The sequence below is a fragment of the Cnephaeus nilssonii genome (genome assembly GCF_951640355.1).
Source record: "Cnephaeus nilssonii genome assembly, chromosome: 7".
NCBI classification, from domain to species: Eukaryota; Metazoa; Chordata; class Mammalia; order Chiroptera; family Vespertilionidae; genus Cnephaeus; species Cnephaeus nilssonii.
The window spans coordinates 96,776,676-96,907,137 of record NC_137078.1 but is presented as its reverse complement, the minus strand read 5'-3'; the positions used below and the strand labels follow the sequence as shown (position 1 = coordinate 96,907,137).

General features: G+C 55.3%; 7 protein-coding genes across 9 annotated transcripts; 4 read left to right on the top strand and 3 right to left on the bottom strand.

The window, feature by feature from the left end:
• Positions 1-2,314: 2,314 nt before the first annotated feature.
• DRAXIN (dorsal inhibitory axon guidance protein) lies at positions 2,315-14,432 on the top strand (the record flags this gene model as incomplete). The annotated part of the gene is made up of 6 exons (XM_079778274.1): positions 2,315-2,780; positions 5,232-5,422; positions 7,120-7,231; positions 8,078-8,167; positions 9,614-9,703; positions 14,297-14,432. The coding sequence occupies 6 exons, from the start codon at positions 2,315-2,317 to the stop codon at positions 14,407-14,409; spliced, it is 1,062 nt and encodes a 353-aa protein (XP_079634400.1). The 3' UTR covers positions 14,410-14,432.
• An 11,007-nt stretch (positions 14,433-25,439) lies between these two features.
• On the top strand, positions 25,440-36,427 carry AGTRAP (angiotensin II receptor associated protein). The gene is made up of 5 exons (XM_079776769.1): positions 25,440-25,574; positions 30,858-30,892; positions 32,194-32,299; positions 33,125-33,320; positions 34,825-36,427. Exons 1-5 carry the CDS (start codon positions 25,548-25,550, stop codon positions 34,935-34,937), a joined length of 477 nt encoding a protein of 158 aa, XP_079632895.1. The 5' UTR covers positions 25,440-25,547; the 3' UTR covers positions 34,938-36,427.
• Positions 36,428-40,807: 4,380 nt separating this feature from the next.
• On the top strand, positions 40,808-59,819 carry LOC307103543 (uncharacterized protein C1orf167; the record flags this gene model as incomplete). Its single annotated transcript, XM_079777887.1, is given in 20 exon segments — positions 40,808-41,012; positions 42,095-42,818; positions 43,916-44,099; positions 44,779-44,915; positions 46,470-46,585; positions 47,035-47,221; positions 49,107-49,278; positions 49,519-49,555; positions 49,775-49,961; positions 51,539-51,692; positions 51,801-51,955; positions 52,708-52,916; positions 53,950-54,094; positions 54,931-55,344; positions 55,931-56,211; positions 58,216-58,333; positions 58,440-58,686; positions 58,949-59,059; positions 59,429-59,583; positions 59,585-59,819. Coding segments are annotated over 20 exon segments (4,050 nt in total). The 5' UTR covers positions 40,808-40,930.
• Positions 59,820-59,871: 52 nt separating this feature from the next.
• Positions 59,872-73,156, bottom strand: MTHFR (methylenetetrahydrofolate reductase). 2 transcript variants are annotated; one of them, XM_079778359.1, is made up of 12 exons: positions 73,044-73,156; positions 69,713-69,958; positions 68,397-68,635; positions 67,616-67,726; positions 65,398-65,591; positions 64,480-64,730; positions 64,059-64,193; positions 63,694-63,874; positions 63,258-63,440; positions 62,303-62,404; positions 61,402-61,521; positions 59,872-61,038 (listed from the first exon to the last, which is right to left on the bottom strand). In XM_079778359.1, the coding sequence occupies exons 2-12, from the start codon at positions 69,943-69,945 to the stop codon at positions 60,814-60,816; spliced, it is 1,974 nt and encodes a 657-aa protein (XP_079634485.1). In that variant the 5' UTR covers positions 69,946-69,958; positions 73,044-73,156; the 3' UTR covers positions 59,872-60,813. The 2 variants fall into 2 exon arrangements, with proteins under 2 accessions (XP_079634485.1, XP_079634484.1); XM_079778358.1 differs by lacking the exon at positions 73,044-73,156 and adding an exon at positions 70,221-71,274.
• A 133-nt stretch (positions 73,157-73,289) lies between these two features.
• On the top strand, positions 73,290-105,922 carry CLCN6 (chloride voltage-gated channel 6). 2 transcript variants are annotated; one of them, XM_079778353.1, is made up of 23 exons: positions 73,293-73,503; positions 74,292-74,351; positions 79,429-79,494; positions 79,815-79,880; positions 83,225-83,291; positions 87,548-87,654; positions 88,135-88,261; positions 88,891-88,958; positions 89,996-90,054; positions 92,652-92,784; positions 93,335-93,448; positions 93,981-94,147; positions 94,676-94,799; positions 96,187-96,313; positions 96,609-96,762; positions 96,891-97,050; positions 97,140-97,246; positions 98,414-98,600; positions 99,616-99,773; positions 99,962-100,118; positions 101,709-101,816; positions 101,936-102,061; positions 102,766-105,922. In XM_079778353.1, the coding sequence occupies exons 1-23, from the start codon at positions 73,417-73,419 to the stop codon at positions 102,844-102,846; spliced, it is 2,610 nt and encodes an 869-aa protein (XP_079634479.1). In that variant the 5' UTR covers positions 73,293-73,416; the 3' UTR covers positions 102,847-105,922. The 2 variants fall into 2 exon arrangements, 1 of the variants encoding a protein (XP_079634479.1); XR_013813844.1 differs by lacking the exons at positions 101,936-102,061; positions 102,766-105,922 and having other exon boundaries at positions 73,290-73,503; positions 99,996-100,118.
• Positions 105,923-111,588: 5,666 nt separating this feature from the next.
• NPPA (natriuretic peptide A) lies at positions 111,589-112,677 on the bottom strand (the record flags this gene model as incomplete). Its single annotated transcript, XM_079777886.1, has 3 exons — positions 112,549-112,677; positions 112,118-112,444; positions 111,589-111,600 (listed from the first exon to the last, which is right to left on the bottom strand). The coding sequence occupies exons 1-3, from the start codon at positions 112,669-112,671 to the stop codon at positions 111,589-111,591; spliced, it is 462 nt and encodes a 153-aa protein (XP_079634012.1). The 5' UTR covers positions 112,672-112,677.
• A 7,707-nt stretch (positions 112,678-120,384) lies between these two features.
• NPPB (natriuretic peptide B) lies at positions 120,385-121,803 on the bottom strand. Its single transcript, XM_079778225.1, has 3 exons — positions 121,607-121,803; positions 121,147-121,384; positions 120,385-120,591 (listed from the first exon to the last, which is right to left on the bottom strand). Exons 1-3 carry the CDS (start codon positions 121,736-121,738, stop codon positions 120,575-120,577), a joined length of 387 nt encoding a protein of 128 aa, XP_079634351.1. The 5' UTR covers positions 121,739-121,803; the 3' UTR covers positions 120,385-120,574.
• Positions 121,804-130,462: the final 8,659 nt, after the last annotated feature.

Below are 130,462 nucleotides of genomic sequence, written 5' to 3'. Positions count from 1 at the left end.
TTTGCTTGAATTTGGGCTTCAAGTCAAGTCCTGGGGACCAGAGGCGTAATTTCGAGAGGACTCAGCAAAGGGCAGAGGTTTGTGCAGAGAGAGGAATTCTAGGCTCATTGGAGCCTGGATGCTGCTTAAGCTGTTATCCCGGGTCTCAGCCTCAGCACGGCGGCCCTCGTGGGCCGGCGGGTCTCTGTCTCAGGGACTGTCCTGTTTGGCAGCGCTCCCGGCCTCCACCCAGTAGAGTCAGTAACACTGCCTGGTTTGTTTACTTTGTTTTTTTTTTTTAATGTTTTTATTAATTTCAGAGAGAGGAAGGGAGAGGGAGATAGAAAGAAACATCAATGATGAGAGAGAATCATTGACCCGCTGCCTCCTGCACGCCCCCTACTGGAGATGGAGCCCACAACCTGGGCATGTGCCTGAACTGGGAATTGAACCGGTAACCTCTTGGTTCCTGGGTCAATGCTCAACTGCTGAGCCACACCGGCTGGGTGTATTTTATTTTATTTTATTTTAATACTAGGGGCCTGGTGCACAAAATTCGTGCACAGGTAGGGTCCCTAGGCCTGGCCTGCGATCAGGGCCGATCTTCCCTGCTGCCGGCAGCCAGCCCCGCCCCTGCCGTCGATGCCGGTCACCCTCTGTGTGTGGCACAACCAGCAAGGCTATCGGGGCCCTGCTCGCTCGCACCTGCCTTGGCCTGGCACTGCCTGCATCCGCCACCACCCACCCCCGGTTCCCCATTCCCCATCGGGCGATCAGAGCCTGCCAGCCAGCAGGAGGGACCGATGGGGGCCTGCGGGCAGCCCCTGCATTGAGCGTCTGCCCCCGGTGGTCAGTGCTCATCATAGCAACTGGTCATTCTGCTGTCCAGTCGATTTGCATATTATGCTTTTATCCTATATGATAACAGTATAATATGCAAATCAACCGGATGGCAGAATGACCTGTTGGTGGGGGGCGGGGCTGGCAAGCAGGCGGTGCCAGGTCAGACAAGGCGCATGCCAGTGGGTAAAGGGAAGGGACGGCGATGGGGGGGTGGCGGCAACCAGCAGCTGCAGAGGGGCGATTGGGGGGATGGTGCCAGCGACTCACTGGCCCGGTCACCTCCCACAGAGGGAGGCCATGGGTGCTGGCATGGCGATAGGGGGGGGCGGAGCAATGGGGAGCAGGGTCACCTTCCACAGAGGGAGGCCAGACTGCGGCTAAGGGGAGCAGGCCTAAGCCATCAGTTGGACATCCCCTGAGGGCTTCCAGACTGTGAGAGGGTGCAGGCCGAGCTGAGGGACCCCCCACCCAAGTACACAAATTTTCGTGCACTGGGCTTCTAGTATATATAGATTGTTGAGAGTATTATAGATGTCCTTCCTTTTTCTTCTCCCCTGTGTCCCCCACCACCCAGTTCCCACCCCATTCCCAGCCTTTACCACCCTATTGTCTGTGTTCATGGGCATGGGCTATGCATATATGCATATAAATTATTTGGTTAATCTCTTTCCTCCCCTCCCCCCCTTCCCTCAGATGTGTCAGTCTGTTCCATGCTTCCATGCCTCTGGATCTATTTTGTTCCTGGGTGTGTTTTTTTGTGTGTGTTTCTTTTTAATTTTGGTAACCTTTAATACAGTTAATTTCTCTTTTAAAAATATATTTTATTGATTTCAGAGAGGAAGGGAGAGGGAGAGAGAGATAGAAACATCAATGATGAGAGAGACTCATTGATCAGCTGCCTCCTGCACACCCCCTACCGGGGATCGATCCCAAAACCTGGGCATGTGCCCTTGGCCAGAATTGAACCTGGGACCCTTCAGTCCGCAGGCCAACACTCTATCCACTGAGCCAAACCGGCTAGGGCTGTTCCTCAGTTTATTTTGTTCATTAGATTCCACATGTAAGTGAGATCATGTAATACTTGTCTTTCTCTGACTGGCTTATTTCACTTAGCATAATATTCTCCAGGTCCCTCCATGCTATCTCAAAGGATAAGAGCTCCTTCTTTTTTACAGCTGCATAGTATTCCACGGTGTAAATGTATCACAGCTTTTTTTATCCACTCATCTACTGATGGGCACTTGGGCTGTTTCCAGATCTTAGCTATTATAAATTGTGCTTCTATGAACATAGGGGTGCATTCTTTCTGATTGGTGTTTTGGTATAATATTGCCCTGTTTTGCCAACCCAAAATGTCTCCAGACATTGCCAAATACCCGCTGGGGGCAAAGTCCCCTCTGTCCCTGTGGAGAAGTACTGGGCTGCAGGGATGTAAGGGAGGGGCTTGGGAGTGGGGAAGTGGAGGAGGAGGGCTGCCCAGCTGCCCCCTCAAATGCTGCTTTTCTTGCAGGAGGAGCCTATGGCTGGGCCCACCACCCACGTTGCCCCCATGCTGTTCCTTGCCCTCCTGGTGTTTCTGGAGCTGAGCCTGGCGGGCTCCCTGGGCCCTGGAACCCCTGCTCGAAACCTCCCTGAGAATCACATCAACCTCCCAGGCCCAGCACTGTGGACACCTCAGGCCAGCCACCACCACCGGCGGGGCCTGGGCAAGAAGGAGCGGGGGCCAGGCATGCCTGGCCGGGCCCAGGATGGAGCTGTGGTCACCTCCACCAGGCAGGCCTCCAGGCTGCCAGGGGCAGGGGGCCTGCTGCCTGGGCAAAGTCCTGCAGGCCTGCTGCAGGACAAGAGTCTACTCCTGGGGCTGGCCCTGCCCTACCCTGAGAAGGAGAACCGGTCTCCAGGGAAGAGACGCAGCAGGGAGCACAGGAGACGCAGGGAGAGGTTGAAACTGCACAGAGGTAGCTGGATATCTGGGATGGGGTGGGGTCTGGAGATGGAAGGGAGGGGCGGAGAGGGGGGCGGAGATGGCTTTAGGAGCAGGCCCGGAGGGAGTGTCAATGGTGTAAGTAAGGTCACTGGGAGGACATCCAGAGGCCCCAGAGGAGCAGGCAATGGGCACCCAGCGGAGTGAGGGGGTCTCCCTAAACTCAGAGGGATCTGGCAAGCGGGGGAGCCTGGGAGAGGCAGGGAGGGACGTGTGGCCATAGACCACAGTCTTATCAGTAGATAATCCTCCCACGTCAGAATTTGACTTTGTATCGGACCTGAATATACTGATTAGCAATAGACCAGTCCAGTGCCCTCCAAGGACATCACTTCATCACCTCCGAGGCATAGAGCAGGGCTGAGCGCATAGATTCTGAAGCCAGAATCTGCCCAAGTTACTAGCTGTACGAGTCACTGGTCTGTGCCTCAGTTTCTCCCTCGCGAAATGAGGATAATGGCCCCATCGAGCCTCAGCGTAGGCCCAGAGACCGCTGATAGGGGGAGCGCTTGGAGTGGTGCCTGGCAGCGGCAGGGACGGGGAGCAGGTGTTGCTCGTTGATGCTCAGCTTTTTCTTGATGCTGAACCAGTGTCCTCCAACCTGGACACGGAGGTCCCAGGGGAGGCGTCGCATCCCTATCCCTCCGGCCTCTGCCCTGTCTGTCCCTGCGGTGCTCCCCGACCCCTTAGCCCTCCGCACCTTCCTTCCCATCCCCAAGCCCCTGCGGGCATCCAGCTGCCACTGTTCCCAGCGCCCCCTCCCCGGCCCATTCAGTCTCCGAACCAACATTTCCCAGCAGCTACACTCACCTGGCTCCTCCCCGAGCTCACCTGGCCTCCAGCTTCCAAGCCTCTTCCTGTGACCAGACTGCCTCTAGGGGCAGGGCTCCTGGTGCAGACATGGAGCGGAAGGGGTTCTGCAGGAGGAGGAGGTGGAGCCTCAGCCCCGCCTCCCCCTGCAAACAGCTGGGGCTCGCTTTCCTGCCAGGCCTACTGGGACCCCCCACGTGGACAGAACACAGTCGGCAGGTGTATGTGTGGCAGCGGGGAGGGGGGCACCTTAGATTCTCAGCCCCCTACTCCTGGATGCTGGCATCCTTGATGGACAGGCCAGAGAGCACTCATGGGGTGTGGATCCATTCAGCTCAGCTCCAGCCCCCAGCTCCAGGGGACCAGTGGGGCCCTCCTAAGAGAGCGAGCGACATGGCTCAGTGGTTGAGCATCGACCTAGGAACCAGGAGGTCACGGTTCGATTCCCCGTCAGGGCACATGCCCAGGCTGCAGGCTCGATCCCCAGTGGGGGGCGTGCAGGAGGCAGCCAATCAATGGTTCTCTCTCATCATTGATGTTTCTCTCTCCTTCTCCTCTCTGAAATCAATAAAAATATTTTGAGAGAGAGAGAAAGAGGAGGAGGGGGCAGGGGAGGTCTGGAGGCCAGGCCCAGCCCAGCTGACCGGCTGTGAAGCCTGGGAAATGAACAGATTCGATGGTCCCTAAGTGGCCTCTCCACTCTCCGGGATTCATTTCTGGAGAGCGGGGTGATCCCAACAACCCAACCAGCCCTAAAGTCAGCTCTTCCCTGAGACAAAGAGGCAGGGAAAATGCCCGGCCCTCCAGCTTCTCTCGAAGCCCCGTGTTCCCGACCACCCCAACCCTGCCTGGTCACACTCACCCTACCTCATGCCCATGTGTCTTGGTGGTTAAAAGTATTGATTTTATACTCAGGTGGAGCTGGGTTCGAATTCAAACTTCAGTATTTACCAGTTGTGTGCCCTCGGGGAAGTCTCTGAACCTCTCTGTGCTTCAGCTTCCTCCCTTGTGGATGAGGCTGACCGAGTACCTACCTCCCAGAGCTCCTGCAGAGCTCATGAAATAATGCTAGTACAGCAGGACGGGGCATACACCAGGGTCCTCACACACAGCAGGCACTCAGCAAACCGCGCATGGTTATCACCGCATAGCCAGCATTCCCTCGTGTGTGATAGCCTCAGCTCTCACCTTCCAGACTTCTCAAAGGCCCCTCCCCCTCCCCCTCCTCTCAGCCTTAGCTCGTTGCTCCTCTACTTAAGCTTGACCTCCTCCAGGAAGCCTTCCATGTTAATCCTATTAGTTCCCATTTGTTGTACTTGCACCCTGGGCTGCACCCAGCCATCCCAGACGTGGACTTGCTATAATGTTGCTTTAGATTGAGAATCCTTGGGCTGCAAGCTCACCCCAGACATTCCTCCCCGCCAGGCCCCCGTTTCTACCTTCCCAGGAGAGTGGGCAGCAGGGATGTTGGGGAGCCAATGGCTTAGTCAGGCTGTCAGACTTGTCACGTGATGCCTCCACCCCCTTGTTGGCGGCAGGAAATGTGGGTTCTGCTTTGGGCCGATGAGGGGTGGCGAGCAGATAAAGGCCCCATGTTTCCTATTCCGTCTCTCAGGCCGAGCCTTGGTCCGAGGCCCCAGCTCCCTAATGAAGAAGGCGGAGCTCTCCGAAGACCAGGCGCTGGACGCTGCCATGGAGGAGTCGTCCACCAGCCTGGCCCCTACCATACTCTACCTCACCACCTTGGAGGCAGCACCTGCCACAGAAGAGTCCCTCATCCTGCCTGTCACATCCCTGTGGCCCCAGGTAAGGCCTCGGAGCCAGGGAGTCCTTGAGACCACATCATGCAAATCCCTCTTAGTCATTTAGGGAGACTGAGGCATGGGGGGTGGGAGGACACTGGTGGAGGCCCCTGGGGTGAGCTGGAAACCAGGTCTCCTGGTGCCCGTCCAGCCCAGCTACAGCCCGGTGGGCACTCTGTCCTGAAAGGGCGGCCACTGCCCAGGAGAAAGTGGTCCTGGGGGCTCACTCGGGCCAGCCAAGGAGGCCAGCGCCCACTGAGCACACTGGTCTCTGCATGGAGAAGGGCAAGGCCCGTGGCAAAGCATTCCGTGCACACGGGAAAGTACAGAGAAGAACAACACCGCAAAAAGCCACGTCCCCACAGCCCGGAGTTAACAGGTGTTAGTTAACACATCTGCTTCAGACCTTCACGAAGATGTATGGAGAGAGCAGCGAGCTCCTGCGGCCTGCTTGCTTCCACCGGCAAACAGAGGAAGGGAACACGCGAGTTCATTGCATCATCCTGGCAATGAGCAAGATGCGCATCATTGCACCTCTTGTGTAGCTTTGCAGTATTTTTCAAAATGATATCACCTAGACCTTGCTGGTTTGGCTCAGTGGATAGAGCGTCGGCCTGCGGACTGAAGGGTCCCGGGTTTGATTCCGGTCAAGGGCACATGTCTTGGTTACAGGCTCGATCCCCAGTGGGGGGCGTGCAGGAGGCAACTGATCAGTGATTCTCTCTCATCATGGATGTTTCTATCTCTCTTTCCCTCTCCCTTCCTCTCTGAAATCAATAAAAATATATTTAAAGTAATAATATTATCTAAAATGATCAATAAAATATATGTAGAAGAAAAAATCTTTACTTTTTAGCAGAAGATCTTTCTTATTCTCTTTTGGGGTCTTGCACCCCCTGAGATTCTGAGAAAAGCTATTTTTTAAAATATATTTTTCTTGATTTCAGAGAGGAAGGAAGAGGGAGAGATAGAAACATGCATGATGAGAGAGAATCATGGTGGATCAGCTGCCTCCTGCACGCTCCCCACTGGGGATCGAGCCCACAACAGGGCATGTGCCCTTGGCTGGGATCGAACCTGGGACCTTTCAGTTCGCAGGCCGACGCTATCTACTGAGCCAAACCGGCTAGGGCTGAGAAAAGCTATGAACCATCCCCAAAGAATACCTGGTTATCCCTGCCCTCGCAGGCCCCCTGAAGTCCATGCATTGAGCACCAGCCCTGAAAGGCACCTTTATTGCCCATGTCCTACTGTGGGCAGATCCAGCCCCGACGGCTGGCCCGGGGCTACGAGGGCAACAGAGCCCTGGCATGGCTCAGCGGCGCCCTGGAGAGCTGATAACTTCCCCAGGGAAAGAGGGGCAGGGAAGTGAGCAGCTGGCTTCATCCAACTCCCTCTTGGTGGATGTAGAGACCTGAGCAGGCCTTCCCAGCCCCTCCCTCCGAGGCCCGATGGACGACCCTTCTGTCTGCATCGGTCGCCTGTGGGCACCATTCTGCTTGGGTGTAAAGTGAGGACAGTACCCTGGTGACTGCTGCAGCAGGAACCTCGGTGACTGTGGATGTCCCGGGGCTGGGCTTCTAGCAGAGGGTGAGCTGGCCTCTGAGGAGCCCTTCCTTTGCCCACTGGCCCTGGGGCCCCACATTTCTGTTCCCACCTGTTGGGGCTCCACGTTCCCTCCTCTCCACCCACCTTCTGCAGGCTCAGCCCAGGCCTGACGGGGAGGTGATGCCCACGCTGGACATGGCCTTGTTCGACTGGACCGATTATGAAGACTTAAAACCTGAGGCCTGGCCCTCCGCCAGAAAGAAAGGTACATCCACCCAACCGGCGGGGCTCAGTGGCTGAGCATCGACCTGTGACCTAGGACCGTGGTCGGCAAACTCATTAGTTAACAGAGCCAAATATCAACAGTACAACAACTGAAATTTCTTTTGAGAGCCAAATTTTTTAAACTTAAACTTCTTCTAACGCCACTTCTTCAAAATAGACTCGCCCAGGCCGTGGTATTTTGTGGAAGAGCCACACTCAAGGGGCCAAAGAGCCGCATGTGGCTCGCGAGCCGCAGTTTGCCAACCACGGACCTAGGAGATCAAGGTTCGATTCTGGTCAAGGGCACATGCCTGGGTTTCAGGCTCGATCCCCAGTAGGGGATGTGCAGGAGGCAGCTGATCAATAATTCTCTCTCATCATTGATGTTTCTTTCTCTCTCTCCCTCTCCCTTCTTCTCTGAAATGAATAAAAATATAAAAAATTAAACAATTTTAAAAATCATAAAAGAAAAACAAGAAACCTACCCACTCCCCCGCCCCCTCCCCGTGCCTGGGCTCCCTCCCCTCCCCCAGCCTGACCTACAGATGTCCAAAGTGGGGGATGGGTGAGGCATGGAGTCCACACTGCGACGCGCACCCCACGTGGAAATACCACTATCGAGCACTTACCACGTGCCAAGCTCAGTCCATGTATCAACGCATTTGACCCTGAAAAAAAACCAAGTGAGGTCTGTACTACCAAGGAGCCCGTTTTAGAAAAGAGACGCTGAGGCGGCGTCCCCGCCACACCGTGGGATGGCGGTACGTGCACTCCGCCACCAGCGTCCGTGTGCTTGCTCTCTGCCCCGCTGGGCGGCAGCTTCTGACCACGATCTTCTTGTCCCCAGAGAAGACCCGGGGTAAACTCTCCGGTGACGGCAATGAGACATCCCCAGCCGAAGGGGAGCCGTGCGACCATCACCACGACTGCCTGCCAGGTACCGAACCAGCGTCACGTTCAAGGCCCCGGGCTGGGTGCTGGGTGCTGGGGGCCTGAGGCGGGTGAGCTGGACCTTCCCAGGCACGTGCGGGGGCCTGTGGGTTCAGGACCCTCTCGGGGTAATAAGTAGTAACAACTCCTGCTACCCTTTACTGAGAGTCGCCGGAACACTTGACTTCGTCCTCAGAACAACCCGGAGAAAGAGACCCTGTCACCCCCAGTTTTCAGGCAAGGAAACTGGGCCTCAGAGGGTGGGTCGCAGCCAAGGTCACACAGCTGGGAAGTGGCTCAACCCTGAGTCCGCCTGAGGAACCACTGCCCCATGCGCTGACCCCTCTCTCCACTTCCTCCTAAAGTCTGGTCGGGCTTAATGCTGCCCTTGGCCCATCACAGCACTGCCCGGCTTTTTGTGGATGTCCCAATGGCATCCTCGCCCGTTCAGCAGCTCTGCCCATCGAGACTGAAAGCAAGGGGCTGGTGTTTTGACTGGTGCCCTAACCTCCAGGGGCATCTACTGAGGTGGAGTTAGATATGTAGGAGGTTAGGGGGTTGGGGGGTAAGGTCTCAGGGTAATAAGAGGGGGAGGAGCAGGAATGGCAGGGAAACCTAGGATGCAGTCTTGGCCCGGCCCTGTTCCACGCCCCTGCTCGCCTCCCCACCCCCCCGCCCCCGCCATTGCTGGGACTGCTCAGGAAATAGCGTGACATGGGCCCAGGGTGACATCCTGAAGATGCTAACAGCTAACTGCTCTCCTCACTGCTGGACAGCCAATGCCGCCTGGATCTTGGAGGGAGATCCGAGGGGTACCCCCCCAGGGGGACACATGGCTCATTCAGTGGCTGGAATAGTCTACAAAACGACCATCGAATCAGCATTTGGCATTGTGAGAGCCAAACCACCAGCTCCCCGACAGGCAGTTCTCTTTCCAAACCATTGTTTGCACCGGAGCAGGAAGAAAAGGCTGGAGTTTGGGCCACCTGGACAGTCGCTCTGCGAGGGGGCCCCGTGGTGGGCGGGGCCGGCCCCGGGCCTGCCTTGGGGGCTCTCACTGCTCCCCAGGGGGCTTCCGTGTCTCCATCTGTCAAAGAGGACGTTGGTGTCAATGACCCTTGAGGCCCCCCAGCTCCACGCTGACTCCACACCTGGCAGCCCCCAGCTGTCCCGCCCGCTGTCCCCGGGAGGTGATCCCGCGATGCTCCGCTCCTCCCACGATCCATCAATTGTCCGTCGAGGGCAGCTGGGTCGCTGCCACCCGCCCGCAGGGCCCTCGGCCGTGACATCCACCAGTGGTTCCGGCCGGAGCCTTGCACACCAGATGGCCCCACCCTGCCCGGGCACGGCCCTGCCGCAGCGACGATGGACCTCCTGTCCGCTGGGACCGTGTGCCGGGCGTGGGGCGGGTCCACTCAGCTTGGCTGACCACGTGTGCTTGCTGTGTTGGCAGGGACCTGCTGTGACCTGCGGGGGCACATCTGCATGCCCCACAACCGGGGCCTCAACAACAAATGCTTCGACGACTGCATGTGTGCGGAAGGTGAGCCTGACTCCCCCCAGGAGGCGGGAGTTGGCGGGGGGGGGGGCATCCCTCATGCTCTGAAGCTGGTTCTGCACGGAGCCGGGACACGATTCCGTGGCGGAGGTGGCCCGAGGGGCCTGCGGCGATGGAGGGGTGGGAGAATCCCTTGGGAGCCGCCGCCATGAGCAAGAAAAGCTCTGCTCGGTGCCTTCCCAATCTGTGAACTCACTTAGTCTCAATTCCTGGTATAGTTTCTCCGATTTGCTTTCCTCACCTCTCAAAATACAAGCTGGCTTGATCTCCCATGATCGGGAGGCGGGAGCAGGGAGCAGGGAGGAGAGAGGAGACTATCTCTTTAAATAAGATCAAACCCAAGAAGGCTGGAGCTTTCAGGCCAGAATTCTATCCCAGGGGAGGCATTCCAAGTGTGATATCAGGCGGGGGGTGGGTTTCCCAGCTCGTCTCAGCGAAGGATGCACTTGGCTGGCGGCTACTGCTTTAACCTCTGAGCTCCCACCCGGAGCAGTAGGTGCCCTCCTGCCCGGACGTGCCCGGGCGTGCCGGGCTCTGTGCTCAGCACTTGGCTCACATTATCCTCATTACCCTCCTTCATCCTTAATCCCCCTGTCTTCTTAATCCTCACAGCCATCCAGGGAGGGAGCGATTACGATCTCCATTTTACACATCAGCACACGGAGGCACAGAGTGGTTAAGGGACTTGCCCAAACTCACACAGCTAGAAAAGGAGGAGAATGTTTTTAATTTTGTATCCTGAAATTCTTCAAACATATGTGAAGTAGTCAGAATAGTAGTCACTATAATAATGAACCCCCGTTTCCCATCACCCAGCTTCAATAATTGCCGACTCACTGCCAATCTGTGTTGTCTCTCCCCTGCCCAGTCCCCCCATTCCAATATAATTTTGATGTAACTCCTGGGAGTTTAGAGAGATTTTATCTGTGAATATTTCAGTGTATATCTCTGAAAGATAAGTACTCTTATAAGAACAAAATACCAAAAATGAACAATAATTACTCAGTATCATTCAGTATCCAATTAGTGTTCGTATCTCCTGAGCGGGAGGATTTTGGTCTCAGTGCCTCTATTAACCGTCCTCAGATACATGCCCTATTTTTGCTCACATCAGGCTAACAATTATCTGCTGTGAAAGCAATAACACTGTGTACGTCCCATTATTCGTGCATCCATTCATTCGGGAAATATTTACTGAGCACCTGCTATGTATCTGGTACTGTTCTGGACACTGGGATTCAGCAGCTAAAAGAAGGAGCAAGTTCTGTACCCACAGAGTCCATTCCAGCGAGACAAGCATCTTCTCTCCCTGCCCTGTGAGATAAGACGCCTTTAGAAGCAATAAGGGCTGTGAAGAAAATAGTCCGGAGGTCTGCTGAAAAGGGGAATATTGGGTTGTTACAGAAAGGAGGGGCAGGAGTGGACAGTGGACCCAGCCACCTGAAGATGGTGGCTGTCGGGGAGACCGTCCCAGGCGAGAGGCAGGGGACAGGCAAGGGCCTCGGGCAGGAGCAAGGCTGGAGTGCTGACTGGGCCCCCGGTGGGCACGGGGAAGGTGGCCCATGGGGAGGTGGGGGAAGCTTGTTGGGAGGACCATGCAGGACCTTGTTGGCCTTGTTTGATTTCTAATCGGAAGTTGCAGGCAGATTGTCACTAGGGGAGTGACATGGTCTTGCTTTGGGCTTAAAAGTTCACTATGGCTGTAGGGGGGGCAGGAATGGAGACAGGAAGGACCAGCTGGGAGGGGAGAGGGGATGGAGGCAGCAGGAGTGGAAGATGGGGGGATGCTGGGAAGCTGCCTTCGGTACTTGTATGCAGGGTCGAGGCCCCATTTCACAGAGGAGGAGACTGAGGTGCCGAGTGGGCAGGAGGCACTCCAGTCCAGGGAACCCAGAACAGCGTTGGGGCCAAACCACAGTCCTTGGCCTCCTGGTCCAGCCCACCTAAGCTGCACATGCCCAGTTGGTGCCTGGCTGGATGCTCACTGGTGGCCCCTCTGTCCAGGAATCAATCAATTCTCCCTCCCTCCCTCCCTCCCTCCCTCCCTCCCTCCCTCCCTCCCTCCCTCCCTTCCTCCCTCCCTCCCTCCTTTCCTCCCTCCCTCCCTCCCTCCCTCCCTCCCTCCCTCCCTCCCTCCCTCCTTCCCTTCCTTCTTTCCCTTCCTCCTTCCTTCCCTCCCTCCCTCCCTCCCTCCCTCCCTCCCTCCCTCCCTCCCTCCCTTCCTCCCTCCCTCCCTCCCTCCTTCCTTCCTTCCTTCCTTATTTCCCCATCCTCTCTCCCTCCCTCCCTGGGCCTCAGGTGGGAGGGGACGGCTTTCCAGGCGTCCAAAGGCTATGTCTGCAAACAAAGCCCCATCTGCTCATTTCCGCTGGTCCCTCGGCACTGGTCGGCTCCATCAAAACTCTTGCTTCCTCCCTGGAGACTCAGGCTCAAAAAAATGAAGAGTGGAAGTGACAGTTCAGGCAGCTCATTGAAGATGGTCCAGGAAGAGGTTGTCACCAAGATGCCACACCAGAGGGATCTAGCGGGGCCGGGAACCCTCATGGGGACCATATCCCAAAACGGTGGACACAGGGCTCAGAGCTGAAGCCCAGCAGTCGGGGCCAGCCTGGGTTCTGGAGGGTTCCAGAAGGGCTTCTGTGACTACCAACCACTCCTGCCCGGGAATCCCCTGTCCACTCCCAAGTGTCACTTGTGTGGTCCCAGTTCTAGAAGCCCGGCGACCCAGGTGTCAGCTCTAGGCCACGAAGCACACACTTCATAGCAGCCCCTTCATTCTCTTTTTTATTTTTTTTAAAATATATTTTATTGATTCCTTACACAGAAAAAGGGAGAGGGAGAGCGAGTTAGAAACATTGATGAGAGAGAAACATCCATCAGCTGCCTCCTGCACACCCCCTACTGGGGATATGCTCGCAACCAAGGCACATGCCCCTGACCGGAATCGAACCCAGGACCCTTGAGTTCGCAGGCTGACACTCTATCCACTGAGCCAAACCGGTCAGAGCCCCTTCATTCTCTTGATGGTGACATAGTGGATCTTAAAGTAGCAAGGTCCTCTCTCTCTCTGGCCACTACTAACCTGAAATGCAGGGATTTGCTCACTGACGTCTCTTTCAGCCACCATCAAGAGGGTGTGGACTTAAATGAAAAGTATGTGTACCCATGTATTTCAGGGGGTGCCTGTGACGATGTGGAGAGGGCCACACCTACTCTAATTAGGTGGTCAGGGAGGTTCTCTCTGAGACCTGAAGGCCATGAAGGAGCCAGCTATGCAAAGGGCTTGGGGAAGGAATTTCTGGCTGAGAGACAGCAAGTGCCAAGGTCCTGAGGCGGGAAATGGCTGGATATATGAGGAAAAGCAAGAAGGCTGAAGTCAGGTTTCCTTTCGAGCACAATGAGAACCTGGGAGGTTGTATAGGGGCGGGCAGAATCTTCGTTACTTTAAAAAGTTTTTCATCGACTTTTTAAAAAATCCTCACCCAAGGATATATTTATTAATTTGAGAGAGAGAGGGAGAGGGAGAGAGAATGTGAGAGAGAAATTTGAATTGATTGCCTCCCGTATGCGCCCCAACCGGGGATCAAACCCGCAACCTAGAAATGTGCCCTGACCAGCAATCAAACCTGAAACCGTTTGGTGTGCAGGACGATGCTCTAACTAACTGAGCCACCCGGCCAGGGCTTAATAGACTTGTTAAGAGCATTTTTGGGTTCACAGAAAAATTGTGCAGAAAATAAGAGTTCTCCTCCTACAGTTTCCCCTATTATCTCCCGTTAGTGTGGCACACTTTCTACCAGTGATGAGTCCATCTTGATACGTTGTTATTATTATTTTCAAGAAGAGCGGTTTGTTTTATATTTGTTGCTTCTAAAAAGGGAGAGAGAAACATTGATTTGTTTTCATTAATTATGCATTCATTGGTTGATTCTTGCATGTGCCCTGACCAAGGATTGGAACCAAAACCTTGGAGCATCGGGATGATGCTCTAACCCAGTGGTCGGCAAACTCATTAGTCAACAGACCCAAATATCAACAGTACAAAGATTGAAATTTCTTTTGAGAGCCACATTTTTTAAACTTAAACTATATAGGTAGGTACATTGTTATTAACTTAATTAGGGTACTCCTAAGCTGGCCTTTGCTAAAAACTCAAGGGGCTAAAGAGCCGAATGTGGCTCGCGAGCCGCAGTTTGCCGACCACTGCTCTAACCAACTGAGCTAGCAGTCAGGGTGATGCATTATTATTGTTAACTGAAGACCATAGTATATGTTAGGGTCTGCTCTTCGAGTTGTACATCCTATGGCTTTTGATGAATGCATAATGACCTGCACCCGCCATTACAGTGTCACACAGAATAGTTTCATGGACCTCAATGTCCCCTGTGCTCCGTCTATTCACCCCTCCCTTCCTCCGCATTCAGGCTGCTGTGTGGCGGGTAGGGGGGTGGTTGTAGGGCAGAATAAAGAAGGGGGTGGTGGTGAGAGGGCGCAGGGGTCCCAGAGGGTGTGTAGGGGAGAGAAAGGGGAGAGGACTGGCCCAATGCACCCCTGACCCCCTTGCCTCTCTTTGCTCAGGGCTGCGCTGCTATGCCAAGTTCCACCGGAACCGCAGGGTCACACGGAGGAAGGGGCGCTGCGTGGAGCCCGAGACGGCCAACGGCGACCAGGGGTCCTTCATCAACGTCTAGTGGCCCAGATTGAGGCGCCTCCCCGCAGGCCTGGGGGGACTGCGCGCTGGAGGTTTGGAGAAGCGACAATTTGTTTGTAACTAGCAGTGGGAGAGCAAATGGGGGACCAGATGTCTGAGGCTGCAGGCTCCGACCCAGGACCCGATCCAGGACCTGCAGGCCCCGGAGGGGAGCGCTGGGCCCAGCAGCAGCACGCCTGCAACCCACAGCCCTGGGAGACCCGCAGGGCCTGAGCAACTGCGGCGGCAATGTCGATAGTGCCCTCTACTGTCCGACCGCAGCACTGCAACAGCTTCACGTTGTAGAAGTGAAGAGGTTTTTGAACGCAAAATAAATGGAAACTCCCCGAGACAGGGAACTCAGGGGCGGGAGATGAACACGAAACACCTCTTGTGTACCAGGCACTGTGCTAAATGCGCGACATACGTTATCCCACGACCTTTCCACCATTTTACAGGGGAGGAAACAGCCACCGCCGAGTCATCTGACCTGCCCAAGGTCCCAGATCGGTGCTCCTCAAACCTTAACCTGTGAACCAGTCCTCTGGGGTCTGGTGCAAGTTCAGATTCCTATTCAGTCGAGTCTGCCTTTCCCACAAGCCGAGGGCCTGCCCACGCCGCTGCTCCCGGCCCCCACTGAGGGCTCCCACCAGGTCTCAGGGAGCAGATGTGGAGTTGTGATTGGAACGTGGCCCGACGTTGTGGGGCTCCACAGCCCACGTTCTTGCTCCTTCACAACTAAGGACTCACTGCAGGCTCTCCAGGGCTTTCGGCGAGAGGCGTGCTCCCTGCTAGTCCCTCCTCTGGGCGAAGCTGCAGTGGCTGACTACTCTCCTCCTCCCCCAGACAAACGGGCATCATCTTGAAAACAGAACCAAATCCGCACTCAGCACCTGCTTGTCTGTACAGCGTGATTTGGGCAGATGGGCCCCTGCCCCCCGGGAGCTGGTGTTCTGAGCTCAGACAGGTTCCTCGAATTCCTCTGGCCCTGCTCACCCTGTCCTGGGACATGTACCTCGGAGTTGCCTGGCACCTTCGACCCCCGGGGTTCTTTCGCTTTTTTTTTTTTTTTTAATATATTTTTACTGATTCCAGAGGGGAAGGGAGAGGGAGAGATAGAAATATCAGTGATGAGAGAGAATCATGGATTGGCTGCCCCCTGTACACTCCCCAGTGGGGATGAGCCCACAAGCCGGGTCTGTGCCCAACCAGGAATCAAACCGTGACCTCCTGGTTCATAGGCTGACGCTCAACCACTGAGCCACACCAGCCGGGCAGTTCTTCTAGCTTTTGTAGTTCATGCCCTTGGAGAATGTAATGCAAGCAGGGACTCAACACACACACACACACATCGCCCATAGGCACCCTACACCTTCGTGGTTCCCAGGCCTCCCAGAGACCATGCCAGGACCCCCACCCCACACTTCTGCCACAAAGCCCACTGAGGAGTTGGGGCATCTCTGAGGTTGAGGTGCTTGAAGCTAACTGCCCCCCACAGGCCAGACCCAGGATGCCCACCCAGAACGTCTCTCCACGCAGAGCTGGCTCAAGGGACCACCTGAATCCCCCCCACCTGGCACCTCATTCCTGGCCAACTCTCTGGCCCAGGGCAAACCAGGTCACAACTGACAAAAGCCCTGCCCATCCGGATTCCTTGCACCTGCTGGGGCGGGGGGTGGGGGGGCACGCCCACAGGATGCCAGGGCTCTTTACTCCCCTGGGAAAATCAGTTGGGGTCAGGGCTCTGGCACCAAGGAACACAGACTCATCTAGCAGAAACCAGATACGCTTGCTCTTTTCTCCTATTCAAGTTCAATCGGCATGGGCCTCTTGTCGGGGGCTCGGGGGGGTGGGAGGGCGGGGGAACTGAAAGAGATCAAAGGCAGCTCTTTGGAAATCGAATCCTGAGTCCGCCTGCAGATCTGTCTGCTGTTGGGGATCAGACAGCGCCTCCGCTGTGTGTGCCTCACATGGCTGGCTGGCTGGTGGGAGGCTGCAATAGAGCCCTAAGGGTGTGGCTGCAGGCAGGCAGGCCACCCAGCGTGAAGTCTGGGGCAGCTGTCAGGTGGCCCTGGACATCAGCAGTGGAAAGCAGAAGGTCAGGACAAAGCTGACAGGCCCCACGGAACTGTCACTGCCCTCCAGGGGAGTTCCATGGCTAAGAATTGGGGCCTCGATATCTATCTGCCCTGGCTGTCTGCACTTGGCATTTGCAAAGTGGGGTGGGGGCCGGGGTGGAATCCTCTTATCTCCGGGGGGGTGGGGGGGTCCCAAAGCCCCCTCAGTGTCTAACAAACTTCTCTGACAAGAAGTACTTTTTCTTTTTATAAATATGTTTTTATTGATGTTACAGAGAGGAAGGGAGGGAGAGAGAGAGGGAGAGAAACATCGATGAGAGAGAAACATTGATTGGTTGCCTCCTGCACACCCCCAACTGGGGATCAAGCCCACAACCTGGCCATGTGCCCTGATCAGGAATCAAACCGGTGACCTCTTGGTTCATAGGTGGACACTCAACCACTGAGCCACCCTGGCCGGGCAGCCAGGAAGTGCTTTCTTGTTTTCTTCGGGGGGGAGAGGGGAGAGTTCTTCCTTGGGTCTACCTTAAGTTTCTTCTGCTGGTACAGAAGCCAGCTTTCTCTGATCCAGGGGTCAGCAGACTTTACCAGGAAGAGCCAGAGTGTTCCCATAAGACTATTTATGGACACGGAGATGTGAATTTCACATAATTCTCACAGGTCACAAGCTACTGTTCTTCTCTCGCTTTTCTAAAGCACATTTAAAAATGCAAAAACCTCGCTTAACTTGTGGGCGGCGCAAACATCGGCAGTGGGTTGGATGTGGCCCACGGGCCGCGGTTTGCGGATGCTGCTCTCGTCCGCTCGTCTCAGCCCGCGCTGCACGTTAGAATAACCTGGGCAGCCTTCAAAGGCCCCGGTGTCCAGGGTCCATCTGCGGAGAGTCCGCTTTCGTTGGTCAGGGTTGTGTCTGGGTTCCCTGTGTTTTCTAAGCTCTGCAGGTGACTGGCGTGGAGCCGGGCCCGAGAGCTGCTCCAGGCCTGCTCCCCCTCTCACCACCTTCCTGACCTTAGGGAAGTTCCGTGAGGTCTCTGTGCCTTGATTTCTTCATCTGTATAATGGGGACGATGACTCTTCCTTCATCGGGGTATTGTGAGAAGTAACTGCACATCCTTATAGCATGCTTCTAACAGTGCTGGCACATAATAAGGCCCCCGTGTTAGTTGATTTATTTTCTAGGGTACTTTTAGTAGGTGGTTCATTCTTTGCTAACGATCCATCGCGTCATCAAAGATCATTTCTAAGTCACCATTCAGGCTCCTTCCCCAAAGCGTGTCCCCAGGAACAGGGGCCACGAGATGCTCCGTCAGAAAAGAGGACGTGGGTTCCGGGTCAGAGGTTTGGAGAACTGCGTGCACAGACTCCGGGCAGATAACAGGTTCATGAGCTTTTAAAAATGCACCCCCCCCCCCGGGGGGGGGAGAGCTGAGCAGGGGGCCAAGTGGAAACCAATAGCTGCTGGGACAGCCACCAGGCCCTCCTGCATTCCTCCTGTGGCGTCGTACGGCCGTCCCGGAGATAGTCACCATTCCCACGGGGCTGCCTTCCCAGGATTTGTCTGGTGACTCCAAGAGTGGCTCCCCAGGGGGCTGGGAATGCCCTGAGGTCGGAGGCTACGAGGGCCAAGCCTCGTGGGAAAGTGGCAGCTTGGCTTTGGGGTGTAACTGAGACACAAGTCGGATCGTAAAGCCATGACCCCCTCCACCTCGGAGATGCTTCGGGGGGACCTCCCTTCCAGTATGTTCAGTACCCCCAATACCTCGATGTTGAGGGGTGGCCACACAGCCCCCGGAATGGGATTCCCTTTGCAGCTGGAGAGAGGGTGGAGATATACACAGAACAGCAAGGGCAGGTGGGTGCTGGGAGAGGTGGTGAGAGGGGCCGAAAGGCAAAGCGTTTCCCAGGCTGGACGGGGCACGTGGTCACCTCTGTGATGACCTTGGCTCTGGTGGGAGATGGCGAGGAGGGTGTCTGAGTGTGTGTGCTGGGGAGGGAGCGGCAGGAACTAGCTGTTTGCAGAACCAGGTGCTTCCATGGGGTATTTTCTGCGTTCTGTGTCAGGATGGGTGCTGTGGTGTAGGATCCGTGGCCTCTTCCGGGAGGCTTCCTAGTCCCTCCTTATTCCTGGTGCTCCAGGACCCATGGCCTGGAGCCGGGGGGGGGGGGGGGGGGGGGGTGCTGGGGCGGGAGAACGCAGGCCCCGGGGCCCACCTGCTGAATCAGAATCTCGGGGGTGGGGCCCGGCCCTGTGAGTTTGTACAATTTCTCCGGACCATTCTCACAACACACTGTACCTGAGAGACAGGTCTGGGTAGGGAACTGTTGGGCCGGGGACATGGGGATGATTCAGGGACATTTACAATCAGGGGTGACTTGGCAGTCCAGTTGGCCCAGTTAACTGGCCATGACGAACTCAGAGGCCCTGCCTCGGGGCTGGAACTGGTCTTTATTTTTGGAGAAAATCAAGTGGGGCGCCCGGGCCTCGGCCCTCAGTTGGGTGTTCTGACTCTTAGGAACGTCCCGGGGGGTCTGCGGTCCCTCTTTAAAGTGGGAGGGGGGTGCTACGCCCTTGTAGTCCTGTGTTGCATGTGATCTCTTGCGCTGTAAATAAAGAGCTGATGGTTAATAAGCCAACTTGCTGTCTCTCTCTGCCCCTCCAGGAGGCGGTCTGTCTGTGCAGGCAGTGAGCACGGTCAGGCATTCGGAGGGGACTGAATGCTTCCTGTTTCCCCGCCACGTGTCATTCATTTTCGGGGAAACAGGAAGCCTCCTGCACACTCCCCACTGGGGATGTGCCCGCAACCAAGGTACATGCCCTTGACCGGAATCGAACCTGGGACCCTTGAGTCCGCAGGCCGACGCTCCATCCACTGAGCCAAACCGGTCAGGGCAATTGTTCCATTTTTATTAGTTATTGTCATTAATCTCTTACTGTGCCTAATTGATAAATTGAGCTTTATCATAGGTATGCATGTTTGTATAGGAAAAACAACAACATAGTATACCCAGTGCTCGATACATAGAGGGTTTGGTACTCTCCGCGGTTTCAGGCATCCACGGTGGGGTGTGTCTTGAAACGTCTAAGGCTGAGAAGGAGGGGTGGATAAGGGGGGACTGTACATGTTTGGAGAGGAAATGGAAATCATCCATCCACATACAACCCTGGCCTCTGTTTATTGAGCTGTGTCCACTGCGTGAGGCACCCATCCTCTTGTATGGCTGGAAACGGTAGCACCCACTTTGCAGAGGAGAAAAACGAAGGCATTGAGAAATAAAGGCCTCAGTGACAGCAGTGAAGTGCCAGGGGCACCACCCAGGTCTCTCCAAATCCAAAACCTGGTTATGCTCCCCGACCCCATGTTGCCTCTCCAATGCCTCAGGTTTAGTCAGTCACCTATCCTCAGACCCGCCCCCACCCACTCCCCAGCTCATCCAGGATCCCCAGGGCTGCTGCCAGGGCCTGCAGGGGACAGGAGCTCCTCCAGCAGGCCCCGGCCCTGGGCTGCCAGGACCAAAGGTCTTGCACTCACCTTCACGCTGCCTCCAGGAAGGCCCCTGGGATTTCCTCCCAGGGCCATCCCAACTGGTGGAAGCTCTGAAAGCACCCTGCATGACCCGCCACTGCTTCCTCATTCTCCTCTTATCTCCCCCACCTGAGCACAGGCTCTCTTACCGCCCCTTGCCCCTCGGGGAGCCGGGGAGCCAGACAGGAATGATCTGCAGTGAGCCAGCCCAGCAACAGAGGGTGAAAGCAAACACCAGGAAAAGCCCCAGGCAGAGAGGCATCTTGGGGGCCCGCAGGGCTCAGTGGCCACAACTGGCCTTACTTGTCAGAGCCCTCGTTCCCTCCCTTGGAATTCCACCCAGGCCACAGGGAGAGATGGGGCTGGACAGGGGGAAGGAGGAGGCAGCCTGAACTCGGACAGATGTGGCACCGAGGAGCAGAACCAGGACAGGCAGCGGGAGGCGGAAGACACTCCGCACACATGTAGGGAGGGCCTGCGTGCGTGCACACACATGTACACGTGATGACATGAAGAGGATTGCTGGAGGAGGGTAAGGGGAATGAAGAGATGCCATAGGACAGAGTGAGAGAGCCGCTCGGGCGATGGGTTGTTTCTGTCTTGGGCACCAGCCTCTGAAACCCGCTCTCTTTCTGGCTGGTGTGGAACACAACCGTTTCCTGGAATGCAGCCGCTCACAGGCATGTCCGTTCTGCTTTTCCACACCCACTAAGCCAGTGGTCGGCAAACTGCGGCTCGCGAGCCACATGCGGCTCTTGGGCCCCTTGAGTGTGGCTCTTCCACAAAATACCACGGCCTGGGCAAGTCTATTTTGAAGAAGTGGCATTAGAAGTTTAAGTTTAAAAAATTTGGCTCTCAAAAGAAATTTCAATCGTTGTCCTGTTGATATTTGGCTCTGTTGACTAATGAGCTTGCCAGCCACTGCTCTAAGCGGTCCACAGGGCGTTCTGATGGGCTCCCGGCTGTCCCACCTGAGCACACGGGTGCTATCACTGAGCGTTTGGGGAGGATCTGCCAGGATGGGGCTCATGCAGTGGTCAGTTGCATAGGATCCTAATGAGATGGCGAAACAACAGGAACGTTAGGGATTATTGGCTGCATTTCAAGGCTCAAGGAGGAGTATTCAAGGAGCCTGTCTGGGCCCATAACACTCGTCTAGTCGAGAAAAACCAAGTGTCTCTCCTGGAAAAGGGGGCTCTCGCACCTCCCAGCAATGTCCAGGTTCCTCCAGGAAACCCAGGAAGAGGGAAGTAGCAGAATCTCCCCCACCTGGACTCCCTCCAGGCTCGTGCTTCCCCCAGGGTCACGCCCCCTTCCTGCTTTAGTGAGTGGTGGTAGGGACACAGTGGACACGCCCCTTTCCTGCTTTAGTGAGTGGAGGTACCAACACAGTGGACATGCCCCCTTCCTGCTTTAGTGAGTGGAGGTAGAACATAGTGGACACGCCCCCTTCCTGCTTCTGTGAGTGGAGGTAGGGACACAGTGGACACCGTGGTCACGCCCCCTTCCGGCTTCCGTGAGAGGAGGTACTGACATGATGATTTTATTGGTGAGTCCTAATGGCGTTTAATCCTTTCAGATCCTGGGCCAAAGGCCAGGATGAAGTCTGGAAGCCCAGGAGAACCACCAGACTCCAAACCACAGGATTCTATTCTTTCTGTTCCTTCACTTCTGCCTCATTTCCCAGTCTCTGTTCCCAGAAGCTGGGGGAGAGAGAGAGAAAGAGAGAGAGATCGCACATACAAAGAACAGCATTGACCAACAAGAAGCCAGGCTTTCCTTCCCCAACCCAAGGAACACGCAGCTACCGTGTTTGTGACGAGCTGAGCAGAAACGCTGGAGGACAGGTCCCCAAATCAAATCCCAGCAACATTCCCTGTGCCCCCAAGAGCCACGCTCTGCCCCCCGCACCTTCTCTGATGTGGAGGGCCCTGCGTGCTCACGGGCACCTGTGCCTTGCTACTCTCTCTCTCTCTGTTCCAGTTTGACTTGCCTACTGGGGAAAGGAAGAGGCCACATCAGAATTGCTGGGTGTCCAGAACTTTGAGGACCAAAGGGCATTTGGATATCATCTCAAAGCTTTTCATATTTGATGCCTCCTTGGTGCCTCACACAGCTCTGGGGTTGACTATTACTGTCCCCATTTTTTAGATTCAGAAAAAACTTCAGATGGCCCGGCCATCATGGCTCAGTGGTTGAGCATCGACCTATGAATCAGGAGGCCACGGTTCAATTCCTGGTCAGGGCACATGCCTGGGTTGCAGGCTGGATCCCCAGTGTGGGGTGTGCAGGAGGCAACCTATCAATGATTCTTTTTCATCATTTATGTTTCTGTCTCTCTCTCCCTCTCCCTTCCTCTCTGAAATAAATCAATCTATATATGTGTGGTTGTTTTTGTTTTGTTTTTTAAAGAAAAAACTTCAGAGATTAAGTGACTACCCAAGGTCACATAGGTGCAAAGTGGCCGTGCTGGGGGGTCAGGGCTGGGGAGGCCAGCACACTCAAACGCTGAGGCCCAGCTCCCAGGCTTTGCTCCTAGGAACAGGGCATGAGTGGGGTCCTCTCTCCATCAGAGGGGCCTTTCCCTGCTGCCTGGATCCTGGCCTTTATCCCGGGCCGGGAGACGCTGAGAGATGCTGAAAGATGCTATGTTTTATCCCAGAGCAGCAGGGTAGCTATTTGCTTCCTGAGCATTTACAACGTGTCAGGAGCTGTGCCAGGAAAGCTGTGTAAATTATCTCACATGATCCCCACAATCACTCTGAGGCTAAATAACTTGCCCATGACCACTCTGCTAGGAGGGGACAAGGCAGGGACCCCCAAAAATACTTTTACCTAAAGGACACAAGCAACCATAGGAAGGAAATGGCTGTGGTTGCTTCATCAGTCATTTCCGTAACCAGCGGCATCCACCAAGTGGCTTCCTGGACAGAGCCTGGACTATCGGTGGCACCCTGAGGACAAGCAGGGCATCGGCCGCAGGTCTTCGGGTGCCTGGGACAGGAGGAAGCGGTGCACACAAATGTTCAGTTGGTGTAGGTTCATTCCCTGAACACCTACTATGTGCCAGGCAAGTGTTGAGGTTGATATGTGCTACAGAGAAAATGAAACAGGAGGGTACAACCAACTTGGAAAACAGTTTGGCAGTTTCTTAAAAAGCTACATATACACCCACGCTATGATCCAGCCACTCCTCTCCTAGATATTTACCCAAGTAGATGTTCAATAACTGTTCTCTGGATGGATGGATGGATGGATGGATGGATGGATGGATGGATGGATGGATGGATGGATGAATCTATTCTGCGTGTCAGTTTCTTTGTTGAAGGTACAAAGATAAAATGTGGCTGAGACAGAAGGGACTGATGAGAGACATGAAAAACTTAAACTTCACTTCCAAAAGTGTATTAAAAAAGAATGACCTCCTCACCCCAAAGCCTTGTGGAATGTGCTTTGTGGGGGGTCCATCTGTCCTTCCATAGTCATGACTGGGTCTTCACAGGAACTTGGGCTCCTTCGAGAATAGTTCCACTTTCCTTTGTTGCTCTGGGCTCCATCCCTACCCGGGGCCAGCTGGATCTACACCCACACCACCACCACCACCGCCCCACCCTCACCCCTATCCCCGCCCTCACCCCTATCTCCACCCTGGGCCCCACGCCTCTGGCCCCAGCTGGTCGGGATGAATGCGGTGTCCCTGGGTGAGCTGCTGGGACATTCCACAGACCCAGCCTTGTGTTTCATCTGGCTCCAATCTGTCTTCCCCTGCTTGCCTCCATCCTTGCATCTCAGCCTGGGCAGTGTTTCCCTTAGATGTGGGCAGCAGAGCTGAGTGGCTGAATGTCAAGGTCCTAGAGCCAGACCTGCTTGGGTCCCAGCCCAGTTTCATACAACTAGTGATGAACTTCTCTCAACTTCTCTCAAGCCTCTCAACTTCTCTTAACCCCGGTCACCTCACTGAAGCTCTGGATAAGAACAGTACCTGCAGCATCGGGTTGCTGTGAGCGTTTACTCTGAGTGCTTTTCACACTGTCTGACGCAAAATAAGTACTTAATAAATGTCAGCTCTGATCCTAGAAATAGTTTTGCATTTTCTGCTGACAAGGTGATCACAGTCTTGTTCTGGACCTACAGGCTTGGGTTCAACACCTCTAGGATCTGGGTTGCATGGAGAATATTTCTTGACTCAAGTGGGCACCAACCATTGGCCCCGTGGGTATTGATAATAACAATATCTGATATGTACAGTTCATTTACTAAGTGCCAGGCACTGGACCCGGACAAAAACTCTATCCTTGACCAAACTTTAGTAGGCTCCTCTCCTTGACTGGGCCTCAGCCTGGCCCTGTGTCTGTCCTGTTCTTGCTGGGCCTGCATATGCCTGTTTTAGCGAGAATCCTGACTTTGATAGCTGATCACTTCAGTATCTGTATCTGATCAAGTCCTCCTCCTTCCCCTCCCCTCCTCTCTCCCCCTTCTCCCAATCCTGGCACTTTTGATGTCTAAGCCCTTGACCTGCCTTTAGCAGAAATCCTGCTAGGTCAGTTTAGCATAATCCCACCTACCCTTGACATCTCCTCTTGGTAATTTTCCATCCATTGTCTCCTACACCGCCACCCCCCACCTACCACTCTGCTGCTTGGCTATAAAACCCCATTTGTCCTTGCTGTCTTTTAAATATATATATATATATATATATATATATATATATATATATATATATATATATATATATTGATTTCAGAGAGGAAGAGAGAAATAGAAATATCAATGATGATCGTGAATCATTGATTGGTTGCCTCCTGCACGACCCCTACTGGGGATCAAGCCCCCAACCCGGGTATGTGCCCTTGACCAAGATCGAACCCAGGACCCTTCATTCCGCAGGCCGACGCTCTATCCACTGAGCCAAACCGGCTAGGGCTGTCCTTGCTGTCTTCATAATTAAGCTTGATTTCTCTCTTCTCTTCCAATATTCCTATTGCAAAAGTCTTGAATAAAGTCTTCCTTACCATTTTAACAAGTGTCAAAATAATGTTTCTTTAACAACATGAATTCGTTCATTTAGATCCTAGGAGGTAGGTCCTATAAACGTCTCCACTTTAGCATCGGGGAGTAGGAAGGAGAGAGGATGCGCTAAGAAATGAGACACCAGCTGTTGCACATCTGCAGTTTGCACCTGGACATCCCCCCCAAGCTCTCCCGGCTGCAGGTGGTCCTATCAGTCCACTTCCTGGGATATTAACCAGGCAACACTGCGCCCCTTTGTGACAAATCCTGGGGTTCTCCAGCCGTCTGGAGAACAGCCTAGGGCACCCTGGGGAGCTGAGTGGCGGGAGCCCGGAGGACGCACTTGCAGCCCGACGCCATCTCCTAGCAACCGGACAGCGGTCACGTGACTCGACTCACGTGGCCGGGAGTTGAGCGGGGGTTGGAGCCCGGGGAGCGGGCTGGGCGGGACTGGCAAGTTTTCGTCCGGAGTTCGTAGGTCTGGAGCCTCCACGGCCGCCGCGCCGGTGCCTTCAGCCTAGGTCGGGATGGATCAGCCCGCCGTGAACCTGAAGGTGGCGACGGGCGGGGCGGGGCGGGGGTGCCCACGCCGCGGGCACGCGGGCGCGGGGCGGGTCTCCCGAGTGTTGGGGGGCGTTTGCTTTTTAGTTTATGGGAGGACACTGCAACCAACTGAGCCAGCCAGCCAGGGCCCTCGTTTGCTTTTTAAAAAAGTAGGATTTTAGAGGTGAGAGGGCCAGGAGTTTGAGACAGAGGTGGGGTGGGGGAAGAAAGAGAAGGTACAGACGCCAGGTGAGAAGGAGGCGGGCAGACAAACCTTGGCAGGGATTGGGGTTCAGAAAAAGGCCCAGCGCCCAGCCCCAGAGGATCGCTTTGGCCTGCACGCCCAGAATTCCCCTGGAGGAGGAGGAAGGCGCGGGGGAGGGGCTCACTGAGCCCTGGGGCGGGAGCGGGGGTTGAAGCGGGACACCCCCCTGCACGGAGAGGGCGACCAGACCTTTTACCTGGCCTCCCGGTACCGCCTGATAGCCTCGTTTGTTTGCTAAGTCAGGCTAAGAAAATTAGACTTCCCAGACAAGTCGTTTTTCAAAGCTATGTAAACCCTGCGACCTTAATTTCCTAAGAAACACGAACTCCAGTCGAAGTTGCTTAAAAGCAGAAAACCCCAACTTTGTACACTTAGTAAAAACACTGCTGGGCTTCCTGGGGTGTCCTCACTTCCTGAGCCGCCTCCTCCGCTCCCCAGGGCGCCCTAGGCTGTTCTTCTTTTTCTCCACCCCCGCCCCCCTCCACCCACCCCTGCTTGGTTGTATTTGCGACAAAGGGCCCGAGCCCGGAGCTTTGATCCGGAGGCTGTGAACCTTGGACCAAAGTTGCCATTTTGCATCTCTCTGCTGTCTCCTTTGAGACTTTATTCAGGAATATTCACACATGACAAAGCATTTAGCAGCCAGTGTTACCTGGTACTCAGGGGACCAAACCCAGGCGATAAATGACTACAAAATAACAAACACGTCGTCCGTATTTGGGTTCTGAGACGAGGTCTGAGCCATGACTTAGAACAGGCAGTTTTCGCCATCACACTCGCTGGGGCAAACCTCCCCAAGCTTCCAGTCTGCAGCTGCCTGGAGAGGGGCTGGAGCGAGGGTAGTGGGCTCGGAGTCACGTGTTCGCCGGGAAGAAATCTACTTCAGGGCAACTGGGGTTTGTTGGTATCCATTCTCATTCTGTCTCAGACAGTGTGGGGTTAATGCCAGCCGCCTTTCCTCTGATTAGAGCTTTGCCTAAAATAACGCGAAGGGAAAATGAGGTGATGGGCAGAGGTGCAGGAGTCGAAAGGGGCATCTGTGGTATGCCAGGTTATTTATTGAATCACAGCAGCCTCCCGAGAAAGCCGATACTGTCCTCTTTTTACGGATGAAGAAACTTTGGCTCAGATCAGGCCAATAACTCGCCGAGGTCCCACAGGGATTAGGTGGCAGAGTCAGGATCTGAACCCACCGGGTCGGACTTCAAAGCTGTCCTTTCCTGGCCCCCGGTCAGTACGTTGGGGCTCACTTCTGCCTTGACGGTTTAGGTTCATCAGGGGCTGTTTTTTGAGCAACTTTATGGGCCGGACAGCCAAGCACCGCCACAGGTGTGAGCTTCCGGTGCCCAGAATGAAACAGCTGGTCCTTCCCTTGACGTGGGAAGTAAGACCCTCTGTCTCTAAGCATCTTCGCTGCTACTAGTCAGAGACCAGTAAGTGCTGGGAGGCCCTGAGGGGCTGGGGTTGCCAGGTGGCATACAGGCCATCCAGCCGAATTTGAATTTCCGATCAACAGTGAGTAATTTTTTAGCATAAGTATGTCCCACGCAATATTTGGGACATACTAACAAAACATGCATGACCCGAAATTAAAAATTAGCTGGGTGTTCTGTGTTCTTGTTGTTAAGTCTGGCCACCCTACGGAGGGCAGCTGTTGATTCCTGGTTCACCGGCCACTCAGATGTCCTGAGATCAGGGCCCCGGGGGAGCTGGGAAATGCACCCCTGTGCCCCTCCCCTCCCTCCCCACTTCTTCATTGGCCAGTTGCCTGCTTGTGCCCCGGCTGAGTGGGCAGTGGTGCCAGATGAGAAGAAATAGTCGCCCCAGGCCCTTTGCACAAAGGACAGGCCCTAACTTGAGCCCTATCGTGAGGCAGGTCCTGCGCTGGAGGAGTGACGTTGAGACGAGCCTGGGAAGGACTAGACTTGGGTTCTTGAGTCCCTGTTGAAAGAGGCCCTTGGGAAGGGGTGGAGGGTCGTGTCGAATGAGGGCTAAGAATTCAGGACAGCTGGGTATCAAGGGCTGACCACCTGGCAGGCACTGTGTTAAGTGTTTCATAAGCCTCTCCACCTCCCTGTACCGCTAGATCCACACAGCGACCCTATGAAACAGGCATGTTGGCCCTATTATACGGAGGAGCAAGCAGCAGTTCTGCGAGGGCAGGTGATTTGCCCACGGTCACACAGCTTCTGCGTCATGGAGCCAGGATCTGGCCCACATATTTGGCTCCACACAGTTAGCCACTGCCTGGTTCTGTCTCCCCTCGAGGGCAGCCCTGACGGGTGTCCCTGAGCCTCAGCCACCCTCGGGGGTCGCACTACCTCACGTAACCGGTCGTGCTGGCACGGGACTGGTGGGAATATATTCCATATATTGATCTATATGCTGATCTGAGGTCTGTCCACACCTGTCTGGGGAGTTCTCCACCCCCACTCTCGCCCCCATGGGCTCTAGCGGCAAACAAAGGGTCCAAGGCCAGGTCCTCATAACTCCTTGGTGTCCCCGCAGCCTTCCCTCTCCCGGGCTGAACCCCTGAACCCCATTTCCACCCGCCCTGCCCTTGCTCTTCCTGGTCCTGACAATGTCGACAGGCCTTGAGGCCAAACCTGCATTCAGGGCCAGGCTTTGCTACTTCTAGTCGCGTGGCCTTGAGCAGGTTCCTTAACCTCCCCGAGGATCCGTTTCCTCGCTGTCAAAAGAGGACAAAAATAAACCCTATCTTCTAGGGTGATAAGAGGAGGAGCCAGTGGTCCAGGAGGGGGTGTGGCATTCTATTTTTATTGGCATAAAAACTCGGAACGGATAAACCAGTTCTGAGATTTGCATCTGGGCTGTCTTGTTGATGCGTGTTCTGTTCTGGTCCAATTCACGTCCTCTCTCACAGCCTCGGTTTCTTCGTAAGTAAAACAGGATTAATACTCTCCCCCAGGTAGTTGCAAGGATGCCATGGGCCAAGTGTTGGGGGCAGTGTGGACACGTGGTGGGCACATCCTCCTCCGGAGCAGGAGTTGCTCTTGTTAAGGCTGTTGCAGGATGCCTGTCCCACCCGGGTACCTCTGCTTATTAAGCGGATACACCCAGGGACCGTCCAGATGCCTGACTCCGCGGTTGAGGCACCCGCACGGGACATATGGGTGATGGGCATTGCCTCCATTTCACAGACACCAAGGGACCCGGTCCCCGGACCAGAACCCTGGTGTCTTATTCCTAATCCAGCATCCTACGCCGCCCTGCTACCTTGGTTCTTGGACCCTTTCTTGCCCGATCTTCTGACACATCTGGACACGAGCTGGGCAGCTGCCCTTGGCCGAGCACTGTGTGAAGAGTCCCCCCCTATGAAGGAGAGCTCGGGTCTTCCTTTCCTCTTGCCCAGCCAGGAGCGGCCCGGCTGCCCAGGCACATCCTCAGGCCTCGGCGCCTCCCTCCCCGTTCTCCGTGGCCTGGCCGCACCCGAGAACCCCAGGTGGCCCCTGTTACCGGGAACCTCCCCCGAGCCTGCGGACAGTTCTTCTGCGCTGAGATGAGTCACTGTTCTCCAGGGGAACAGTGGAGAAGGCAGGGCCGGCCAGCCAGGTTTCTTAGGGAGCGTTCCTGGACATAGGCCTGGTGGGTGTGCCCTCCCGTTGCAAAGCTGGGGAAACCGAGGCAGGGGAGGCTTGCTCTTCGGTGGGCTTCTTTTCCCAGGGGCTTAAGCGAAGCGATCAGGTCGTGCTAAGCTTCTTAAATATTTATGAAACAGAAAAAAAAAATATATTTATGAAACAGGAGTGCTGTCACACGGAAGGGGCCGGATGTGTTTTGAGGATGTGCAGCATTTCCAGGGTACGCCCTTTTCTTCCCCAAAGAGACGGCATCGTTTTAAACCTCAGCCAGATTCGCCCTCCGTCTCCCAGGCCCCTCCGTCTCTGGGAAAAGCCTTTATGTCACAGAGCGACTTCCCCACACGCTTCCCTGTGGACCACGGCCCTCCTGGGCTCAGCCTTTCCTCTCACCGGAAAGCCGGGCTCTGCGCGGCCCTTTGGTGCAGACCTGGGTGCGCACAGTCTGGGTGTCGGAGCCAGAGCCCTGGGAAAGGAAACCGGTTCTGAGATGGAAACCCATGGTGGGGAGGGTCAGGTGCTGGTTCTCGGGGCCACGGTAGTGCTGGGACTGTCCCTGTGCCTCTCCTCCGCGCCTCCTCTTAGTCCGGAAGGCAGACACCAGGGCCGCTGTGGCCGGTCAGTGTGGCCTTGGGCAGATCTCTCCCCTGTGGGCAGGGGTTCCTGCAGAACAGAGGGGGCAGTGGCTGGCTCTTAGGATAAAGATCAGAATCCACCCCCACCCCCAAGACCAGCCCTGCCCAACCCCAGCAGACGTCCCTCCCCAGCTCTCCTCTTATCTTGTACCCCAGGCACAGCGGCTTCTTCTCAGTTCCCTTTCGATGACCAGCAGTGGAGGCCAGTTCCAGTCAAGGGGGCTGTTCCTTTAAGGACATATGGGGCAATAAAAAAGGGTGGAATGTTACAAAAAAGCCAGAGGGGTTTTTTCCCCTGAGCATAAATCATACCAAGGTGCTTCCTTGCAGAAGAGCCTCCTGTGGCTTCCTCATGTGGAATGAAATCCACACTCCAGGGCCCCTGCCCCCCAGCTGTGCCCCCACTCCTGCCCCACACAGCACCCCAGCTCTAGAGTCCCAAGAAATCAGCCTCTTTGAGCGCCTCCCCACCATCTGACCATTCCCATCAAGGTGTCCTCCATTCCAGAGCAGATTCCCGGTTCCCCAAAGGAGCCTCCAGCCCCTGGAAGCAGGAAGGGGTGTGGGGGTCAGCTGCCCCGAGGGAATGGGGCGGAGTGCAGTGGCAGCGCCCCCTGCCTGGCCTGGCCCTCCTCCTCCATCACCAGTTCACTCGCCATTGCAGACATCTGTGTAGTCTTCTTAGGGGCCAGGCAGTGGCCTCCTGGGTTTTCTGGCTCCACAAGCTCCCCCACCCCCTGCTCCCCATGGTGGTCACACTCACAGATCTCCCCCCTCCTCCTCTTTGTGCCACAGGTGATCATCCTGGTTCACTGGGTGCTGACGACCTGGTAAGTGACTCCACAGGTGTGTCCACCTGCCTCCTGGGATGTGGGTCCACATGTCTCCTGTGTCCCAGCCAGTCCCAAGACTAAACAGCACCTTTGTCAAGAAGATTGTCGGCAAGCTGCCCACGTCCCAGGGATGTTGGAGGGGCAGGCAGAGGCCTTGGCCATCACTGCCTCCTAGGAGCTCCGAGCCCTCGTCCAGGGTAGCGAGGTCAAATACAGATTTCTCAGCCACACTCCTCTAGCTCCGGAGCTGTGAGCCTGGGCTCCGGCCCCAGCACTTGCTCTCCTAAAACCCCAGGATGAGATTACTTACTCAAAGACGGTGGAGCCTTGTTGCAGTCTACACTGAACTGCCTTGACCAGTTTTCGCGATGGTGCACTTTAGGGTTTGTTGTTTAAGGGTGTGAAGCGCCCCACTGCGCGCTGGGGCAGTGGAGGTCCAGTGAGAATGGCAAATAAGAGCATGGCCTCTTGAGCCAGATTGCCTGGGTTCAAATCCCAGCGCCACCACTTAGCAGCTGTGGGATCTCGGGCAGGTTACTTGACCTCTCTGTGCCTCAGCTTCCTCACCTGTAAAATGAGGATAATAATAGTGCCTCCTTCCCTGAGTTGTTAACACAAATGCACATAAACGAGTTCATTTCAAGCATTTAGAAATGTGCCAGATACTAGTAAGGGCTCTGTGTTCAATAGTATTTTCATTGGGTTGACAATAAGTAAACGTCAGTTAGTAGCAATACCCTAAGAAATAAAATAGGGTGGGCATTGTATTAGATAGTGGCCTTCAAAATTGGGCGGTCAGGGAAGGAGTCTTGGTTAACATTTGAGCTGAGTCTGAAATGACACAAAGGGGCCAGGTGTTCAGGGGAGAGGTAGGCACAGGTGTCACCAGGGGCTCCCACTAGGCCCCTTGGCCATGGGAGAGAGTCTCTTATTTCAAGTGGGACAGAAAACTAGTAGGACTCTGAGCGGAGGAGATCTCACCAGATGAACTTGACTGGTTGCTATTTAGAGAATGGTCCGGAGCGGGCAGGAGTGGAAGGACCTGTGGGAGGCCAGCTGGTGCGTCCGGGCAGGAGAGGATGGTGGTTTGGACCTGGAGGGAGCCATTTGGGAAGCAGAGCCGATGGGATTGGTTGACGTTCCTGGCTCACAGCTGGGGCACAAGAGGCCTGGCCGACGGCGGCCTCTTCTCCCGAGGGTCCCTGAGACCCTGGTGCTCCAGGGGGGTAACCTGTGGGAGGCGTGGGCACCTGTGGGGCAGTCACCGGCTAACCTGACTCAGATCCATCTTCCCACAGGGGCTGCCTCGTGTTCGGGGGCCCCTATGCCTGGGCCAACTTCACCGTCCTGGCCGTGGGCGTGTGGGCCGTTGCTCAGCGGGATTCCCTCGACGCGATAAGCATGGTGAGCTGGGGAAGCAGCCCTGGGCCTGGCTTCAGGATGATCCGTGGCCCCTGCTCCGTCTTCCCTGCACCTGTTCCAGTCTTCTGCAAGTTCCTGTTTCCCATTTTCTAAAGCCAGGCTGCAGCCCGCGTGTGTTTGCTAGCCTGGCCTGCTTCTCCGCCTGCCCGGCTCATTGTCTTCCCGCAGAAAGGCATGGGGCGGGGTCCCACCAGTGCCCCAGGCTGGCCACACCCCGAGGGCAGTGGAACACGTACTCAAGACCCCCCACCCCCCACCCCGCCAGGACCCCCTTTTAGGAGGAGACCAGCAAAGAGGGAACTCGTCTACTTTGTGAGGTCAAAGTGGATACAGCCCAGTTAAGCTCTCCCTGGGGGCAGGGGGCTTCTCAGCACCCACTAAGCTCTGAAGGGTGGTGGCTGGGGCCTCTCAGGATGACAGAGAAGGGATTGCCTTGGTGGTGGAGACAGAGTGGGTGAACTCTGAGGTGCCTTCCATCTCAGAGGTTCTAGAACCAAGTCTTGTACCTTGTCATGGCCTCAAGGATGACAGGAGATGGGCGGGGGCTTGGGTGGGGCTGGCAGGCTGGGGCTGGACCTCAGGGACCTCCCCGAGTCCCCGCTCTACTCTGCAGTCCCGTCGGGCATCTCATCCACAGGGTCCTGCCTGCTTGCTGGGCCTGTTTTCCAGCAACCCCTGAGGTCACAGTAGGGCTCCACTGCAGCTTCCGGCCTGGTTACACGAGACGGGCGGGACGGGGAGGCAGTGAGCTCATGAACTCTGATGCCACGTGGTCACGCCCGGGCTCCGTGCTGGCCTGTCTTGCAGTTTCTGGGCAGCTTGATGCTCACCATCCTCCTGGACATCATCCACATCAGCATCTTCTACCCGCGGGTCGGCCTCTTGGACACAGGGCGCTTCGGCGCCGGCATGGCCATCCTCAGCCTGCTCCTCAAGCCCTTCTCCTGCTTCCTGGTCTACCAGATGTACCTGCAGCGCGGGGGCGGGATCCTCATCTACCCCGGTGAGCACCCTGCCAGGTCACCACGTCTCCCCCGCAGCCCCTGCCCCTAAGGGTACTGAAGACAGCCCTAATGGACCTCATGTGGAACGTGTCCTATTCCCCATCTCAGGTGTGGCCTGCATGGCTCTGTGCACACAGCTGTCCCAGCCTGGGGTGACCTTGCCCTGCCATCGGGCTAGAGGCAGAGTTGGGGGCAGCAGCCAGGACTCCCTCTGAGCCCAAACACCGGATACAGCTGGGGGAGTGATCCGGTTCCGCGGGAAGCTCTGGGCAGTCTGCAGCCTGAGACTCGAGCCACCTGCAGGGCCACCCTCTGTTCTCAGCTCCCACCAGCCCCATCACTGGAGCCCCCTTCTCCTGTCTCCTGGGATCTGGGCGGCCAAGGGAGAGATGGTCCGGCATGGGCCAGGGATCCTCAGCCGAAGGCAGCGCTCACCTGCAGGGCTGACCCTGCCTCCCGGCCCTCTCCCTCAGCCAGCCCTGCACGGCCTCACCTGGTTCCACCCCTCCTCGTGGTGGCCGACCATTGTCCTGATCTTTCCCACACGTTCTCAGTTCCTTTCTCTCTCTCTCAGAAGTGGGGAGAGATGGGTGAGGTTTCCTACCGGTCACTCCTGAGAGAGGCCGAAGGTGACCCGTGACCTGCCTGCTGGAGCAGTGGGGCCAAGGGCAGGCAGGAGTGGCCTGTGGTCTGCCCTGCCTGGGCCTGCCCTGGGGTGAGGGGAGCCAGTAACATTCCTCCCATTGGACAGATGGGGAAACCGAGGCCCTTGTTCAGGATCATAGGACAAATGAGCAGCGTGGGGATGGGAGTGTGGAGTGTGGGCACTGAGAGCCCCGTCGCCTGCCTCGCACCCCCGGCCCCAGCCTCTGGGCTCTGCAACGGCCAGGCTCTGGGCCTTCTGGATAGAGCAGTGACTTCCAACCCGTGTGCCGCGAGAATTTTTAAAACACGCGGTACCTGGCTATTTCGTCAGGAGCACTGACCTCTTTTCTCTAAGATTGTCAGGGAAAGAAATTATAGCAGCCAACACAATAGCCATCCAGTGTGAATGAATCAAAATCATACTTTTTTTTTTGTCAGATTGGCAAAAAATATTTGTTTAGGTGCGCCACAGAGTTCTAGTGGTTAGTGTGGATGCCATATGAGCAAGGTGGGGAACCGCTGGGATAGAGGAACACAGCGCCCACGTGTGCATCCTGGTCCTCAGCTTTGAGCTGTGTGATCTCAGGCAAGTCAGTTCATCTCGCTGACCCTCAGTTTCCTCATCTATCAAGTGGGGACAGTAAAAAGACCTGCTCCATTAGGGATATGGGAGGAGTGAATGAACATGATGGTGAAAGGCTTGGTATCTGGGGCTGTGGCCACTGTCGCTGACCTGGGTGCCAGGATGCCAGCTCTGGCCTGCCTGCGGGGGGTGGAGTGGATCTTGGTTTGGACTCAGTGGAATGTCCTGAGCCTCACCCCTCATTTTTGCTTTCTCTCCGCCTCCCCGCCCCCTAGGTTCCGGACCCTCACATGAGCGCAGTGCCTACCAGACGATTGACTCACCAGAGGTCCCCACAGACTTTTATGCAGGCGTGGAGGGCAAAGGTCACACCTCCCAAGGCTACTGAAGCCAGCCCCGCTGCCCTGGCCGCAGCTCAGGGGCCAGAATCACAAACTGGAGGGGAGGTTGGACCCCCACCTCTCTTGGACCTAATGTGGAACGTGTCCTATTCCCCATCTCAGGTGTGGCCTGAATGGCTCTGTGCACACAGCTGTCCCACGCTCCCCGAGACCCCCACCCACTTCCAAGTACCTCGCTGGTCCCAGGCTGGGAACCGTGGTCACTTTCCTCACCTCCACCCCTAGCTGCTCTGTGCAGGCCCCAGGCCAAGTCACTCCTGAGCCGGGCAGAGTCCAGCCTCTATGGGCCAGTGACGCCCCGGCCCTGGGCCTCCCCGAAGTTGTGGAGTTTCCCCCCACCCCCCTACCCACCCCCCTCTGCAGAATGAGGTCTGTGGGTATAGGGTGAGGTGCTGTGCTTCTCACTACCTGGTCACTTGCTCCTGGGAATCCCGGGGCTGGAGGCAGGCGGTGTCAGCTAAACTTGAGACCCACGACAGCCCCCAGCTTCCCTTCTCAGAGGCATGGCATTAAAGTTTGGGGAATTCTGTAGTTGGATGTGTGTGGAGCCATGTTTAATACCCCAACAGGGCTGGCGCCTGGACCTGTCATTCCCAGGAAGGTTTCTGCTGCGAACCCCCAGGGCGCCTGGACTGAGCGGCCTGTTCTGCTGTGGCAGGGGCTCACGACCAGGGGCCTGTGTTCAGTGTGGCAGATGGATGTCTGCTTCTCTGAATCAGCGGGCTCGGGGGGATGGTTTGAGTCTTGCTCTGTCATTGATTGGCTGTGTGCCCTTGGGCCACTTAGCCTCTCTGGCCTCAGTGTCTCTGGACCGGGGACTGATGCCTGCCAGAGGGCGGTGATGCAAACGAAATGTGAAGTGCCTGGCCCCGAGGGGCTCCTGAGAGAGCAGCTAAGTTGTTGGTGGGGTTGCGTGATGATGTGGGGTCAGGAGGCGACAGGTGACCCCTTCCTGGCTGACCGGAACTGATACTGTCCAGAAGCTCTGAGGGTCCTTCGGCCTGGGCCCCACCCCACTGACTGGGATGGGCATTGACTACTGGGCCCCAGGTGTCTGGCCCATCCTGGCTTGTCCCCAGTACAAAGAGGTCAAGGCCTAGTGCCCAGCCCCCACACTTAGAGTCCTTGTACTGGAACTTCGTTCACGCACTGCTGTCCTTTCAGCACCTGCAACAGTGCCCTCCCCCAGTAAGTGCTTTATGATGGGGTAGAATGAATGGATGAAGAAAAACTGCAGGAAACCAAACACAAACATTGAGATCCCCAAAGCAGCCAGGGAGAAAAGAGAGCATCCGAAAAGGAATGGCCATTACACCAGCAACCGATGACCTGCCAGCAGCCACAATAAACGTCTGAAGACAGGAGTGTTATCATCAAAGTGGTGATAAAAATAACTGTCCGCCTGAAGTTGTATAATCGTGGGTTAACTTTCAGGGATGAGGGTGAAACAAAGACATTTAGAGAAATGACAATGAGTTTATCACCAACAGACCTTCCAGACTGAAACGTTTAAAGAACCTTTGTGGAAGAAGGAGGTTTTTCTATAAGGAAGATCTGGGAAGCATGAAGGAAATAGTAAATGTGGTTTAGCGTTCACGACAATAATAATATAGTTCAGGGGGAGTTGACCAGAAACGTTGTTATAAAGTCTTCAGTTTTTGGTTTGTTTACTTGTTTGTTTTTTTGTTTTTTTTGGTCTGGAAGGAGGGTCAATACTGGATTAACTTTAGACTTTGTCAAGTTAAGTACAATTAAATGTGTTGGATAACCACTGAAAGAATAGAAATAGGATGTGTAAGTTCCAAGACATCTGTAAGGGGGGAAAACATGAGCAAAAAAGACAAGAAAGGAGAAAACAACACATGAAGTTTGACATTAACAGGCACAAAAATGAGATGGTTTGTATATGTCATAATCATATAATTGTAAATGTTTGTTTGTTTTTTAATTCCAGCCATATTGTGTCAGAAGAGACCCACCTAAACTATATGGACACAGCAAGGCTGAAAGTAAAAGGATGCAAACATTAAACCAGGCAAATAACCCCAATGGAGCTGGTGTAGCTGAATTAGTATCAGAACAATTTGACTTTAAGGCAAAGGAGGAACAAGACCTGAATACCAAAAGGTTCGATCCAGCAGGTTTACGAGGAGTTATTCGATGCATAGACTTAAGAAGGAAGTAATCACACACACACACACACACACACACACACCTTCAAGGTCTGCTTTAGAGTCTGAAAGGCTGTCCGGCATTTGTTAAAACATCTGATTCACATCAAGCCAAAGGGGGTGTCAATACTCCCCTTTTACAGATAAGGACCCTGAGGTTCAGAGAAGTTCGGGGCCCATCTGCAGTCACACAGCGGCAGAACCCATCTTGGTCGGGTCTTCTGACCCCTGGCCCGGTGCGCCCTCCTCTCCCAGCGGGTGTGAGACCGGAGAAACAGCACCATCCAGCCGGAGGGAGGGAAGGGCAGGGCAGGGTGGTGTGGGGAACCGCAGGGACAAGGGCTTGACCGGTGGAGTGCCTGGCGGGCGGAGTGGACAGGGCGGATTCCAGCCAATTTCGGAGGGACCCGAAGGCCAGCAGTCTTACAGGTCTTGCGCGTGCGAGAAGTTTGCACGAGGTCACGCGCTTGGCGGCTGGATGCACAGCGAGGGTGCAGGGGGCAGGACCCTCGGCGGAGGACCCCTGGCCACGCCCTCGGGCGCACGCATGCGCAGACAACGGAGGCCACTTGGGACAACCCGACCCCAGAGCACCCTCCAGGAGGCAGCGAGGCAGCCGCGGGACGCTGGGCGGCACGCTCTCTGACGTTGCCCCGCGCCGACCTAGTTGGATCGTTAGCCGAGCTGGGCCTGCCCGAGGGCCCCTCTAGGTTCAACCCAACTGGGTGAGAGAGGGCCCGAGGAAGACAGATGCTCTGGAGGGCAAGTTCAGGACAGGAAAACTGACCCAGGTTCTTTTGGTGGGAAGAGGAGGGGTTGGGGGGGGGGGGCGGTTAGAAAGGGATATGTGGACTGAGCTGTCTATCTGCTGCCCTTAACTGGACAGGGATGGGGTAGAGTGGTAAGGGAGTTAGGAGCAGATAGGGAGCCCAGGCCTGGTGTGAGAGAGGAGGGGTGGGGGGGAGGGTAGAAAGGGATATGTGGATTGAGCTGTCTCAAGTATCCTTTGGAAAGAGGTGGGGAGCGGGGTTGTCCTGGTGAGGAAGCCCCGGCCCAGGTGGCCCCCCTGCAGCCACTGACCTTGGCTGGGCAGGTAGCCCCTTTAAGCTCCAGCTTCCTCTTCTGTCAAGGGAAGGACCTAATTCTTCGGGCTGCGGTGCAGATTAAATGATACGAGCCCATATTGTGTGCCAGGTACTATTCCACATGCTGTGGATACAGCGTGGAAAAGAGACAGTGGCTCATAGTCCACTGGAGGGAGAAAAGCAGACGCTAATTTCTTCGGTCTGTTGGGCGGTGCTGAATCATGGAGGAAAAGAGAAAAGGGAATGAGGAGTGGTCAGGGAAGAGCTCACTGTGGTATTTGAGGCAGAACTGGAAGGAGAGAGAGGGAAAGAGTTCCAGGCCGAGGGAACAGCAAGCGCAAAGGCCCTGAGGTCGGAACAGGCAGGGCATTTTGGAGGAACAACCAGGAGGCTGGGGTGTTTGGAGCAGAGAGAGCCAGGGAAGAGGGGTAGGGATGAGGTTGGCGAGGTGACTGGGGGCCAGGTACCTGGGGCAGGGGTTTTCGGTGTACAATATAGTGATCTGGCATTTTTATACCATACAGGGTGTCACGCCACTAATTCTGTTAGCCATCTGTCACCATCTAAACTTACCACAATGTTATCGACTCTATTCCCCTTTCCCTTTTCACCCCCCTTCTTATGCAAACTTTCTTAAAAGCCAGAAAGCAAATGTTTTAGGCTTTGTGGGCCACAAGGCCTCTGTTGAAGTTACTCCGCCATGCAGTGAGAAAGCAGCCATAGACAAGCCATAGACCAATAGACTGGCTGTGTCCCAACGGTATTTACAAGGCCCTCGGGTAGGGCCTTGAAGCCTTCATGAGGACGGAGTGGGTTGGGGAGCCCTCGGGGCTGTTTGAGTTGAGTCAGGACATGCTCTGATCTACGGTCGCAGGATCGCTCCGGCCTCGGTGGGGAGTAGGCCGCAGGTGTGTGGGGTGAGGGCAGAGTGGGAGACCAGTCAGGACGCAAGAGGCAGTGGTCCTGGACCTGGGCAGGTGGGGCTGGGGGTGGTGAGCAGGGGCTGGGTTCCGGATATCTTTGGAAGGTAGAGCAGATGCGATTAGCTAATGGATTGCAGGTGATGCCAGGGAAGAAGTCAGGGTGGCTCCGGGATTATCCTCTGAGCCAGCAGGAGGCCAAGCTGCCGTTCTGGGAGAAGGGGGGATGGGAGTCTGCCTTAGACCTGTCTGGAGCTGAGGTCACTTGGGGTGCATGCATCAGGGGAGGAAGGAGGCCTTGGCACCTCCAACCCTAAGAGCTCAGGAGAAGAGGAACCAGCAGAGGAGACTGGGAAAGAGACGCCAGCAGGAGGGACAGAAGCCGAGAGGTGGCTTCCTGGAGGGCTCCAAGGAGGAAGTGACGACTGTCCTGCTGAGAACTGGCCAGGGACCTGCATCTCAGAGGTCACCTGGAGGAAAGCCGCTTTGGGGTGGGGGTGGCTGATTGCAGGGAGGTCAGCGGAGGGGGGGCGGGTGGGAGAGGGATTGGGATTTGGGTGTGATGAGGAGGGGAGAAGTGGTCTGGGACCTGGAGGCTGGAGAGGGAGGGTTTTTGGTGGTTTTGCTTGTGGTTTAAGAGCTGATGGGAGTGAGTCAGTGAAGAAGGGGGAAGTGTATACGATGGGGGAGGGGACCTGTGTCCCGCCCCCCAGGCTCGGTGCCCTGGTGTGTGGCTGAGTCAGCTGTGGGGCGTGGGCAGTGCGGTTCCTTTTCCTGGTTCAGAGCCTGGCACCTCGGAGGCTGGTGATGGCCCTGGGAGCTGCCCTGGGAGGGGAGACAGAGTGGCACCCAGAGCTTGGGGGAGGGTCTGGCTGGGGAGGGGACCACACAGGATGGCGGAGGGGCAGGGGAGGCAGTAGCCATGGAGCCGGTGGGGGGGCTGGTGGCATTTCTCTTCCGATGGCCGTGTTCGGTGGGGGCAGAAGGCCCGCTGGAGGGGGTGTGGGGAGAAGAGGCGGCAGAGGTCTGAGCACAGGGGGGAGTGTGAACGAGTGTCTAAGAGGGTGGGGAGGGATCGTCCATGTGGATGGTGAGCTCACGGAGAACTTAGGTGTGTGAAGAAAGTGTCAGTGAGCCCGGCCGGCGTGGCTCAGTGGCTGAGCATCGACCTATGAACCAGGAGGTCACAGTTCGAATCCAGTCAGGGCACATGACCGGGTTGTGGGCTCGATCCCCAGTGTGGGGTGTGCAGGAGGCAGCCAATTGATGATGCTCTCTTATCATTGATGTTTCTATCTCTCTTTCCCTCTCCCTTCTTCTCTAAAATCAATAAAAATAGATTAAAAAACACAAAAAAGGAAAGAAAGTCCCAGTGAGCCGGGAGCTGAAATCTTCCTGGACTGAGGGGTGGCTGCCTGCATGGAGCACCAGGAGCTCGGAACCAGTGTGTTAGGGAGGAGGGAGGAGGAGGAGGACATGGGGAGTGGAGACAGGAAACAGAGAGCCTCGCCCTCCCTTGGGGCTGGGCAGGACGTGGAGGACAAGAGAAAGTGAGATGGAAAGGGGGTGCATGGAGGCAGGGTGAGGAGACCCACGGGGGCCCGAGCAGGACAGCTGGGGCTGGGGCTGGGCCAAGGGCAGCCAGGGGTGCCAGTGAAGGGCGGGCTGTGGGCCAGGGCTGGGGTGCGGCCTGGTGGGAGCCAGGGGACCCCGTCCTCGTCCCTCAGATCTCGTCTGGTCGGCGAGGCGGCTGGCTGTGGTGCGGGGCAGCGACACTCCTGCCACCCGCCTTGGCCCTGAGCCCATGGAGCTGAGACCTGCCGCCAGCCAGAAGGAGAACGTGTCCCCCCGGCCTGCGACCCCCCTGAGGCCAGGCAAGAGGCGTGGTGGGTCTGGGCTGGGAGGTGGCAGGAACAGGGTCCCCTCGAGGTCGTGGCCCAGAGCTCCTTTCCCAGACAGGCCCGCCCAGAGCCTCCACAGTTCCCGAGATGAGCCGCATGGGCCAGCTGGGCCAGGACACAGCCTCCCCAGCCTGGGGCCCGAGGGAGGGTCGGGAAGGCAGGGAGGGAGGTCAGGAAGAGGGTGGACCGGAGTAGTCCTGGCTGGGCCCTGGCTGGGCCCTGGCTGAGAAGGGGCTCCCACAGGTAGGTGGGTCCCAGGGGTGGTGGGCTGGGAACCCCCGAGTTCAGGTGCCTGGGGCTTCCTGAAGGCCACAGAGCAGCTGCAGCCACGGGTGGAAGCAGCCCAAGGACAAATTCAGATTCTGATTCACGTGCCAGTTTCTCTGTTCTAGCTGTGTGGCTGTGAGCAAGTGGCTCAACCTCTCTGAGGTTCCTATCTACACACTTTTATGGCCCACAATATACTTGCCTGCCTTCCCAGGCATCGCACCAGCTCCAGGAAGCCCCAGCTCCGTGGAGTGGCCGTGAGGGCTGGGGGCAATCGGAAGGAGGGCTCTGAGCCCCACCCCAGGATCCCCAGATTTTAGCTGTTTGATATGCTGGGTCTTGCTTTCACCTTCAGCTGCTGTCTATCCACCCCCCCCCCCCATCACTTCTTTGCTCAAGCTGGAAATCAGGGATTGTCCTTCCCTCTCCCCTTTGCTTCGCTCCTCTAAGCCTCCACAGCGGATCTGAATCTGCCTTCTCTCCCTGCCCCCCCAGACCTGGTTGTCTGCCCCTCAACAGCCCCCTGTCCCCCAGCCTCCCTCTGCCCTCCTTGCCTCTGACCCTGCCCCATCCCTGCTCCAAGCAGCCAAGCACAGTCAGATCATGTCACTGCTCTTACTCGAGACCCCCAGGCACTGCCCGTTGTCTGCAGCGCTGACACAGACCTCTGCAGTCCCGGCTCCCTCCTGCCTGGGACCCTGTCCCTCCCGGCTCTGAGGCCTGACCCGCCCCACCCGTCCCACCCGAGCACTGAACACTGCCTGCCCCGCCCAGGGCATGACTGTCTCTACTCTCTTTAGAGCAACGGAGACTCCCAAAGAGCCTGGGTGTCGTCCTGGGTAGTGGACCTGGCCAGCGGGTGCCCAGGGGCCGGGCTGAGAGAGGAGAGCCTGCCACCACTCCCTCGCCGAGGGCAGCCCTTCGCCAGGAGCCCTGCCAAGTCCAGACCAACCTGGCCAGCCCTAGGCCCCGCCTGGGCCTTGCCCTGAAGGACACGACCGGCCGGCTGATCAACTCTCGATTCCAGCAGCAGAGCAACCTCCAGCCCCTGGGAGCCCTCCCGCTGTGGGGGGCGCGAGCGTCCGCCGTCCAGCAGAGTAACCTGAGCGCACGGGAGGCCGGCCCGGCCACGTGTGGAAGTCGCGGCAGCCCCCACCCCGGGTCGGAGCCTCAGGAAAGCTTCTGGCCTCACAGGGTGCCCCGGGGAAGCCCCCGACCCCCAGGGCCACAGGCTCAACCATCCTCCACCCTGAAGCCGTCCTGGCTTCTGGCCACAGACACGCCCTGCCCACGCTTCAGGCCCACCCTGCGCTATGCCCCCACTGATGGGCACACACACACACAGCCAGGCCCCAGGTCCTGGGGTGGCCTCGGGAACTGGACCTCCAGGCTCAGGGGGGAACCCCTCACCCTGGACGACCTGGCTGTCCCCGTCAAGAGCCCGGCTCGGGCCCCACCCCAGGCTGCCACCTCCGGGCTGCTGGCCTCCGTGCAGCACCTGGAGCAGGGGGCATCCTGCCTCAGGTGTGGGGGGGCCCAGGAACCGCCAGGCCCTTCGCCGCAGGAGCCCTGGACCAGTGGTGGCCAGGCCCGCCCTGCTGGCCCCCAGTGCATCCAGCCTGTTCTCGCTTTCTGCGACCAGAGAAAGAGACACCCCCGAGGTCTCAGGGGAGCCGGGAGTCTCCCAGAGACACCGGGGGTCCAGGCTGGGCTCTCAGGCTCTCAGGCCAGCAGCAAGCCCGCGTCGCCACCGCAGACCGCTGTGGAGGTGCTGACTGGGGGCTTCCTTGACCCCGTGCGGGGGGTCCTTCCTGCCTACCCCCTAAGGCGAGGGAAGAGGCCTGCATACAGCAGGGGGCAGTTGGGGAGCCCCCTGCTCCCTCAAGAGGTGGGCAGCAGAGAGGCCAGACTGTGGTCCCCCAGGTTCTCCAGGGCAGCCTGGGGTGCCCTCCCCGGGCAGGAAGGAGGGGAGAAGGGCCCGAGGGAGCAGGGCAGCGGGGAGGAAGAGAGACTGATTCCGGTCTGCAGCCTGGCCTCGGTCCAGCCACTAGTGTCCTGCAGGTAGAGGCCAGAGGAGTCTGGGAGCAGGATTTTGGGGGGCTGCAGGGGGCTGCTGCCTCCCCCAGGAATTCTCACTCCAAGTAGCCGGATTGTCAGAAAGGGAGGCCTTGGGGCAGGCTGGGCAGGGGTGTCTGTCCTGCTTGCTTCGGGCCTGAGAGCTGCCTTGTCCTTTTGTTTTCCAAGAACAAAGCCGGAAATCCTGTGAACCTGGAGTCGGAGAGGGCCCGGTGAGGCCACAGCTGGGGCTGGGACGGCTCCTCTCCCTGTCGCCTGGGCGAACGGACTCTAGGGCCTGTTAGCGATCGGCCCTGATGGCAGAGCCACACGGGACTTAAGGGGGAGGGACTTGCACACTGTCCCTGCTGGGGATGACAGGGGCCTCCGGGCCCCCAGGGAAGGGGCGGACAGCAGCTCCTGGGATTTGTCACTGCCAGGCATTCTCCCGCCTCCAGCGCTTTCTTGTCTGAGATTTCCAAGCCATCAATAGAGGGAAGCCCTTTCTGCTGCGCCCTGGGGCTGAGGGGCAGGCCCACCCCCTGACCAGCCCCGTCCATCCCCAGCCGGCAGCTGCTGTCCAGATGTGTCAGGGCGTGGCAGCGCCTGGTGCAGAGGCGGCGGGCGGTGGCCCTGGGCCGCTGGCGGCTGCTGCACAGGGGTCCGCAGGCACTGCGACTCCGGGAGGCCCACCTGGAGGTGGTGTGCGGCCGACACAGGAGGGCCCTTCTGGCCCAGAGCTTCCAGAAGGTCAGGGACCGCGGGGTTGGGTGGAGGGGAGGTGGTGAAACGCTGGTGTGCTCGGGAGGAGGTTCTTCTGGGGCTCGGCTTCTGCCTTCTGAGTGACCCCAGGAGAGCGCACGGCTGTTAGCCGACACCTGCACCAGCTCTGCCTCAGCTCTTATCCTGCCTCCACTGCTGCCTTTCTTTCTTTCACACTTTCTGGCTGTGCGGCTGTGGGCAAGTTACCTAACCTCTCTGTGCCTCAGTCTTGTATGTCTAAAATGGGATAAAAATTGACCATACTCCTCAGGGCTGTTGTGAGGTTACATGAATAAAGGGACTCAGCTCTCTGCCTAGCACATAGCTTGCCCTCTACCCCATTCTGTAAGAGGTGCTGTTTTTCACTAGTGGTTTGCAGGCCAGGCCGGGGAGGGCTCTCCCGTGTTCTTCCCTCCTTGGGAAAGGGGTGCTGTGGGAGGACCCAGCTCCAAGTTCGGTCTCCCAAGGAAAGCCCTGCCCCTGGGGCTCCCTGTCTCCATTCATTCATGCTTTTCCAAGGAGGCAGGGTTGTGTAGTGGTTAAGCCCATAGGCTGTGGAGGCTGATAGAAGTATTTGGCCCCTGGCCCTGGCCCTGCCGGGTGCTCCCTCTCAGGGCACATGTGAGGCTGCAGCCAACGTCCCTCTTCCCCTCCCCTCCCGATCCAGTGGAGGAACCTGGCTCAGCAGCAGAAACAAGGGCAGCCCCACATCCAGGCTGGCCCAGGCCCCCCGCCCTCTGGGGGAGGCCAGCCCCCAGGTCCCTCAGGAAGGAAGCCCGTGGTGGACCCCGCCCAGAGAAGCAGGTAGGGGGGGACACCCCAGGTGGGTCAGTGTGGCTGGGCAGTGCTGGTAGCCTCCCTCCTCGTCCCCCTCCCTCCCCCCCGCCCCGTTCCTCTCCCCAACAAGAGAATGCGGATGCAACCAGCAGACGTGGGCAAAGATTTGTGCAGAAAGATGTCCATCACAGCTTTATTTATCCTTGTAAAAGCTTTGAAACAGCCTCAATGCCCAGTGCATGAGTCAATTCTCATTTAACTACGTGATGACTATTTGGCAACCATTCAGCATGCTATGTATGAAGATTTAAAATTTTCCTCCCCACTCTCTTTTCCTTTATTTTTCTTTTCAATACCTTTAATTTTTGTTTCTCAATCATGACAGTCATGCATGCTTGATTTGAAAACACATCCAATATAGTTGGAAATTTCATCCCCCTCCCCAAGGATCCCCATTCCTGGAAGTATTTTTATGGATATGTGTGTAGAATTTTTTTTAATATATATTTTTTTATTGATTTCAGAGAGGAAGGAAGAGGGAGAGAGAGATAGAAACATCCATGATGAGAGAGAATCATGGATTGGCTGCCTCCTGCAAGTCCCCCACTGGGGATCAAGCCAGCAACCCGGGCATGTGCCCTTGACCGGAATCGAACCTGGGACCTTTCAGTTTGCAGGCCGATGCTCTATCCACTGAGCCAAACCAGCTAGGGCTGTGTGTAGGAAAAATGGTTATGACAATGTTAAATGAAAAAGAAAAAGGAATAAATAGTATCTAAGGTATTTTTTCTATGCACCTAAACAGTGCATAAGAAAAGACCAGAAGGAAAAAGACTAAAATGTTGCACAGTAATGTGAATGGACTTAATACTACTGAACTATCCACTTAAAAATGGTTAAGATGGCCCTCGCCGATTTGGCTCAGTGGATAGAGCGTCAGCCCGAGGACTGAAGCCCGAGGACCCGTCCCAGGTTCGATTCCGGTCAAGGGTACCTGCCTCGGTTGCAGACTCCTCCATGGCCCCTCAGAGCACATGTGGGAGGCAACCAATTGATATGTCTCTCTCACATCGATGTTTCTCTCTGTCTCTCCCCCTCCCTTCTATTCTCTAAAAATATCCTTGGGTGAGGATTAACAACAACAAAAAAACCGTTAAGATGGCAACCCCAACCTCCAAAAAAATAAAATGCAAATAGTGCTTATCTCTGAAACAAAGAGATTAGGTTGGCTATTTTTTTCTTCATTTCCTCAATTTTCCACTACTGTGATGTATTGTTTTTGTTCTTATTTTTTAATTTTAAAAATGTGTTTAAAATAATTATTAAAAAGTATCCATTTAATACATGTTTGTTATGAAAAATCCAAATAGTATGGAAGAGAGTGAAGCCAAAGCAGAGCCCCCTCCCCAAGTCCCTTGTGTGGTCAGGGATACATGCACTGCCTGGAGAGAACAGCAGGTGGCTCAGCGCCCTGTGCTCCTGTGGGCACAGGATCCGCCCCGGGCTGGGGTGGACAGGTTGGACCATGTGCCCTCCCTGGGCCCTGGGCATCAGTTTCTCTCTGGGCAACTTCACTCTCAGTCCAGGGAGCCTGAGGGAGGAGGCAGGAGCCCGGCCAGTTCCATCATGTTCCGGGCCGAGACCAGATGGAGGAGACGGGAGGGTCCAGATCCTGCAGGCCCTGCAACGACTGGCTGGTGAGATGTGGGCGCTGGGAAAGTGGGGCAGACGGAGCTGGGCAGGGCTGAGTCCCCACGCAGGGCAGGGCAGGGGGTCCTGAGTGGACGAGTGTTCCTTGAGCACCTACTCTGGCAACTTCCCAGACACGATCTCATTTGAGCCTCATGGTGACCTCGGCAAGGTATTGTGCCCATTTCACTGATGGGAAGACTGAGGCACAGAGAAATTAAGTGACTAGCTCGAAGGCACACCGTGATATCTGTGTGCCACCGAGGCTGGCACAGGCCCAGCAGAAGCCTGAGCGTTAGGCCTGGAAAGTCCCTTAGACATCATCCTCTCACAGGGGGACAAGCCCAGAGATGAGGAGCCACTGGCCGGAGGCCACACAGGTGTCCCAGGTGTCAGTGGCCCTCCTGGCCCTGGTCCTCCCCTCTGCTCACTCCCGCTCCCACCCCTCCCTTTACAGTCTTCCTCCTGCGGTGCCAGCAGGAGGAGTGGGCCAGGCAGGAGAAGGGGGTCCAGGGAGAGGCCTCCGGGGCCACGCTGAGGACTCAGAGCATGGGGAGGCCCCCCCAGGCCTGGTGCTCTCCTGCCGCAGATACAGCCTGGGTGCCCCGCTTGGTGCCCCAGCATCAGAGAGCCTGGCTCCGCAGGTAGGCGGAAGGGGGAGGGGGGAGGGGGACCCCCTTCCCTGAGGCAGCCGGTGGGATGCAGCTGGGAGGTGCCCTTTGAGTTCCTGCCTCCTCCTTGTCTTGAGAGAAAGATGAGAGAGAAATGAAAGCAGCTGCCATTGACTGAGAGCCTGAGACCTGCTAGAAACCACCCAGGAGCTGGGGGTTCGTTACAAGTAAAGCTGAGTGCCAGTTGTCGGCTGTCCCATGTGGAACCCCTGGCCAGGTGGGGGGACGGACAGGAAATTAGCGGTCACAAGGGGTGTGTGCGAACACCACCCGAGTATAGTGTTGTGAAGGGAAGAAACATGGATCTATGAGTTTTTTTCCTTGTTGTTAACGTTTAAATTATAGAACATTTGTCTTACACACAAGTAAAGAAAATGGGATAATACACCTGTGTATCTCCCAGCTTCGAGAAAATCACCTCCTGAGAAAGCTTGTTTCGGATGTACTCTGACTACGCCCCCCCGCCCCCACATTATCGTGAGGCAAACCCCAACCCTCACACCATTTCACCCCTAACTATTTCCGTAGCATCTCTGAAAGATCAGGACTCTTACACAGCATGACCACAAGGCCATGCTCACACCTGAAAAATGAACAGCAATTCCTTAATCCCAGCAAAGATCTGCTCAGCGTTCGAATTTCCCGTTGTTTTACAAGCATCCATCTTGTTCCAGTTTGTTTGAATCGGGATCTAAATGAGGTCCACATGTTGGAATTGGCCGATAAGTCATTCAAGTCTTTGTGAGCTGTGGGTCCCCTGAACTCTTTTTTCCTTGCAGTTTACCTGCTGAAGAAACCACATAGTCGCCTGTGGTCTGCGTTTTGCTGATTGCATCCGCCTGAGAGCTTTTCCTGTGAGAACATTTAAACCAGTGGTTCTCAACCTTCCTAATGCCGCGACCCTTTAATACAGTTCCTCATGTTGTGGTGACCCCCAACCATAAAATTATTTTCGTTGCTACTTCATAACTGTAATTTTGCTACCGTTATGAATCGTAATGTAAATATCTGTGTTTTCCGATGGTCTTAGGCCCTACAGCAGCGGTTCTCAACCTGTGGGTCACGACACGTTGAGAACCGCTATCAGGGTCGCCTAAGACCATCGGAAAACACAGATATTTACATTACGATTCATTAACAGTAGCAAACTTGCAGTTACGAAGTAGCAACGAAAATAATTTTATGGTTGGGGGTCACCACCACATGAGGAACTGTATTAAAGGGCCGCGGCATTAGAAAGGTTGAGAACCACTGATTTAAACAGAGGGAGCTGACCTCGACCAAGGTCAGCGGAGGTGTGAAGGATGAATGGTTGACTAGGGGAGGGAGAGCAGGTGAGAGCGCCAGGCAGAGGGAACAGCATGTGCAAAGGCCCGTGACAGCAAAGCACAGAAAACTCCAAGAACAGCAGACAAGTTGCAGCCCTGTTAGTATGGGGGTGGGGGGCTGGGGGAATTGGGGGGGTGCGCCGGGGTGGTTTGAGATGAAGTTGGAAAGGTGTGGGGAGCACCTTGCAGGCTTGGGGAGCAGTTGACATTTTATCATACGAGCAAAGGGCTGCCACTGGAGGATTTTAGCAGGAGAATCAAATGATTTGATTTGAGGTTTTTTAAAAATCACTCTGGTTACTGAGTAGGAACTGACTGGAGGGGCCAAGAGTGGGTGAGGGCAGCCAGGTAGGAGGCTGCGGGGGCCATCCAGGCACGGAGAGGTGATGGTGTCAGGTCCTTCCTGCAGCCCCATTTTACAGATGAGAGACTGAGGCCCAGAGAGGTGAAGTCGTGAGTCTGGCACTTGACAGGAGGCAGGAGGTGTGGCCTGTACAACCAGCGCCTGCACTTGCTCTCGGCTCTCCCAGGTGCTTCGGGGCCTGGCAGCGGTCGGTGGGAAGAGGGGCCCAGCCCCGGGAGCGCCTGACTGACCCCCAGCTGGGAGCCCTGAGGATGCGCCTGAACCAGTGGGTGTGGGTGAAGCAGCTCCGGGCTTCGGACGGGGCAAAGGTGACTCAGCTGTCCCTCTGCCGGCAGAAGGTGGGTGAGCAAGGACACGAGGGCTCCTCTTCCCTCCACCCCAGTCCCTTGAGGCCCTTCTGCAGGGGGCCGCGTTGACGTGTGGATTGTTGGAATGGGAGGTGAGGGAATTGGGCCCTTTCTCAGGGTGCAGCCTGGTGGGCCTGGGAGGGTCCAGGAGGGGTCCCGGGAGTGGGTGCGCCCTAGCGGGACCTTGTTCCCGTCGTGAGCTCTCCAGAGACTGTGTTCATCCTCCACCAGGAAGGGATGTGGCCCCCGCTCCCGGGCAGCGCCCGCGGTGAGTGGAACGCACGGCCTCTGTCCCCACCAAAGCCCGACAGGGAAAGATGGGGTCTTTGAGGTGCCTGGAGGCGAGGTTTTGGGGTGTGAGAGGGTGAAGTGCCCATGAGTGGGGAGGTCTTAGGGGAGGGCCTGAGGCAGCAGCCATCAATGACTTTGGGCAGAGGGAGGTCACGGGGGACATGGCTGATGTGTCTCTTGACCGCTTGCTTCTCAGGGAACGTGGACCTGGGCAGCTCAGCCCCCGGAGGGGCCGTATCCCATGGCCTGAGGTGGGTGGCCCAGGCCCGGGGGCTGCCCCAGGAGCGAGGCCAGGGCTCCCCGCAGAAAGCCTGCCCACGACGGGCCCTCCTCGGGGCGCTGCTGCTCTGGCGGGCGAGGCTCTCCCGGCGCCTGCGGGCTGAGTAGGTGTCCACGGGCTTGTGGCTTGGGCGTGGGCCTGGGGCAGGGGTGGGCACATGAGCGGTGCTCTTCCCAGGGGCTCCAGCAGGGGGCCTGGCACACGGGGGTACCCAGCAGGTGTGGGGCAGGGGAGGTCGCCCAGGGACACTGAGACAGTGATTGAGCAGAGAGCTGTGGGGACAGACACAGAGTCCTTCCGAGGTGGCTGGAACCTGATGGGGAAGTTGGTCTACAGCTCCTCTCCCTCTCCAACATCCAGAATCGCCTCTCCCCCAGCTCCCAGCTCAGCGGGAGCCTCCTGGGGCGGGAATTGTATCTGTCTCCCGCACCGCGCAGGGGCCCAGCCTGCGGAGGGCACGGGATAAATACTGTAAATGAATACGTGAAAGAGGTCTTACCCCCCTGTTCCAATGTGCCTCATTATACAGCTAGGGCAGTGGTCGGCAAACTCATTAGTCAGCAGAGCCAAATATCTACAGTACAACGATTGAAATTTCTTTTGAGAGCCAAATATTTTAAACCTAAACTTCTTCTAATGCCACTTCTTCAAAATAGACTCGACCTGGCATGGTATTTTGTGGAAGAGCCACACTCAAGGGGCCAAAAAGCCGCATGTGGCTCACGAGCCGGGGTTTGCCAACTACTGAGCTAGGGAAACAGAAGCTCAGAGGGCCGAGCAGCTTGCTTTAAGTCACACTGTGAACCAGGAGCAAGAAGGCGGATTCAGAGCCCAGGCTGATGGTTTTGTGTGAGGGGAGGGGAGGGGAGGAGCCAGCTTCCTGCACGCACAGGACATCAGGTGGATGTAAGCCAGCGGTTGCAGGGTTAAGAATTCTGTCTTTGAGAGCCAAGCACCTGGCATCCATCAGTCCCACACCGATTGGTCCACTCGGACCCTCAGTCTCTTTTAATGCACCCCTAGAACTCCAGGGAATCTGTTCACCACAACCCCTCAGCACGTAGCCCTTCTACGCCCAGCCATCCTGTGCCTCTGGGCATCGGCAGAGCCGGCCTCCCCCTGGGGCACACCTTTGTGCCCGCGGGCCCGAGATGAGTGTTTGGGTCCCAGGTCTGCTGCTCTTTGGGGTTTGAGGAAATGCCTTCCCCCAGGCCTCAGCGGCCCTATCTTCAGTACCGAGTGGAAGCAGAAGTACTAGTGTGGTTATGCCTGTGGCCTCTTGAGGCTGGGCTCCCTGGACCTGGGCCCAGTCCCATCCCTCGCCCGCTGCATGGCCCCCACCCACCCCTAAGGACCAGCCAGGTGACCCGCACAGGTGGGGCGGGGGTCTTGGTTTTAGCTGCTCAGGAGCGTCCCCTGGGGACTTAGGAAAAGTCAGGAAGCCCGGGCGGCACCAGGCCAGTGGATCGGGATCTCTGGCTGGGGGGGGCCCCCGGGCATCCGTGTTTCTGAGAGCCCAGCGGTCCAGTGTGTGGCTGGTTTGGGAGGCGGGGGGTGCACGGGGCAGTACCTTCCAGCTTGGCTCTTTCCAGGGGCCCGGCTGGGGTCGCCCCTGCTTAGCAGCCACTCCGGCTAGGGGATGAGGCTGGGGCCCTGGAACTCATCTGCCCCTTGCGATAGCTCCTTCTCCCAGGACGGGCAGCGGCAGATGCTAAGGCGCATCCTGAGGGCGTGGCGCTGGAGGGTGTGGGGACCAGGCAACCGGTCAGACAGGGCCAGGACCACCTCGGCCTCAGGACTGCTGGGCAGCACCCCCCAAAGCCCACGGGAGAAGGTGAGCGGCAGGCGCTGGGATGAGCCAGGGCGGGTGGGGGACACGTGGGAGGAGAGGGTGGGGATGGGCAGGGGCCGGACACCCAGGCGTCCACATCCCCTCCCCCAGGCGTCCAGGGCCCCCGCCCTCCCGGAGACACTGTGGCTGAGCTTTCTGCGGGCAGCTGGGCGGCGGCAGCAGGCGCGGTGCCTTCTGCTCTGGCAGGCGCGGGCTCAGCAGTCCCGGGGTGCGGCACGGTGGCACCGGCACACCCTTCAGAGGCGGTAGGGACCCTGCCCCAGGCTGGCGAGCCAGGCCCCCCACTACTCTCTGAATTTACTGTTTCCTGAGGCCCCTCCCTACCCTGTCCTTGGCCTTCACAGCAGCCCCCCTCTTGGGGTCTTCATCCCAGAGGGTACCCCTCACATGTCCCAGTCTCAGATCCTCTCAACTCCTCCTGCCCTCCTACCCTGCCCCTGCCCTGCTGAGAGGTGTATGCGGAGGGGGGGTGGGGGGTGGGGAGCACTCATCAGGGCTATGATTTCAGAGATTTCACAGCTGTGGCTCATTCATTCATTCATTCATTCATTCTAGCACGTGCTTAAGAGTTAGTCTGCCTGGGTTCTAATCCCTCACTGGCTGTGTGATCTTGGGCAATTTGCTTAACCTCTCTGTGCCTCCATCTCCCCATTTGTAGGGGGGTAATAATAGTACTCCCTTCAATGGCATCAAGGAGGTAGGGCACATGCCCCCCCAGCACAGTGCCTGGCACAGAGCAAGCACTCCATTCCTAGCAAGGTTTAGCACTAGAGGTTGGTACAGACCTGGCATTGGAGGTCTGGGGTCCCCTCTTGTCCCCATCACCTGTCATTGTGACCCTCGAAGGAGCAGTCCTCCAGCCCCCAGCAACGACTCTCCCCCAAGATGGTTTCAGGGAGAAGAGTCGCCCCAAGCCCCTCCTGCTGCTGCGGGAAGAGTGGGCGGGGCGGGCCCCCAGTGGCAGTGACCACCCTCAGGGTGGACACTCCTTTCCCAGCGTCCTCCTCGGCTGGAGCCACTGGTCAATGGCCCATGGGGCCCAGAGGAAGCTGGCCGCCCGCCGGGCCTGGGATCGGAGCTGCAGGGCCGCGCTGGGCCTGTGGCGGCGGCGGCTGGTGCAGTGGCAGGAGGCAGAGCGGTGGGCCCAGGAGCGGGGCCGGGGCCGGATGCGGGACGCCCTGCAGCTCTGGCGCTGCTCCTGGCAGAGTGCGTGGGGGACTGGGACGGCCCCGAGGGTGAAGGAGGGAGGGCCGGGGCCCACCAGGGAGACCCGGGCGTCCCTATCCTCCAGCACAGAGTCCAACAGGGGCACCCCACAGGGCACGCCCAGGACCCGGGGGCGTGGACCCTGGTCCCAGGTTCATGTCCCCACTTCCATTCCCTGGCTGTTGTGGACTTTAAACAAGCGACTTAAGCGGAGTCTCGGCTTCCTTACCTGTAAAATGGGGGTGACAGCAGTAGCACCTCATGGGGGGGGGGGTTGTGGGGGGACTGTGAGACAGCCCACCGATGGGCTTGGCTCAGGACCCAGCTCCTAGTGGGGCTCTTGTTCATCTTCAGCCTTGTCACCCTCACCTGGCTTCCAGGAGGCATGGCCCCCTCCGAGCCCAGCACAGGAGACGGGGGTCACCAGGTGTTTTAGAGGCGTCCCCCCACACCGATACCGCGTACCGATGTGGCGGGCGGTGGGGACTGGGTTGTTCTGGAAAACTCAGTCTGTCCACAGGAGACAGTCGCTTCTCCAGCCCCATTGTCCTCGCCCAGGAAGGCTGGCCCAGTGCTGTAGACCTCGTTGTTTAAAGAAAAGCTGGGAATCTAGATTTTCATGACATTCTCAGGATTCCTAAGCATCACCAAGAAATTTTTTAAAAAACAAACAACTCCCTGAGTTGGGTTGGCTTGGTCAGCAGTAGGACACCTGTCACCAAAGTATTTCAACCCAGACAGCTAGGGTGGCCTCCTCTGCTCCCACTTGGGTAGAGGGCAGAGGGCTGGCTAAGCAGGGCCCACGGTCACCCAGAGCTCGGGGATGAGGCCAGAGTGAGCACCCAGGGCCCAGGGGCGAGGCCAGGGTGAGCACCCAGAACCCGGGGAGAGGCCAGGGTGAGCACCCAGGGTCCAGGGGCGAGGCCAGGGTGAGCACCCAGGGCCCAGGGGCGAGGCCAGGGTGAGCACCCAGGGCCCAGGGGCGAGGCCAGGGTGAGCACCCAGGGCCACCTCAGCATCCCTCTGGCCACAGGGCAGCAGAGCCTGCGTGACCGGTACCAGGGGTGGGCGCAGCTGCACCGGCAGGGCCTGCGCAGGGCCGCGTTCCAGAGCTGGCAGCAGGCGGCAGCTCATCAGAGACACAGGATGGCCAGGCCAGAGCGGCTCGCATTGCAGAGGTGGGTGGGCCTGGCAGAGGGTCATCCCCACCCCGGGAGGAGCAGGGAGAGAGCCCAGGGGGTGGGAGGCTGGGTTGCCCCTGCAGCTCTAGGGGAGTCCAGGCTGGAGGCCTGGGACCTGGGAAAGACGGGGGGGGGGGGGGGGGGGCGGGGGAGGGAGACCCCAGCCTGGAGCCGTAGAGCCGTGACCACCAGCCTTCATTACCAGCTTTGTGCGGGAGGCGGGGCGGGCAGGCCCCTCATCCCATGTCTCCTCGCCCTCCTGGCTGGGTGGGTCCTTTGGTTCAGAGGTCACGGCTGAGATGGAGAGATGAGCTCCTCGGACATCCACCACCATCGGTGTCCCCGCACCGCGTGTTTGGGGGGTCAGCACAGGGGGACTCTGTACACAGGGGCCAAAAAGAGGGGCTGGCATCCTAAATAGAGATGCTGTAGTAAAACACGCACGTGGTGCATGAATGCCATTGAAGAGCAGAGGGCACAGGCGATGCCCGCGGGGCAGTGACAAACTCCCCATTGCTCAGTGTCCCCCCGGCCAGTAACACAGGCTGCAGGGCGCTGGCCCCGTGCTTTCGCATCTGAGGGCCGTGCCCGTGTTTCAGGCCCCTCAGAGTGGGGAACCGTGCTCCCCTCACTGACCCCCTGCCCCAGAGCGGGCTTGTGAGGGGAGGCAGGGGTGGCTGTCTCAGGGGATCTGGGACTTGAACCACAGCTGCTGGGCTCCCTCAGACTCCTGGCAGCATCTACCCTGCCTCACCCCCCTCCTCGCCCCGAGTGTGTGCGCCCCAAGGCCCCAAATGTGACAGCAGCGGGGCCTTCCTGCTCCTGTTTTGCAGCCATTTCCAGGCCTGGTGCGGGTCTGCGAGGGACGCGGGCATGCTCCGGGCCTGGTGTCGAGCCTTCCGGGCCGGCCTGAGAAGACGGGCACTGGGAGCCGCATTTGCCACGTGGCAGGAAGCCCGCGGGGCCGCAGCCCGGGTGCGGGAGCATCGCGTGGCCCGGGCCTGCATCGCTCTCTGGAGAAGCCACGTGCAGGGGGGCCGGGCGGACAGGCAGCTGAGGAGGGCCCGCGCCCAGCAGGCCTTCATGGCGTGGCGAGTGGCCCTGGGCCAGCGCTGTGAGGCCGGCCAGCGGGCAGAAGACAGAGCTCGGGCCCGGACCCAGCTGGCCCTGTGCTGGGCTCTGTGGGTGCAGGAGTCCCGCCTACACCGGCGCGGCCGAGCCCACGCTGCCCGGAAGCTGAGCGCCAGGTGGATGCCCAGGGCCCTTCCAGCGGGGCCTGGAGTTGGTTTGGGGCAGGGGAGAGGGTGTTTGGTGGCTGGTGCCAGGGCTTGGGAGGCTGGGGCTGCCAGGGAGAGGCGATCCTGGTCACTGCAGCTCGTCCTGGGCCAGAGCCCAGCCCTGCACTCCCCGGCTGTGTGACCCTTCTTGGGCAAGTCTGACCTTAAAGGTCAGAGAAAGATAACAGAACTGCTCTGCAGGGTGGCCAGGAGGTTAGAGATAACGAATGTAAACATCCAGCGCAGGGCCAGACACCACATAGCAGGTGCTCCGTGAACCCGGTTCTTGTGAGGACAGGGGAGGCAGAGTGACTGGCAGGGCTGTCCTTCCTCTGAGCAGGATGCTTGTCCCCGTTGTGTGATATTCTGCTGCTCTCTGTGCCCATTAAACCTGTTCGCTCCAGCAGAGCGGGGGGAGGGGAGGAGCAGGGCTCGGGGCTTTGCCTGGAGGTCCCCTACCATAGGCACTGGCCAGGGCTGGGAGGGGAGGCTCCCTAAGCTGTCATAAAGCCTGGAGCTGATGGCCCTCGGTATGGGCTCCTTCCTTTCCCCCCAGGGTCCTAGAGGCCTGGGCCCAATCTGCCGCCCAGGGTCGTGTCCAGCGGGTCGCCCTCACCCAGTTCCAGCTGGTTGGGCACAGGCAGCTCCTGCGGACCCAGTGGCGGACAGAGCTGCTCAGAGTGTGGCGGGAACCTCGGATGGAGGCCCAGGAGACTAGCACAGCCCTTCCCAGGCCCAGGGCCGACCTCACGCACTGGCATGGGCTGGCCGGCAGAGGGCGCCTCCTGGCGCTTAAGGACACTGCAGCCCCATGGAAGCAGGTGAGGTGGGGCCCAGGTAAAATAGGAGGTTCAAAATGACCAGAAGGCCAGTGGCTTCAGAATCGGCTGTTTCAGCCCCTGGTGGCACGCATGGCTGGATGCTTCCCCAGGGCCAGCAGCCTTGTTTGTGGACACCGCCCTCCCCAGCCCTTAGCCAGCCTCCTGGCTCTGGAAGCCAACCCCGGTCCATCAGCAAACATCTCCTGGGCACCTGCTGAGTGCCAGCCCAGCTCAGGCCTGCTGCAAAGATGAATGCTGGGTCACAGTCTCTTAGGCACCCAGGGTCAATGTATGTCGTGGTGCAGTGTAGCATCAAGACAGAGATATGGGCACAGTAGCAATTCTTTGTCGTTCTTTTTCTTATTGAAAAATGAGACATGCTCATTACAGAAAAATCAGAAAATATAAACGAGAAAGTTTTCTTTCATGATACTCTCTGCCCAAAGACAACTGCCAGACGTTCTCCAATCAGAAGCAGTTAGCTCTGAGACGAGCAAATGGTGGCCAAAGCTTGAGGGCCTGCAGGCGGGAAGAGGCTGCCGTGAGAGCCGGGCACAGAAGTGGCGCCGTGTGGCGTCCAGGGCTGTGTCATTGCGGGACGCACAGCCCAGAGTTACCAGCAAGGCCACAGTGCCCTGCAGATGAACTGGCAGCACCAGGAATCCGGTGTCAGAATGCCGGGAAGGAGCTGACAGACTTGAGAGAGTCTGAGAGGAAAGGCCACGTGGTTTTTTAATGGGATGGAAAGGAACTGGCGTTGGTTATTTGCAGAATCCACATCCTCTATGTGGGGCCGTGGCCACAGCAGATTCTGGGGGCTCAAGGTATTTTATTTCTAGTTCTGTGCTCCAGACAATTCTATTTTCAGAGTACGTTTATAAACACGTTCATCCGTTCCTGCCAGCAAAGGCAGGCGGGCACCCACTTACCGGTGGAGAAACGGAGGCTGGTAGAAGCTAGAAGTCAGTGCTGGGAATGGTAACGGGGTGCTGAATTCCAGGACCCTCCTTTCTACCACATGCACACACACGCCCAGGCAACCCTCACCTAACCAGAGGAGCGGGTGTTACCCAACTCCTGGTGGCACTGAGCCCCTGAGCGAGCCTGGGGTCTGAGGAACAGTAGCTGGGGGCCGAGGCTCTGAGTCAGCCCACTCCTGAGAGGGGTGGCCTCAGGCAAGCGACTTCACTTCGTCAACTTTAAGTGGGAGAGGAACACCCGCCTCCCAGGCTGGACCTGGCGCAGGTAAGCTCTCACCTGTGGTAGCGATCATTGATCCACCCCGCTGCCTGCGCCTCCAGCCACATGGAGGACAGGGGAAGAGGCAGTGGTGTGTGCTGATGCCCATACTGCGCTTGGGCACCTTCTCCGTCTCCTCCGGGAGCCGCAGGGTTCGCGGGAGAATGTGCAGTCCCATGAGCGAGCCCACGTGTGCTCACACAAGAAGGAGGCCCCATTATTGGGTCAGAGGCGGGAGAGGCATCCCCTCAGGCCAGCGGGGCCCAGCCCATTGGGTTCAGGTTTTCCTCTCTGGCTGTTCTTAGACCCGCAGCTGCAGGCCACAGGGCCCGGGGCCCGGGCTGCCCAGCCCCGCACAACATCGCAGCCTCGGTGGGCAGAGGAAGCGGAGAGAAACGTCCTGGGCTCAGAGTAAGGAGACCTGCCCCTGTGGAAGGACGATGTACAAAGCGCAGGGGTGACCGTCACCGGCCCTTAAGGGCCCGGAATGAGCTCCGAGCTCCTTGGCAAATCCATTGTATGTATTTACCTGTATGTCCACCATCCATTTCCCCTTCAGCAATGTCTCAGCCATTTTCAGGAAACAGTGCATCTGCCCTGCCTGCCCCACCTGTCATTTCCCTTGGCAGCAGCCCGGGGCCTGGAGGCGTGGGTGGACTGGGGCACACGCTTCACTAACCCCTTTTGTCGCTCACCCCTGTTCGTGTGCTCAACCTCTAGGGGTGGGCTACGGGGGAGTCTGCCTCCTGTTAGCCTTTTCTGCCTCCATTCCCCTTTCCAGGCGACAGTGCCGCCCAGCTCGGGATGCAGTGGCCTGGCCCCAGGGCCCAGGGCCGGCCCCCTCCAGGACCAGGAGGGGACTGCAGCTCTGAAGGCCAGGGACACAAGAGGTGGCTGGGGTGAGCAACTGCCTGGAGAAGTGGGGCGGGAGGGGGCGCAGGGCGGAGGGGCTTGCCTGAGCTGTGGCCAGGGCTGGGGCTCTCTGGCCAGCGCTCACCCCCGCAGGCTCCTGGAGGAGCTGGCCCGGGCCCGCGGCTCAGCCCTTTCTCCTGGCCGTCAAGGGGTCATGATGCTCTTGACCGTCAGTCGGGATGCACACAGGGCCTCTCTCCCCAGGAGGAAGTACCTGCGACGCTGGCACCTTGAGGCACTGCTCCGCCGGCTCCAGGGCTCCCAGCAGGCCCGGCGCCTGGCAGGGACATGGCAATGCTGGGTGGATGCTCAGGGGGCAGAGGAGCTGGCGAGGTCGCTGGTGAGTGGTGAGTGGGGAGGGGCCCTCCCCAGCCACACCAGTCCCTCATGCTATTCTCAACCCTAACCCCTAGATGAAGTCTTTTCAAAGTACGGCCTTTGGACCTACTCAGTCTGAAACCTGGGACAGGCCCAGGAATCTGCATTGTTCATACCCCTCCGATGGCACCCTCGTCCTGGTGCCCAGAGGGGCTGGGGGCCACGGCGAGCACAGGGCCCGAGGCAGCAGTCAGCCAGTTTGGGGCCTCACCCTGTCCCCACAGCTCAGGCAGTGGCAACTGAGATGGGTCTGGCGCACGTGGCGGCGGCGGGTCGTGCAGCTGCAGGTGGCTCGGCGATTACAGCGACGAGCTGAGGGCTGGGTCCTTTCTCAGGTACAGATGGGGCAGCCCAGCCCCCAGCAGGCCCTTCCAAAACCAGCGCCTCTGAGCTGCAGGGCCTCCCTGCGGGCCACCCAGGGCGCCTTCACTTGCGGGGGAGGGTCGGTTTGGGTAGAGAAACTAGCTTGGATCTGGAGCCCTTGATGTAGCTGGCAGCCCTGTGCTCAGCCCGGTCCTGCCTGGCACGCAGACCGGGAACAAGCTTGGCCTGCGGCACAGCTGCCCTCACTTGGCCGCAAAAGGCGTTGTCCCTTCCCGTCCTTTTCAGTGTGTGCTCTGGGCATAGCTCCCCAGGTCACAGGTCAGCTCTATTCTGAGCCTCTGCATTTGGCCGGGGGCAGGGTTGGCTGCCCGCCCGCCTAGGGCAGAGGGAGGGACTTCTATTCCCCAAGGGACCGAAGGAGCTGGGCACAAACAGCACAGGCCGGGAGGGAGCTGGAGAACCTCTCCTCCCCCTCCCTGTTCCAGGCCTTTGAGAAGTGGCACCAGAATCTGGCAGCCAGGGCCCTGAGGAGGGGCCGCCAGCAGCTCGAGACCCCAGAGTAAGGTGGGCATGGAGCCCAGGGGGCACCCCGTGTGTGGCGGACTCGAGGTGGAGCAGGGGCCCGCTGCAGCTGGGACTTGTTGCCGGAAAGAAAATCAGAATGGAGCCCAGCCTTCCCAGGAGGAACTGCGCCCCTCCCCCTGCCAGGGAGTGCAGACTGGAGGCCACAGGGCGCTCAGCCCACCGAAGGGTCTTGGGAGCTTTGAATGACAATAAACTGCCCTCCTTGGTCTCAGCTGCTTCTCTGGCTCCCAGTAGCCTGGACAGACGGACGGACCTGGAGGGGATGTGCCCACAGGCTGCTTTTTGGACACCCCTCCCCCACCCCCCGCTAAGCTAGCAGGCAGGGACGGGGACAGAAAGGAGCCCACGTGCACCTGCCAGTCACCACCCTGGGCAGCGCAGCTTGAGGGCTGATTCCTGGGGAGCAGTGCCAGGCAGACAGATGCCAGATGCACAGAGGGCGGAACAGCTGGCAAGAGGAGGTCCTGCCTGAAAACTAAGCCAGGAAAACAGAAGCCCTGCTCAGGTGACTTCAAGTGACCTCGCCTTTGCCCTCGATGGTGACGGGCAGCGGAGAAAAGGGAAGGCGGAGGCTCCACCAGGCAGAGGTCAGACACCTTGAGCCCTTAGGAGGGACTGTATCTCTTGCGCCACCAGGATACAGAGACGACTGCGCCGAAAGCAGCGTGGCGGACGGTGAAGCCCAGCTGGGCTCCCAGGGAGAAGGGGGCTTGTATTATTAGGTTTCAGCCCCAGACCCATCCGGGGGCCTGGTGCCAAGGGTAGTGTCTGCCCTTCAGTTACAAGTAGGAAGTGCCCAGCTGCCAAGGTCTTGGAGGCAGAGGGGGCAGCATCTTCACTCTGCCCCAGCTATTCGGCAACGCCACACGTGCCTGCTGCCGTGTGCTCTGCCCGTCTTCCATAGCCAAGTGCAGTCACTGGCAGTCTCAGGCTGCTCCGAGAGGCCGCCTGGTGCGAGGGCCCCGTCAGCAATAACGTCTCCTCCCGTCTCAGGGAGGATGGGGTGCCACCCACCGTGGTCCTGGGCGGGACGGAGGTGCTCCCCCCAGAAGAGCAAAATCTCCCGGCCGAGCGGGGAACACCAGGTCCGGCGTGGGGCTGACTCAGGTCCAGCCAGAGCCCGGAGCCTCACACCACATGGCTGCCATTGTATGTGAGGGAGTCTAGGAGCCTAAGGATGTCAGGGTGCAGGGTCACGGAGCCTGTCCCCTCTCGTTCCGGGTCTGTTGAGAAGTTCAAAAGTGTCCTCTACCACCTGCCACAGGCAGTTGTCCAGCGGAAACTCGTTGTCTACCAGGTTGACGAGGAAGTAGTTGTCGTGGATGTACTGGATGATCATACGGGACGGGGACTCCTCGTCATACAGCTTGCCCCACTTCTCCACCCACAGGGCGAAGGCTTCATCCTGTACGTGCACACGAACAGGCACAGGCGCAGGTGCAGTCACACACAGACACACAAGCGCAGACAGACATACAGACGCACAGGCACGGTTCATGGGGCTGCCCGAGGGTCAGGGCTCCTGCTCGGGGCCACAAGAGCCTCCGCCACAACCTGGGAGGACCTTCCCGGGAATAGAACAAGGCCCACTGGGGGCCACCTCCCACTCCCCAGCCCAGAAATAAGCTGTGGCTCAGAGTCACGGTGCAGCCAGGAGGGCCTCGCCGGCCAGCCCTGGGGGCGCGGCTTCCAGCCACACTGGGGACCCAGCAATCCTGCCGGCCGGGTGTTCCAAGTGGGCAGGGCAGGCCCGCTCCCAGCCCCTTACCTTCCAGAACATGAAGCTGACAGGATCCACCACCGTGGGCTGGATGATCTCTCGCCCAGGGAAGATGCCCCAGGTGACAGCGTTGGGCTGCAGCTCGGGGGCATTGGTGATGTTTTCACCCTGGGGTGGGAGGGGAGGTAGGAGCAGATGGGACAAAGCCAACCAGACCCGCTTGTTGCCCAGGCTGCCCTCTGCTCCGCACACTCCCCACCCCCCCACCCCCGCCAGCTCTGTGAGCCTGAGACTTAGAGGCCACGCTGAGCACTTCCTCCTCTCTCGCTTCAATCAGCTCTACACCCCGCGGTTCTGCCTGCTTCCTCTCCACTCCGCTTCCTTGGGTCTAGCCCAGCTGGTCCTCTCTGCTACTCAGACAAGGGCCTCTGACTCCAGTGTTCCCAGGCCCGTTCGTCATCAGCTGTGCACTGTGACCTGCCTAAATAACACCCGGAGCCAAGTCACTCACCGCTTGGAAGGCTCCCTCCTGCCTTCAGGGAAAACCCCCAGTTCCAAGCAGGACCCTGGAGGCCCGAGCCCCTGCTCAACACTAGCCTCGCGCTCCGCAGTCAGCAGTGACCCACTAGCTGTAGACGCTGCCTTTGCACACCCCGCCCTTCCCCAGGAACGCCCTTCCCTCCTGTCCTTGAGGATTCAGGCCACCGAGGACCCTCCAAGAAGCCTCTGTGGCCTCCCAGGTTAAGTGTCCCTCCGCTGGGTCCCCAGCACCCTTACTGAACTGAACTGTCCCATTACCCACTGGCGGGCCCCCCTCACTAGGCTGGGAGCTCCGAGGCGGGGCCTGGCTCCATCTGCCCGAGGCCAGTGCCTGCGGAGTGCGGGAGTGACCATGGGTGTCCTCGGCTGGCAGCTGCCCCCTGAGCACCTCTGCGAGGAGCTGGCCTACCTTCACGTCCACGATGTGGTAGTTAACCCGTTGCTCGTACTTCTTCAGCACCTGCAGGAGTGCCCCCACCGTCTCTCGGGAAGTGAAGAACTCCAAGTAGGCCTGGGGGAGCAGGCACCCGTCACCCCCTGATCCCTGCTGGCTGCCTTCTCGGCGCTCAGCAATCCCAGTCCGATGCCTGCACACGACCGCCCCCAGGGAGGACCCACGCGCACAGGTGTGTGGGACACTTAAGACAGGGGCACCAGTGGTGGCCACTGGATGGCGTCATGGAGCAGGTGGGAGATTTCCCAGCGGGCCAGCCTGAGGGACCTCTGCCAGCCCGCTTCCCGCTAGGCAGGGAGGCCCCTGGAGAAGCCACGGTAAAGCTGGCGAGGAGGCCCGCTTTGGAGCGCAGGCTTGTGAGACAGGCCTGCCCCATCCCACCCGCCCCCTCAGGAGGTGACAGTGACTCTAGTGGCTTCTCTGGCACCAACTGGATCGGAGATTAAGCTGGGTTTACTCGGTCATTTGCCCATAACACTGCAGGGTGGGCCTCATCCCCATTTCACAGATGAGGCAAGTTGAGAGAAGGTGAGGACCTGCGCTCACTGGTGATAAACAGCTGAGCTGGTGTCTTCACCCCGGGGTCGTTCTAATCAGGGCCCAGGGATTCAGTGAGTGTAACTGTCACTCCAGCAGCCCCGGAGAGAGGTGTCAGCTCGGAAGAGTAGCGAGAGCTTCCTGTTCCTCCCAGTGCTAAGCTTTGCGCGCCTTGTCACGTCTCCTCCCCACAACATGGGGTGATCCGTCCCACCTGAGAAGGCGGAGGCTCGGAGCAGTCAGGGGACCCCACCCAGGCCTGACCTAAAGCGGGAGCGCCCGTCCACCCTGGCCCACTGCTGCTCAGGGAAGGGCCCGGAGAGGAAGGCCTCCTGTCCCCATCGCTGGGGCAGCCCTGGGCGCCCCTGCACACCTTCTGGAAGACATAGCCCCCGCTGGGGCCCCAGCCCACGACCGGGTCGGAGGACGGTTTCCCATTGATGTTGGGCTGGGAGTTGATGGTGAGGATGCCCTGCCGGTTCACGCGCAGCAGCTCTTCCTTCATCAGGCTGGTCTCGGCCGCCAGGGGCTCGTCATTCCAGGGCAGGCAAGTGACCTGGAGGGTGAGCCGGGCTGGGCTGACAGGGCTGGGCTGACAATCGGATCTGGTACTCTCGGGGGCCCCGTGAGACACCCAGCCTGTCTCTGCCTCTGTGAGCCCCTCCTAGGTCCCCAGCTGGCGACTTCCCAACTCACCCTTCTCCCGTGGCTGAGGTGCCATGTCCAGAGCGGAAGGAGGAGGTGAGGGTGGGCGAGCCACAGGGAGGCAGGGTGGGGGGTAACCAGGGACCCCACCGAGCACCACTCACTGGACAGCCGCTCTGGTTTGGCTCTCCCGAGAGGTAGTGGACAAAGACTTCAAAGACACTCTCTTCACTGGTCAGCTCCTCCCCCCACATCTTCAGCAGCTCCTCCCTCGGGGCCTTGCTGGTCAGGTAGAAGAGGTAGTAGTCCTTCAGCTCCCCGAAGGCTGGGGAGGAGGAGTGGCCCCTGCAAAGGACGTGCCAGTGGTCAGGGCACAGCTCACCTCGGGCTCCTTCCAGGAGGACAGCTGTCCACACACCGGAGGTCATTCTGTGAGACCAGTCCCTCCAGGATAGATGAACATGCCAACTCCTGCCCCCTGCCTCCCAAGACACAGGACCCGTTTGCAAAGGACAGTCCGCGGCCTCACCAGCGGCCGTTGGGGAACTCATCCCAGTCCTGGGTGCGGTAGATGTAACTCTTCGGTCTGGAGGCCCAGAAGATGGGACGCACGTCTTCCTCCCGGCGCTTGGGGTGGGCACTGACGGCCCAGGGCAGGGGACGCCTGGGTGAGATTGGGGCCAGAAAGGGACTGGCTCAGGTCCTCCGGGGGAGGACCCACTGAGCTGGGTCTTTCAATCTGACTTGTAAATATCAAGTGCACATGGACCTCCCACTGAGGCTGGAACCCCGTGTGCCTCCGGCCACAGCACGGACAAGCCCTGCACCCGTGGCGTCCAGCTCTGCGAGGGGGCACTCTTCCTGCGATTCCTGCGGCTCCCATCTGACCTCCCTGCCCACTGACTTCCCTCTGTGGCTCCCGAGCCTGCATTCGGGGCCCCTGGCCGCACCTGGGGTCCTCGGCCCACATGCCCAGGCGCTTCAGCACCTCGGTGGTGGCCATCCTGCGGTTGAGGGTGTAGAAGTGCAGGCCCGGCACCAGGCCACTGGCCAGCAGCTCCTGGCACAGGCTCACGGCCTGATCGATGCCGTAGTTGCAGATGGCAGCGTCGTTGTCCTTGATGGGCTCGATCACGTCCCTGATCTTCTGCGGCACCTCCAGCTTGGACAGCTTCACAAGCTGCCGCAGGGAGTGGTAGCCCTGCCGAGACACGGGGGCTGTGGAGCCACGTCCCACCCCGTCTCTCACGCTGCTTCTCCCCTTCGGTTCCCTACCCGGCCTCCGGGCCAACCGCAGTGTGACAGAGACCCAGGAAAGTCAGCCCACGCTGTACAAGGACCCTTGCCTGGTCCTGCTTTTTCCAGTCTGCAGGGACTCAGCTGCCCAGAGCATCCCTTTAGCCCCAGTGGTTCCCAAGCCTCCCGGGTCATCGGAACCACCTGCGAGACCTGAGAAGTAAGGTACACATTCCCAGGCCCCACCTCAGACCTACTAAATCAGCACTTCTAGGCATGGGATCTGGAAGTCCACCTTTTGAAAAAGCTTATCAAATGATTGTGATGACAGCTGAGTTTCAGATACATTGATGTAATAAAAATTTAGGGTGAGAGTTATAATGATCCCTTGTAGTGACACCTGTCAGTAAGCCAAGTACAAGCTCCTCTGTCAGGTGCTGTTGCTGGTTTTGGGGGTGGGGGGGTCTGGAGGTAACAAAAATGGGGTGGTGAGAGAACATCCGCAAGAGGCATCTGGCAGGAAATCCATTGAGCATCAAAGAACCTGACCCCGAACTGAGCGCCTGACCCCGGGCCCTGGCCTGTGGGAGGTCGGGGGTGGGAGGTGTCCGCCAGCCGCCCGGGCCCCTCACCTGAATAGGGAAGATTCCGGGGAGGATGGGGCAGGTGATGCCTATCGTGGAACAAGCCTTAACGAAGCGGAAGAACGTGTCCGCCTCGAAGAAAAGCTGGGTGATGATGAAGTCGGCTCCCGCATCCACCTTCTCCTTCAAGTGCTTCAGGTCGTCCTCCAAGCTCTCCGCGTCGGGGTGGCCCTTGGGGTAACCTGTCAACAGGATGGCAGTGGGAGAGGCTGGCTCCACCTGCTCAAGGTGAGTGAGGAAGACACCAGAGAGCTGGCAACAAGCTCTCTGCCGCCACGGTTCCGGACTCGGACCTCCCACCACCAGAGCGTGGACGGGTAGAAACGGTGAGGAGCTGGGCTCACAGCTGATGGCCCCCTCACCCAGGAGATGACGCTTGGTGAGCGGAGGCTCAGAGCCACCCTCCCAGAAGTGGGAGCAGATTGCTCCGAACCCCACACTGTCCTGCCTCATGTCCCTTGCAACCAGCCAGGCGACGAGCCCATACTTGGTGGTCCTGGAGGAGAGAAAACGCCCCGCTCAGCAGCTGGCAGCGCTTGTGCTGCACTGGACTCTACACAGTGGATTAAAGCAGCGCTTTTAATGTTAAAATTACTGAACAAACAACCACCACACACACATAATAAAATATCGAAATTACTCAGAGGTCCAAGAAAGTGAAAAGTCAGCATGTTACATGAGGAAAACCGGGAGAAAGCTTGAAGGAAAGAATGAAGAAAATATAGTAACTATTTCTAAGTGGCCAACGGGCCGTCATGGTCAAGTTCATATTCTCTGATGCTTCTCATGGCAGAACCAGAGTCAGCCAGAGGCTGCCTGACAAGGGACCAAGCAGCCCCACTAAGCAGCGAGCTGCTGGGGCACGAGAACGCTGGCGCAGCTGCGATACCCACATGCCAGGGACACACGATGGAACCCGGAATTGCCTGGGAGGCGGGAGTGGGTTACTGGCTCGGGGAACTCTCTGACTATTTTGCCTAAATGACTGAGCTCACTTAGCCCGGCCCGCACAGGAAGACTGCTGGGCTTGATGAAGCTTCAGGCAGAACGCTTGCTTGCTCAGCCTGAGGCCAAGGCCGGGGCAGGCCTAAGACCCAGGCTGGTGGGAAGCCAAGCTGCTCTGTACATGGGGCTGGGGTTAAACCCAAAGTCACTTACAAAGAGTAATTTCATTGATGCCACATGGCTTATTTTTTAAAGTTCGGATCACTTTTGATATACTACTCCATAATGTGGCTTTGTTTCATAAAAAAAAATTATTTTCCCAAAAATATTTGAGAAAAAAATGTCATGCCAAGATGATGTACCAATGAATCCGCAGACCTCCTGTGTCCCGGGCACATTTCCTCACCATACCCAATCCCCTATCTGAGAAGCTGGAGGCCAACCCCGTTAGTGGGGTAGGAGGGAAGGCCCCCCGACCTGTTTCCAGCAGGGAAACCTTGCCTCCTGGCTGTAGCCAATGGAACTAGCGTTCAGCTGGTCTGACTCTCCTGAGAATGTGGCGTTGACATTGAGGCCTGTCAATCAGTCTGGGCTATTAGTGGAACTGACCAGGTGCCCTCAGGAGCAGTTGTGCAGCAGGAGGCAGAGATGGGGGTCCTGTGGCCCCAATGAGATTGAGGGCCTTGGTTTCTTTTTAAAATTTTTTAAAACATATGTTTTTATTGCTTTTTAGAGGAAGGGAAAGGGAGAGAGAAAAATACCGGTATGAGAAAGAAACATCAACCTGTATGCCTCCCGTATGCACCCCGAGCGGGATCGAGCCCCAACCCAAGCATGTGCCCTGACCAGGAATGGAACCAGTGACCTTTTGTTGTACAGGATGACGCTCAACCAACTGAGCCACACCGGCCCGGGGGCCTCGGTTTCCGACGGCCTCCCGGCTCCAGCACCCAGTGAGGTCTGGTGCGGCTTCCTGGCCTTTGGTTCTGTGATTCCCTGCCTCCTAATACATACTCCTCTTTTGTTTTAAAGAACAGGCTAAGAGCATGAAAAGGCAGAGAAACAAAACCTTCAGGGTGGTGGTAGCCTGGGCAGAGAGCGGATGATAGAACGTTGAGTCAGGGCATTAACCCACCTCTGCCCTGCTCTCCTCCTCTGCCACAGGCTCAGACTCACAATCATGGGGTTACCACACCCTGGACTGAGTACAGGTGAGCTCTCTGTGCCTGCCCCCACCCACTGGGACGCTCCCGCCTCTCACCTGCCACACAGATGTCAAAGTAGTCACCAAACTCGCTGCGGATGAGCCTGACCAGGTCTGTAGCGTAGCGGAAACAGCCTTCCTCCTCCTCCCACTGGTCGCCTACAGGGTCTGCAGGGTTGGTGAAGGTCATGGTCACTGAGGCTCACTGACCTGCAGCTAGCTCTTCTGTACCTTTTCCCTCCCCCTACACCCAGGACCACCAGCTCCTCAAAGGCAGAGCCCTCGTGCTATTCAAATTGGTGTCTCCTCTTGCTAGCCTCGCACTTGGTAAACAGTGGGAGGGAAGACAGTGCCCAGCCTGTCAGACATTTGCCACGCACTGACTGCGGGCACTGGGCTGGCAGTGTAGAGCAGGGGACAGCTGCTGCTCTCAGCTTAGCTTGGAGCATCTGAGACACACACCCCCTCACTCAAACCTGGGTGCCTACCCTCACCCAACCAACCCCACTGCTCACGTCCCACCCTCTTGGAGCTCTTCTCTCCGGGAGAATTTCCCACTCATCTCAGGTGAGAAGTGGTCTTGTCGTGGGAGCACAAGCCACACGACCCCTCCCATCAGGCTCCCTCTCCCCACACTGTGGCCAGAGGCACAGGCAGCTAGATTCACTCCTGGGACAAGGGCCAGCACTGCAGTCTTGATTGTGCCAAGAGCTGGGTGCAACCAGTGATCAATGAAGCTATGAAGCCAGGGCAGAGGGTTATCAGGCACCAGTGGCTTTCCTGACTGAACTCCTACGTCAGGGTCAAGAGGTGGCTCCAACTGGGCAGGGCTCCACACCTCCTCTCAGTGCCAGGATGTTCTTCAGGCCCAGCCGCTTGGCCTTGTGCAGGTGGCCCGTGATCTGCTCCTGGCTCTGACGGCAGCAGGTCATGTGCAGCATGGTCTCCAGGCCACAGTAGTTGACAGCAGTGCTGGCGATCACCATGGAGGAGGTCTCCTTGTCCGAGCCAGGGTCTCCTGCTGGGTGCCAGGTCACATCTATGAAGAGGGGGCCACCTGCCCCCATCTGGTCAAACCTGTTGGGAATTTCTTTCTGAAGAGGGGTTCCTGGGGGCACACCACCCTTCACCACGTTCCATGGGGTCCGGGAGTTAGAGCAACATCACAGGAGGTTGGCATCAGACTGGCCCGCATTCATATCCTGACTTTGCTACTTATTAGCTGTGTGACCTTGGGAAAATTAATCTCCTTTCCCTCATTTCTACAATGTGACAGAGAACAGTACCTACTTCATAATAACTCTATGCAACAGCTCTTAGAACAGGGCCTGGTACACCGTGAGCTGCTATCATTAGGATCACTGTTGTGGAGGTAATATACAACAATATCACCATGCTGTTTGAAAGCAGTACTGTAGACTTTCCAGTGCTGGCATATTTGTTATATGGGTGAGTTAAGTTCACTGGGCGAGGGCTGGAGAACCCTCAAGGTGGCAAGCAGGGCCTCATTCCAGGAACGCGAGCGAAGAGGGTCAGCAGACACAGGTTTCTATCATGCTACCCCTCCCCGCATCCTGGTGCAGCAAGCCGTGCTGCAGAGCAAGGCCACAGTCCAGGAACCAGACTCGGGAGGCACGGGTGTGTGCACGCACTGTGTTACAAGCTATTTAACGAGGTATTTAAACATCCTCGTGCCTTCAACTTCAAGCCTGGGGAACTAAATACGAGAAGCGAAAGTGGAAAAAAGCATAAACTTAAAAAAAAAAGGAGCTGTGATTCATAAAGTGCTAACGTAACTCAGTTGGCATTTCTAGATTTCAAGAGGCACAATCCAAAAGCCTAACTTGTGGAAATGTTCTACAAGATGCTGCTTTGTGACTTCCTAAACTACACTCATGATCCAGCTTGACGTCCTGCCAAAGAACGCCGTGAGAGTCAACATTTTTAACCCAGTGTGGAGTGTGTCTAACACTCCAGGGGCTCGGGGGGGGGGGGGGGACTTTTACTGACAACTGCGAAGCTGTAGGTCGAATGACCGACCCTGCATTGACTCCTCCGCCCCCTGTGGGGGCCTCTTTCTGCCGGGTCAAAGTGGCCCTTCTCTCCACCAGCCCCTCCTAACCTGGCGCTGCTCCTGAACCTCACATCACTCACCTTGAGATGAGATTGACAGCGCCCTGCGCCGTCCGAGGAGGGAAGAATTCCAGAGAGAACCACTTGTCCCCGGACTCCATCCTCCGCCTCATTTTCTCCCTGAGTCTCTCGTGCCGCTCAGGGTCCAGCCCTGGTGAGGAACATCTCGAACTCTCCTTGGAGCTCTCCATGCCGCTGCTGCTGCCCTCCAAGCGGGGGTTGGGGCCGCCATTCCCTCTGGGTTCGTTCACCATGGCCGAGTGCCTGCTACACGGGATGGGGGCAGGGGGCGTCAGAAGCCGGCAGGCAGCCAAGCCCCAGAGGGGCAGGGTCAAGTGACAGTTGCTGCATTTCCGCGCAGGGGGAGGGGGAGAAGGCCCCTACCGGCTGGCTCACACGCCACCGCTACGACCCACAGCGCAGCCTCACTCAAAGCCTCTCCCCCTGCTGCCGCCCGACTCCGTGTATGACAGCCCCCTCCCGTACAGAAACATGTCCCTTCAGCCCTCGGGTCCGCAGTGGCAGCTACCTGATGGAGGGTGGCACTGAGAACCTCATGATGCCAGCCTCCAGGGCCCGCACTCCTAGGGAGGGGCAGTAGGGCCTGGCTGGGAGGACCTCGGCTTTTGGATGGTCCATCTCTGCCAGCTGAGACCCAGACTGGGCTGAGACAGGAAACTTCCCCGCGGGTGTTTCCCTCATGGGCGGAGCAGTGACGGAAGAAGCGCTTAGACTTAGAGCTGGGGCCTGCGTAAGGGAGAGGGAGGCGGGGGCAAGGCCTCCGGGCTGAGGGAGGGCTGAGGCTCCAGCTGTAGGAGGCAGATAGAAGGAGGACGGCTCAGGCCAGAGACTGTGGGCGTGGAGATGAGGCCAACAGACGTTCAGGGTCACCGGATCACTCCCCAAAGAAGAAACAGCTGATCCTGTCCTGCCTGGGACATCTGCTGCTTGAAACAGTTTGTGTGCAGGATGGAAGAGGCGAGGGCTTGACAAAGCCGCCAGATTTCTCCTGAATGCCTGCTACTCCAAAAAGACTAGGTCATGCGTTAGAACTTGATAATTGGTTGGGTTCCAAAAGTAGCCAGACCCAAGTTCAGTGAGGGCTGAGTTTATGTCCAACTCAGAATAAAGGCTACCTGATGGAAGGAGACTTTGACTTGGGGTGATGAAGACACAGTACAATGTACAGATGATGTATTATAGAACTGTACACCTGAAACCTATGTAACTCCATTAACCAATGGTTACCCCAATAAATTAAAAAAAAAAATTTAAGAGCAAAGGCTGCCTTCCAGGTACACCACCACTAACACACACCACTGAGGTCAGTTAAACTGATTACAGTGACGGCTCAGACACACACCCCAAGCTCTGCGCCATGGCAACCACAGGCAGGCCAAGAAAGGCATGGTGCCACTGGGTAGTTTAGTGGGAAAAATAAGTCAAATACTTCAAAACAAAACACTACTCTTGCGCAACTATGTGCAAACAGACCTTAAAAATCTAGTGTGTGGTGACATGGAAATCAGAGGAACAATCCGGCCAAGTTCATTCTTTTCAGGCCACATCCACTGCTAAGCTGGTGTTCTTTTTTTTCTAATCCTATATAATAAAACCCTAATAGGCAAATCGACTGAATGGCAGAACAACCGGTCGCTATGACGTGCACTGACCACCAGAGGGCAGGTGCTCAACACAGGAGCTTCCCCCTGGTGGTCAGTGCGCTCCCACAGGGGGAGTGCCGCTCAGCCACAAGCCAGGCTCACGGCTGGCAAGCGCAGCGATGGTGGTGCTAAGGACCCCTTGGGGGATGTCTGACTGCCAGCTTAGGCCCACTCCCCACAGGGGACATCCCGAGGGGTTCTGGGACTGCGAGAGGGTGCAGGCTGAGCTGAGGAGACCCTCCCCCCTCCCATGCACAAAATTCGTGCACAGGGCTCAGCCCTCGCAGCCTCGGCTTCATCTGGAAGGTCGTCCAGAAGGTCATTTGGCCGTCTGGTCTAATTAGCATATTACGCTTTTATTACTATAGATATTTTTAAATGGATTTCAGAGAGGAAGAGAGGAGAGAGAAACATCAATGATGAGAATAATTGATCGGCTGCTTCTTGCATGCCCCACACTGGGGATCGAGCCTGTGACCAGGGCATGTGCCCTGACTGAGAATCGAACTGTGACCTCCTGGTTCATAGGTCCTTGCTCAACCACTGAGCCACACCAGCTGGGCTAAGATGGTGTTCTTAACCACTCTGGGATCCTAGAGTCATGAGAAACTAATGAAATCCAAAGCTCCTGTCCCCTAAAACACAGAGGTGCCATAACACACAGCGACACACCGAAAGTCAAGAAGTCAAGACCAGACTGAGGACGCTTGTGCCAACGTTTGCTCTCCCCAAGGATGCCTGTTTTGGTTCTGACATAAAACTCCTGCTTCTCAGTGAGGGTGGCCATCGGGCGTGAGAAACAGGTAAGTGTCACGGTGGGCCTAGCTGGCCTTTCTCACGAATTTAAGAGAGTGCCTATTAACTGCTGGAACAAAATCAAGAGAGGGGGAGGAGATGGAACCACCTACAAATTATCTGCTCTCTCATTTGTTCCACAAAAACTTATTGCATTCTTAATATGTGCCAGGCACAGCCCTTTCAACCTTCTTCCTCGTGCCTCTACTTACCCATTTCAAGCTGCACTCCCGCAGCACCCTGGATTGTAATTGTGGGTTCACAGGTTTGTCTCCCCTCCTGCCCGACCCCCCCCCTCCCCCGCCCCAGTTCCAAGACCAGGGTGGGATCCTGCCTTCGACTGGGTATCCTGATATCCCTGTGACTGGCACAAGGTAATGTGACAGCCAGCCCTGAGCGCCCACAGGCCGGGCTTTGTCCCTCTGTTCTCAAAATAGCCTTCTGCCATTTACTAAGCACTTAATCGGGGGCGAGCCGTGGGGGCATATGGAGCCCACAACTGAGCGCAGCCCGACGCGATGGGCCCGGGAGGGTGAGGGAGGAGGCGTATGTGCCAGCGGCCCAGGCCGGGGTGGGGGGGCGGGGGGCAGGTTTAAATGGCTGGAGCCGGAAAAACACCTCCCGCGCCCAGGTGGCTCCAGAGCCGCCTCATCTCTGGTATCTGTCCAGGCCGGGACCAAAAGAGAGTTTTTGCTTCAGGACTGGGGGTTGCTGGGGGTGACAGCCTTTGGGGGTTACACTCGTCCCGCGAAAGCAGCTCACAGAGGTGGCGGGAGCCCCCACCTAGAGGGGCGGACCGCCCTCCATGGACCCCCGCACATAGGTAAGCCACGGCCCCAGCTGGTGGCCCCCCCGATGCCAGGTCTGTCTACCCACGCCACGCCGTCACTCACCCTCCCGTAGCGGGCGCCCCACAGCACGCGTGTCAACTGCAGCTGCGAGGCCGCCGCGGAGCCAGGCGAAGGGGGCGGGACGCGCGGCGCCGGAGACTGTTGCTAAGGGAGGCGGGACCAGAGGGCGGAAACCACCCCAGCGGGCGACAGGAAGCTCCGCCCCCAACATGGCCGCGCCCAGCGGTCTCGTTTGAAGCCGTTCCACCGCCGACCTGTGACGCGGTCCGTCGCCCCACCCGTCTGCAGCCACTCCCTTGTCTCGGTCGCCGAACTCGAGAGGGACACGTGACCCTGCGGGGGCCAGTCACGTGAGGCGCAGATCGGGTGGGAGGGGGCTGGCACCGGGGGTCCGGAGTAGCAGCAAAAGAGGAAGATGGCGGGGTGCAGGGGGTCCTTGTGCTGCTGCTGCCGCTGGTGCTGCTGCTGCGGGGAGCGTGAAACCCGGACGCCCGAGGAGCTGGTAAGGCGTGGGCGCCTGGGGCCGGGCCGGGCAGTTGCTAAGGGACCGGGAGCGGCGTCGCCGGAGGTGGGGCCGGGCCGAGCTGGGCCCGCAGGTGGCAGCGTGGGCGGACGGGCGGGCACCGCATCCCGGGCTCTCGCAGAATCTGCCCTGCTTCCCGTGCCCAAGTCTGGAGTCTTATTCTCATAACTCCTCCCTGGGATCGAAGAGAATCCAGGCCAGCTTCAGTTAATCCCATGGATTTTTTTTTTAATTCCCATCTGAAAGGAGTTTTGAGTGAAACGAGCGTTTTCGGAATGAGCCCTTTCATGCTTGTCATGCCGCTGGCTTAGGTTCTCCAGCCCTTTTCTCACTCCATCCCTAAGCCTTTCGGGGTCATTGACAAGCCAGCTTTTCCCTGCAAAGCATCCTGGGATAACTGGAGTTGCTGTGTCCCCAAAGTTGACAGGTCCCTTCTGATTTCAGATTGGGCACCTTGTCAGACGGATCTGGATTTTTTTTCCCCCGCTTAAGCTGGCAGTGGGCATCTTTGACGTGTCCTGAAGACAAGAGTGGTTATTTGGAGAATGTGTCAACAGAGATGAAAAGCTCAGCTGGATCCCCACCCACATCACCTCCTGTCCCAAAAGGGTTTTGTGTTTTTGTGGGGGTTTTTTGCGATCTTGTTCCCATTGATGACAATGGTTCTAGACAATTTAGAAACTAGCAACAGATGTCGGTAAACACTTCTGCCTCCTTTTCCTTTTAACCACTAAAAGGGTCTCCCTTCTGTGGATCTGTTTTTCTAGACCATCCTTGGAGAAACACAGGAGGAGGAGGATGAGATCCTGCCAAGAAAAGACTATGAGGTGAGCTTCTCTGCTGCTGTCTTGGTAACAAAAGCAGTGAGTGACCTGGGCCCTTAAGACAGAAGCATTAGGGTGCCAACCAAGGGAGTGAGTGAGAGGTAATTTCCCTCTGGGAAAGGGGCTGTTTAACAAGCCCCCTCCCCTTTTTAGATATATTTTTATTGATTTTATTGTTTTCAGAGAGGAAGGGAGAAGGAGAGAAAGATAGAAGCATCAATGATGAGAGAGAATCATTGATTGGCTGCCTCCTGCACGCCCCACACTGAGGATTGAGCCTGCAACCCGGGCATGTTCCCTGACCAGGAATCGAACCCGGGACCTCCTGGTTCGTAGGTCACCGCTCAGCCACGGAGCCATGCCAGCCAGGCTTAACAAGCCCTTTTCTCACCTCAACCGAAAAACAAGGTCTGTGTGTCTCCATGCTTTCATGGATCTATGGCACCTTAACCTGGAGAGGGTATATGTTTGCCATTAAACTGTTTGCTTTTGCATCTCAAAGAGTCAAAGCCACCGACAGGGTATGCTCATCACAGGTGTGGGCCAGTACACCTTGCTTCTCTTCTGGGAGAGCTTAGTCTTGAGAGGATTGTTTTCTGCTCTGGCAGCTTCTCTCTGAAATGTTCTTGACTGTAGTTCCTGTGTGTGTGTGTGTGTGTGTGTGTGTGTGTGTGTGTGTGTGTGTGTGTCTCTTATGTGGGTGAATCTGTGTGTGTAGTAAGGCCAACACTGCTGGAGTGGAAACATAATCAGTTCATGATGGCATTTTTTGTGTTTCTAGAAAGAGAGTGGAAGGGAGCGGGGAGAGAGAGAAGCATCAATGTGAGAGAGACAGATCGATTGGTTGCCTCCTACACGTGTCCTGACTAGGCCGGGGGTGGATCCTGCAACCCAGGTAGGTGCCCTTGACTGGGACTCGAACCCTCGAACCTTCAGTGCCTGGTCTGGTGCTCTATGTAACTGCTGAGACACACCGGCCAGGGCCATGATGAATTTTGAATTGACAAAAACACCACGGTCTTGATAAAGAATTCAAAGAAGCTAGAGAAAAACTCATAACCCTGCTCTGTAAAAGGTGACTATTACTACCTTAATAAATATACTTTTTTTTTTCTTACATGCATGCTTTTTTTAAAGTAACAGAAGTGAGATTTACTAAATATTTTAAACACTTTCTCCCCTCTTGATAACAATTTTTGAATCACTAGGTACTTTTCTACATTATATTTTTGATTAGGGAAATACTATTTTATTGTGCCATGGTTTTTTGTTTGTCTTTATTTATTTAATTTTTTTTAAAGAGGGAGAGAGAAAGGAAGGGATAGAAAAGGAAACATCCGCCAAAACTGGTTTGGCTCAGTGGATAGAGCGTCGGCCTGCGGACTCAGGGGTCCCAGGTTCAATTCCGGTCAAGGGCATGTGCCTTGGTTGCGGGCACATCCCCGGTGGGGGGTGTGCAGGAGGCAGCTGATCGATGTTTCTCTCTCATTGATGTTTCTGGCTCTCTATCCCTCTCTCTTCCTCTCTGTAAAAAGTCAGTAAAATATATTAAAAAAAAAAAAAAAAAAGAAAAGGAAACATCCATTTGTTGTTCCACTTATTCATGCATTCATTGGTTGATTCTTGTATGTGCCCTGACTGGAATCGAACCTGCACCTTGGCGTACTGGGACGACGCTCTAACCAGCTGAGCCTCCCGGCCAGGGCTGTACCACGGTTTATTTAACCGACTTTTCTATTTGATGAACGGCATGGTGACATCCTTTCTTGTTCAACCTTAATTGCTTCCTTAGGATTAATACCAAGAAGTAGAATTAATTATGTGTATGTGTAATGCTTTTTAAAAAAAATGTCATGTAGACTTTAAAAATTCATAATCTTGGGCAATAATATACTCAGACTAATTTTCTTAATATTTCATCTTACTTTTGCTGCAGAATTTGGTGTAACTATCATGATTGGTCATGTAGCATGAAAAATTTTAAGATCTTTTGTTACATACAGTTTCAAGTATACACCAAAAGGGACAGAACAGTATATTGAAACCCCTGGTGTTCATCACACAGCTTCAGCGGTCATTCAGCTCCGGCCCGACCTTGTTTCATCTGTGCTCCCATCCACTGCCCTGTGCATGGAGAGTAAATATGGCAAGAGGCTTCGCTGGGACTAAGTGACAGAGTTTTATTAAAGGGCCTTAAGATTTGCAAATCAGAAACACCCAGCGTGTTCTGAAGAAAAAAGTTGAGAGTTTTTACAACTGAAAAGTACATTCTTGAGAAAAATCAGTCCTGCATTCTTAGCTTCTGGATTGGTCTGAGATGGTGATCTTCCAGATGTCAGGCAGTCGATACATTCTTTCCAGAGTTCTTCAAAAGCTGAGCTACAGGACTTACATATGAATATTCTTCATACATATTTCTCCAGGCACTGATGCACAACTGCAAAGTTCAAAACTTTTAAGTCCTCAGGTTCAATTCTCAGTAGGGCATGTAGGAGGCAGCCGATCGATATTCCACTCTCACATGCATGTTTCTTCCTTCCCCCTCCCCTCCCCCTTCCCCTCCCCTTCCCCTCCTTCCTCTCCTCACCCTCTCCCAAAATTAATAAACTATTCTTTAAAGAAAATTTTTAAATTGTTATTCCCCCAAATCAAAGAGCAACATGTATAGCAAAAATAAAAGGAAGTTAGTTATAATGGAGAAGTGACAGCCCTGGCTGGCATGGTTCAGTGGTTAGAGTGTCGGCTGGAGTGCAGAAGGGTCTCGGGTTTGATTCCAGTCAAGGGCACGAACCTGGGTTGCAGGTTTGATCCCAGGGCATGGTCAGGCATGTGCAGGAGGCAGCCAATCAATGTGTCTCTCTCACATATCTTTCTCTCTCCCTCTCTCTCTCTTCCTCTCTCTCTGTCTCTCTCTTCACCCCCACTTCTCCTTCTACTCTCTGCCCCTCCGCCCCTCCCTTCCACTATCTGAAAATCAATGGAAGAAATATCCTCGGGTGAGGATTAACCAAAAAAAAGAGAGAGAGAGAAGTGACAATATCTGATTTTAATAACATCATATATAGTTTATTGATGTATATTTACAAAGTGTTAGGCTCTCAGCTGATTTATTTTTTTAAAAAAAGAAAAGATTAATGTTCTGGAATTGCATTTCTTTCTAAATGCCCCTTTAAATAGCTTTATTCAGGGTTAGGGCTAGAATATAATTCACATGCTATACAATTTACCTATTTAATGTGTACAATTCAGTGGTATGTTTAGTATATTCAGAGTTGTGCAACCCTCACCAAATCAATTGTAGAACATTTTTGTCACCTTGGAGAGAAACCCCGTACCCATTAGAAGAGTCACTGCCCATTGTCCTTGTCCCTGACCCTAGGCAACCACTAATCTACTTCCTGTTGCTATAGAGTTGCCTCTTCTGGGCATCTGAAAACCTTTTCATTGTTTGTGGAGTCAGCATTATTAGGCAAAACCATCAAGCAAATAATTAATTGGCCAGTTATTTCTATAAATATTTGGTATGAAGAATATTCATATTTTTCAACATTTTAACTTTTTCCCTGTTTGTTCCTAAAATGTGATGTCACTAACTGATTAAAATATATATACACATATATAAATATACTAGAAGCCCGATGCACGAAGATTTGTGCAAGAATGGGCCTTCCTTCCCCTGGCTGCCGGCACTGCCTTCGCTCTGGCTGGAGCCGCCTTTTCACCTTCCCACGCTGCCCAGAGGCCCAGAGTGGCTGGGGCAGTGCCGGACACCTGCGTCGTCGCCATGGCGACAATGCAAGCATCCCGCCCCTGGCCGCTCAGTGCCTGTGTATGCAAATTAACCCACCATTTTTTTTTGTTGGGTTAATTTGCATACTCACTCCTGATTGGCTGGTGGATGTCGCAAAGGTACAGTCAATTTGCATCTTTTTCTTTTATTAGTGTAGATATTTAATCACTCATGAATGGGTCTAGTGTCTCAGAATTTTTCACTGTGGTTTTTTATATATATACTAGAGGCCCAGCTCACGAAATTCATGCACAGGTACAGTCCCAAGGCCTGGCCTGCAATCAGGGCCATCTTCCTCAGCTGCCCTCAGCCGGCCCCACCCCCCGCTGCCACCCACCCCAGGTCCCCATTCGCCATCGGGTGATCGGTGCCTGACAGCCTGGGGAAGGGACCGAGAGGTCAGCTGTTCCCGCCCGCTCACTGGCCCCACCCCCACCGCCGGCCAGGGAAAGGGACCAAGAGGTGGTCAGTGCGCCTCATAGTGACTGGTCCAGCAGTCGTTCTGGTTGTTCTGCTGTTAGGGTCAATTTGCATATTACCCTTTTATTATATAGGATAGAGGCCTGGTGCATGGGTGGGGGCCGGCTGGCCTGCCCTGAAGGGGGCCCCAGATCAGGGTGGGGGTCCCCGCTGGGGGTGGGGCCAGCCTGGGCAAGGGGCCTCAGGCAGTTTGCAGGCCACCCACACCCCATCAGGGTGGGGGTCCCTGCTGGGAGGTGGGGCTGGCCTGGGCGAGGGGCTGTGGGCGGTTTGCAGGCCGGCCATGCCCCCGGCTTTGTCAGGAAGGATGTCCGGTCTATCCAGTCTAATTAGCATATTACCCTTTTATTAGTATAGATATCTTTTTATTGATTTCAGAGAGGAAAGGAGTGGGAGAGAGATAGAAACATCAATGATGAGAGAGAATCATTGATTGGCTGCCTCCTGCACACCCCCTACTGGGGATTGAGCCCACAACCCGGGCATGTGCCCTTGACTATAATTGAACCCTGGACCTTTCTATCCACTGAGCCAAACTAGATGGGGCTCTGTGATGGTTTTTTTTTTGTAATCAGAAAAAAATATTTTTTTCCAGATATAAAAAGTACCATGTTTGCTGTGAAAATTTCAAACAATACCCAGATGTGAAGAACACCTCCTAGACTATCACCTCAGAGATAGCCACTGTTAACAGTTTTCCCAGATATTTTTGTTTTATGTATGCTGACACAAAAAAATGTTAATTTTATTTACTCAAAATGGGATCATATACCACATTATGACTTTTTCACTCACATGTCCCTCTTGCAGAGTTTGGATTACGATCGCTGTATCAATGACCCTTACCTGGAAGTTTTGGAGACCATGGATAATAAGGTAAGTCCCTTATTGATTTCTTGTGACTGAGGAGGTCTTACGACAGCTCCTTTACCTTTACCCCTTGCCCTTTAACCCTCATGAGACAACAGCATTTATCCCTTAGACTACTTCCTCCTGCCAACCTGAGTACCCCCCAGCCCAACCTCTTAGAGTCCATCATTCTTGCATTATAAAGCACCCTCCATATCAGACATCATCTTTGACATTTTTGCTGTCCTTGTGAAATTCACTCTAAAACTGGTTGGCCAAGATGTGTTCCCTCCCTGCTGCCAACATAATCCTGAAACAAACTGAGTCATTTTTTCCTGTGTGAACAGAAAGGTCGCAGGTATGAAGCGGTGAAGTGGATGATGGTGTTTGCCATTGGAGTCTGCACGGGTTTGGTGAGCAGGCGGGGCATGAGGGGGTGGCGGGCCAGAGGGCTGGAGTGCGTCAGAGGTCAAGCTCCAGCCTGACAAATAAGTTGTTTGTCATAACAGGGACTGCCTTGTCTTTTTTCCTCTTTCATTTCTTAATTAATAATCTGACACTTTTTTATACTTCTCTTTTTCTTTCACTTTATGAAACGAAAGTAAGTCATACAACTTCGGTGTTCTTTAACACACTCAAAGGTTTGGTCAAGTTCTCTTACGATAAGCTGTGGTCCTGTCAGGTAGACAACATGGAGGGGAGAGCACTCAGTGGATGTTGAGTCACTCTGTAGGGAAAAAGCAAAGTAATGGGAACAAAACTGTAAAGATTTGTTCCTTTAGCACAGCGTGCCAGTCACCAGGACACCGCCGATCTCAGTGAATGTTTTGTGCTGTCCTGGGCCTCTTCCCTGCACATTGCTCGTTTTTTCTAGAAGGTGGAGCTGGCAGTTGTGGGCAGAGGAATACACCTGAATGCACAGGGTTCTGAGGTCAGCACATTCACACATGAATCACAGACAAGAAAAGATTATAAAACATTGCCAAAGATTATAGTAGAACAAGGTCTGGAACCATAGCTGCTGATTTACTGTGGTAAAACCTGAGCTGGGAAAGGTAGCAGCCAATCCAAATGAGACATGTCCAATCTGATTCTCCATCATTGCAGTGTTAAGTAGGGGTTGTCTTGGTCCATTTGGGCTGCTATCACAAAAATACCATAGACTAGATGGCTTGAAACAGACATTTATTTCTCACAGTTCTGGGGGCTAGAAGTTCAAGATCAAGGGCCAAGAGATTAGTGTCTGGTGAGGACCTGCTTTCCAGTTCAGAGATGACCACCTTTTTGCTCTGTCCTCATGTGACAGAAGGGAGCAAGAGAGCTCTCTGGCTGGGGTCTCTCTTTAATCATGATAAACTTGGTATATAAGATAATACATATTTTAAGTATACTATATTATAGTTCAACTAGAGGCCCAGTGCATGAAATTCATGCACTCTGGAGGGGGTGGTATCTCAGCCCCTTCCCCATCAGGCCTAAACTGGCAGTCGGACATCCTTAGTGCTGCCGCGGAGGCGGGAGAGGCTGGCCCGACTTATGGCTGAGCAGTGCTCCCCCTGTGGAGCGCACTGACCACCAGGGGGCAGCTCCTGCATTGCGCGTCTTAGTAACCAGTGATTCTGCTGTTGGGCTAAAACCAGCTTTCCAACATCCCCTGAGGGGTCCCGGATTGCAAGAGGGCACAGGCCAGGCCGAGGGACCCCACTGGTGCAAGAGTGGGGCCAGGGAAGGACACGGGAGGTTGGCCAGCCTGGGACGGACTGCGGGAGGGCTCCAGGGCGTGTCTGTTCATCTCACTCAGTCCCTAACGGCTGGACCCCAGCAGCAAGCTAACCTACCAGTCTGAGCATCTGCCCCCAGGTGGTCAGTGCACATCACAGCAGCTGGTCGACCCGTCAACTGTCTGCCCTCTGGTGGTCAGTGCACGTCATAGCGAGCGGTTGATCCCCCTTAGCATATCATTTGCATATTATACTGTGATTGATTGAATGGCCAGATGGCCGGACACTTAGCATATTAGGCTTTTATTATATAGGATAAATGTATATACTACATAGTGTTTATTACTGTAAGTCTAGTAACCCTCTCACCATACAGTTGATACCATACACACACAGTTGATCCCCTTCACCTATTCTGTACTCCCCCAGTCCCTTTTCCCTCTTGGGGTCTCTTTATAAGGGCACTAATCCTATTCATGAGGGCTCCTCCCTCATGGCCTTATCACCTCCCAAAGGCCCCCACCTCCAAATGCCATCATATTGGGGGTTAGGCTTTCAACATGAATTTGGGGTGGGGGACAAACACAAACATTCCGTCCATAATAAGGGATATATATATTCCCAAGCAGCAGCCTGTTTATCATCTCTCTCTAGAATTGAACACATGTCGCATACTTAAGTCTACATGATATACCCATAAAATGTAAACATGTTTTTAATATAATATAGCCACAAGGGCCGACCACAGTTTTTGTTTTCATGGCACTTGTTCAATTTGTACTGTAGTAAATTAGGGGTCAAGGAACATCTTAGTAGTTAAGACTAATGTCAGTTAGAGGCCTCTTTGGTAACATTCTGATGGATATCAGTGTGGGGCAACTTGGTGGATTTAATTGTTTTGTAGAAATTTCAGAGTATGAATTTTGCTATGTATGGTTCTGATTGCAAATTTCCCTGTAATAGGCATAGTCATTAGCTATCTAGTTGTTAGTCTTTCTGCCACTTTCATATCAAACTCCTTTGAACTGCCATTTATCAGTACTAATAGCTTTACCTCCCACCCTCATGTTAAAGGAAGGCAGACCTGCCTTTATAACGTACTACCTGTTCCCCTTGCTACTGGCTCTCTTGTCCTTTGATCTATCACCACTTATTGCTTTAATGTTTAAAAGCCTCGGCATTGGCTTGATGGAAGTCTGGAGTTAAAGGCATGAATCCTTTGATCCTGAATCTACAAAATCAGAAGTCTTTCCAGTTCTCCTTTAAGTCCAGAGCAGGGACTTATGAGAGTGGGAGAGAGGTTTACCAGGGTAACCATTGACTACATAAGACAGTTATAAGTCAAAGTAGTGACTTATGTAAAATAGAAATAACCAACTTGCAAAACCCACATACAGCTAAGTGAATGTTGCCGTACAAAGTAATTTAAGCTAGCCCAGAGCAGATTGGCTCAGTGGGTTGGAGCATCATCCCGTACACCTGAAGATGTTGGGTTCGATATCCAGTCAGGGCACTTACCCAGGTTGTGGGTTCAATCCTGGTCAGGGCCCATATGGGAGGCAGCTGATTGATGTTTCTCACATCAATGTTTCTCTCTCTCTCAAATCAACTTAAAAGTTTGCTGTTGATTTTTTCAAAGTAATCTAAGCTCTGTGCTCATCTAGCTAAGCATCACTGAAGACACAGTGGTCTTCCTTAGGCTCACATCTTTTTCTGCATAACCTTCTCTCTTTGTTCTACTTTGCTCCTCTCATTATAGCTGTACTCCATTCTTTGGTTCTTTAGTGGGCAGTGGGGCAAGGCTGGAGCGGGGCCTTCTCGAGAGCCAGAGTGACTAACGAAAGCCCCTTCACCCACTGCTGGTTGATAACGCAGGTGTGCGTGCCCAGCCGGTGTGCGTGCCCAGCCGATGTATGTGCCCAGCTGGTGTGCGTGCCCAGTAGCGTGAATGCAGTGGGGGAGGTCTGTGCTTCTGAGGGCAGTGCCTATAACACCACCGAGAAGCTGTGTGACTGACGGCTCTTTGCTCTTCCCAGGTGGGTCTCTTTGTGGACTTCTTTGTGCGCCTCTTCACGCAGCTCAAGTTTGGAGTGGTACAGACATGTATCCTTTCCACGGTTGCTGATTTTGCTTTCTTGTCTAGAAATGAGTTTAACAGTAGACATGATCTGTGAAGAGCTATTATTAGCCATTCGGCTTTAAGGTGTTTATCATTGAAGAACACAAAAGAAACACTTTAATAAATCAAGAGATACATTCATGGTTGGTAAGACAAACCAGCAAGATGCCTGCTTTCCCCAGTCAATCGATACTAGTAAATTCAATGTAGTTCCAGTGAAAATGCAATAGAATTGTTCATAGAACTTGAACATTCTCTTCCTAAGTTTGTTTGGAAGAGTCAAGAGCCAAAAGTAGTTGAGATAGTTTTGAATAAGCAGGGGACTTATATAATTTAAGATATAGTCATTGGAACAATGTCACATTGGTACAGAAACACCCAGTTAGACAATGGAAAATAGTGAAGAAGCAGAAACTGGCCTGTGGGGGTGTAGAAGTGCAGTGAATGACGGAGCCCTGTGATGAATCGGTGAGGATAAAACGGGTCATTTAATAAAAGATGCTGGAACATTGGTTAACCATCTGGAAAAACATATAATTAGATTCCTACTTTGTACTAGAAATTAATTCTAGATGGATTAAAGAGGTAAATAGGCAAAGTGAAACGTTAAGAGACTGTATGATGTAAAGAGTAGGGAATCAGCTCTGGCCGGTGTGCTCAGTGGTTAGAATGTTGGCCCTAGCACTGAAGGGTCTCGGGTTCGAGTCCCAATCAAGGGCACGTTGCCTGGGTTTCAGGTTCCATCTCTGGCCCTGGTAGGGGCTCAGGCGGGAGGCAACCAATCAGTGTGTCTCTCCCATCAATGTTTCTCTCTCTTTCTCCTTCCCTCCCTCCTGTCTCTAAAAATCAATGGAAAAAAATATCCTCAAGTGAGAATTAACAAAAATTTCTTAAAAGGGTAGGGAATCATTTCTTAAAACTCCAGAAGGCACACAGTGAAAGGGAAAAGATCAGAAAACTTGATCACATCGAAGTCAATATTCTATTTATACAAACAAACAAAACCCAAAACAATAATGTAAACAACGTGAAAAGTCCACAGCCTCAACGAGGTTATTCACTGTGCATTTAAGAGACATAATTCGTATCCAGAATAGAGGGAGAACTACAACTGTAAGAAATAAAGCCCGAACGGCCCAATAAATAAGCTGGCAAAGGCTTCGAACAGGCCATTCTCAGTAGAGGAAATTGAACAGCCAATAAACCTATGCAAAAGTGCTCCCTCACCGCTGATTAGGGAACTGGAAATTAATAAATGGGAAGCTGCTCCTTCCCACAACGCAGGGATTCCTCTCCCGGCCGTGGGCCTTCGACATGTACGAGATGTGCACTGCAGCTTTGTGATTGCGAAAGGTTGGAATCCCCCCAAGTGGAAAAATGATGGTATGTCCATCCGATACAGAAGTTAAAACGAACCAACCAGAACTGGTTGTCAACAGGCTAATTCTCAGAAACGGGCATCAACTGAGAGAAAGGAAGTTGGAGTATGTGCCTAAAATACAAGACCATATTTTAATTTTGAAACAGAACAATATGGATACATAAAAAAACAAACAAACAAGTGCTAACCTAAGAATAAAAGGCCAAAGTGAAAGGCAACAAGCATTTATTCCAGATTCAGAGAATAAATAGCTATTGGGAAAGCCCTGATTCAGGCTGAAGCCCCAATAGTGTTGCTGTTGGGAGGTGAAGGCAAGGGGTATTTATGAGAAAGGGAAGGGGGGCAGTTACATCAATAGGAGGAGGAAGTTTCTTTGGGTGCTGGTAAGCTAAGGAAGGGATGTCTTTAACGGAAGTGATGCTAATGCTTTAATGTGTGCTTTCTTGTTATCTCTGTAAACAGTTGTTTGAAAACCTCTGCCTTGGGCCCAGTCCAAAGGTTAATTTGCCCAGTTGTAACATTCCTAAGGTTTGAGTAGTAAGACGTGCAAGGCAGTTCCTCTGGGGTGGCGGCTCCAACTCCACTTTAACCTTTTGCACTGGGATGTCGAGTGTGACTCGACACGGTTAGCATCGGTAGCAGGAATCGAGAAAAAAGCAAGCGAGTGCAAAGGGTTAAAGTGATTCCATTTACATTTGCACAGAGGAAAGGATGCGCAATAATTTCAGGTTAGTTAGTGTTTTCTCCCAGAGGAGAGGGGCAGAAACAAAGGTGTTTTTCTTAATGTTTTATTTATTTTTTTTAATCAAATATGAACGTTTATTCCAATACTGCCGGCAGCACGGGGAGCAGCAGGTCATCCACAAACATCTGCTCTGCAGCCCCCATCAGCCAGCTGCTTATACAGGGCAGGACAGCGGCTTACACGTGGGGAAGCAGGGATTACAGGCATGGGGAAGTAGGAGGCTGGGGTGGGACTCCATTGTTTGTGCAACAAGGTTTTTAATCTTTCCGTGGTAACAGGCAGTTCTTTTTTATTTTTAATATATTTTATTGATTTTTTTACAGAGAGGAAGGGAGAGGGATAGAGAGTTAGAAACATCTATCAGCTACCTCCTGCACACCTCCCACTGGGGATGTGCCCACAACCAAGGTACATGCCCTTGACCGGAATCGAACCTGGGACCCTTCATTCCACAGGCCGATGCTCTATCTACTGAACCAAACCGGTTAGGGCAGTGGTCGGCAAACTCATTAGTCAACAGAGCCAAATATCAACAGTACAACCATTGAAATTTCTTTTGAGAGCCGAATTTTTTAAACTTAAACTTCTAACGCCACTTTTTCAAAACAGACTCGCTCAGGCCGTGGTATTTTGTGGAAGAGCCACACTCAAGGGGCCAAAGAGCCGCATGTGGCTCGCGAGCAGCGGTTTGCCGACCACTGGGTTAGGGCAACAGGCAGCTCTTGAATGAGAATGGACCACATTCAAAGGCTGACTCCCAGGTCCTGGGGCACACAACTCCCAGCCAGGTCAGAATGTCCTTTCTTTAACCAACACAAGGCAATCATGGTTAACAGAGCATGACTAATATTTCCCATAACCATAGCTAGTCCCCAGTATTCTATCTTGGCCCCTAACATTTCCCCGCTGTTATTTCTATCATCTCATATCTATGAGACTAGTTTTAGATGAAAAGTCTCATCCTGCTGGAACTGCAGCTGCTCTGCCTTGAAAGTAGTTCCTAGGGATGGAATACACGAAATAAATGAAGGATCTTGGATGTTTTCTATAAACTGAGAATTGTCAGAAAGATTAAAACAGCACATTCCTTTAAATTCCTTACAACCATGGTTATGCTGCAACAGCAAATAATCTATCGCTGCCCGATTTTCTAGAACTGCCTCCCTGGCCTGGCTCAGCTCTTGATTTATCCCATGGATAGCCCTGGCGGTGGCATTCAGGGCTTTTACCATGCTACAAGCCAGCCGGGTCACTTCTACATTAAGGGAGCCTACCATTACCGGCCTAACAAAAATGGTCAAAGCAATATAGTCAGGCGGCTCCACAGATGGAGAGCGTCATTCCAGTCCGGTGCCTCTGAATTCTTCCAGAGAAAAGGGGCGCAGTACTGCCATACACAGTGCATACATCCTTACAAGGAAGCCCAGACGAGAGGCAGCCACCGCTTCTCGTGCCCTACAAACACGCTTGATTCCTCCTACAAAAACGCTTGATTCAGCTCAGGTCTCCGGTGAGACGACGGGGATTGCTGAGGCTGCGCCTGGAACTCGAAATGAACATCCCTGGCAGTGCTGCAAGTAAGAGTCCAGGCCTCAGCCCCAGAAACCCGCAGTCCAGGCAGCAAGCGTACTCACTCCAGAGGAGTCTCGTTTACGTCCCTTCCTGGTCGCCAGAATATGTAACCGGACAGTCAGTGGGTCCGGGCTGCCTGTCACTACTTGAGCCAGTTAAGCAGAGACAGGGTTGAATCATACATGAGCGTTTATTCCAATACTGCCGGCAGTGTGGGAGAGCAGCAGGTCACCCACAAACATCTGCTCTCTGACCGTTTTGATTTTTAAAAGTATCTGGAGCCAATATGCTATCACGCTGAGCTTTATTAAAGGTCGGGCTGGGAAGGTATGGCTGATGGTTCCTTTTCGCAATGTTGGAAGCATTTCGTAAGGAGACACGGGGCCTAGTGTAGGCGACATCTCAGGCAGTTTTCTTGTTCAGACGTGGAGAACGGGAAGAGGCGCAGTAAGCGTTTCAGAAGAGGGGAGCTGCCCAGTCAGGTGTTTGCAGGGAAGGCCTTGGCTTGGCGGGGGAGCACGGCTCCTTAACTCACTCTCTAGCGGTGGAGGAATGCAGCCACAAAGGGTGCCTCGCCTTGTCGCTCCTTGAACTCCTGGGTTTCAACTTGACCTTTGTCTTCTTAGGGAGTCTTCTTGTCCTGATTGAGGTAAGAGGCCTTTTGTTGTCAAGACTTTGGGTCCTGCACTCCTTATCTCCATCACCATGCCTGGGAGGTCAGAGAACTGAATGAGACTTGGAATATAGATTCTTACAGAAAGTGGCCTCTCGTTCACTTAGAAATGTTTCTGAAAGTCAAGTTTTAGCCTGCGGTGAGATTAAAGAGCAAACATCTAGATGAGGAGGGTGGTTCTCCACCTTGGGGAGCACATTAGGATAGGATCCCCTGGAGAGCTTTAAGAATGATTGGCACCCGGCCCCAGCTCACGTGAGTGAGATCAGGGTCTCCGGAAGGGGGTGCCTGCAAGGATTGTTGAAGGGCTCCGCAGGTGATGCCGGATCACTTCTTAGAAATGCATGTCCTCCCATCCCCCCTCAGACCTGCCGAGTCAGAAGCCCAGGCCAGCAGGTTGTCCCTCTGGTGAGGTCGATGGTTTGAGTGTGTGTGTGTGTGTGCCTCCTCTTCCAGCCAGTGGCAGCAGGTTCTGGGATACCCGAGATCAAATGCTATCTGAATGGGGTGAAGGTGCCCGGAATCGTCCGTCTCCGGACCCTGGTCTGCAAAGTCTTCGGGGTGCTGTTCAGTGTGGCTGGAGGTAAGGGGGGGTCTTTCTGACTTCTTTTCTTCAAAGGGTGAAGAGGACCAGAAGCGTTTTGTATGTAAATGAAGTAGATTTGGATGGGAGGGCCTGCCCTTAGCAGCTCTCTGTGCTTTCTGTCCAGGGCTTAGTGTTTTAAATGCAGACCTGCTAGTAACCATTCAGAGCTCTGGGTAACTCACCATTAGGCTTTGCAGTAGACCCACCGTCCAGTTGGTTTATGGAGTTGGCTTTTAGCAAAGTCAGTGAGCTTTTTGTGTAAACAGCTAGATAGTCAATGTTTTAGGCTTTGTGGGCCAAAGAGGCAAAATTGAAAATATTATTTAGGTGCTTAAACTTACATAACCATTTAAAACATATCAGGGTGAGAATGGAAAAATTATTCTTAGCTCACTCACCAGCTGTAAAAAATAGCCAGCCGTTTGGCCCACAGGCTGTAGTTTGCTGATGCCCAATTGAGAATTTAAAGAGTATTTCCTCTTATTCGATGGGAACTTGACTCTACCTGTTAGACAGTCACAGGAACATCTCTGTCTTATTGAGAGGAAGGTTTACAGAGCAGAGGTCTCCCGAGCTGGAGTGTTTCTGTGCTGACTGATGGTCTCCCCTTCTCCACCTGCTCCCAGGGCTCTTCGTGGGGAAGGAAGGCCCCATGATCCACAGTGGAGCCGTGGTGGGCGCTGGCCTCCCTCAGGTAAGGCTGATGGGTTGGGAAGGTGAGTCCCGTACAGTGGTCTCCCAGGCAGGGGCTTCTGTGAGTCAGTCTGGAAGAAAATCCATCGGCAGCACCCTAACACGGCTTTGGAGTCTGACGTCAGTTTGGGTTGATGTAAAAACTATGTGGCCTGTCTCCTGGGAGAGGGGGTAACTGGTACCCCAGAGTTTTAACTAGGTCCTAGGAACAGAAATGGGACATAGAGAACGTCTGTTCAAATGAAAGTCACCTAGTGCTCCCACAGCCATTGCCCGGCGCCTCCACGGAAGGTGGCCCAGGGGGTCAGCTCAGCGCTGCCCTTTCCCAAGATGCTAGAAGCACGTCTGAGGCGGTTCCGGGCACAGGGCTGTGCTGAGTGCCTCTGAGGCAGCACAGGACTAATAACAGCTCAGGACTCCGAAGCTCCCATCCTTACGGGCTATTCCGGATTCGGGCTGCAGGTTGGAGACACCTCGGTTCCTTGTGATCCGTCACTTGTGGGCATGTTCCTTTCTCGTCCTGAGAGGAGAGAATGATGCTACTGAGTGGTCAAAGCCAAGGAGAGGAGGCTTGCCCAGAGTGGTCAAAGCCAAGGAGAGGAGGCTTGCCCAGAGCCCGTCTTCTGCTCTCTCTCTGCTGCTGCCTCACCCTCCCAGCCAGCCCCCGGCCTCCCAGCGTGAGCATTTGGTGGACAAGTTGAAGGTGGCGCTTGGGCCCTTGCTACTGCCACCCCCGAGCAGGGCTCACTTTACCTCTGCAGCAGCTTTCATTTCCTCCCAGCCCTTCGCTCAGCTGTTTCCTTCCCCGTTTTCTTGCTGACGTGTTGATTATGTACAAAATGCAATTTCTGATGAGCATAGAAATTGAGGGGCAGGAAAGGAAGTTCCTGCCAAAGACAATTCTTTTTCCCAGGCTGCTCTTCTGGACTCTCCCTTCTTGCAGCACATCTGCCAGCTGTGCTCAAGGCGGGGGCTCCCTCAGGGTTCCTGCAGGTGGCCTTGTGGGCCCCCCTCTGACTTTGTTTTCTCTTGTTTTAGTTTCAGAGCATCTCCTTCCGGAAGATCCAGATTAACTTCCCCTATTTCCGAAGTGACAGGTATGGAAAGGTTAGGAATTGGATTTTCTTTTCTTTAAGTTAAATTTATTGGGGTGACATTGGTTAATAAGATTATACAGGTTTCAAGTGTAGATTTCTGTGCTACATGATCTGTATATTGCATTGTTTTACCGTCACCCAAAGTGAAATCACCTTCCGTCACCATACATTTGGCTCCCTTTCCCTTTACTACCTCCCACCCCCTTCCGTCTGGTAACCACCATATTGTTGTCTGTGTCTGAGTTTCAGTTTTATATTCTACGGATGAGTGAAATCATATAGTTCTTAGCTTTTTCTGATTGACTAATTTTGCTTGGCATAATCTGAAAGTCCATCCATGTCACAAATGGCAGTATTTCATTTCTTATGGCTGAGTAATATTCTATTATGTATATACTAGAAGCCCGGTGCACGAAAATTTGTGCACTCAGGGCAGTCCCTCAGCCCGACCCGCGCCCTCTCACAGTCCAGGACTCCTCAGGGGATGTCCACCTTCCAGCTTAGGCCCGCAGCCCTGGAGCCCTTGGGGGATGTCCACCTGCCAGCTTAGGCCTGCAGCCCGGGAGCCCTCAGGGGATGTCCAACTGACGGCTTAGGCCCGCTCCCCATGGGACATCCTTAGCGCTGCCGAGGAGGCAGGAGAGGCTCCTGCCACCGCTTCTGAGCTTGCAGCCTTCAGCCCAGCTTGTGGCTGAGCAGAGCTCCCCCTGTAGGAGCACACTGACCACCAGGGGGCAGCTCCTGCTTTGCACATCTGCCCCCTGGTGGTCAGTGTGCATCATAGTGACCGGTCATTCCACCCGTAGGGTCAATTTGCATATTACCCTTTTATTACATAGAATACCACATCTTCTTTATCCAGTTGTCTATTGAAGGACACTTTGGTTGTTTCCATGTCTTTAGCCACTGTGAATAATGCCGCAGTGAATATAGGGGTGCATAAATCTTTGCCAATAAATGTTTTCAAGTTTTTTGGTTAAAAAATGCTGAGAAGAAGGATTGCTGTGTAATATAGTAACTCTTCTCTTAATGTTTTGAGGAACCTCCATACTGTTTTCCATAGAGGCTGTACCAGTTTACATTCCCACCAGCAGTGATGAGGGTTCCTTTTTCTCCACAACCTCTCCAACACTTATTACTTGTCTTATTGATAATAGGAATTGGAGGTTCTTTTTTTTCTTTTTTTGAAGTTTTTTTTAAATTGATTTTTAGAGAGAGGGGAAGGGAGAGGGAGAGACAAACATCATTGGCTGCTTCCTGCCCACAACCTGGGCATGTGCCCTGATCCGGAATCAAACAGGCAACCTTTTGGTGCATGGACAACACCCAACCATTGAGCCACACTGGCCAGGGAAGAATTTGATTCTCTTGGAAAAAATAAACTGTTCATTTACTGCCTCTCAGACTCCATACTCGCTCTAGCCAGCTTATTGCCTCCCCTGCTGGGCAGGCTGCGTGCAAAACCCGCAGAAAGAAGGTGGGCTTTGAGCTACTGTCCTGAAAATAAGCAACAAGAGCCCGGCTGGTCTTGTGGCTTCCACTTTGTCATGACCTAAGGCCTAGAAGCATCTCAGGAAGTGGAGATGAAAAACACGGCTGAGACAATCCACAGGCGTACTCTCTAGAGCTGTGGTTCTCAACCTTTCTAAAGCCGCGACCCTTTAATACAGTTCCTCAGGTTGTGGTGACCCCCAACCATAAAACTATTTTCGTTGCTACTTCATAACTGTAATTTTGCTACTGTTATGAATCGTAATGTAAATACCTGTGTTTTCCGATGGTCTTAGGCGACCTTGCTAGCGGTTCTCAACCTGTGGGTCGCGGCATTAGAAAGGTTGAGAACCACTACTCCAGAGCATCGTTCATACCCCAAAGCAGTGTCCTGGGTCGCCGCCTTTCTGGGTTGGAACTTTTTTCCCTGTGGGATTTGTGTGTGTGAAACTGCCCCGCCCGCAAGGCCCTTGGAATCGGGCCCGGTCAGAGCTGTGGTCTCCCTTCCTGTCCTGGTATTCCTGCGTGTCATTGTTACCTGCTCCTCTGCACATCACCAGCGCTTCGGCGTTTTCATGACGCTGTGACCTTTGGAAGGAAGATCTGGGGAGAGTGTTGCTCAGCAGGGACTGAGCTGGGGCTGAAATTCCATCTTCGGAGGAGCCGAGTGTGAGGAGGCCTCTCCCCTGGAGGAACTCGGGCTGCGGAGTGGGTCTGGCTCTCAGGTGAATCTATTTGTTGCCCAGTTGGTCTGCCTCAAACCCTGACTTCATGGCTCCTGAGATAAAATGGCGGATAAGGCCCTGGCCGGTGTGGCTCAGTTGGTTGGGTGTCATCTGTGCACCAAGAAGTTGCTAGTTTGATTCCCGGTCAGTGCACATGCCCAGGTTGCAGGCTCAATGCCCACTTGGGGTGTGCAGGAGGTAGCTGATCGACGTTTCACTCTCACATCAACGTTTCTCTCTCTCTCTCTCTCTCTCTCTCTCTCTCTCTCTCTCAATCAATCAATTTTTTTAAAATAAGGTGGGCAAATAAGGCGGGGGAAACTGCCTTTTGTGGCCTGAGGGCCCTTTGTCCATTAAAGCGTCTGCCTCTTCTCTCCTCAGAGACAAGCGGGACTTTGTATCAGCAGGGGCAGCTGCTGGCGTCGCTGCAGCCTTCGGGGCTCCCATTGGGGGGACCCTGTTCAGTCTGGAGGAGGGCTCGTCCTTCTGGAACCAAGGGCTCACGTGGAAAGTGGTGAGGAGGACTTTCAAGGAAAACCTTCTCCTAAACATAACCACCCCCATTTAAACTGCAGTTCTGACGCGCCCAGTCCTTGGCTTTAGACACCCGTAACTGCCAACGAGGGGCTTTCCTGTGCTTTTCATATGCACACGTCCCATTCCCCACATCAGACTGCCGGTATCGTCTCTTGTTGAGGCACCTGGCGTGCAAACATGGAACTGTCATCAGACAGGCGGCGGCAGAGCCCAGACTTGAACCCCGACTCCTACCTTAGAGTAGCGCGTTCTTCCTCCCATGTTCACTCTTTCTTTTGGGCACGGGATTCGGTGTGTACCTGGCTCTAAATAAATAGTTCTCACAACAGGCTGTTGAAATGAGAGCTTCTTGTGGCCTGTGGTACAGTTGTCCACATGGGGTGCCTTCCTTGCAGTGGTCACTGGACACCTGTGCAGGCCTGGGGTTGGCAGGGTTCTATGTAGAGCAGCAGGTCTTATGAGGAGGGGCGGGGAGGAAGTGGGACTGGTCACTATGGAATGTTCTGGTTTGTGTCACCTGTCCCTAGCTCTTCTGCTCCATGTCTGCCACCTTCACCCTCAACTTCTTTCGTTCTGGGATTCAGTTTGGGAGTTGGGGCTCCTTCCAGCTCCCTGGATTGCTGAACTTCGGCGAGTTTAAGGTATGCTTTGTCCTTTTCCCCCAGAATTTCTTCTTCTTTTTTTTTTAATAAGATGCAATTAAAAAAAATTTTATATATGTTTTTATTGATTATTTCAGAGAGGAAGAGAGAGGGAGAGAGAGATCAGTGATAAGAGGAACTCATTGATTGGCTGCCTCCAGTATGCCACCTATAAGGGATTGAGCCTGCAACCCGGGCATGTGCCATTGACTGGAATAGAACCTGCGACCCTTCAGTCCACAGGCTGACGCTCTATCCACTGAGCCATACCAGCTAGGGCCCCCAGAATTTCTTGCCTGCTCGGTGACAGTTGCTCTAAGTAATGTACCAGATAGAAGCAATCAGCAGGGCAGGGGCAGCTTCTGGCGGGCTCTCCGCCCGGGTAGCCTCCTGTGGGTGCCCCTGCCCGGTGGGGGCAGGCCCTTGAAGAGAGAAGACAGCCTCCCCTCCTGTGTCTGTCTTCTCCGCTTCCGTCCCTTCCTGTTCTCATGGGCACCGTGGTTTTCTCTCCCTTTCTTGCCCCTTCTCTCAGTGCTCTGACTCTGATAAAAAATGTCACCTCTGGACAGCTGTGGATTTGGGTTTCTTCATCGTGATGGGGGTCATTGGGGGCCTCCTGGGAGCCACATTCAACTGTCTGAACAAGAGGCTTGCCAAGTACCGTATGCGAAACGTGCACCCGAAGCCCAAGCTCGTCAGGTACCTGCACAGCCGCCTCCCCCAACCTGCAGGGCTCCCCGAGTTCGTGTGGATGGGCCGTCTCCCCGAGGGAGGCGATTGTGTGACACCCTGCTCCCCACACCAGCTCTGATTTCACATCTGAGACGGAAGGTAGAAGGGGTCGTGTCCACTGTATTCGTCAGGCCTAAAGGCTGAGTCTGAGCTTCATTCATATGAGAGCTGCTGGTTGCCTCCCCGCCCCCTGACTTCCACTAGGCCGCGTGACAAAGTCAGAAAGGTCAGTGCGATTCTCACCCCCTAAAATGAAAGGCATTTTGTTCCCCGGAGAGAGATGATGTGGACGCAGCAGCCATGTCCCTGCCGCCCACTTTTCCCATAGGAATTGCTGAACGCAGCACGTCGCTGACAGATTCTGCACATGCTGACTGGCGAGGCTCCTACACATGCTCTTTGGGGAGAAAAGGGTTCGGGGTAGGCGGGGTTGTGTATTTGAGTTCCCAAGCCCGGGTGCCTTATTACCTGTAACAGCTGTCCTTTGCTTCCTAGAGTCTTAGAGAGCCTCCTGGTGTCTCTGGTAACCACCGTGGTGGTGTTTGTGGCCTCGATGGTGTTAGGAGAATGCCGACAGATGTCTTCAAGTCAAATCGGGAATGACTCGCTCCTGCTCCAGGTAACCCCTGTCCCTCTGAGTATGGAACCTGGGCTCTGCTTTTAGTGGAAACTGATTTCCAACTGGTGCTCTGGAGCTTCTCAGTGCGTTGACTGCAGGACTTTCCAGAGAGCCTTCAGGACTGGAGTTCCTCCTGACGCAGTTTGGGAACCACTGCATGTGTGTCTTCTCAGCTCGCTCTCGGGTTGCTGTTCTAAACACGTTTCTCCTTTGCCAGCTCTTCCTGCCATGTTCCACCACTAGGGGGCACTGTCCTATTCCCTACGGCAGTGGTCGGCAAACTCATTAGTCAACAGAGCCAAATATCAACAGTACAAAGATTGAAATTTCTTTTGAGAGCCAAATTTTTTAAACTTAAACTTCTTCTAACGCCACTTCTTCAAAATAGACTCGCCCAGGCCGTGGTATTTTGTGGAAGAGCCACACTCAAGGGGCCAAAGAGCCGCATGTGGCTCACGAGCCACGGTTTTCCGACCACTGTCCTACGGCAGTCTTCATCTAACAGTGTTGGCCAGCCAGGTTCACCTGTAGGCTATTACACCACCCAGTCCACCTAGTATTGTTATTGTGTTCACATAAGGGCATCTCTACAGTGTTAGCCATAGACTGGAGTCCTTACTGAGCTTTGTAACAACACTTACTTGTATGCCCAGCGATAGGCGTGAAGTACACCGCCTATACTATCGGACACCATCAAAGAGAAAACAAGAACCTTCATAATCCAAATTCCCTTACCCTCTAATGAGCGAGGCAGTACCGGAATTGCATCTTCCTACACAAAATGGTGGAGAGAATGAGGTGTGAAATGTGGAGAAGTAATCTCTTCAGTCGGGGTTTTGTTCAGCCAGGTGGAGCCTGGGGGAGGCAGCCAGGAGCACGGTGTCTGCACCAGTCCTCATGTGGAAGTGGTTTTGCTTCTGCAGCAAACTCAGGACGGAGGCGTTTTCCATTTGGAACCAAAGTTGGGGCATTAGGTCAGGCCGTACCCTGGGAGCTCCTCTGAAAAGCTGTCAGCTCCCAACCACTAGTCTGTCACCTGCCTCATCTTCCCCTAGTCCCTGCAGTTTGCAGCCAGGCTTCCAGAGTGTCACACACAAAATTAGCCCTGGGAGAAGAGACAGGGCGAAGTCCCTGGTGAATCATCATTGTAGTTACAGTTTCATTATGAATGGGTGAGCGAGGGCCCACATCCTGATTCATTCATTCTCAAAATGCAAGGAATACAGTATCAGTTGGCCGCTCTTGGGTATAGATCTGGTTTTGCTACCTGTTTAATTTACAGGAAAAGCATGGATGCCAGACTGTTTTGACCTAGGTGGGGACCTCCCACTTGAAGATTCAAGTGCCCTGGTCAGGTGCTGACCTTGTACTGATTTCTGTTTCTTAGGTCACATCAGAAGATGTGAATTCAAGTATCAAGACCTTTTTTTGTCCCAATGAGACCTACAATGACATGGCCACCCTCTTCTTCAATCCCCAGGAGTCTGCCATCCTTCAGCTCTTCCACCAGGATGGTGAGCTCCCAGGCGCCTACCCATTCCTGTGTGGTTGGGTTTTTTCTGCAGAGAACAAATAATAGTTATTCCTGTGCTCCTCGTTGGCCCTCAGCTACAGCCAGGCTTACCTTTAATTCTGAGCAAAAAACAGGACTTTCCCTTTGTAATTCCAACCCAGACAAGATTAGCCTTTCTGCCGCCAGTGTTGGAGGTGACCTGGTTGGTGTGCAGAAGGACCTGTGGGAACTAAGGTGGCCCGGTGGGCCCTGGCGGGCATCTGGCAGTGGGACTCAGGTCTGTCCTTGCCTTGCAGGTACCTTCAGCCCCATCACTTTGGCTTTGTTCTTCATCCTCTATTTCTTGCTTGCGTGTTGGACTTACGGCATTTCTGTTCCAAGCGGCCTCTTTGTGCCTTCTCTGCTGTGTGGAGCTGCTTTTGGACGTTTAGTTGCCAATGTCCTCAAAAGGTACAGTGTGTGTACGTGTGTGCATGAGCATGCACGTGTGTACATACATGTGCAAGTGCTCGAACCGTAGCCCTGCCCTTCCACCCAGCATGATTCCAAGCCACATTCTTGTTTTCTCTCTTCACCAGCTACATTGGATTGGGCCATGTCTATTCGGGGACCTTTGCCCTGATTGGTGCCGCGGCTTTCCTGGGCGGGGTTGTCCGTATGACCATCAGTCTCACGGTCATCCTGATCGAATCCACCAATGAGATCACTTACGGGCTTCCCATTATGATCACTCTGATGGTGAGCACTCCCCTTCTAGGCCACTTTCGGGTTCAGGGCCAAGTTCACCCCACAGCAGCCTCTTTTCAGGTCTTTACTTTGTGTTTCAGGTGGCCAAGTGGACAGGGGACTTTTTCAATAAGGGCATTTACGACATCCACGTGGGCCTGCGAGGGGTGCCGCTTCTGGAGTGGGAGACAGAGGTGGAAATGGACAGGTGAGGCCAGGTGGTCTCTTCACATCCTAGGGCCCAAGGAATGTTTATGTCAGGGTAGGAAATGGTCACTTAGATTCTTGGGTTAGAATGAAGTGAAACAGAGTCATTAAAAGAGCAAGTATGTTTGGGGACATTGAGCAGTTCCGTGTGGCTGGGAGCTGGGGCAGGGCAGGGAGGGCAGGGCCGATGCATGGCTTTGTTTGGGTCCTATATTCTGGTTCAGTAGGAAGTGAGTGCTGTGCATAAAGTCTGTGTTAGGCTTGAATGTCTAAACGAAGGGCATGCTAGACCTGGCTGGTTTTTCTCAGTGGTTAGAGTGCCTGAGGACCAAAGGGTTGTGGGTTCAATTCCTAGTTGTGCCTCGGTTGCGGGTTTGCTCCCCACCCCAGTCAGGACGCGTGCAGGAGGCAACCAGTCGATGTGTCTCCCTCACATCAATGTTTCTATCTCCGCTCCTCCTCCTCCTTCCCTTTCACTCTAAAAATCAATGGAAAAAATATCCTCAGGTGAGGATTAAACTAAGGGTCTCCTAGCCCTGTTTGAGAACTAGCCTGCCTCACGTGTGCCTAACGAAGTCTCGTATTATAATCACCAAATTATCCACCAGCCCACAAATGGTTGGGCCTCCTACGTCTGGGTACCACACAAGTCCCTTGTGGTCTAACGTAGGGTCATCAAGCCTCTGTAAAGGGCCCGATAGTCAATGTTGTCAGCTTGCAGCCTGTGGGCTCTGCCAGTCACCAGCTCCGCCCTCGCGATGCAGAGGCGGGCGTAGACGGTATCTAGACAAGACAGGCAGGGACTTGACCTGTGGCTGCAGCTGCCATCCTGGTCTAAGGGGCACCAAACGTTTTTTTAAAATTCTAATAGTGTAATTACCAATTCAGTGTGATACGGGAAATGTGCCATGGAGTGCTGAAGAGGGGCGGCCGATCGGTCCCCTGGGCAAGCAGAGGGGTTTGTGGTGAGGGGACTTTTCATGTTGAGCCGAGGGATGAGTCCGGGCCCACCCATTGGACAAAGCGGGGAAGGGCGTTTCAGGCTGGGGAAGGGCATGTGCAGCCGAGGTGGTTCAGGAGGCGCCAGGAGAGCCAGGGCAGCCCATCGCACTTGCTCCCGGGAGCCGTGGGCTCCAGCGTGAGACTGATGGCTTCTCTCCCTCCCCAGACTGAGAGCCAGTGACATCATGGAGCCCAACCTGACCTATGTCTACCCGCACACCCGCATCCAGTCGCTGGTCAGCATCCTGCGCACCACTGTCCACCATGCCTTCCCCGTGGTCACCGAGAACCGGGGCAACGAGAAGGAGTTCATGAAGGGCAACCAGCTCATCAGTAACAACATCAAGTTCAAGGTGAGAAAACAGCCGAGAGGAGAGGTGGGTGACAGGTGGTTCCGTGGTACTCACACTGACTGGTGCTCATCACGCCCCACAGGTGGGGTGGCTCTTAGGAGAAAGCAGCACCCCATTATGTGCGACAGCGAGTGTGGACTCCGTTAGGCCATCAGGGCGTGTCCATTCTCCCAGTAAGCACAGGGACAGGTTTGTTTTGTTGTTTTTAAATGTATTTTTATTGATTTCAGAGAAGAAGGGAGAGAGATAGAAACATCAGTGATGAGGGAGAATCATTGATCAGCTGTCTCCTGCACGCCCCACCCTGGGGATGGGAGCCTGCAACCAAGGAATCGAACTGTGACCTCCTGGTTCATAGGTCAATGCTCAACCGCTGAGCCACACCAGCTGGGTGGGACAGATTGTTTTTTATTGGCAGTCTTCGGGATTCCTGCACGTTGGCTCAGCGAGGGTTCTAGAGTTGCCAACCACAGAAGTGGACTTTGCCCTACTTAAGAGAGGAAAAGAAATCCATTGAAAGCTGCAGGACCGACAGGAAAGTGAAGGAGCCAGAGCGGTGTGCTAGGGCATGCAGGCGGCGAGGGGACCCTCTGGGAGACCGGGCCTCGGAGCTGCTGTTCTCTGTCCTTGGGATGCTTCCGGTTTGAAATCCAGGCAGAGGGAGAGTTCCGTTGCCTCACCTGGGTCGTGTGCCCACCCCTGGGCTTGCTGGGAGAGAGGGTGTGTTCCCCACTGGAGAACTGAGATGCTTTTCCAAATCAAAGAGCAAGGACGTTGGGCCGGCAGAAACCACAGGGTCTGCAACAAGCCCTGTGGTGCCCAGAGGCTCCTGTGAACCGGCCCCTGAGCCACTGCCCGCATTTCCGGCAGTTCCTGTCGGCATGTGCTTTTGATCCTCACGGCCCCCCAAGTCCTTACGCTAAGTCGGGGCTGTGTTGGTGTGCCTGCGTGCGTGCAACAGTCCAGGGCCTCCCTGGTGGATACCTCTGCCATTGTCACCCCTCCCCATCCACAGAAATCCAGCATCCTCACCCGAGCCGGCGAGCAGCGCAGGCGCAGCCAGTCCATGAAGTCCTACCCGTCGAGTGAGCTGCGGAACATGTGTGACGAGCACGTGACCTCAGAGGAGCCGGCCGAGAAGGAGGACCTCCTGCAGCAGATGCTCGAGCGAAGGTGAGCGCGCAGTCCTCCCACCGCGCAGGCACCGGCAGCCTTCAGGGGCTCGGGAAGGGCCAGCCCTCTGCTCGGGCGCTGTTAGGCGGCTCCCGAGTTTTTGGGGAATTTGGGGAGTGGGTTGGGACGTGGGTGAAACGTGATCCTGCTGAGGGTATACTAGGCAGCGTCTGGTTTTTATATAACAGATACACTCCCTACCCCAACCTATACCCTGACCAGTCCCCAAGTGAAGACTGGACCATGGAGGAACGCTTCCGCCCTCTGACCTTCCACGGCCTGATCCTGCGGTCGCAGCTGGTCACCCTGCTTGTCCGAGGAGTTTGCTATTCCGAAAGCCAGTCGGTAAGTGTCTCTTGCCCACACGGCATTCGGGAAGGCAGGAGGGTAGAGCACACCTCCGCCTCAGGGAGAAGGGGAGACACGGAGTCATGTGCCAGCAGCTGCTTAGGGGGCGCATGCTGCCCCCGCTTCCCTCTGCTGCAGTCGGTGTCCTCCCGGGGTCACCAGGCAGGGGGTGTGAGTCCCCCCATTCTCCACGCAGCCTCTGCACCTGTGTCAGGTGTCCTGCCAGCCTGCAGGCTTTTCGCAGTCTCTACATTTTAGTTCCTGGTGAGCGTGACCCTTCTTACCTGTGTTACCAGAAGTCCCATTCTTCCTGTGATTCCCCTGTAGTTTCTTTTCCTCTTTTGTTTGGTTTTGTAGAGATAAGTTGGGGTGGGTGGGGGTGCTGTTCAGAGTTGTCCGCTCACTGAGACCCACTCACTCACACACTCATCCCTTCAGATGGAGCCTGAAAACGTCTGGAGACCTGGTTTCCGCACTGGCTCTCCTGGTTCGGGTCTTGTCCGTAGGGTCAGCCTCAGGTCCCTCGTGGCCCAGCTGGCCTGCAGAAGAGCAGCTGACAGGGCAGGGCAGGGAGGGCCGCGGTGCAGAGCTGGGCCCTGAGCATGTGGTCTGGGGAGGACCCGCCCAGCTGGGAGTGGGGGACAAGGAAGCGGAGGCGTGAAGCCGGATAACAGGCCTCGCCTGCAGGCGGAACCAGCCGGAGCCGGCCGGTGCAGCGCTGCGAGGCAGTGGTGCACGGAGAAAGCTGTGTCAGAGTGGAGTTAGGGGAGGAAGACGGGGACAGCAGTGACCGGTACGTGTGGCCACTTGTCTCGGCCCATGTGCCCAGTGAAGCAGCAGTGGGACTCGGGATGGAGGAAAGTAGCAGTGTTGTCTGAGTTTGCTGTGGCCGCTGTGTCCAGTTGCCACTAACGTGGCTTCAAACAAGTTTGCTTTTCATAGCTTCCAAGGCCAGACACAGAGTCCAGGTGTCGGCGTGGCCACGCTCTCTGGCGGCTCCAGATCCTTCCTCGCCCTCCTGGTCTGTGGTGGTGCCAGCGGTCCTTGACATTCCTGACTGCAGACCAGTCACTTCCCCCGACCCCCCATCATCATCACTGGTCTTCTCCCTGTGTCTGCTCTTTGAATAAGGAAGTAGTCATGGGATTTAAGGCCCTCCCCAATCCAACAGGACCTCGTCTGACCTTGATCACATCTGCGGAGACCTGGTTTCCAATAAGGCCACATTCACAGGCACCAGGGTTGGACTTGGACATCTCTTTTGGGGGCACACAAGTCAACCCACACAGCTACTATAGCACTTTTCTCCTTTAAACTTCCCTGACCCGTGTCCATTTTACGGGTGCAGGAAAGGGAAGTTTGGGGGATTAGGAGGCTTGCCTGGGGGACACAGCTGGGAGCAGGCTGGAAACTGGCTCTGGATCACTGTGTCTCACTCCAAAGCACGTGTTCCGGCCACTGCCCCGCCCCCCGCACTCTGGGGGACCGTGGCTGGGCGGATACAGACCGGTGGAGGGAGGGGCTCTACATGTGACCCTGCCTGTTGCTGTGCTCGCTGCAAGGACAGTGTCTTGGTTGGGTTTGCAGAGCGCCAGCCAGCCGCGCCTTTCCTACGCGGAGATGGCCGAGGATTACCCACGGTTCCCTGACATCCACGACCTGGACCTGACGCTGCTGAACCCGCGGATGATAGTGGTGAGAGGGCTGTCCCCCAGGACGGCCGGGAAAGGACGGCTCTGGTCGGTGCTGGCTGGCGTCCCATCCTGGTTGGGCAGAGCTGGCCGCAGGAAACTCCAGTTGTCTTTCCTCTGCAGGATGTCACCCCGTACATGAACCCGTCACCCTTCACCGTGTCCCCTAACAGCAGCGTCTCCCAAGTTTTCAACCTGTTCAGAACAATGGGGCTGCGGCACTTGCCGGTGGTGAATGCCGTGGGAGAGGTGAGTGAGTTCCGGGGGAGAAGGCCTGTAGCAGCCCGGCCTCGCCCCCCACCCCCTCCCCACCTTCGGGAAAGGACCCTCCAACCACAGAACCCAGCAGGGAGGCCTCTAGACCAAAACCTCCTCTAAAACTTCCACCAGGAGTGAGGAGGGAGTGGGCGCCTGGAGCCTGGGATAACTCCACACACCTTCCCCCTTTGCCTTCGTTTTCTTATACGCCGTCTCCAGAGTGGCCAGCAGGTGTCGCCAGTGGCACTGTGGACTAGAAAAGTTTAGAGCCACGTCTCTTCTTCACCCAAGACCTGGCAGCACCTGGGGGGATGGGGTGAGGTGTCAGTGCCCCAGCTGTTATGGGCATTGTAACGTTAAATGAGAGACTTTCAAGCCAAATACTGGGGGTGGGAGGAGATGGGGACTGAAAAAGCTGGGGAGCATGTGCCCTGGCTACACAGATGCACAAATTCAGATGGTCACCGGCCGGACTACAGCCCATTGGCCTCCCCTTTAGGAGCCCTAGTTATCTGTGTATCCTGTTCCATAGAGATCAGGTGACCTTTGAAGTGGGTGTCATGATGTCATGTCTGCGTACAGGACCCCGTCTGTCCTCCACCCTCCTGACAGGCTGGGCCAGCTCCGTCCGCTCCTGGTCTTGCCCACTGCGTTTGACTCGGCAGGTGACTTGGGTCTTTTTCTCCTCATCCTAGATCGTTGGGATCATCACCCGACACAACCTGACATACGAGTTCCTGCAGGCCCGGCTGCGGCAGCACTACCAGACCATCTGAGGCTCGGCCTCATCCACAGGCCAGCGCCTCCTGGAGCTCCGGGGAGGCAGCTCTGCTCCGCCACGGTTGGCGGGGCTGCCCCGGGGCACGGCAGAGCCCCGCCACCCCTCGCTCGGAAAGCCTGCCGTCATCGAACGCTTGCTGGTCTAGATCCTGGGGATGGTTTGGCCCGTCAGAGTTTGGACTTGTCTGACTTCCTCAGCAAGTATCTTCCCGTTCCTGCTCCCCGAGCTCCTTCCATCCAGTCGGCACAGGCCCCAGCCCCTGCCCCACGAATGCCAGGACCCGAGAGGGGTCAGGCCTCACCGCTGAGGGGTGACACCCGAGCAGTGTTCCTGCCCCTCCGCTGCTCTCCTGGGGGACCCCGCTCTGCTTAAACCATGAGGGAGGGATGTGGCCACGGCAAGCACTGGGGAAACGCCAGTTGCAAAATGACGTGAATGACTAGCTCCGGAGCTGGGCGCTGAGAAGAAGGCCCACGCTCAGGGAGGCCTTCCTCGCGGCTCCCGCTCGGCCTGCAGGTTCACTGAGGGGGGATGCGCTGCTTCCGGGCTGAGCTCAGCTCTGGCCCTGTGGTTTCAGTCTCCTTAGGTCTCCCCCCCCCCCCCCCCCCCCGCAAGAAGCACGAAGCATTAACCCCACTAATCGTCCCTGAGCAGTGGATCTGACAGTGGGGCCAGCTTTACATCTGCCCTGGTCTTAACATTCCAGCTTTCTCTCCACTTCCCAAGTGACGCACGGTCCCCGGGTGATGCATTTTTACCCCGATTCGTCCCTGCTCCGTTCCTCCATGGAATCCCTAAACTTCCCCCCGTTTGCCTCATCTTCCTGGGAAAGCCCAGAGGATCTTGATGCCCCTCCCCCCAAGTGAACTAAATAAAAGCAGACCGCCCAAGTTAACTAAGAGCAGGCTCCCCCATTTTAACAAAGAGCAGGTCCCGCAGTTTAACTAAGAGCAGGCCCCCCAATTTAACTAAGAGCAGGCCCCCCCAAGTTAACTAAGAGCAGGCCCCCCAATTTAACTAAGAGCAGGCCCCCCCAAGTTAACTAAGAGCAGGCCCCCCAATTTAACTAAGAGCAGGCCCCCCCAAGTTAACTAAGAGCAGGCCCCCCCAAGTTAACTAAGAGCAGGCTCCCCAATTTAAGTAAGAGCAGGCCCCCCCATGTTAACTAAGAGCAGGCCCCCCCAGTTTAAGAGCAGGCCCCCCCAAGTTAACTAAGAGCAGGCCCCCCAATTTAACTAAGAGCAGGGCCCCTAGATAAACCGCTTGGCTCTGGAGAACGGTACGGTTACTTCCAAATGGGAAGGAGGGCGTCTGAGTCAGCGACCGCCACAAGGTACGAGATGCGGCTTGAAATGCCTGAGTGCGGCGATGAAGTGGATGTGTGTTCGAGGACGCGGGTGTCCGCACCCCACAGACCCCTGTCACTTTCCACTGCCACTCCCCAACCTGCTGAGGGGCTCAGCAATGAAACAGGATGCTTCCTGCCAGGACGTCCCCGAGGCTTTCGCATCAAACCCAGGAAGCCTCCCTGTGTCTCTGGCTCAGCTTCTCCAGGCGGCTGGTCCTCTGCACAGGCCCCCGAGGTGGGCCTTTGGGCGTCGGCATTTGCTCTCACTGGCCTCTGCTCTCCACGATCACCAGCATCCGGGCCCATCAGGAACCCCCCGGGGCAGGTGGGCTTTGCACTCGAGGTGGCATTCGTTGGCGTTTCGTTTTCTCGTGCTTTAATCTGGGAGTTGCCTGAGGGCGTCCGTGTTGGCCCTGGCAACACTTCTCGCCCTCCACCTCGAGTTGACTTCGATGGGAAGACGCTTTCAAGGGGTGGGTGTCAGCCTTTGCTCTGCCCGCTCCAGTGGAACCCACTTAGTGAGGGGCCTTGTCCGGCAGATGGCCCTCCGCCCCATCTTATCTCCTCGACCAAAAGTACTTCGAGGTCTGAGTGTGTCAGCTTCCTGGAGGCACGTGATTTGTGAAATGTGATGAACCCCCAGTGCGTCGTCCGGGAAATCACCAGGACCAAAGAGGCCAGCCCTTCTCAACGTGGTGTGAGCAGCCGCCACTTCGCTTTAGTGTTCAGAGCTTGCCCGCATTCTTTCCTCCTTTCGTGACGAAGGAAGCCAGTCGCACGTCAGGAGAATGGCATGACCCCCACACAGGAACTTGACCCTCTTCCCAGCCCTCCCTGAGAGGTGCCAGGCCAAGTTCTGCGGGGGTCAGGGGGCCTCTCGTCCTGGGCTGGGTCACCAGGAAATTGCCCTCGTGCACATCGCGCTGCTTTTAAGTCACCAGACATTAGTTCCCTTCGGTGTAGCCCAGAGGTAGACGACAGAACACAAACGCCTTCCCCCAGAGCTGGCTGGATGGCTGCCAGGGAGGGCCAGACCCAGGCCCCTTGGGAAAGGTGCTTCCTGCCCCCTGTGACGGCCATCCTCTCCTGGTGCCCAAAGACAACCGTGCCCACTCGCAACAGGATACCGTAAGCCCGCTCCTCGGAAGTCTTAGAAACCTGCATTTCCAGCCCTCACCTGGTGCCAGCACCCCGTGGGCCTCCGGGGATCTGGTCCCTCCGTAGACGACAGCACAGGCTCCGGGCTTGGCTAGCGGTGGCTGTGTTTGGTCTCTGGTGTTTCGTGGTCCCCGGCTGCTGTCAAAGGAGATGGGGTAGAGGCCCCACGGCTGGGGGACTTGCACTCTGAGAGGTGATTTGCTCATGACCTTGTTTAACGAGTGGCTCCGGGCTGGAATGGACATGGCCTGACCCAGCCGGCCACATGGCATGTCCGATGTGAGGTTGCACACCGATACCGCCCCGGGTGTCGGGAGCAGCCGGCGGCCGTGACGTTTGTGTGCGGATTGCACGCCTGCTGCGGGCCTGGGCCGTGTGGACAGCAGCAGCTTCCTGTTTGTGTTTGCACTGTTTGTTTATACGTAACCTTAGCTAATTCCACTGTGTATATAAATTGTATTTTTTTAATTTGTAAAATCCTATTTTTATTTGAACTTTTAGAACTTGGAAGTTCTCATTATAACCTTACCGTGTCGGAATAAAACATCTCCATCGGTCTCCTTTAGCCTGTCTCCACGGTGTTCTTTAAAGGGGTGTTTTTATCTTACCCCCCTTACTGATCTGTGAGAAGGGCAAGCTAGGAAGTGGCTTCATAGTCTCATCTCCTCGGTTTCCCGCAGGGCTCTCCACTCACGGGGTCCGCTCACTGCCTTGGAAACCAGGGGGTCCTGTGGGTGCTGGCAGACACCACCACGTCACCCCTCCTCCCAGTCTCCCTTCTCACTGACACTCAGACCTGATTACTGATGCTGGTCTCTTGTAAACACTGCCTGTTCCTTCCGGTGCTGCTTCCCAGTGATCGCGGAGAGACCCCAGCGATAGCGGAGCACCCCCAGCGGGATCGGAGAGCCCCCAGCGATAGCGGAGAGCCCCCAGCGATAGAGGAGAGCCCCCAGCGGGATCGGAGAGCCCCCAGCGATCGCGGAGCGCCCCCTGCGATCGCGGAGAGCCCCCTGCGATCGCGGAGAGACCCCAGCCATAGCGGAGAGACCCCAGCGGGATCGGAGAGCCCCCAGGGGTAGCCGAGAGCCCCCTGCGATCGCAGAGAGCACCCAGCGGGATCGGAGAGCCCCCAGCGGTAGCAGAGAGACCCCAGCTTTCTCGGGGAGCCCCCAGCGATAGAGAGCCCCCAGCGGGATCGGAGAACCCCCAGCGGTAGCGGAGAGCCCCCAGCGGGATCGGAGAGCCCCCAGCGGTAGCGGAGAGACCCCAGCTTTCTCGGGGAGCCCCCAGCGATAGAGAGCCCCCAGCGGGATCGGAGAGCCCCCAGGGGTAGCCGAGAGCCCCCAGCGGTAGCGGAGAGCCCCCAGCGGGATCGGAGAGCCCCCAGGGGTAGCCGAGAGCCCCCAGCGGTAGCGGAGAGCCCCCAGCGGGATCGGAGAGCCCCCAGCGATAGCGGAGAGCCCCCAGCGGGATCGGAGAGCCCCCAGCGGTAGCGGAGAGCCCCCAGCGATAGCGGAGAGCCCCCAGCGGTAGCGGAGAGCCCCCAGCGGGATCGGAGAGCCCCCCGCTGTATCCGAGAGCACCCAGGGGTAGCGGAGAGCCCCCAGCGATAACGGAGAGCACCCAGGGGTAGCGGAGAGCACCCAGCGATAGCGGAGAGCCCCCAGCGGGATCGGAGAGCCCGTTTATATTCCTGTGTTTAGGAATTTGCCCCCCAAACAGATTCCCTGAGAACCAACAGAGGAAATGGAGCTGATGCTGAGCCTGTAGAGGTTCGGCTGTGGCCCTGTGGTCGGCTTCTGCGGTGCCATGTGCCATTGCTTTTTGTTCGCTTCGGGTCCTGCCAGAAACGTGCCTTTTTCTCTAACGATCTGCTTCGAGCTGCCATTCCAGCAGCCGTAGAATGGTCTCATGCGGCCCCTTCACCTACCCCCACGTTTCCTGTTTCTGGAGCATTTTCTGTGCATTTGGCACTCTGAGGCGGCCCACTGAGTCACGGTGACACGTTGGGAGTGTGGCCGCTCACCCTCCCTCCCTCCGGGATCTCCCGCTCCCCGTGCCTGACCGCAGGGCCTGGGGTGGCCAGACGCTGCTTCCGGTCTCTCCCCTTGTCCTTGTCGGTCTGCTTCTCGGCTTCCTGCCCTCCGGTGTGTGAAGTCCACACAAGGGCCGTTCTCAGTGGAAGTGGGGAGGTCAGAGGTCTTCCCTCCTCTCGGCTCCCTAACCATCATTCCCTTCTGGCTTCCCCTCCTTCCCTCAACAGGGAGCCAGTTGCTACCTTATTACCCCTTTTCCCAGTTTCCACACAAGACCAAGACAATCGGACTGATCTTTATTTTATTTTATTTTTAATTTCTTTATTGATTAAGGTGTCACATATTTGTCCTCATCCCCCCATTCCCATCCCACACCCCTCCCCATGGATGCCCCAACCCCCTGTTGAACTTAAGCATTGGTTAGGCTCATATGCATGCACACAAGACCTTTGGTTGATCTCTCCCCCCTCCCCCCACCCTCCCCTATCCTCCCTCTGAGGCCCGATAGTCCGATCGATGCCTCCTTGTTTCTGGTTCTGTTCTTGTTCATCAGTCTATGTTGTTCATCATTTCCCCTAGATGAGCGAAATCATGTGTCACTAGACATATACTTATAAGAATTGAATGTGCGACGAGCAATAATAGTTATGCTGACAGGCAAATGAATCAGTCTGTAGTGAGTTTCTTTCTGGTCCAACAGTTCTTTTGAGACCCAATATCAATGTCCACCAGTTCCTTATGAGTACATGTCGGCACTGACCCCTCAGCTCTGGATGGTGGACAAATGGTGGTAATGCAAGTCCGACTCCCTCTGGTTTGGTCTCGGCCGGATCCAGGGGCACGGCTTCACCCGGATCCAGGGGCCCACGGCCTCACCCGGACCCGGAATCCAGCCTCACCCGGATCTAGGGGCACACGGCCTGGCCCAGACCCAGGATTCAGCTTCATCCGGACCCAGGGGCGCATGGCCTCACCCGGACCCAGGGGCACGTGGCCTCACCCGGATCCAGGGGCCCACGGCCTCACCCGGACCCGGGACCCAGGCTCACCCGGATCCAGGGGCCCACGGCCTCACCCGGACCCGGGACCCAGGCTCACCCGGATCCAGGGGCCCACGGCCTCACCCGGACCCGGGGCCCAGGCTCACCCGGATCCAGGGGCCCACGGCCTCACCCGGACCCGGGGCCCAGGCTCACCCGGATCCAGGGGCCCACGGCCTCACCCGGACCCGGGGCCCAGGCTCACCCGGATCCAGGGGCCCACGGCCTCACCCGGACCCGGGGCCCAGGCTCACCCGGATCCAGGGGCCCACGGCCTCACCCGGACCCGGGGCCCAGGCTCACCCGGATCCAGGGGCCCACGGCCTCACCCGGACCCGGGGCCCAGGCTCACCCGGATCCAGGGGCCCACGGCCTCACCCGGACCCGGGGCCCAGGCTCACCCGGATCCAGGGGCCACGGCCTCACCCGGACCCGGGGCCCAGGCTCACGGACTGATCTTTATTGAGCATTGACTGCCATGTGCGCGGGGAGTGCCGAAGGGGCATTTACCCTCAGAGAGCTTGCAACCCAGGGACAGACACAATTGCTACCAAGACAAACTGTCCTATTATAATAGCTATACAGCCTGCCCAGCGTGGCTCAGCGGTTGAGCATCAGCCTATGAATCAGGAGGTCACGGTTCAATTCCTGGTTAGGGTACATGCCCGGGTTGCGGGCTCGATCCCCAGGAGGGGGCGTGCAGGAGGCAGCTGATCAATGATTCTCTCTCATCATTAATGTTTCTATCTCTCCTTCTCCCTTCCTCTCTGAAATCAATACAAATATATATATATTAGAGACCCAGTGCACGACATTCATGCACTGAAGGAGGGGCCCCTCAGCCCGGCCTGCACCTTCTCATAGTCCGGGACTGCTCGGAAGATGTCTGCTTGCCGGCTTAGGCCCGCTCCTAGGCAGGCAGGTGGACATCCACCAAGGGGTCCTTAGCGCTGCGGGGAGGCGAGAGAGGCTCCCGCCACCCCTGCTGTGCTTGCCAGCTGTGAGCCCAGCTTCTGGCTGAGCGGCGCTCCCCCTATAGGAGCGCACTGACCACCAGGGGGCAGCTCCTGCATTAAGCGCCTGCCCCCTCGTTGTCAGTGCGCATCATAGTGACTGGTCGTTCCGCCGTTCAGTCGATTTGCAATTAGCCTTTTATTATATAGGAGATATATATATATATATATATATATATATATATATATATATATATATATATATATATATAATAGTTATACACAAAACACTGCCAGTGAAGTTAAATTTATACTGGGCATGTGGTATCAGGGAGGAAGTGGCATTTGCAATGAGCCTTGAGGAAGACTGAGTAGATGTCCCCTGGAGAAAGGGTGTTCTGGGTGAAGGAACGGCATACGTAAGGGCACAGAGAAGCTGTCGTGTAGGTGTTGGGGGAGTGTCACAGAAGCTGATCCAGAGAGAGAGGCGCAGGGAGGCGATGGTGGGAAACGGTGTGAGGGCTATCCCTGTTGCCGGTGAGCTTAGCGGCTGGTTGTTTCTGCTTAGGACACCTTTTCAGAAGCAGATACAACGGAACTGTCTTCTCCATGGGGCTCCCACCTCAGTAAGGTCTGCAAGTCCAGCTCCTTGGGTCTGAATTAGTGAAAGGCAATGGCTATTTTTTAAACACGTGTTAGCACCCAAAAGGTGCGTGAACTTGCAGTTTGTCAGCAGAGCAAACATTTCTTCCTTCACTTTGCTCAGCTTTTATTTTTTATTTATTTTTTAAATATATTTTATTGATTTTTCACAGAGAGAAAGGGAGAGGGATAGAGAGTCAGAAACATCGATGAGAGAGAAACATCAATCAGCTGCCTCCTCCACACCCACCGCTGGGGATGTGCCCACAACCAAGGTATGTGCTCCTGACCGGAATCGAACCTGGGACCTTTCAGTCCGTAGGCCAAGGCTCTATCCACTGAGCCAAACCGGTTTCGGCTATTTTTTTATTTTTTATTGTTTGAAGTATTACAAATAATAGTACATATGTCTCCTTTTTTTCCCCCATTGACCTCCCCCCGGCCTCCCCTACCCCCTTGCTCAGCTTTTAAACCCAGTTCTTTGCCTCTTCTTCTTAAAACAGTAAGTGCAACTCACTCATTGCAGCAGCTGTCTCAAATGGATCAGAAAATGTAGTGCCCTCCTATAGATGTGCCTTTGTTAAAAAGCTGTAACCAAAAAGTACTAGGTGTGCAAAAATCGTCTATTGCATGCAAACTACATTGGGTGTAACCGGAGAAAGGAAAGCGTAGATGCTTAAGTTTTCTTTTTCATAGAAAAGGATCCTGAATAAGAGCAAATCTGAAGAATAAATGCCCTGTCAGTCTCCTTTTCAGGATCTGTGATGAGGCTGGAGTGAGAGAGCAGGTTCAGACCTGCAGTTTAAATCCAAACCCCAAAAATAATAGAGGGGAGGAAGGAAGGGAGGGAGGGAGGGAGGGAGGGAGGGAGGGAGGGAGGGAGGGAGGGAGGAAGACATAATTTGTCCAAATCCACAGAATGTACACCACCAAGAATGAACTCTGTGTAAACTATGGAATTTGGATGACAATGACGTGTCAACGCAGGTTCAACAGCTAACGAATGTGCCCTCCAGTGGGGGGTGTTGATGACGGGGAAGGCGGAGCATGTGAGAGGAAGGGGTCCCTGGGAAATGTGTCCTTTCTGCTCAATTTCGCTGTGAACCTAAAATTGCTCTAGAAACAAAGTTTATTGATTATTTTTAAAAGGAGGAAAAGGCACTGAGCATTCTTCTTTCTGACAAAAGGTAAAACGATAAGGAATACCAGGCTGCATTCTTTACCCTCCCCCCCCACCCCTGACTTCCTCCAAAGAGAAAGAAATCACACCCACACTGAGCTTTGGGCCTCTGTCCGAGGTGCTGAAGTTTATTCACTTTCAAACCTCTTTCAATCACAGGTGAGGAGTTACCGTAAAACTTAATGCACGGGGTGGGCGAGGCGGGGAAGCCACAGGTAAGCCATTTTATCTACATTTAGCATAAAATGTGAGACATGGCGACAGGCAGCATGAACAGGGTGCTCGTCACAACTCCGGTTGCCGGCAATGAGATGGGACAAAGAGGAGTGGCAGACCCGGGGGGGCGAGGGTCTGTCGGAGTCCGCGGGGCCTGGCCACTATCTCCGGTACTACAAAGAAAACACAGGCGCGTTTAGCGTGGTGGCCTGGCTCTCCCGGAAAAGTCGGCTTCATAGGACGGTGCTCACATCCCACCAGCCCCCACTTCAGCCCCCCGATGACCCTCTGAGTTGCATGAACCGATAAACAAGTTGCTCACTGGACACTCCTAAGGTCAATCCTGGCCAATTTCAATCGACCTTTAGGATCTGACAGTTCCGGGGAGGAACATCACCTGCCAGCCAGCAGTATGACGGCGGCTTGTTCCTATGGACACGTTAAGTACCCGATGCTCAAGGCAGTAACTTTTTTTTTCTCAGCAAGCGGTAGCTAAGGATGAGGCCACTGTCCCTAGGTCCATGGGACAGGCCCCCAGTTGGGGCAGACACTTCTAAGGGAGTAGCATCTATGCTGGTCCCTCTCCTGCGGAAGGCATCCCCGCGGTGGTCTTCTATGACGACGCGTGAGACGCAGTGAAACCACACCTTCCTTCCACCCCACCCCGTTTCCATCCCCGGTTCCTCTTACCCGGAAGCTGTTGCAGCCCAGGCCGCTCTGGGCTCCGATCCTGTCCATCCTGCCCCCGAAGCAGCTGGACCTCCGCAGGCTCCGAGGGGCGGCGAGCAGCGCCCTCAGCTTGTTTTTCAGGAGGGCAGACCTGTCGGAGGAGTCCCAGGGGCCCCGCCCAAGGGCACCCCCCTCTCGCGGGGCTGGGTTGACCTCCCCCGTCCAGGGAGGCATCTCGGGGAGGGGGCTGAGCGCGGCCCCAGCTTCCTCGTTCTGCTCGCTTAGTACTTGCGGGGGCATGACCTCATCTTCTAAAGGCATCTTGTCCTCCAAATGGTCCAGCAAATTCTTGACGAAGGGGAAACACAGGGAAAGAAGGAGGTCTCACTGACCGGCAGAGTCTCCCCAAGGCCCCCCCCCCCCCGCCACCCGGCCCCAGACCAAGCCCCTACCTTGAAATCCATCAGGTCAGCGTTGGCCACGGAGCTGTACACGGGGTTGGCTCTGGTCTGCCCTGGGAGCTGGACCGCCAGGAGGAGGAGGAGGCTGGCGGCGACGGTGGAGAAGGAGCGCATGCTGGCGGCGGTCAGGGGGTGGTCTGCTGCTGGCTGCCTTGTCTCTCTCCTCTCCGGCTCCTCTCTACTGACCTTCTCTCAGCTCCGTCTCCTGGCTGCCCTGCGCCTCCTCTTTTATAGCCCCCCCGGCTCTCCAAGAGCGCAAGAGGAACAGAACCCTCCCCATTCTGTCACTTGCCGCGATAAAGCAGCGGCGTGAGGAGCCAGCAGAAGATGCCCTTTTAAAGTTATCGGCCCAGCCGAGCTCTCCACAGCCCCTCCGCCTTGAGCAGCCCCAACCGCCTCCGGGAACCTCGGCTGCAAGAGCCACATTCTTGTTGATTTGCCTCAAGAGGTTCCCACTTCAAAGGTGTGAGAAGAGCAAAAAAGAGTCCTTGGTTATCTCACAGCAATGCGCTGCCTCTGCCTCGCTTCTTTCTCCCGGGCAACGGGACCCATGCCGGGAAGTCGCCCAGTTGGGCTGCGCTCAGCTGTCAGGGGCTCCAAATAAGGGTGGGAGAGGAGGAAGTGCGGGCAGCCGGCCGCGAGGGACAAATTAGTCCAGATGCTCGCGCCGGCCTCACACCTGACTCATCAGCGGCCAGGCCAGAGCCTCGCCGTCCATGGGGCTGCCCTCCCTGTTGGCAGCTGCTGTCAGCAGTCAGGGGGAGAGGGGGTGATTTTTCTGAGCACTAACTCAACCGGGGACCAAATGTGATGAATGCCCCAAGGATGCAGCTCCCAAATATGAGCACCAAGAAAAGTTTGGGGAGCACAGTCATTCCTCTGCCGAGCTCCGCCCCCTTCGCCCCACGGCCCCTCCAAGGTGCCGAGGGAGACAGGCCCCAAGCGAATGCCTCTTTTCGTGTTGCGGCTTGGGGAGGAGCTCAGATTCTTTGAGTGTGAAGCTTGTCACATTCCCAGGAGGCGGGTGGTAGTGTACCGTTGACTGAAGAACAGAACTGAGACGAGGAACTTAGGTCACTTGCTCAAGGTCATAAGCAGCAGAACCAGGACTTGAACCCCAGGCCTGAAGGCCACGCCCATGTGCTTAAGCCATTTCCTGGAGACCGTGGCTCATTAGCCAGGTGGCACCTTGCAAGGCTTTTGGTGCCGTCCCTGGTGAAATGCACCCTCTTCCCCTCTCTCAGGCTGCCTCTGAGCGGTACCTCGCCTTCCCCCTGCCCAGGGCCTGCAGCTTTGCGTTTGTGGCAGGTGTGTGTGTGTGTGTGTGTGTGTGTGTGTGTGTGTGTGGATTGTCTCCAGGACAGTGCCACATCCGACTTCTTCGACTTCACTAACACACCTAACGCGTCTGCACAGGAGCTCAGGAAATGGGTGTTGGTGACCAGCTCCCTCCCAGCCAGACCCTCCCCCGCTGTGCTCACTCCTTGGCCCACGGGCAGCGAGAGCCGAATGTGGGGGTGGTTTTATTCTGCGACAGGAGAAAGGAGCCCTCTTCAGTCCCTGGTTTGGGTGGGCCAGACTCAGCTTGAAATCAAAAGGGGTGTCGTCCTGAGTAGAAACTCTGGGGGCAAAGAACCATGGCATCCTGATGAGTCCCTGGAATGTGCCCAGAGCTTAATTGCTCGGTTGGCAGGGTTATTATTAGCAAAGAGGGTTCAGTGCGCAGCCGTGCCGGGAGGAACCGGGCTCCGGCTGCGTGCGTCACACAGCCGTCTCCTGGAGATGCCCTTTAGCACGGGCCTTTGATGCTGGCGAAGACCTCCGGGAGGGCGTCGATCGATCTCGATCGTGGCGGGCGGCTGCTGAGGGCCCACGCTGCCCGCCGTCCTCAGCCACTTCAGGAGTCTGCAGGAGGCCCGAGGAGAAGAGGGGGTCCTGTCCAAGGTTCCAGAAAGAGAACTCAGAATTCACCCACCTCCTTTTACTCCAGTCGGGGTCCCTCTCCCAGAGTGAAGCTGGGATGAGCGTCAGTGTCAGCGCTGAGTGTCTGGTTAGCCAGGCTTGGTCTGTTGGATCACAGAAGGGGCTGGAAGAAAAAGAACGTTTTTGCTGCCCTGAGGACTTTGTATGGAACCAATACCACCTGCTGCGCTAACGGGACCCCGATAAAACACAGGCAGTTCCCAAATACACGTATTCCCCCAAATCCCAGGAAATCCAGGGGCTTGAGCCTGAAACGGACTTGCCGTTAAGCTTCTCTTCCTTTCCATGCTCCTGCTCAGTTTGGGGGGCGGGGGAGGGTGTAAGGAGGAGCAAATATGTAATGGGGTGTTTAGGAGCCAGCCTGTAAGAGTGAGAGAGAAGAAGAGCAAAAGGCACAGAAAACCACCCCACCCCCACCCCTCCCACCGGCTTTAGTTCCTTCCCACTGGGAAGAAGCCACATGGGTCATCTACCGAATGAACATTGCAAATGGGTGGGAGGGTCCAGAATTGGGGTATCTCCATGGGGATGCTGTGGGCAGCTTTGGGGAGCCCTAAGGCCCAGGGGTGTCACACGTGCATAACTGGCATGAGAAGCCCACCCTATTCGTGGCACGAGTCTGTCAGACCCAAGTGGTCTAAAGCAGAAGGCCCGGCTGGGAGAAATGGGTAGGACACTGTTGCATATGTAGGGATGGTTGTTTCTGACTTTGAACACGATATTCTGTTTCTTTGGTACAATATGGAGGTTCCTGGGATGGGAATCAGGAACAGGTCCCCTAGAAAACAAAGCCCAAGGGGAAATTCATTTGCATAAAGCATTATGGGGGTTCTGGTCCAAGGGAAGCAAGAACGAGGGGGAAAGGGAAGTGAGGTGGTGTATTCATCAGCTATTGCTGCGTAACAAAGTACCCAGAACCTCACCAGCGTCAAACAGCACACCCTGCTGGTGTGGCTCAGTTGGTTGGGTGTCACCCCGTGCACCGAGGGAGACTGATCAGCTCTGAGGCTGTGCCTGGATCAGCTGCAGGACGCCACCGCATCCCAGCACCTAGCACAGAGCCGGCACATGCTGCTGCTTTAGCAAAGCATCCAATCATTTTCTGAATGACTGGATCAATGCCTCTTGTTCACACCCTGCCCCACCTACATGCGGGCACCTTGCCCTCCCTGGGGGCCTCACAGGGAGGGGGAGTCACCCTCGGGCTGAAGCATGAAGGTTCTGCTCGCTCCCTGGTGAGGGAAGAACCCGATCAGGAACCGGGGAGGGAGAGGCCAGTTAGGAAGCTGGTGCACCAACTTCTGCACAAGTGGCGAGGGTCTGACCGAGGATGGCAGCGAAGGACACAGTGCAGGAGATGCCCAGAAGGGAGGGGCTGGACACGGTGCCTGCCTGGGTGGTTCAGCCGAGAAGGGAGCCCAGGAAGCTTCCCAGGGTGGGGCCGGGGGAGAAGGCGGAGTCATTCCGGAGCGTCTCCTGAACCTGAGACAAGGATTCAAGCAAATGTCGTTTATTTTGGAGCGGATGCCAGGAACACCAGGAGAGTGGGGAAGTGACGAGGCTACGAAGGAAGTCAGTGACCACCTTGGGCAACTGGAGCTTAACCCTCCCTCCCTGCAGAGAACTCTGGGAACCAGGTCAGATGGGTCCCACCTGGGAATCCAGGGCGCCGGGCTCTTTAAGTGCCAACTCCTGCCGGATGCTGGTCAAGCGCACCTCCTGCCCGCCCCAGGGGAGCCCAGTGGGCTCTGGCAGCCAGAGGAAAGTAGGAACTGCTGGCCCTGGCTGGTTTGGCTCAGTGGATAGAGCGTCGGCCCAAGGACTTAAGGGTCCTGGGTTCGATTCCGGTCAAGAGCACGTGCCTCAGTTTCAGGCTCAATCCAGCCCTGGTCGGGCGCACCGGAAGGTAACCAATCCCTGTCTCTCTCTCTCTCTCTGTCTCTCCCCCTCCCTTCCACTCTCTCTAAAAATCAATGAGAAAATATCCATGGGTGAGGATTAACAAAAAAATAATAAAATAAAATAGGTCGGGGTGGGGTAGGGGGGTGGGGAAGAAAGTGCGAACTGCTGAATGGGATTGCGGCCGGGTGCCCTGAGGCTGAGAGGGCAGGGACTGTGCCCAGCAGAGAGGAGAGCACTCGGGCACAGGACTGGGAGCCCAGTTCCAGGACAGGCACCTAGTTTGGGTTCAGAAATGCTTCAGGACATCCAGGCCGCTGCCTGGGGCTGGCTCCTGACCCCGTGGAAGAAACAGGCCACTCGGTGGAATCAGACTGATGGTTAAAGCTGTGCACGGAAAAGCCTACGGACACACGGATAGAAGGCTGAGAACCACACCCTGAACAAAGACAAATGGCCAAGCTCGTGATTTTGTTTCCATCTGGCTCTGCAGGAAGAGAAATGCCTTTATCTATTTTTTTTTTTCTTGCTCAGAAGGGTCAAAGTTGCCCCAGGGAGGAGAGGTCTGAGCACACCTGGAGAACGTCACAGGTGCAGGCTCAGCGACCGGATGGAGCGCCCCGGCCACGGCTGTCCTGATTCTTAGCACCTGGGACCCAGCACAGCCTGTCTGTCCCTCCCGAACCTCCTCCCAGCTCCGAAGGCAGCACGGGCCAGCCCTCCGGGGGAGGGGGGGGTGTTCACCAACACGTCTTTCTGGGAAGATTCAAGTGGCAAGCATCCATGGAGATAGTCATCCGGCAGCTTCTTCTTTTTTTTTTTTTTAATATATTTTATTGATTTTTTACAGAGAGGAAGGGAGAGGGAGAGAGAGTTAGAAACATCGATGAGAGAGAAACATCCATCAGCTGCCTCCCGCACACCTCCTACTGGGGATGTGCCCGAAACCAAGGTACATGCCCTTGACCGGAATCGAACCTGGGACCCTTGAGTCTGTAGGCCGATGCTCTATCCACTGAGCCAAACCGGTTAGGCGGGCATCCGGCAGCTTCTTCGTGGGACGAGGTTGGTAATGGGGAAGTCAGGGAGGATATGGCCATGGTTAGAGCCACGAGGGGGCACAGGTGAAGGAGGCTGGTTGTATGGAGCACCCACAGGTAATGTGTGCTGCCATGCTGCCCACAAACACCGAACACAGAGGGCGCTCCATGAGCGGTCAGTGCATTGGGGACCTCAGGCTCACCCCCCAACCCCCACCCCCGTCACATGTGGCTCCTTCACAGCTGCTTCAGGGTCCTCTTTCCTGGGACCGCCCAATGATGGATCTGTGTCAGACAGACTCCACCCCCTGAGCCCTGCTGGTGGGAGGGCAGGCCCACCTGGAAGGATTGTGAAGGCCGGGCTGGGTGTTCTGGAAGGGGCTTATCTTCGTCACCTGAGCCGAGAGGAAAGGCAGCAGAGGCACCAAATGAAACTCCCATCCCACCAGCAAGCCTGACTCACTGGCTTGGGGGAGGCCGGGTGCTGGGGTGGTCAGGGGCCTGGGTGCCGGGGCCCGGCTGGGAGGGCTAGAATCCTGACTCGGCCACTCACTCACTTCGTGACCCTGAGCAAATTCCATCGCCTCTCTGTGCCTCGGTTTCCCCATCTGTGAAGTGGGAGATAATAAGAATTCTTCAGAGAGCTGTTGTCAGGAACATAGGTGAAGTTGGTTCACTGTTTTATGGGCAAATAAGTTGCTCCTAAAGCCTCATTTTATACACCGAGTAGCCAGATTATTATGATCTCTGAATGCATAATAATCTGGCCACTCAGTATATATATATATATATATATATTAGAGGCCCGGTGCATGAATTCATGCATGGGTGGGGTCCAGCCAGCCTGGCCAGGGGGAGGAGACATGGGTGGTTGGCCGGCCTGCCTGCTGGTTGAACTCCTGGTCTAGGGGACAATGAAAGGCATATTAGCCTTTTTTTAAAAAAAATATTTTATTGATTTTTTACAGAGAGGAAAGGAGAGGGATAGAGAGTTAGAAACATCGATTCAGCTGCCTCCTGCACACCTCCTACTGGGGATGTGCCCGCAACCAAGGTACATGCCCTTGACCGGAATCGAACCTGGGACCCTTGAGTCCGCAGGCCACCACTCTATCCACTGAGCCAAACCGGTTAGGGTGGCATATTAGCCTTTTATTATATAGGATATACACTGAGTGGCCAGATTATTATGCATTCAGAAATCATAATAATCTGGCCACTCAGTATATATATATTTTAGAGGCCCGGTGCATGAATTCGTGCATGGGTGGGGGCCAGCCAGCCTGGCCAGGGGGAGGGGACATGGGTGGTTGGCCGGCCTTCCTGCTGGTTGAACTCCTGGTCTAGGGGACAATAAAAGGCATATTAGCCTTTTATTATATAGGATATACACTGAGTGGCCAGATTATTATGCGTTCAGAGATCATAATAATCTGGCCACTCAGTGTAAATCTCAGTAGATCTCGTTAGGCAGCCATGATCTCTGATGCACAGTGGGTTACAGTGAGAAACAGCACAAAGACCCACTGCTTCCCTGTCTCTCAAAGAAACATTGGTGAGACGAGCAGAACGACTGTGCGAGTGCAGTTCGAGGCCAGAGCTCCAAGGAAGAGCGAGGCGGAAGAGTCCCTAGGATCTGCGCTCAAATCTCAGCACTGGCGCTCAGCGGCTGCATGCTGACGGTAGGACAGCTTCCTTTTTCTGGGTCTCAGTTTTCTCATCTGTAAAATGGGGGTTATAATAATCTGCCTCCTTTGCTGCATTGGATCCTAAAAGGAATGGTCCCAGAACCTGAAAAGCAGGTGCAGGTTCAGCAGCGTGGCCTGGGGTGCCTAGAATGCAGGATGCGGGGGGGAGGGGTGCCCCCAGAAGACAGGGCTGGGACCCCTACCAGGACCCCCTGCTGACTGAGGCAACACGCCAGGATTCTGGTGCTTGTCTCCTCTTCTGCCTTAAAAAGAGGGGCTTCTCTCTCTGGGGCAGAGAGCAAGTGATGCTGCAGCGCCCAGGGGAGGGGCACCCTGAAATGCTGGGCCTCTTGTTCAACTCCTCGAAGCTGGTGGGTTTGGGGAATGAAAATGCTTTAAAACTCGGGGGTTTTGAAGGCACCTCTCAGATGATGTCATGAATTGAAGGCGTGAAGCTGGGGTTTGGGGAAGGATGGGGGGCTCACCCCCGTTCAGGAGTGCAAATGAGATGTATATTGGCACTTGTGCACAGGCACACGTGTGTGCAAACACACACACACACACACACACACACACACACACACACACACACACTCTGCCCCCAGGCTCGGAGGTGTTAGCTTAGACCTTCTGGAAACGGCAGGCACCAGGCAGAGGGCCTCTGACGGAGTCGCAGGCAGAGACAAAACCAGTGGGACACACCCTCACGCTGCAGGTAAACATCGGGGCCCCGTGCTGCTCTTTGGAAAACAGTCTCCGGGAAGTGTCTCTATTGCTTGAGGTATTTCTAGACGTTTCAGAGCATGAAGACTCTTACAGGGAAAAAGAGCCTCCCGCCCAGCCGGCGTAGACCTATGAACCAGTAGGTCACGGTTTGATGCCTGGGTTGCAGCCTCAATCCCCAGCAGGGGGCGTGCAGGAGGCAGCCGATCAATGATTCTCATCATTGATGTTTCTATCTCTCTCTCCCTCTCCCTTCCTCTCTGAAATCAATAAAAAATATATTTTAAAAATAAATAAATTAAAACAGAAAAGAAAAGGAAAAAATCCTCCCCCCCCCCCCCCCCCCCGCCTTGCTTGACCAGCGCTTGAGGCTGTGTTCCCACCATTAAGACACCTTTGGGGCCTCTAAGAAAACACGGAGTTTGGGCGTTGTTGTTGTTGTTTGGTGTTTTTGGTTGTTTTATGATGAATTATTTTGAATACACTGAGACAAATCAGTTTCCAAAGAAAAAGCTTTAATGTTGACTTTACCTCATCATGGAAAATTAGGGCCCAAAGGTAAGAACCGTCTTATATAAAACAATCCAATAAATTAAGAAATAATAAATAAATAGGAGTTCCTTCAAAGGGGACCAGGGGGTCGATGGCGAGTCGGGCGTAGATCTCTGCGGCCAGGACTTCCTCCTAATGCCTCTTCAGCACTGTGGGGGAGAGAGGGTGGTGATGGTGTTGGCAGATCCAGGCAGATCCGAGAGCGCCATCCCCGCCACTGCCGTGCCCCGCCCTGTCCTCCGCTGATCTGAATATTTGAGGCTTTGGAATGATCCATCTCGGATTCTCAGCTTCCTGTAAACGGGATTCTGGCTACCCTGGTGACCCTCAGTCTTTGCAGCTATAAACAGGTGAGGGCAAACCAGGAAGAAAATATTTAGGGCTCTCTCTGCTCCAAGGAGGGGCTGCCAGGCAGGACTGAATTCCACCCGGAAGCATTTCTGTGCTTGTGATAACAGACGCAGGGGGTGGGTGCAGGTGGGTGAGGCTCATGGGCTTGGTAATGAATGGTGTCCACAGGGAGATAGCCCCAGAAAGGCACCCCTTGGCCCTGAGGACCGTCAGCGAGAGGGAGTGATGTCCGGGTGGCCCTTTCTCAGAGTGTGGTCCCAAGAGACAGCATACCATACAGGTGTGACTGTATTGGTGGGACCCACGGGAATGGGGGCGGGGGAGGTCCCCAGGGTGGCTGGGCGGGAGCTCACCATTGCAGCCCAGGCCCGTGGAGGAGCCGATCCGGTCCATCCTCCCGCCGAAGCAGCCCGAGTCACGCATCCTCTTGGGGCCGTGGAGGACGTTGTCACGGCGCCCGAGGCCGGCAGCAGAAGCTGCGTGCCTGGCCTTCCCAGCTGCCTTAGACCTGCGTCCCTGCTGGAGGGGCTCCGGGGCAGGCTGCTCCTCCTGCAGCTCCCAGACTGTGCCCGGAAGATGGTCCGGCGGCTCCTGCAAAGGATGGGAAGAGCCGGCGCCTCAGGAACCCTCACCTGAGCCCAACCGCCCTCGATGGTGCCCAAGTGAACCGACCCCTGGGACACAGGGTCCTGGCTCCCAACCTCGCCACTCTCTGACTCTCAAGGTGACCTCTGTGACGGTGGGCGGAGACCTGCTTGTTTCGGCTGCCCAGTATCCAGTCCTGATGCCTTGGTGCAGCCCTGCACTGCTCACCTGGACTCCGGACAGTTCCAAGTGGGGGCCTGGGCTAGGGCCACCCAGCGGGTGCGAATGACCTCCCAGCGGCATCAGGTGCAGGAACAGAAGGAGCAAGAGAGCCCTGGTCAGCCCCGTCTGCGGGTCCATGTTGCTGGAGAAGCGGGTAGAAGCTGCTGCTGCTGCTCTGTCCTGGTTTACCGGCTCACCTCCCGTTCCGCGGGCAGGCACTCTCCTGGATCCTCCCGTATCCAGGGCCTTTTATCCTGAGCCTGGGTGCCCACAGGCCCTGCCCTCTGGGGTTATCTCTGATTTATCAGTCACATTCCCACCCGCTGAGCTCAGGGCCGGGGAATGCACCCCTCAGTGCCTGGGACATTACTCGCCAGGGGTGGAGGCAGAGGAGAGCAGGCCTTGTATAGAAATGGGCCTGGCTGGGGGCAGGAGCGCGGGGTGGGGTGGGGGGGGGAGTTAGGGAGGTATCCCCACCTCCCCTTCCATTTCCCTGCAAAAATCCCGGGACCTTAGAGTGGCGCTTTCCCCTTCCCTCCCCACCCCCAACCATTCCTGGAAAGGGCAGGGAGAACTCCAGCTTATGGAGGACCCACACAAGTGCAGGTGCAGGGGTGACTCCGAGCCAGAGCAGCCCCAGCAACACCCCGCCCCTGCAGCGCATCTTCCCTCCCGCCAGTTCCTTTCTCTGATCTCCAGCCTGCGGGTCTCCCCTGCGCCCTGACCGCTGTCCATGGTTCTGATCTCCCTGAGCAAATTCAACGCAAGAGGTCTTCCTCCAGCATCGCAGGTCTAGCCAGAGGGACAATGTGGGGCAGGGACAAGACTCACTCCCCTGCCCCTCCCACAGCCCCCTGCACTAGGATGCTAATTCTCCAGTGTCACCTCAGTCAAAGCCTGGGTGTGACAAGGAACTTCTGGAATGCTGACCCTGCTTCCAACCCTTACAGGGTAGAGCTGATTTGGCTGGAATTTTGAGAGGCAAGGCCTAGAGATGAAGTCATCCAGAAAGGCCTCCAGGTGCCAACACCTCTTCTCCGTCACCAAGCCAGCGTATAACGGAAAAGGCAGGGGAAACCGGGGGATGGTTATCTGTTTGGTGGGGTCCTGGGGGGGTGAGGAGTGCCCTCCCTCATGCCTCCTCCTGCTGCTCATCTGTGGTCTAATTCCCGTTAGCAGACGGTCAGGACCGCTCATCTGTGATTACAAATGAGGCTGCAAAGAAAGGCGGCCCTGGGAAGAGACACAGCAGATTAATCCCCCTGAAACTATGCGTGACTAGCCGAAACCGGTTTGACTCAGTGGATAGAGCATCGGCCTGCGGACTGGAAGGTCCCAGGTTCGATTCCGGTCAAGGGCATATACCTTGGTTGCGGGCACATCCCCAATAGGGGGTGTGCAGGAGGCAGCTGGTCGATGTTTCTCTCTCATCGACGTTTCTAGCTCTCTATCCCTATTCCTTCCTCCCTGTAAAAATCAATAAAATATATTTTTTAAAAAAAGAAACTATGCGTGACCAGAGTCACCACCCCTTCCCGATAACCTGTGTTAACGAACAGCAGGCCGAGGGGGCAGGGTCGCCTAGGAAGGCAGATGGCTTATGACAGAAGTGGAGAAAGGGCGTCACGGGACAGAAGCTGTGGCTTCTAAGCAAATCTTTGGGAAAAAAATTTTTTTTTGCTTTAAAAAAAATAGCATCTGCCAGATACAGAGTGACAAAACTACTGTTATTGTTCCTCCGTTTTCAGACGAGGACACTGAGCTCAGAGGAGTTCACTTAAACACACACACACACCACAGAACGACTGTGCACAGATGAAGTGGCAGCGAGAGAGACGGCAAAACCCAGCCACGTGGGAAGCCGGGTCAGAGGCGTGGGGGCCGCCGAGGATGGAGAGAGGCCCCGCAGAGGACTATATGGGAGAATGGCCTGCATCTATGAAAAGGGCAGGAGTGATGGCCACTCCAGCTGCTGGTCGAGTCCTTCCAGAAATGCTGCTGTACCGAGGCCGCCAGCTCTAACCTACTCACCTTCGAACCCCCTTCCCTGTAGCTGGTGCGGTGAACTGCCAAGCCCCAGATCTGGGCTCAGTATTTGTGCGGTGGGCAGTCAGACAGGCACAGCAGAGCAAGGACCACGGGCCGGGCACAGGAGGTCACCCGGGCGGAAAGCCCCAGGTGCCAAGCAAAGAACAATTATAGGGGGGGGCCTCACCCCCAGGGTGGCCTTTCCTCCCTAGCATATGGCTGATCGTGAGGTTTGGACCCCCTGACCTTTCCTCCCTGGAGATAACATTTAGGCCTCAGTTGCATTTCAGCTCCAGGCCCAGAGAAGCAGCCAAACCAGACCAGAGACCCCATGGCTGACCTCAGAGCAGCTGCACTGAGTAATGCCCCTGCCCTGGGACTCACCAATCAATCGTGCAGACCCCAACCCTGAAAGGACACCTGGGAAGCTGCTGGATATTCTATTGAGATCTCCCCCTGCAACCTCCCCTAAGATCACCCTTAAAACCCTTAGGACCGAGGACCCAGCACCCTCTCTCCTAGCCGCAGCTCTTCAAGCTCCTAGTAGCCCACCAGCGGGCCCTCCCCACCCTGTCCCCCTCGGCCTCCCCTTCCTCCAGCTGTGTTACCATAACCTTCCTGGCCCCCAAGCTCCAGGGGCCCTGCCTTTGCCTCTGTAATTTGTTTTCCTAAGCCATCTCTTCTGCGAATTACTTCTGCTTCTGTGCTTCACCCAATAAATCTTCTCATAGTTTGGGTCCTGGCTCTGCATTCTTTCCTAGCCAGAACCCAAGAGCCAAGGTTGCTGAACCCAGGTCCGCTTGGACCCCATAGGTCTAACACCCCGTGCCGTTCCTGCCATACAACAGTTGGACACTTAGGTGGACGTAAGCTTTCTGGGACTGATTTTGTCGATGACCTCTGCTTCCTCCTTCTCCACCTCCTCTCCCTCCTCCTCCTTCCTTCTTCTTTTTACTGCATCCTTTAAGCCTCCCTCCCCAGCTGTTCCCTCCTACAGGCTGGCAATGGCAGAGTAAATCTGCTGGGATTGGCGTTTGGGGCCCCCAGTAATTTGTTGGTGGTTGTGTTCTCTGTCTCGTAGTACTGCTGAAGGCGTGGGTCATGTGTGGTTTCGTTCGAATTCTTTGTTGGCCTAATGTGTGTAGATGCATTAACTTGGTTAATCCATTTGATGGACACATTTCCTTGATGGCTAACGAATAGTTGCCTTTTGTGCTGGAAATCTTGAGGTCCACCCTTCATCCTCTCCACCCACTCAGTGCCCCGGGAGGCTGACTTCTATGGCGTATGCATAGACTGGCTTATGGTTCTCCAGCTTCATGTTGGATTCAACCAGTGGTAGGGGAGCAGCAAAATGCAGGCATACATTTTCATCTCTTTCTCGGGTATATATTTAGGAGTGGAACTGGTGAGTCAGATGGTAACTTTACGTTCAATCATTTGAGGAATTCATATATATATATATGTACTTATGTATAATCATATGTAATTTTAATATCCATCTCAGTATTCCTAAAGAACTGTCATATTTATCTTTTTAAATGATCACTTTATAGTCCACTGAAATTAATATTCTTAATATAATTATTTTCTAAGTAGGTAGATAGTGCCTAGATTTTTTGTTAATCTAAATTTTGCAGCTATAGCCCTGGCCAGTGTGGCTCAGTTGATTGGGCATCGTCCTGTGCTCCGGGAGGTTGCCAGTTTGATTCCCAGTGAAGGGCACATGCCCAGATTGCAGGTTCAATTCCCAGCAGGGGACACGCAGGAGGCAGCCAACCAATGTGTTCTCACATCGATGTTTCTCTCTCTCCCTCTCCCTCCCTCTCTCTCTCTCTAAAAATCTATAAACTACTGCCAAAACCGGTTTGGCTCAGTGGATAGAGCATCGGCCTGCGGACCCAAGGGTCCCAGGTTCAATTCCGGTCAAGGGCATGTACCTTGGTTGTGGGCACATCCCTAGTAGCGGGTGTGCAAGAGGCAGCTGATCGATGTTTCTCTCTCATGGATGTTTCTAACTCTCTATCCCTCTCTCTTCCTCTCTGTAAAAAATCAATAAAATATATTTTTTTTAAAAAATCTATAAACTACTCTTTAAAAAAATTATGCTGCTTTAAAACTCTTGAAATACGTAGGCTTTTTGTCCTTTTAGATCAGGGTTCTTCAACCTTGACCCTACAGACATTTGGGACCAGATAAATCTTTGCTGGGACAGGGTTGGTGGGGAGGGCTGTCCTGTGTACTTAGCAGCATTCCTGGCTTCCACACCCTCACCCAAATTGTGACGACCAAAAATGACTCCAGACAATGCCAAACGTCCTCTCGGTGCTGTAGGCGGCGGGAACGGCACCAGTGTTAGACCCATGGGGTCAGACCGGACCTGGGTTCAGCAACGCTGGTACTTGGGTTCTGGCTAGGAAAGAATTCATAGCCAAGACCCAAACTATAAGAGAACATTTATTTGGTAAATCTCAGGGGTAGAAAAAAAAAGTGATTCCTGGAAGAAATGAGCTTAGGAAACAAGTTATAGAGGTAAAGGAGGGCCCTGGAGCCTGGGAGTGAGGGAGGTAATGGTACACGTGACTGGGGAGTCATTGCTGAGCACACACTGGCTTAGACACTGCAGTCACTGTGGAAATGGAGAAGGGGGGAGGGGGGAGGGGGAAGGAGGAAGGGAAGGGAAAGGTTTTAAGCATGATCTTAGGGGAGGTCCCAGGGGAAGATCTTAATAGAATATTCGGCAGCTTTCCAGGTTTCTCCTTTCAGAGTCTAGGTCTTCACTGATTGACTGGTGGGCCCCAGGGCAGGGGGTCCTTATCCAATGCAGCTGGTCCCGAGGTCAGCCATGGGGTCGCTGGTCTAGTTGGTTCAGCTCCAGGCCCAGAAAAGGTCACCCTGGGGGCAAGCTCCCACCCTACAGTTGTCCCTTGCTGGGCACCTGGGGCTTCCCACCCTGGTGACCTTCTGTACCTGCCCGTGGTCCTTGCTCTGCTCATAACTGCCTACCACATGGAGGGTAAAGGCACTCCGTTGAGAACCACTGTTTCAGATACTTTACTCAAGATAAAGGCCCAAGAATGAGGATGAGTGAAAGGCTATGAGCATGGTCACAGGTCTCTGTGGTAACCAGCTACCCTCCAGCAGTCTTCGTCACAGGAGAATGGAGTCAGGAGTCCTCCTGGAAGCCATGGGGGCATCTGGGAGAGAGTCCTCTCTGTGTGCAGGGCGAAGAGTGGCTTCCCACTGCTGCTTGCACACCTGCAGGGGGCGCCTTCCACTTCGCAATCCCTGGCCAGGGCACATCTCCAGGCTGACGGTGCTCATTTAGAGTATGACATGAACGCGGCAGCCTCTAACTCGAGGGGGCCATTGAGAAGAACAAGCACGTACTGGCCTAGATCCTGCGGACACTCTGGAAACGGAGAAGGGGAGGGAGGGAAGGAGCAGAGAGAGGGCACAGGACAGAGCGGGGAGCCTGCCAAGCCTGGGGGGTCACATTCATGAATGGCGTGGAGTGGAGTGGGGGGCTCATGTGAGGACGAGATCATGAATGGCTGTCCCAGAACACCCACATGAAGGCTATTAATAGAGCTGTTGCCCAAGGGGACACTCTGTGCTCGGGGAGGGTCAGGCCTGAGCAGGGCCAGCCCGGGTGTGCGGGAATCAGGCCCTCTGACAGCCCCACCACCGGAAATGCAGGAGGCACTGGCCAGGCACCGATGCCCTCTGGCTGGCTCCTGTTCCCTGGCATGAGTGTCCAGTGAAGCCCGCCATCCCCATGCAGGCTCGGAGTCCCAGGCCCTCCCAGGCGAGCTCCGGCCTCCTGGACATGGGTGGGAGCCTGGAGCTGTGTTCCCCCACTTAAAATGCTGTGTCGAGCAGTGAGAGGGACGGAGAAAGCAGCCAGGCGTGACAGGAGAACCATAAAGGGGCATTATACTGGGTTGAACAATGTTTCCCAAGATGCATGGCCACCCGGAACCTCAGAACGTGACCCTACCAGGAAACAGGATCTTTACAGATGTTATTAGTGTTAGGGTCGCCGGAGGAGGAACACAGGAGGCCAAAGTGGTCCGGGTTCTAAATGTATTAGATCATCTGCAGACCAGATGGGCGGAGCTCACCCCAATGGCGTCAGCACCCAGGGACGGGGAGGCAGGCGTCTGAAAGGACTCCAGGCGGCCGGGCTTGTTCAGCAGGGACTCTCTGGGTGGGTCCAGATGTGGGGAAGCCTGGAGGGGAAGGTTCATGGTTTTAGCAAGTGGGATGTGGTCTAAGGGAAAGGCAACATCGGTTATGAAATGGTCTAAAGGTCAGTTCCCAAGGGAGGGGGTATCGATTCAATTATTTGATCAGACCTAACAATCAGTTAAATTGAGTCATATTGAATTAGGGTGGGCCCTAAATCCAATATGACTGGTGTTCTTCTAAGAAGAGGAGAGGCACAGACACAGACAGACAGAGAGAAAGCCAGGTAAAAACAGAAGCAGCCTGGCCCTCCCCGGTTTGGCTCAGTGGACAGAGCGTCGGCCTGCGGACCGAAGGGTCCCGGGTTTGATTCCAGTCAAGGGCACCTCGGTTGCAGGGCTCTCTGGTCATGGCACGTGCAGGAGGCAACCAATCGATGTGTCTCTCTCACATCGATGTTTCTTTCTGTCTTCCCCTCTCTATTCCACTCTCTAAAAGTCAATGGAAAAATATCCTCGGTGAGGATTAAAAACACACACAAAAAAACAGAAGCGGCCTGGCCAGTGTGACTCAGTTGTTTGAGTATCCTCCCATGCACCAAGAGGTTGCGGTTCAATTCCCAGGCAGGGAACATGTCCCAGTTGAAGGCTCAATCCCATTAGGGGTGTGCAGGAGGCAGCCGATCAATGTTTCTATCTCTCTCCCTTTCTCTTCCTCTCTCAGAAATCAATAAAAACATATTTTTTAAAAAAATTAAAAAAACAGCCCTACCCAGTTTGGTTCAGTACATAGAGCGTCGGCCTGTAGACTGAAGGGTCCCAGGTTTGATTTCCGGTCAAGGGCACATGCCCAGGGTTGTGGGCTCGATCCCCAGTAGGGGACGTGCAGGAGGCAGCCAATCAATGATTCTCTCTCATCATTGACGTTTCCATCTCTGTCTCCCTCTCCCTTTCTCTCTGAAAGCAATAAAAATGTATTTTTTTAAAAAATCATCAGGGTGAATAAAATGCTGTTGTTGTTTTAAGCCAATAAGTCTGGGGTGTGTGGTGGACTACAAAAATATTAATACTTTTCCTCCCACCTTCTAAATTCTTCTAGCTGGGCTAATAATCAAATTAACAGAGACAGCACATTAACGGGGATAAAATCCAAGTTTTAATACATGTACATGGGGAATTCAAATAAGCATGAAAATTTCAAAACGTCAGTGAAGCAACATTGGGTAGATAAGACATTTTTGGACAAAGGAAAAAAGTGGGGATGAGGTATTAGATTTCAGAAGCGAGAATGGATGGTTTACAGGTTGCTAGGCAACTCAAAAACAATGGGCCACAGGGGGTATCTATCTAACAGACCCCATAGGCCCACACAGCGCACCCTTCTGTCTGGGTTAGCTCCTGTCACCAACACAGCTCAGCTGCTCTCCGACTCAAAAACAAACAAACAAACAAGCCCTAACTGGTTTGGCTCAGTGGACAGCACGTTGATCTGTGGACTCAAGGGTCCCAGATTCGATTCCAGTCAAGGGCATGTACCTTGGTTGTGGGCACATCCCCAGTTGGGGGTGTGCAGGAGGCAGCTGATCAATGTTTCTCTCGCATCGATGTTTCTAACTCTCTCTCCCTCTCCCTTCCTCTCTGTAAAAAATCAATAAAATATATTTAAAAACAAACAAGAATGAAAGTGACTTTGAAAATCATCCATTTCCAACCACCTTGGAAATAAATAGAAAATAACGAAACGGAGGCCCAGAGAGGTGAAGCCACCGGTCCTAGTTACTCCTTCCCACACACTACGCCTGACAAGCTCAGGGGAGGCCAGCATGGCAGGCCCTGCAAACTCAGAGGCTGGAAGTAACCACATAGGATGGTCTGCACATAAGAATCCCTAACTCAAAGGGAGTCACGGTGGGCAGTCCTGTCCTAGGCTGTAGCTCCCTTGACAAAGGTCAGCCTTGACCTTAGTTAGCCTGTCTTTTTTTTTTTTTAATATATTTTATTGATTTTTCACAGAGAGGAAGAGAGAGGGACAGAGAGTTAGAAACATCGATGATAGAGAAACATCTATCAGCTGCCTCCTGCACAACCCCCACTGGGGATGTGCCCACAACCAAGGTACATGTCCTTGACCGGAATCAAACCCGAGACCTTTCAGTCCGCAGGCCGACGCTCTATCCACTGAGCCAAACCGGTCTCGGCTAGCCTGTCTTTTTTTTTTATTATTATCGATTTGAGAGAGAGAGAGAGAGATAGAAACATCAATGTTGAGAGAGAATCATTGATCAGCCGCCTCCCGCACACCCCCTCCTGGGGATCGAGCCCGCAATCCAGGCATGTGCCCTTGGCCGGAATCGAACCTGGGACCCTTCAGTCCGCAGGCCGACGCTCTATCCACTGAGCCAAACCAGCCAGGGCAGTTAGCCTGTCTTTTATCTTTTGCATCTAAGATGAACTGTCCGAGGAATCCCTTCTCCAGAGCCCTCAGGGTTCACCCACGCACCAGAGTAGAGACCGCAGAACCCTCCGTGTTACCTTGTTCCCTGAATTCCACCTCCATGTCCTGTGAATGTCACTGATGAACTATCCTGTACCTCCCCCTTCCCCCCCCATGCAATGTCAACGTACTGTATGTGTCTCTCCATTTTCT

What these genes read in the sequence shown, in the direction of transcription:
- CLCN6 (XM_079778353.1), top strand. Translation starts at nt 73,417, where the DNA reads ATGGCGGGGTGCAGGGGGTCCTTGTGCTGCTGCTGCCGCTGGTGCTGC. An exon ending in TGGGCGCTGGCCTCCCTCAG is followed by an intron (nt 88,959 to 89,995) that starts GTAAGGCTGATG and finishes CTCTTGTTTTAG; the next exon opens with TTTCAGAGCATCTCCTTCCG. An exon ending in CCGAAGCCCAAGCTCGTCAG is followed by an intron (nt 94,148 to 94,675) that starts GTACCTGCACAG and finishes TTTGCTTCCTAG; the next exon opens with AGTCTTAGAGAGCCTCCTGG.
- MTHFR (XM_079778358.1), bottom strand. Translation starts at nt 70,393, where the DNA reads ATGAGGGAAACACCCGCGGGGAAGTTTCCTGTCTCAGCCCAGTCTGGG. An exon ending in CAAACCAGAGCGGCTGTCCA is followed by an intron (nt 63,441 to 63,693) that starts GTGAGTGGTGCT and finishes CTCACCCTCCAG; the next exon opens with GTCACTTGCCTGCCCTGGAA. An exon ending in GGGGCTATGTCTTCCAGAAG is followed by an intron (nt 62,405 to 63,257) that starts GTGTGCAGGGGC and finishes CTGCTCCCCCAG; the next exon opens with GCCTACTTGGAGTTCTTCAC.
- AGTRAP (XM_079776769.1), top strand. Translation starts at nt 25,548, where the DNA reads ATGGATCAGCCCGCCGTGAACCTGAAG. An exon ending in CACTGGGTGCTGACGACCTG is followed by an intron (nt 30,893 to 32,193) that starts GTAAGTGACTCC and finishes ATCTTCCCACAG; the next exon opens with GGGCTGCCTCGTGTTCGGGG. An exon ending in CGGGATCCTCATCTACCCCG is followed by an intron (nt 33,321 to 34,824) that starts GTGAGCACCCTG and finishes CCCGCCCCCTAG; the next exon opens with GTTCCGGACCCTCACATGAG.
- NPPB (XM_079778225.1), bottom strand. Translation starts at nt 121,738, where the DNA reads ATGGACCCGCAGACGGGGCTGACCAGGGCTCTCTTGCTCCTTCTGTTC. An exon ending in TGGAACTGTCCGGAGTCCAG is followed by an intron (nt 121,385 to 121,606) that starts GTGAGCAGTGCA and finishes CATCCTTTGCAG; the next exon opens with GAGCCGCCGGACCATCTTCC.